Source organism: Homo sapiens, chromosome 2 (assembly GCF_000001405.40).
Source record: "Homo sapiens chromosome 2, GRCh38.p14 Primary Assembly".
Lineage (NCBI taxonomy): Eukaryota > Metazoa > Chordata > Mammalia > Primates > Hominidae > Homo > Homo sapiens.
In genome coordinates, this window is record NC_000002.12 from 220,552,573 (window position 1) to 220,676,110 (window position 123,538).

A 123,538-nucleotide genomic window follows, 5' to 3' on the forward strand; every position below is an offset into this window, starting at 1 on the left:
GCGCCTAGGTTTATAGTCTGCATGCTGAAAGTGTTTTATATTCTTCCTTCTGGTTATGGCTGTTCAGAGTGATTGAGCTCAAACCCAGTCCTCATGAATTCACCAAATAACCCAGTTCACTGGTGAGGAGAGTGATGCCTGTCTTTTTGAGTGGGTCTGCAGGATGCCACATGCCTCCATGTAAAAATAAAAGCCAAAATAGCAAGTACCTTGTGAAGATTTGATTTGACTGCTGCTGAGGATTGAGGAGGTTGATGGGATTTTCCACCCTTCTGCTGGATCTTTCCTTGGTTTGTCCCTACGACTGTGCAGACCAGAACTGTAGTTCTGAACCCTGGATACTTTGCTCCTTACCCAGAATTCACTGAAGGGACACATGATGAATGATCGGATCTGCTTGCCTATCATAAATCTCAGCCAGTAGGGGAGGGAGAGACCGGGCTGACACATCACCTCTGAGGACTGGGTTACAGACTCCTCACTGATTTATCTGTCCATTTCTCCTCATTATGAAAGAAGGAAATGGTTTAACTCAAACATTTTACAGAGACATTTGGTCAGGGGGAGCCTCTTCCAGGGGGAAGAGACTCCTGTCTTCATCTTGTTTATCGCTCTCCAAAAGCCATTGTTCTTCAATCTAGACACAACCACTAGGCCTCCATCAACAGATTTTTTTTTCTTGGAAATAATAAATGTTAAATATCCTTGGAATTTGCTAAGGCCTGTTTGCTTTAGGAAGGAATTTGTTATGATTAGCTTGGGTACTTGGAGCCCAAGAGTTCCTGATAGCAAGTGCTGGCTAAAATGAGCAATGATGAAGAGTCAGAGAGATATGGGCTCAAGTCTGACCAGCCACTTCCCAGCTGTGGGGCTCCATGCATGTTATTTAACTTCTGAGTCTCAGTTCTTCGTCTGCTAAATGACGATAATCATAATGCCTATCTCCTGGAGTCAAACGAATTAGTGCTTGTCACATAGTAAGTGCTCAATAAATAATTGTTGTCATCCATCAGCATCAATCCCGTCATCCCCACAGCATGAGCACCAGGATACGAGCAACTAGTTGGAAGGGGACAGTGTATAATTTTTAGCTTTGTTGTCTCCATTATGTTCTAATTCTTTCCTACTGAGGAAACTGAAAATCTCGTCTCCTTGTCTTGGGATTGTGCAGACTTAGTCTTGCCTTAAATGCTTCAATCATCTGCATGTACATATAGAATAAATTCCAGTCTCCTAGGCACATATACACATGTACATCTTCCCTTAGATCTGGCTTCTGGTTATCTCTCCAGCCTCACTGCACTCCCTATCTTAAAATATATTTTATAAAAAAGACAAAATTGTCTGCAGTTTCCTGCTCAGTCCCACTTTCATGACTTCTATATGCTGTTTCTTCTGTCACAAACATAGTTTCCAATTTTCTTATAATACATTTTTATTTATCTTTCAGAAATATTTGATAGACACACTTTCTCCTAACCGCTCAGATTTATATCAGTGACCATCCTGTGTACTTTTTCAATAATTTATATATTTCCCTATAGATTATCAAATTGCTGCATTTTAATGAAGTTATGTGCATATAATTGTATCTTCCCCACTAGACTGGAAGCTGCTCAAGGGTAAGGATTGTCAAATCAGTGCCTGAAACAGGAAATTTTCTAAACATGATTTTTAAGGGTGTTTGAGCTTAGTGTTGAGATAAAAGGATTATGCATGTCACTTTCTTCATGTATAAGAATGTAGGAGAAGCAAATGTCTCATATAGTTACAGACGGTTATATACAGAAATATTTATTGATATGTCTATATATGCACAGATTAATATGCACACATATACTTCTTTTATTATTATTTTTTTTTGAGACGGAGTCTTGCTCTGTCTCCCAGGCTGGAGTGCAATAGCGCAATCTCGGCTCACTGCAACCTCCGCCTCCTGAGTTCAAGCAATTCTCCTGCCTCAGACTCCTGAGTAGCTTAGATTACAGGCACCTGCCACCATACCCAGCTAATTTTTTGTATTTTTTAGTAGAGACAGGGTTTCGCCATGTTGGCCAGGGTGGTCTCGAATTCCTAACCTCAGGTGATCCACCCGCCTCAGCCTCCCAAAGTGCTGGGATTACAGGCGTGAGCCACCACGCCTGGCCACACATATATATTTCTTTGGTCTGTTAGCTAAGAGGGCATAAAGAAAGGATAGCCCACCATCAGTGAACACATCTAATACCCAGATGTTGGTTTCAAATACTATTCTCTAATAAAGAACACCAGGGTTCCTGGGAGAAATGGATGATTCTAGGATATGGCAGAAACACGCAAGATAAGGCTGGAGCATCTTTTATTGCCATAAAATAAGGAAGTCCTAAAACACAAGCACACACACATACATACACATTGGGAATATGTCAAAAGGGAAGAAGAATTTTTTAGAAGAGCTCCCAATGACCAGAAGCTGAAATAATTAGATCAAAACAATTTATTGAATTATAACTCAAAGTATAAAATAAATATCCATGAATCTGTACTAAAGAGTATCAATAAATACTAGTAATAAATAGATAATTTAATAAATTAATAAGTCAGGGAGGAGAGACAAATCCCCTTAGCACAAGAATTTATATAGCTATTCCAACCTAAAGGATTAGAGTGGCATAATTCTCTACTCTTTAGTTATGGGCTATGTATTGAGACCTCCTTCCAAATAGTAGAGTATGGAAAGGGAGGGAGAAAATAACTCTAGAGTTATATACAGAAACCTGATGACTACAGCTTCAGCCCAGTGATTGTGGTTAACATTAACAGCAATAAGCCATGTTGATAGCATGCACCCTTGCCATGATATGATGAAAACAAAGCTTTTCCTCTATGCTCTTGCCCTCAAAACTCATAACCCAGTCTAATCATGAGAAAAAAATCAGACAAATTCTATATTAGGGACATCCTATAATATTCCTGGCTAGTACAAACCAGTCAAGGTCATCAAAAACAAGGACAAGTCTGAGAAAATGTCATAGCCAACAGGAGCCTAAGTAGATACGATGACTAAATGCAATATGCTACCTGGATGAGATCCTGGAATAGAAAAAGACATTAGGTAAAAACGAAGGAAATCTGAATAAAGCATGGACTTTAGTTGATAATAATGTATCAATAGAGGTACATTAATTGCAATAAATGTACTATACTAAGGTATGATGTTAATAATAGGTGCAACTGTGTGTGGGGTGGGGATGGAAACATGGGAACTCTGGGAACCATCTCCTCAATTTTTCTGTAAATTTAAAACTGCTCTAAAAACAAAGTCTAGTAAAAATTACTAAATAGCCAGGCATGGTGGCTCACACCTATAATCCCAACACCTTGGGAGGCTGAGGAAGGAGGACTGCATGAGGCCAGGAGTTCGAGACCAGCCTGGGCAACATAGCGAGACCCCCATCCCTACAAGAAATCATAATAATAATAATAATAATAATAATAATAATAATAATAATAATTAGCTGGGCATGGTGTTGCATGCATGTAGTCCCAGCTACTCAGAGTCTGAGGTGGGAGGATCACTTGAGCCTGAGAGGTTGAGGTTGTAGTAAGCTATGAGTCACTGTACTCCATCCTGGGTGACAGAGTGAGACTCTGTCTCAAACAAAAAGACTAACTAAAAAATGAAAAAAAAAAAAAAAAATGAAAGGAACAAAATCAGGATTTGCTGAGTAACACTGAAGAAATATACCACTTCTTTCTTAACACAGATTCACCTTTCCCTAACATATCTAAATAGTTCATGCAAACAAATTTATGCCACAGATTAAGTCAATAATTATCTCTACTTCCTGCTTTATTATGTGTGTGTAGTTAGGACTGGAATGAGGATACTTCACATGGAATCTTCCCTACCATAAGAACAACATGTTCTACCAACACTCAGATTGTTTTTCAGTCAGTCGTGCCACTATCTAAAGATGCATCCACTCTCATTCTTGCTTAGTGTAGATCTGTGTCCTGGTCATGAGAAAGGACTATTCCAATTTTCTTTAAGGGCTGACTTAGCAATGATCAAATACACTTGGTTAGAAAAATTAAAAGAATTATAATGGCCCTTTTAGTATTTTGGGAAACAGTAAGGTGGGTGAGAGAAGACTAGGCACCAACCTCTTTAGGAGTTTAGGTGGAGAGAGGTGTTTGGTTGTCTCACATCAACAAGGAATGAACCTAGATGCTGGCACTCAGAAACCATCACATTCCAGATGAGCTCTGTTCTGCTTTGTGGTTGTGGCCACAGCCAGTGACTTATTTCCTGGGCAATAAGTGTTTTGGTTCAAGCAGAAACTGCTGAAGTTAGCACTCTTAAAGTGTTAACTTCAGACTTGATAAAGAAGAGCTTAAAAGTTAGCTTGCAACTCTTAATGACCCTGCATTTAGATTTGTGCTTAATTTTGTCTGCGTGGTTCTATGTCCTTGCTGAGAGCCTCAGCTAAGTCCTTTTGACAAACAGTGGTGTGGGAGAAAAGCAGAGGATGTCTGCCTGACAGGGTGGCCCAGGTCAGCAAATTAATGTTCCTCCTTGGGGCCAGAGCTGACCAGGAGAAAGATGGCTCTGACCTTGTGAGTTTCACACTGGAGGCCTGCAGAGGTGGTCCATCATGGAGGGAAAAAGACAGAGAGGAAAAAAAATAGCAATTTTGATGAAGTTATTGGATACATCCACTTCCCTTTTAAATTCTAAGACCCATTCCTACTCATGTAGATAAAACATCCAAGTGATGGAATGAATGCCTTTCATTTTCAGACATTTGTAGGGTTGTCAGACCAACATAGCCTGAGGTACGAGAACCTTTGGTTAAGATTTCATTCATAATTCCTTATACCTATGCTGAGCCTTCAACTTTCCAAGCTGTTCTGCAAACCTACAGTCACCCTCTGACTCCACCCCAATTCTCCAGACAGTATCTTCTCCCATTTTCCCTCAAGGGGGAAAAAAATCAATAGATTAAATGGTTTTACACTGCTTTGCAAAATTGACACTATGATTTTGTAAGTTGGCGGGAATAGGTGGTAGTGGGAGGAGGGCAGTAAGGGGTAGGAGTTTAAGAGCACAGGGTCCTATGCAAAAGGAAAACGGGGCTTTTTGGCAAAAACTCACTAAACATTTCAAGACGGTGACAACGGAGCATTAAAGCAAGCATACTCCGTGGGCATGCCCGCTCATATGCCCATAAAGCTAGCCCTGGTCTGGAGTATCACAAAAATGGGCTCAAAACCTGACTCTGCTTTTTACAGATTGGTCACTTTGGGCAAGTTTCTCAGACGCTTGAAAAAGGAGAGTAAGAGTATCTACCTCATTTTTAGAGCATTAAATAAGACCATGGATACAAAGAACAAAGTATATTGTATTATGCAGAAAGCACTCAAGAAACGAATAAGGGGCCAGGCGCGGTGGCTCATGCCTATAATCCCAGCACTTTGGGAGGCCGAGGCAGGCAGATCACCTGAGGTCAGGAGTTGAAGACCAGCCTGGCCAACATGGGAAAAACCCATCTCTACTAAAAAATACAAAAATTAGCCGAGCATGATGGCAGGTGCCCGTAATCCCAGCTACTGGGAAGGCTGAGGCAGAGAGAATTGCTTGAACCCAGGAGGCAAAGGTTGCAGTGAGCCAAGATCGCGCCACTGCACTCCAGTCTGGGCAACAGAGTGAGACTCCGTCTCAAAAAAAAATTAAATTAAACAAAGAAACTAATAAGGATAATAACAACATTAATAACAGTATAAGCAGGAGTCAGGGGTTGGGTATGCAGCAACGAATGACTGCCCCCTTGAGCTGTCCCCGGAAGGCAGATGCGGTGTGGCCAGGGGAAACTACTGCCCCTCCGCAGCTGGCTGCTGGCTGCTCATTCCCACCTGCAGGCCTCAGAAAAGGCCACCTGGAACTGGCATTCGACACTCCTCATAGCATAGAAAAGACCAGAAAGTAAGCTTGGGAAACTGCTCCACTGGTTCCCTCCTTGACAAGGGCATATGTTTCCGTTTACTTTACGTGCTCTTGTTCTCCCAGAACCCCAGTCCCTCACCATGGTCTGAAATTTCCTGAGAGCCTAGTGCTTGACCTCCACACCTGGGTCTGTTGAGTTGGCTTCCTGCTGTCGCTGCTGCCCTTCGGCCTGCCGTCCACCCGCTTGTTGCCTGTTCACCCCCTTGTTGACCTCCTATGGGCCAGAACTCATAGCGTGTGTGCCCTGTGGCCATTTTGTCTCTACACTCTCTCTGACCTGACACTGTGACGTCTGTATTTGCCCTCAGGCTGCCTGCTGACTCTTTTTGCAGCCCTTTGCCTCCATTCATTGCATACCCCCCAGTTTTGGCTCTTTGCCCAGAACAGTGACCCTAAGGGGCCAGGCCTTGTCTGCCACTGCCCCCAAATACACTGGCAAAATGCAGTTCATTTACCCACCCAGCCTAGCCTAGCCCTGCTCTCCCCATGGTCATAAGGACATGGAACAGCATCTAGTGGAAATTTCTCCACCTGCCTTGATCTGGGTGCACTTCAAGAACGCGATTCATTGAGTTAAACCACCAACAGTATCAGTCACTCAGCTTTAATCAGCAACATTGAAGAAAGCTGTTCTCTCCCCTCAGTGTCCTCCTCCCTTTCCCCTGATTCTGGAAAGGCAGAATGGTTGGACATTCTTTCCTTAGGGGTCAGCAAGAGTTCTCCATGAACATGTTTCTTTGTTGTTTATGGTTTTATTATATTCATTTAAAAAAAAATTCAAGTAGGCTTAGTGCAGAATTAACCCCTTGGGATTATTGGTTAGTTGACAATCCCTAATACCAAGCCATTAATTTTTCATTTTGTAGGTATTGTGGCAGTGAGCCAAGTTGCAGTTGGAAGATTAATAATCCATCTACCCAGGCTTTGGGTTTGCTTAACGTTAAGCTAGAGCAGTGTGAACCTCCCTAACACTGGTAGGTGCTTATGGTCTAGCTGAGGAGACCCAATGTACTTTAAAACATGCAAATGCAGACACTCGAAAATTATTTCAGGCAATGGTTTTTCTAACAGATAAGTGGTTTTCAAAGCAAGGTCTGGGTATTTGATAGTTTGCAGGTGGCTTCAAGCAGTCTACAACTTGGGAGTCTCTCAAGAAGTGATTATGTTAACATTATATTATTTAGCCACATTATGTGTGATCACTTTCTTCTTCCTGAAATCCTTTCTTCACACATGGAGACTTCTCTTTCTTGATTCTCCTTCTACCTCATAGGCAACTTTTCTGTCTCCTTGCAGTTCCTCCTCATATCCCAGACTTCCAAATATTGGAACTTCCCTTACCTTTGTGCTAGGGGAAAAGCTTCCATGTGCCCTCCCCCCCACAGGTTCTCTCTTCACTCACCCCTTCCCTGCCAAGCTTTGTGCCCTGGGAGGCTGAGCTCTATGAATGACATCATGGACTTTAGTGCTTGTTTGGGTTGTGTCCTCCCAAAATTCATTGTTGCAGTCCTAACCCCAGTACATCAGTATGTGGCTTCAGTAGGTTTTTGCAGATGTAATTAGTTAAGATGAGGCATACCAGAGTAGGGTGACCTCCTGTCCAATATGACTAGTGTTCTCATAAGATGGGGAATTTGCACAGAGACAGGCAGACTGGGAGAACAAACACCGTGTGATCACGAAGGTAGAGAAAAAGATGATACATTGTTGTGCCAAACTTCTATTGATCCCAGTGGGGATAGCACCAGGTTCAAGAGCCAAAGAAGAGACCCAGAGCCAGCAAATGAGATGTAGGGTTTACATACAGGGGTCAGAGTCCAGCGGCGGCAGGCTGGGCAGGAGAACCGCCTTACATACAGTCCAGTGGTTGGACAGGATAGCCCAGTGGCAGCGGGCTAAGCAGAAGAACCACAGCCACCTTCAAAAGACACGCAGTTTCTACAGCATTTTCACTTAGCACCCTTTTTCTAACAACCTCCACCTGGTAACCTTCATTCAACCCAAACTCAGGGCCTTGAGTATGGCTGGTGGGCTCAGATGTTCCTTACAGACAGGGGACAGATCTCCGGGTTGGCAACTCCCAGATTCCTTGGAATCACATTCAGGTGCATCTGCCATACAGGATCATTCTCTGGGTATGCTTAAGCTATTGCTATCAGGTGCATCTACCATACACATAACTGCAAGTCAAGGAATGCCAGCATTCCCAGCAAGCCACCAGAAGCTATGGAGAGGAATGGAACAGGTTTTAACAGCAGCACAGTATGCCTTGTAATTGCCTTGTACCTTCCTACACCTTTGAAATCCTTTAAAATAGATATTCCTCTTGCTGTGCAGAAGCTCTTTCGTTTAATTAGATCTCATTTGTCAATTTTTGCTTTTGTTACAATTGCTTTTGGTGATTCCATCATAAAAATCTTTGCCTATGCCTATGTCCTGAATGTTATTGCCTAGATTTTCTTCTAGGGTTTTTCTAGTTTTGGGTTTTACATTTAAGTACAGACAACCCACAGAATGGGAGAAGATTTTTACGACCTATCCATCTGACAAAGTTCTAACATCAAAAATCTACAAGGAACTTAAGCAAATTTACAAAAAATAAAAAAAACATTAAAAAGTGGGCAAACGACATGAACAGACACTTCTCAAAAGAAGACATACTATGTCTAAAGAAGGCCTATTATGCAGCCATAAAAAAGGATGAGTTCATGTCCTTTGCAGGGACATGGATGAAGTTGGAAACCATCATTCTAAGCAAACTATCACAAGGACAGAAAACCACACCATGTGTTCTCACTCATAAGTGGGAGTTGAACAATGAGAACACATGGACACAGGGTGGGGAAAAACACACACTGGGGCCAGTCGGTGGGTGGGGAGCTGGGGGAGGGATAGCATTAGGAGAAATACCTAATGTAAATGACGAGTTGATGGGTGCAGCAAACCAACATGACATATGTATACCTATGTAACAAATCTGCACGTTGTGCACATGCACCCTAGAACTTAAAGTGTAATATAAAAAGGCATACATGCAGCCAATAAATATATGAAAAAAAGCTCAACATCACTGATCATTAGAGAAATGCAAATCAAAACCACAGTGATATACCATCTCATGCCAGTCAGAATGTTGATTATTAAAAAGTCGAGAAACAACAGATGCTGGCAAGATTGTGGAGAAATAGGAACACTTTTACACTGTTGGTGGGAATATAAATTAGTTCAACCATTGTGGGAGACAGCCTGGTGTTTCCTCAAAGGTTTGGAACCAGAAATCCCATTTGACCCAGCAATCCCATTAGTAGGTATATACCCAAAGGAATAAAAATCATGTTATTATAAAGATACATGCACACATGTGTTCACTGCAGCACTATTCACAATAGCAAAGACATGGAATCCACCCAAATGCCTATCAATAATAGACTGGATTAAGACAATGTTTTACATATATACCATGGAATACTAGGCAGCCATAAAAAGACATTTTAGATCACATCCTTTCTAGGGACATGGATGAAGCTGGAAGTCATTAACCTCAGCAAACTAACCAGAAACAGAAAACCAAACACCGCATGTTCTCACTTAGAAGTAGGAGGTGAACAATGAGAACACATGGACACAGAGAGGGGAACAACACACAGTAGGGCCAGTCAGGAAGGAGTGTGGGGGAGAGAGCATCAGGAAAAATTACTAATGCACATGGGGCTTAATACCTAGGTGATGGGTTGATGGGTGCAGCAAACCACCAAGGTTTACCTATGTAACAAACCTACGCATCCTGCATAGGTACCCCAGAACTTAAAATAAAATATAAATAAATAAATACTGTTTCTCAACTTATCCTAAATTTGAGCATGCCATTCATCTCTCAGGCCACTAACTTTTACAGATCTTCCCTCTTTTCTATACATACTCACTCCCTTCCTCATCTCATATAGGCACATGACTGTCTCCAATACTGTCTCTATGCTAGATGTCGCCAATGAATTCCAGACTCTTCTAATTGCCCACTCATCATTTCTCCTTAGTTGTTTAATAGGCATTGTAAACCTTTACATACCCAAAGTTAAGTTGTCGATATTGTCCCCACACTTGTTCCTCTTACAGTCTTCTGTCTCACTAAATGTCACCCCATTCTTCTAGTACCTTGGGCCAAAAACTTTGGAGTGGCTTAGGTTTTTGTTACTTCATGATTATGTATCTGACATCACACATCCAATCCATCTTGTTCAGCCTACATAAAAACATCAATACATCCAGAATGGAGAAGTTGGTGCCCTCGTGCACTGTTAGTGGGAATACAAAATGGTGTAGCTACTGTGGAAAACACTCTGTCAGTTTCTCAAATGATTAAACATAGAACTACCATATGACTCAGCAATTCCTCTCCTTGGTATTGTATCCAAAAGAATTAAAATCAGGGACTGGAACAAATATGTGTATATAATTTCCATTGCATCTTTATTCACAATATCCAAAAGATGGAAACAACTCAAATTTTCGTCAATGGATAAGTGGGTTATCATATACAATGGGTATCAATATACAATGGAATATTATTCAGCAATAAAACAGAATGAAACTTTCAGACATGCTACAACATGGATAGACCTTGTAAACATTACAGTTACTGAAATAAGTCAGACACAGAAGGACAACCATGATTCCACTTATATGAGGTACCCAGAATAGTCAAATTCAGAGAGGCAGAAAGTAGACGGTAGTTGCCAGGGGCTTGGGGTGCAGGAGAGGGGGAGTTATTATTTCATGGATATAGAGGTTTTTCTGAGGGTAATAAAAAAGTTTTGGGGCTGGGCGCGGTGGTTCATGCCTGTAATCCCAGCACTTTGGGAGGCCGAGGCGGGTGGATCACTTGAGGTCAGGAGTTTGAGACCAGCCTGATCAACATGGCGAAACCCCGTCTCTGCTAAAAATACAAAATTTAGCTGGGTGTGGTGGCAGGTGCCTGTAATCCCAGCTACTTGGGCGGCTGAGGCAGGAGAATCGCTTGAACCCGGGAGGCAGAAGTTGCAGTGAGCTGAGATCTTGCCACTGCACCCCAGCCTGGGCGACAGAGTGAGACTCTGTCTCAAAAAAAAAAAAAAGCTTTGCACATAGGTAATGGGGATAGCTACACAGCATTGGGGAGGTATTTAAAGCCACTTGATCATATACTTATGAATGGTTAAAGTGATAAATATTATGGTATGTATATTTTAACGTGATAAATATTATGTTATGTATATTTTAACATGATAAATTATATACACATATGTCTGTCTATATAATATAAATCCACATATATATATATGTTCAGGATTTTCTCCCTTCTCACCACTTCCGCTAACACCACCTGGGTATGGGCCCATCCTGCCTCACTGCAATGATTGCAGTAGCTTCCTCCCTGGTCTCTCCTCCTCCAAGTTGCTTCATCGTAGTTTATGCTCCACAAGAGTGAGCCAGAATGATCCTATTAACATCACAATATTCAGATCATGTCATTCCTCCATTTGACACCCTGAGGCATTTCCCATGTCTTCTAGAGTAAAAGTCCAAGTCTTTAAAGTGGCCTGTAAGGCTCTCCATCATCAGGCCTCAGGCACCCTAAGTCTAGTCTCCTACCTTCTCGTCTCCGTCTCCACTTTCACCCCATGTGTAGTCTCCTTATAACTCTTTCTTCTCTTGCTCTGCCTCAGTCACCCCAGGCCTAGCCTCCTTCCTTCCATCGCTCCTCTCCCTCTACCCAGCCACACTGGCCTCCTAGCTGCTCCCTGAACACAGCTCATCACTTCAAACACATCGTGCTCAGTGCTCCTCCTGCATGGAAGACCCTCTCCTTCACTTCTATCAGGCCCTGCCCAGTCCCATCTCATCACTGAGGCCTTTCCCTGCACCCGCTAGGGAATATTAAGCAACCCCCACCCTGACACTGCCTAGGCTGCTTTATTTGCCTCTGTAGAAATTACAACTATCCAGTGCATGCAATGTATAGTATTGCTTACTTGGTTATTGACTGTATTTCTCTCCCCACCAGGATCCTTGAAGGCAGAGACTGTGTTCACTGGTGCCTCCTCTGCACCTAGAATGATGTCTGGCACCCAGTATACACATGATACATATTCACTGAATAAACGAATGAAGGAAATATCTATGCATCTGTTCCTGACCTAGATGAATAATTAATGCAATTAATAAAACTTCAGACATTTCCTCATTGGGGTCTGTCTCTGAAATTTAGCCTTTTTTTAAATAATTTCAATTTCAATTTTTTTCTTTTTCTGAGACAAGGTCTTGCTCTGTTTCCCATGCTGGAGTGCAGTGGCATGATCTTGGCTCACTGCAACCTCCACTTCCTGGGCTCAAGCTATTCTCATGCCTCAGCCTCTTGAGTAGCTGGGTTTACAGGCACCCGCCACCACACCCAGCTGATTTTTGTATTTTTAGTAGAGACGGGGTTTCACCTTGTTATCCAGGCTGGTCTTGAACTCCTGAGCCCAGGTAATCCACCTGCCTTGGCCTCCTGAAGTTCTTTTAGATTCAAGGGTACATGTGCAGGTTTGTTACATGGATATATTTCATGATTATGGGGCTGGTATATGAATAATGCCCTGTCACCCATAGCTCATCATTTAAAAAAAATTACTTTCCACTTGAATCAGGAGCACATAGATGAAGTGAGCCACAGACCCTTGAGGCCAGTTATATCTCCTTCTGCCTGACCTGCCATGCTTAGGTCGTCTCCAGGCTTATGGCTTGCCTTTCTCCATGTACTATTTTAGGCTTTGGCAACACTAGACTCTACTGAAGTTCTTACAATGCACTGTGACCTCCCTCATCCCTAGCCCTTTACTCAGTGTATCAGTCAGTGTTCTCTAGAGGAAGAGAACCAACAGGATAGATAGATGGTAGATTGATTGATAGACAGATAGATAGATAGATAGATAGATAGATAGATAGATAAATAGATAGATGATAGATGATAGAGATAGATAGGGAGATAGATTAGATAGATAGATAGATGATAGAGATAGATAGGGAGATAGATGACAGAGATAGAGATAGATAAACAGATAAATAGGAAGATAAAGAGATAGATATTATAGGTAATTATTGCTTATGCAATGATGGAGGCAGTGAAGTCTCAAGGTCTGCCATCTGAAAGCTGAAGACGTAGAAGAACCAATCGTGTAGTTTTAGTCTAAGCCCAAAGGGCTGATAACCAGGAGAACCAGTGCTGTAAGTGTTGGTCTGGAAGCCAAGAGGCTTGACAACCAAGAAGAGTTGATGTTTCAGTTTGAGTTCAAAGGCAGAAAAGACCAATGTTCCAGCACCTGCAGTCAGGCAGGAGTTCCAACTAACTTGTGGTTGGGTCAACCTTTTTGTTCTGCTCAGGCCTTTGACTGATTGGTTTCTGGCCATGCACATTAAGGAAGAAAATCTGTTTTACTCAGTCTAATGATACAAATGTTAGTCTCATTAAAACACCCTCACACACACCCAGAATATCGTTTGACCAAATATCTGAGCACCCATGGCCCAGGCAATTTGACATACAAAATTAACCATCACACTCCATTTTAGTCCTCCTTTCACCTGACTATATCTTACTCACAGGTCTCAGTTGGGAACGCCCCTTTTGGGAAGTGGGCTCCAAGCACCTCAGCTCATGATTAACTTTTTGTGCAGTGTACTCAGAGCAAATGCTTTCTTCCTATCATGGTTCTCCACCTCTGGATTGTAATTTTGGTTTGATTTAAGGAGCAGCTTTTTCTGCTTATGACTGCGTCCTAAAGCCTGGTACAATGCCTGCAGCAGAAGAGGTTCTCCAGATTATTTTTTCCAACTGTGCATATGAGCGATGGTCCATGGAGGGCCTGGAATCCCAAATTCCTTTCAGCAGGGAACATGAGCAAGAGATGCTAAGACAATGAAAGAAAAAGGAAGATAGTGAAAGTAAATGGTGTGATAGCATCTTACAAATTAAATGGAAGAGAGAGTCTGAATTCAGTGACAGTTCATGTAATTATTACACAATTTATTGTATTAGAAAAACTTCAAGGATCCCAGCCTCTGACCTGGCAGGCATTTGGGACCCTCATACTTCAATTCTATTCAAATGGTGGACATGGGCTAACAGCTTCAGCTTCACAGGGGCTCTGTCAGAAATGCATACTCAGACCTACTGAATAAAAATCTGCATCTTAATGTAGTCTCCAGGTGACGTGAGAAGGCGTAGAAGCTCTGAGCTATGGCTGCTAACCAGTTGCGTAAATATGGGGAACTTACTTAACTTCTAGACCAACATCTCCTCATCTGTAAAGTGGGGACAGTGATACCCAGGGTTGTTGTAACAACTAAATGAGATCTCTCCTGCTGGCTGCAGTGCCTGGAGTAGAGTAGAAGTTCAATGGGTTTTAATTTTTTGTTCATCATGAAAGCCATGGGTAAATGGAAGTGGACAGAATGATCACTGTGTCTGCTCTCTAGCTGCTGCGGTGGGACTGTGCTCACCTCAGTACTGATGCTCTTAACAAAAGCTTGCTTTTGTTTACCAATGTTCACTGAGTACTAATTATACTAAAGTTCTGTGCTAGATGCTGTTACAGACCCAGAAGATAAATAAAACCAACGCCCTGTCCTGAATGAATTCATAGAATAGTAGAGGAACATAAACGCATATGAAGTCAGAAACTGAGAAGTGCCAGCCAAGGTATTAAGAAAGTTAGAGAATGGAAACATTTCTTCTTAGCATATATTTTATGTTTCCCTAGTAGCTGTTGTCTCAATTTATTTCTCATTACTGAAATACATATTTAATAAGAGGTACCCAGGCTCACCCTACAAAATTAATGTTCACTTTTTACTGTGTTCTTGTTTTGAGCAAGACTTATTCTCTTTCATATTTTAAAAATTGGAATTAATATGCTCTTTCAGAATAGTTCAATTTAATTACTACTTTAAAATTCAAAGAGAAACATCATTAAATATTAATAGGCCAATCTGCAAAAACAAATTTTGCTGGAGGTTTTGCGTAGGTAAATGCAGATTTGAGAAAGTATGACAGCCCTTGAGAAATAATAGGACTAAGAACCAGTTTGCATTCTCCAGACCTCATTTCCTTACTCATAAAATTGAGTCTCAGAACTGTGATCCCCAGGTTCTGTAGGTCTATGCTGGTGGCATTTAGAAAAATAGCTATTAAAGCCATGTAGGTACTGTTGGTGAGAGAAGGGAACTGACATGGTGTGCAAAAGGGAGTGATGAGGACTGTGGAGAACTGCAGAGACCCGCTTTGGGTGAGAGGGTAGATGTCATGTCTCTTAGGTCCAGCCAGTGTTCCCTGTAGGATGTCCAGAACTGCCTTTTTAGAAGTTGGAAATCTGTATTTTAATGTAAAATATCCTGCTTTTATTTTTATGTTTTAAAATATTAGTTCAATGTTAAGCATGATGCTTGCCAAACCAAGCATATCTATATTCTAAATTAAGTCTTCCGGCTTCAAGTTTGCAACTTCTCACCTATACCAAGGGCCTATGAGCAGTCAATCATCAATCACAATTACCCAACAGAGTTGACCTGCAACTCTGCGACTCCCAACCCAGACAAAACATTCGCCTCATCTGGAGAGCATTTTGCAACAAGCAGGGCCTGAATCCCACCTGCAGTGATTCTGATTCAATCAGTCTTGGGTTGGTCTCTGACTTCCGTAAGCTTTCAAAATTCCTCAGATGATTCCAATACGCAGCTGGGTTTGAGAAGCATTGGTCTGGAGGAATCGTGTCTGTTTCTACCTGGCTGCCACCGCCTCGCCTTGCTCCCATGGCTCTCAGGTCCCCAGGACTGCCTAAGAACTTCTTCCAGCAACACTTGCCTTTTTTGTTGTTCCAGAACATTTACTGGTGATGAGAGACTCTAAAGAAGTCACAGCTTGCTTCCTTTCTGAAGAACGTTGTGATTTTGGCTCACGTGCAGTGCACGACAACTCTTCTCCAACAGCATGACATAGTCCACTGTCTCAGGATCCCATTTTTCCACCAGCTGCAGAGCAGGAAGGGACAAATCAAAGTAGGTATCCTTTTGCTATTTTTCAATTTTATGCTGTCTAAACAATATTCATAACAAGCGCTGTGGTAAATCTCTCATTTACTGTCACAGTTGTTCTACTGTTTTGGTGTACTTTTATATTTTTACTCCCTCTAAGTATTGAAAACAAATTAAATCCAGCAAAATAGAAGATCCAGGGAATACAACAAATAATTATTCCTGCCAAGCACGAGTATTTAGCACCTGCATGTTTGGGAAACGTTCAAACTGGTTTGCTTTGTATATGCTGTAAAAGTGCTCCCCGGAGCTAAGGAAATCTCTTTTGGATTTACTTGTTATTTATGTATTCATTTGATTTTTAAAATATAGGCAATAGGCAAATTAGGTTAGGTTGCAAGGTCTCTGGGTACAGCCACAAGATTTTGGAATATTGCATTTGGCCTGGATCTCATATCAGAGTCAGGTTTGGGTTATTAATCTGTGGACCTGGGGCTGGATGGATTATATTAAAGTAAGACTTTGTACACTTTCATATAACTCATTTTTGTCACGCGGCATTATATTTCTCAGTGGCTAAACCTTCACAAATGGCTCATAAATATTTTGTGAATGAAGGTTTGGGGATGATAGTGTGTCATAGCAAGAGTGAAATGATGCAAGAGATGGGAGAAAGGGAAAGTGAGCTGCAGAATTTTCACTGCTCCTGCATATCATAGAGAACTGATTTAGAGGCCTGGGTAGTTTCTCCTTAATTACTTCAGAGATGGTTTTGGAAAATGCAACTCTAAATGGAGCGCAGGATGATTTATGGTACTATTTTATGAGATGGAATTAAAAATTCAAACCAGAATGTGTAACTGTGGCAGCATGGGGCTACTCATTAAGAGGCAGTGAACACTGCCATTCATTTGCCTGCACCTGCTGGGGGTGGGGGTGGGGGAAACATGCTGATACCTGCCCACTTGACTGGGCTTGGCAAGAATAAGAGCTTCCTGGATCAGTGACTGGAGAAAAACTCTTTGGGGAGGCGGGAGAAACTCCCCAACGTCTGTAATGAGAACAGTTGGCAACTTACACAGTACAGGACAGTCAGGCATCCACACAGTGTGGAATCCAGACACACAGCTCTGCAATTTAAGAGCCTGTGGCTCAGCTTTCTTTATCTGTCAAACGGGATTGGTAACAACCACAGGCTACTCTGTAAAGATGACATAAAATCATATATGGAGAAGCCGCTGGTGAACTAGATTATGGAATATAAATGTGAATTATAGTGCGTTATTATAAAATCTCCAAGGAAACTGCCTCAGTATCTTTTATTATTAGCATGAAGCAGAACAATTGCTTCACAACTTGGTGGTCTATTAGGAGGTATGCTAGAGGCCACGAAGAACCCCACTTTGTGAAAAGTGTCTGGATTTTGCCCACTAGCATCCATTTAACCTTGATGGAGCTCTGGTTGTGTGCACAGGATATTTTGTTGGATCAGTACTCATGGTCTACTCACATGTGCAAAGAAGAAGCAGTTTCTCCATCTTGTCTACAAGTGATAGGCTTTTTCTTAAGATCACCCTCTTGCTAAGTTGTGGGGATAGATCAACTTGGTAACTTGAATCTTGGAGAGGTGAAATTATCTTTTCATGTTTCTCAACCTCTAGGAAAAAATGCTAAGACTTCTCCATTTCCCTTATTTCCTCCCCAACAGCCATCTAAAATGGTTCATGTGACCTTGAGCCAACAGAGTGATGGAATCCTAAGGTCCAGGCAGAATCTTTTGCTGCCTCTGCTCTCTGAGTGGTATTCTTCCGTCCACCTGGTCCCTGTCAGCATCTGTAGCCAGTATAACTTGTGGTGGGTTCACTCTTGCTCCATTTGGTTCAGTAGCTTTTTTCTGCAACCTGGCCTCACCTGGATTCTCTCTTGTCCTCTGAATTTCAACCACATTCCCTTTCCACACCCGGTGTGGTCTTGATATAAGGTTCCTTCTCTCATCATTAGAGGCCTATTGTTTCTGAACTCCACTGCCTTGAAGTTATCCCTCACAGGCTGGCAAAAGATCCCAGGTCCCACCCACACTACACCAGAAACAAGAGTGGCTCCAGAAAGTTAGACCCTGGCCATTCCTCTGATGATAATATTGGGGTTGCTAATTGCCTTTGATGTCACCCTCTCCCCTCACCTACTCCTCACCAACATGACGTAGTGGTAATCTCTACCAGAATCTGTTCTAGAGTTCTTTGCTTTTGACTTTTTTGTCTGTTAGCTAAATTATCTAAAATTCCTCCTGATCTCTGAGTCAAAGTCTGGACTCTTGCGCTCCTGCCTCACGGACTCAGTACCCAGGAACTGCCAAAGGCTGGCTGGACTTGCCATTGTTCTGTAGCACATCTTCCTTCTGTTTTGGCAAACAATCTTATGACCTGGTTGTCATGGATGGAAGGGATATCTTACAACACTATGGAAAACACTTTAAGATCTGAGTCCTCCAGGTTTGGTTCTGGTTATGCAAAATTGCTTTAACCTTTAGATAAATATTTTTCAAGAAAGCCTGGCTTCAGAGCCTTTTGTCTTACTGCAGAATCTTATTCTGAATGACAAACATAAAAGTAGATATTTATTTCATACATACCCCCTCTCCTACACACACAGAGACCATGTATCAGATACTATTCTAGACGCTAGGAATACAGTGGTAAAGAAAACAATAAATTCCTGCTTCCGAGGAACTGTCTTTCTAGTGTAGAGTGACAATCAGTAAACCAAATGAGTAAGTAAAGTAAACATACAAGGTGTTGATATGTGGTATGGAGGAAAATAAAGCAAGAGAGAATAAGTGATGCAGGTGAGTTTCTGGACATTAAGAGTGACATTTGAACTAGACTTGATAGATGACAAGAAAGAAAACCATGCTATGTGGATTATCTGAGAGAAGGCCATGCTAGCAAAGGTCATATAAAAATTAAAAATAGAGGCTGGGCGCGGTGGCTCACGCCTGTAATCCCAGCACTTTGGGAGGCCGAGGTGGGCGGATCACGAGGTCAGGAGATCGAGACCATCCTGGTTAACACAGTGAAACCCTGTCTCTACTAAAAATACAAAAAAATTAGCCAGGCATGGTGGCGGGTGCCTGTAGTCCCAGCTATTCAGGAGGCTGAGGCAGGAGAATGGCGTGAACCCAGGAGGCAGAGCTTTTGGTGAGATTATGCCACTGCACTCCAACCTGGGCAACACAGTGAGACTCCATCTCAAAAAAAAAAAAAAGGAAAAAAGATTAGAAAATCATGTTAATATTTTCAAAATATCCTGATACTTTGTCATCACTGATCCTAAAAGTGCTTGGTGCTTTGTTTTAGGCAGGTATATCCACACTAAATATGATTAACAAATTATATTTTCTAAAATGTCACAAAGATCAAGTCAAAAATCTCTGGGGAATCTTCTTATATGACAAAGTCATTTATTTATTCATATAGAATATAATAAGAGCTGTGGATAAACAGAAATGAATCTGATGGTGTAATATAATTCCTGCTTTCAAGGAGCTCTTGAAGAGTCAGAGAGGATGGACTTAATGATAAGAGTGTGTAATAAGATTGATGCCAGACATGAGCATGGGGTCTTTTGGAAATGTGGAGGCATTTAATATGCCCTGCGTGGGAGAGGGAAGTCAGAAGATAACTTCTCAGAGAAAGCAATACCTGATGTGGATCTTAAAGGGCGAGTAGAAGTTACCCAAACAATGCCGTGGAAGAGGTGATCAAAGCAGAAGGGGCAACATCAGTTAATGCATGCAGATGGGCCATGCAAGATGAGGTAAATGTGGCTCATAGCTTCTGGAAAGAAGACATGAGGTGGATGTTGATGAGAAATGAGGCTGGAGATGTGGACAGAACAAGGAAAGCCAAATTAAGTCCAAATTCCTTCACCGGCACATCTTCCTTACCAGGCACATTTCCAGCAGTGAGTCAACTACAGCCTTTGTTCTGTTTAAGCTGAGCTGGGTGTCAGGAGTGTCTTCCCTCTGCTGCTCATTCCTACAAAGAGTATTAGTTTCTTGAGTCCCGAGTACAGCTGCCATAGCCTGGGAGCCCTCCTTCATTGTGGCTGCCCAGGTGAGCTAACCAATATTTGCCTTAGGTTCCACTCTTGCTAGCTCCGTCACTGCCGCCTCTTGTTGTCATTTAAATGTTTCATGTATGTCTCTTTTCATTTTATGGATTATAAATTTGAGGGCACAAACTACCCTATGTTTCTCCTACATTGTCCAACATAATGTTCTGCATACTCAGGATGTACTTGTTAAAAAATGCATTTTATTACTTTAAACCTGCATTTTCCAATATGGTAACCACAAGACCCAGTTACTTAAACTTAAATTAAGAAGATCTGTGAACCTTCAGTTTCTTGATCTCATTAGTCACGTTTCAAGTACTTAGTACATGTACGGCTAGCGGCTACTGTATTGGGCAGCACAGAAAATATTTCCATCATCACAATTGGCCATCACTGCTTTAGAATACTTTTTAAAAGGAGTTTCCAGGTGAGAACTGCTTCAGGCCATTTTTGGAATCATACCTATAAATTGTCAAAAGAGTGCCAGTCAATTCTATTGCACGTGATATTAAAGTTATTGATGAAACATTATAATGTGACTCCAGGTAATTTACTTTTACAAGCTTGGCAATACACAAAATGTAGATATTTATTGAAGAAATAAAAATAGTAGCATTTTATTGATGTCTACTCTGTGCCAGGTATTATACTAATATGCTATATATTTTTATGCTATGCATCTTTTAATCTTTAGCCCTTTGAAGTATATATTGTTGAAAAAGAGGAAACTGAGGTCATTCTCATGAAATAAATTACTTAGGATATACAGTCAGGAAGAAGTAGAGCCAGTATCCTAACCCAGAACTGGCGACCCAAAAGCCTGTCCAGAGAATATTTTATTGATCTATCTATCTATCTATCTAATATTTATCTCTCTCATATATATATATATATATATAATTTGCCAATATCAGCCACCCAGATCTAAGAAATATTACCATTTTCCATATTTGCATCTTCCTATGAAATAAAGACAGCCAGGCGCGGTGGCTTACACCTGTAATCCCAGAACTTTGGGATGCCAAGGCAGGCGGATCACCTGAGGCTGGGAGTTCGAGACCAGCCTGACCAACGTGGAGAAACTCCATCTCTACTAAAAAAAATACAAAAAATTAGCCGGGCATGGTGGCACATGCCCGTAATCCCAGCTACTCAGGAGGCTGAGGCAGGAGAATCCCTTGAACCTGGGAGGCAGAGGTTGCGGTGAGCCAAATGGCACCATTGCACTCCAACCTGGGCAACAACAGGGAAACTTAGTCTCAAAAAAAAAAAAAAAAAAAAAAAAAAAAGAAACAGAAAAAAGAAAGAAAGAAAGACCTACACATTTAAAGACACCTTTAGCCCTTCTGTATTAGTCCATTTTCACACAGCTATAAAAAATACCTGAGACTGGGTAATTTATAAACAAAGACATTTAATTGACTCACAGTCTGCCTCTCTGAGAAGACCTCAGGAAACTTACAATCATGACGAAAGGTGAAGGGGAAGTAAACATGTCTTACATGGTAGCAGGAGAGAGAGAGAGTGAAGGAGGAAGTGCTACTTTTAAACCATTAGATCTCATGAGAACTCACTATCATGAGAACAGCACGAGGGAAACTGCCCCCATGATCTAATCACCTCCCACTGGGTCCCCTCCTTGACATGTGGAGATTACAATTCATGTTGAGATTTGGGTGGGGACACAGAGCCAAACCATATCATCTTTCCTGATTCCATTTTTTTTCTTCTTCCTGCTGCAAAGATAACTACTATGCTGAAGTTAGTTTGTTCCTTTCCATTCAGGTGTCAGTAGTTTTATTATGTTTACCTGTATCCGAAAGCGCATATAGTATTACTTTGAAACTTTTAACTTAAAAGGAATGTAGTATTGTGTGGTTGACATTTCTACCCAATATTTTGTTTCAGGATTTATTTCTGTTGATGCCTGTAGCTTTGGTTCATTTGTCTCTACTGTTCAGTGTTATTCCGTATGTCCTATTGGTAGACATTTCTGTTCCTAATTTTTTTCCACTGCACAAAAAGCTGCCGATATGGTCTGCATATATGTTTCCTTAAGCTTATTTCAAGCATTCATCTATGTTATACTTCAGAAGAAAATCACAAGGTGCTTGGTAGTATACATCTACATGTTACTAGATATCAGTAAATTGTTTTTTAAATGGAGATTTCAATTTATAATCCCATTGACAATATTTGAGACTTTTCATTTTCACACACTTCTGTAGTACTGGGAATTTTCACACTTTTAATTTTTTGCTAGTTTGATGAGCATAAAATAAATGGCTTTTCATCTTAATTTTTATTTCCTTAATGAAATTGAGCATATTTTCTTCTATTTAGTGGCCATCCAAGTATCCTCTTCTGTGGCTCATTTAACCTTATTCACTGGCCAAATTTCTTTCTTGGGCTACTGATTTATTTTGTATTGATTTATGGGAATTCTTTATATGTTTCGATTATAAATTCTTTGTTTTTTATGTGGGTTGCAAATGACTTTCCAGTTTGTCTTTTCTTTGTCTTTTCATTTTGTTCATAGATGCTTTCAATTTTGATGTAGTTAGATTTATAATTTCCTTCTTCAGAGTTTGTACTTTTAGTATCTTTTTTTTTTTTTTTTGGAGATGGAGTCTTGCTCTGTTGCCCAGGCTGGAGTGCAGTGGCATGATCTCAGCTCACTGCAAGCTCTGCCTCCTGGGTTCACGCCATTCTCCTGCCTCAGCCTCCTGAGTAGCTGGGACTACAGGCACCCGCCACCATGCCAGGCTAATTTTCTGTATTTTTATTAGAGTCAGGGTTTCACTGTGTTAGCCAGGACGGTCTCAATCTCCTGATCTCATGATCCGCCCGCCTTGGCCTCCAAAAGTGATGGGATTACAGGCATGAGCCACTGCACCTGGCCTGTACTTTTAGTATCTTAAGATTTTTTTTCATATCTCAATGTCAGAAAGATGATCTCATATTTTTTCTAAAAAGTTTTAAAGCTTTGCTATTTATAGTAAGGATCTCAGTCAATTTGGATTTTATTTTTGTGTATGATGTAATATAGGTATCTACTATTTTCATATAGATCACTAACTTGGCTATTTTAGTTGTGACTAGCTACTCTTCTCATTATGCAGAATGCAACTGTGTCATTTATGGAGTCACCATATGTGTGTGGGTCTGGGTCTGATCTCTCTTCTTTGCTGTTGGTCTCTTTATCCCATTGTTTACAATCTTGTGATTTTTGATATGTTATACTACACTGATTTTCCCTTTGTATTGTTCTTTGAAATTGGTTTGGCTAGTCTTAGCCCTGTCTTTTTCACTCTTAGTTTTTGGAACAGCCTGCCAAGTTTTGGTTTATGGTTTTTCCATTCTGCCAAACCACCTCTATTTTAAGTCCCACATGAAAGGCTCTCTCAGGAAGGATGGTGAGATTAAATCAGAAGATGACAGTGGGATGGAGGTAGTGGTTGATCCTGTCAAGCCGTAGGGCCTTTGGCCAAGATGAGATGTAAAGATAGAGGTGAGAATTGATCACTGACTGTGCAGGAGTGAGGTTAAATGCATCATCCACTTGAGCAGGGTTAGAATTAAGATGTCAGACACATCATATGCAGGATGATAAGCCAAGATCTGGGAAGAATAAGGGTATTGGGACACTCAGCGTCTATGATAATTGCCTGGATACTTAGGGGGATGTTAGTTACCTAACAAAAAGCTAACAGAAATAAAGTCACTGCACTGGAAGCAGTTCTACACTAGTTACCAGCCCACCCCCAGATTGAGATCTTCCCTTGTAATAAGACAGCATGGCACAATGGTATAAGGAGCAGGACTTTCAAATCCAACAGGTGTGGACTCCAGCCCAGAACCACCACAGGGGAGCTGAATGATATTGGATGAGGTTCTCAGTCCTTTCTAAGCCTCTGTAAAATGAGGAGGATTCTAATTTCTACCTCACAAGTGAGAAAAGCAACAAGAAAAAGGCCTGGCAAAGAGTAAGTGCTTTAAAATATCATTTTATTCCATTACAAATGATCATGAACCTATTAAAAGTAAGTCACTTCCCAAATGCCAGAAACTGTGTCCTTATCCCTCCAGTATCCTCCTGGTCAACTTTGGGGGATCCATTTCATTCTGGTGCATGTGCACAGTTATGCACCGCATAAGGACATTTTGGTCAACAATGGATGTCTTATAGGCCAGTGGTCCCATAAGATTATAACATCATATTTTACTGCACTTGTTCTATGTTTAGATATGTCTAGATATACAAATATTTACCATTGCATTGCAATTTCCTACAATATTTAGTACAGTAACATGCTGTACAGGTTGGTATCCTAGGAGCTACAGGCTATACCACATAGCCTAGGTGTGTAGCAGGCTATACCATCTAGGTTTGTGTAAGTACACTCAATGATGTTCACGTGACAACAAAATCGCCTAATAATGCATTTCTCAGAACATATACCCATCATTAAAGGATTCATGACTGTATTTCTATCTGCTGCAAATAGTGACTAGCAGCTTTTCACTGCTTTGGACTCTGTGCCTATGGATGCCGTAAGCCTCAGCACATAATCTTTTCTCTTCCAGGTCTTAACTCGGGCTCAAAACCCAGCCACTATTCACTTCCTGGACAGCGAAAGCAATAATAATTTATCTCTGCCTCAGTTTCCTCATCTATAAATGGGTCAAATCCTAGTCTTGGTTATGAATATAAGAAAATGAGAGGATATGCAAAAGTGCTCAGCAGAGTGCTCAGCACATATGGGCCTTCTATAAACATTGGTTAAGTAAATGTACTATGCTAGACAGTGTAGTGTCTAAGAGTCTGTTCACAGATTGATGACAGATGATTTGGGTCAAATATAGGCTCTGCCACTCATTAGATCTTGGGAAAGGTGCTTAAAGTTACTTACTTTCTCTCACCCTCAGGTCTTCCCTTGTGAACCAGGAAAAGGAATGATGTTCATCTCAGGGGATTTGTTCTGAGGATTAGCAGAAATGATGTATATAAACTGCCTGGCACGTTGGAACCACTCAGCAAATCTGAGCTTTTATTAAATATTATCACGACACTCCTAGCAGAGGATTGCTTGCTCTGGGGCTTGTTCAATTTGGGATAATATTCGAGTCAAGCGTGAGGGTGATGGCCAGCCTAATGTAATAGAAATTCTAGACTTCAATTTTTAGCACATCATGTGATGGGCAAAGCTGGTTTGCAAGGCCCTGGGAGAACCCTTCCTTACCCCTCCACACCACCCAATTTACCAAAGACCTAGCCCATCACATCCATAGTGGGTGTGGCCGGTATATGCATGAGCCATGATCTGAAGCCTTACTGGTTTGGGTCCAGGGGCTGCTCTGCCTCCTTATAGAGCTGGGCCACTTCCCTTCTTTTGGCCTTGGTACCAGAAAAAGAGAAATTGTCTTCTTTCCATCCTAAGTGGCTGGAGGGTGACACAAAGCATCTGAGTTTTCCTCTTTTTCCTTGTATGTTTCAGGATGGGCATCCCAAGGTCCCCAAAGGATGTGACCAGAATGAGGGGTTGGAATCACAGGTGTGCTAGCCACTAAACTCAGTATGTAAGTTGGAAAAAAAGACTTGAGAAAGGGAAAGGAGATGGGAGTTGGAATTATTTTAATCTTAAAGAAGTTCGATATAATTATAAAACAAAACCTCAGTATCACAGCTGTGGTTATCCACCCAAACAGAATCTTCACAGTTTGAGAATTTAGCTTCCTATTCATTAGTGGCTCTCCCCCAGTTGTTGAATGTGTTCTAATCATAAATGAATTCTTAATAGCTTCAAACCAAAGGAATTACAGCACAAAGGTCACTGTTTATTTTTAAATGGATTTTTGTAATGTAATACCAAAGATTTATAATAAGAAAATTCACTTCTTCTGGAACTAGTTGGAGGATGAAAGGCCACTTTCCTCAAAGCTCCAGAGTGACAATGTCACATTAAAGTCACTGAAATAAATGGAGGTCCCAAGAGTAGCCCTACACTCCCATGCATATACTCACAGGGTTCTGTTTCAGGAAAAACTATCTGTAGCTCAGTCTCAGAGGGCCTGAGAATATTGGCTAGTATACAAGAGCAGGTACAGCAAGAAAAACTAAATTAACAATAACTTAAGTCAAATGAAAATTAATTTATTGCTCTCCTTAAAATCCAGGCCGATATGGAATTTCCATTGTAGTACCCAGTCCTCAGCAGCCCAAGTGCATTTATAATTTTCCTCATTTATGGTCAGCACATGTCTGGATGCCAGACACTATAATGAGTAAAGGGGAAGGGGGAGGCATATACCTTGATTTTAAGGACACGAAGCAGATGTCCCACATCTCTTTTCTGCTCACAGGCCACTGGTCAGAATGTGGTCACATGACACACATTATGCAAGGGAAGCTGGCATATGTAATCCTAGCCCTGGGCAACCATGTTGTCAGCTAAAAATCCAAAAGTAACTGAAGTGATGGGAAAGATCAGATGAGACATGGGGCAAACTGTGTTCATAAAGTCTAAAGACATTAATTTGGGTGTACCACAGGGCCTAGGAGAAGTTCCCATTATGAGCCAACTCTCAAAGCCTTCATCCATCTAGGTAGAACTAGTCATCCATTGCTACCTAGAAATGTATGCCTCAGTAGCAGATTTCTCAGACAGTGCCCATATTTTAGACCCTTTTATTCTATGTAGTCTAGTAGAAGAGATATGAGATAACTTAATGATTACACAAGTAGATAGCTATATATGCCATAGGAGATTCCAATTAAGTGTCAATAAATTCAGTAAGTACGGGTTATACTTGCCATGTAAATGCCACCTTTTTCATGGCCCACTCATTTGTCATATCTTATCAACTCATAAAGCCAAGTGATGTTAGTTCTTGGCTTTTCTAGCAAAGGTGGCAGCCAAGGAGAAAGTGTTCTAAGCTAAGCAAATAAATGTGTGTGGTTTCATTTTGACTAGGATGTAGGGAGCTGAGACTGAGCAATGTCAGATAGAAGTGGAAGGCTGGGGCCAGATTTTACAAAAGATGTTGGTATTATGTCTTCCCAAACAGATATTGCTAACATTGGACAGGTTCATCGAATTCCACTTACTAAGGCCACTCACTGACTTAGCAGAAAGTAAAATGGAATGTATAGACTATGCTCTACCTGGGTTAAAAAATAGGCTACTATAAACTGTGGCAACCAGGCAACAAGCATTTCTCTCCTCTCTCCTTCCTTGGAATCTGCCCTAGGTAAGAAAGGAAGCAGCAGTAACTGCCTATCTGTTGAGTTTTAAGGGGTACAAAAACTTGCTCACCAACTTCCCATGACAGGAAATTCCCAGGTATTAACTCAGTTTTATTTGGAGTATCATCATAACTGCTGCTTTTATCCCCTCCTTTTCTTTCTCCTCCTCCTTTATCTTTATTACAAAAGGAAATATTGGACTATAGAGGCCTCATTTGTTAACGGATAAAGAAAAATGAGGAACAGGCATTTGGGTTCTAGTTCCAGGTCAGCCTTGAAAGTGTAACCCTGGCTCAGGCCATGCCTAGCTCAGCTCTTTGAAACAGATGTTTCACTGTTTCATACCATTAGGGGGCCTGAGAAGAAGGGACTCCTCAATGACCTAGTTGAAAGATGTGTGGCCTTTTCTCACCAAGATCACTATGGGAAAGAAGGTAGTAGTGAAGAGATGATCTAAGAAAGGAGATAACATCAATTTTATTTTTTCTAATTACTGGCACTTGGGCAAGGCATTGGAGTCTTTGTAGGACGAAGACATGAGGATTCTAGACAATCTTTCTTAGATCCAAGGGGTCTGAGTAACACTGGGCATCGTGGATTTCACGGGAATATAAAACATAATGAAGCTACAATGGACACATCAAATTATTATGGTGATTATGAGCACTCGATTATACATTTAACATGTGTCCCATTGATCATTAGGAAATTAATTAACAATTTAGGTAAATGTAATGGCATTTTTTCAGATAATGTGGTCCAAACACACAAAGATATGGAAAATGTGAGAGATTAAGAAAGGATTAGCAAAATAATTTGATTAGTGCTGTACATCTTCTGAATGCTTCAAAAAGTTTGGAATAATCAATGTATCTGACTTTATTTGCCACAGGTGACGAAGTATCCTGAATGCACTCTTAGCACAGAGCTGTCTTTCTATCTTTGTGTTCAGGAAGTACAGTTTGTATTTTACAGATGTACCTTTAGCTACGTGAAAGCATAGCAAGATGAGGGGTAAAAAATGAGTTAAATAGAAAACAGCGTATTTTTGTTTTATTTTTGTGTTTCCTCAGGAAAGTGCTTTGATTCTTCCTGTTTTTTAAGAACACGTTTTCTAAATGTAAAGTTTTAACCTCAGAGGCATCTTGGAAAGGAAATAATAGACTCAGCTTATATCTCTAGCACTACAAGTTAAATATCTTGAAGAACTTAAATACTTTAAAATACTAGCCATAGTCCTAGCCCTGGGTAGCCATGTAAAATATGAAAAACACATATCTATGAGCAGTCATTGAAATAACCAAATGTATATACTCTAAATACAAGGAGAAAGTAGAATCCTGGGATATAAATAGGCACCAAAGCTGGCTTTTACCTTAAAGGTCTCTGTTGAACCCTGGGAACTCTGAAATTTCAACTTTGATTGCTTTATGGGGTTGGAGGTGGGTACAAGGGTACAGAAATTAAATTTTAAGCCCACTAAAGTGAGGGAATTTAAAAGGAAATTTCTGAATAAGGCTCAAGTATGAATAAAAAAATAAAACCTGTCATTCAGACAAACATAGCAAAGAAACTTGCCCTTCTGAAACATGGCTCTTTGTGGGGGGAAAATAATGTCACCAAGAATGCATAGCTAAAAGCCAGTCTTCATGCAGTTTTTTGGTCAAACATTATGTTACCTGTATAATCTAAAATAAATAGCTAATTTATTTTAACATAGTCTTGAGCTAGTAGTCTCCCAAGTTTATTTTCCCTTTCTTATTCTACAGTAAGAGAAATGGCAAGCAAACTCAAATTCCCCCCGGATTAATTCTGTTTTAACCTAGACCTCAAGATATTCCCATTGAAAAATTTATAAGGAAAAGGTGCTTCCCACATTTAGCATCAAAAAGCTAGTACACACACACACACACACACACACACACACACACACACACACCCCTCCATCAGTGAGAACCAGCAGAAATGAGATAGCAAAACCAAGACTTCAATATTGGAGGTGTCTTGATTTTGTAAAAACTTGTAAGGTGTTCAATTGCCAGAATTAGTGGATATGAAATATAAATATGTTTAATATGTTTGAATAGAGATTGAAGGCATGCATAGAAAATATTAGACATTAAGAAATGAATAAACAGATTTCAATAAGAACCAAATAGAACGTCTAGAAATTAAAAGTACAATAGTAATTAACATTAAAACTTTGATGGATGAAATAAACAACTTAGACATAGGTAAAGAATTAGTGTGTTGCAAGATAGATCCAGATTAATTTGTCCAAAAAGCAGTCTAGACAGATGAAACATGAAAAGATGTGAAAGAGATCATAAGAGGTATGATAGAGTGAGAAAGATTAATATTTGCCTGAATGAAATTTCAGAAAGAATGTATAGAACGGAACAGAGAAAACATTTTAATATCTAATAGCTTGATAACATATAATGGCTTCATATGCTAAAAGATACCGACTTAAGATATAGGAAGCTCACTGTACCCCACCCCCACTCCAAGGGAAAAAAAAGAAGTCCACATGCAAACACCAGACACTGAAGAGCCCAAAGAGAAAGAATCTTAAAAGCAGCTAAAGAGAAAGATCAAACTGCAAAGAGATTAGGTGGGCAACTGATTTCTCCATGACATTAAGGGAAGACAGAAGACACTGTGGAAAGAAAAACTCCTCTGCTTATAAAATTCTTTACCCAGTGAAGCTATCTTTCCAAAATTAGGGTGAAACAAAGACATGTCAAACATGATCTGAGACAGTTTACAACCTAAATACCATTTCTAAGGGATATTATGCAGAATATATTTCATGTAGAAAAAAAGGATCTAAGGCAGAAAGTCTGAGAGGTAAGAAGGAATGATGGACTTGGAAATTGGTAAATAGCTGCGTGCAGCTAAACATTGTCAATTCCTTAAAGCAATGAAACATAATATTTCATTTTTTAGATAAAAGATGTTTAGTACTAAATTATTAAAGTACGATAGTATATAAGTCTAAAGCAACTAAAGTCTTTCTAATTTCAGGAGAAGGGTAAAATAAATGATCATCTTTGGACCTTGATCAATATTTGTGTTAAAATAGCATTAGATTATTAGGCAGAGGACATATAACTTCCAAACCAGTGATAGCAGAAAGAGGGAAATTGAATTAGAAAATGAAAAAAGAAGCAAAACAAAAATGACAAAAACCCCTCAATAATTTTGAGAGAAGGCAATGAAGAACAGGGGAAGCAGGTTCAAAGGGACAGCATGAAGCAGCATGAAAAAATAAATTTGGGCCGGGTGCAGTGGCTCATGCCTGTGATCCCAGCACTTTGGGAGGCAGAGATGGGCGGATCACCTGAGGTCAGGAGTTCGAGACCAGCCTGGCCAACGTGGTGAAACCCCATCTCTAGTAAAAATACAAAAATTAGCCAGGAATGGTTGAGTGTGCCTGTAGTCCCAGCTACTCAGGAGGCTGAGGCAGGAGAATTGCTTGAACCTGGGAGGTGGAGATTGCAGTGAGCTGAGATTGTGCCATTGCACTCCAGCCTGGGCAACAGAGTGAGACTCCTTCTCAAAAAAATTAAATAAAAATTAATTAATTCATTCATTCATTCAAATATCATAGGGATATACAAATAGTGGTTATGTATATATTGGAATACTGTATAGGAGTGAAAATGAACAAACCATTCCCCCAAACCTGTTCTTTTCTTCTTCCTGGCACATGTCAGCTCTGTCAGCTAGAAATGATTTTCCCAGCCTCCAGTGAAGCTAGGCCCTTCTCTATAACTAAGTTTCTGCCAAGTAAATGTTTGTAAATGTGATACGCTTTACTTTAACTTTGCTTTTACAATGAGATCTTAGCATTTCTTGGTCTAGACTTTTTCTTTTCTCTTTTCTGGGATGAAATATGACCATGCCTAGAACGAACCCAGCTTTGAGCAGACAGTTGTGGTCATAGCTCTAGGGGGTGCCATGGCAACCAGATGGGTGATCCTGAGTCCTGTATGACCATGTAGAGTAAAGCCATACCCTGGCTTGCAATGCTGTCTAAAAAAATCTTACCTGAAAGGGAAATTAACTTGTCTTGTTTAAGCCACTGCATTTTTTTTTTGTTATAGTAGCTTAGCCCCTGTCCTAATAAATGCTATGTGCATCAATATGAATAAAGCTCTGAAGTATAATGTTCAAGTAAAGAATAATGTCACAGAAGATAGCATGTGGTGCCCTTCCATACCTATACACACACACAAATATATATACACACACACATATATATATATACATATGTAAAGTGGGGAAAGATACTACATATTTGTGTACATACACATACACAGAGACATTCAATGCTAAACAATATTTGCAGATTTATATACAGGGTAAAATTATGATATCAAATAATCTAAAACTCAGAATAATGATTGTCTTTGAGGAGTACTGTGGAAAATGTTATCGAGGAGTGATACACAAGGGGCTATTTATTAACCTAGATAGGTGGTGAGTAAATGGATGCTAATTCTATTATTATTTAAAATATACAATAATGCTTTATACACTATTTTATAAGTATGAATAATTAACAAAGAAAATAAATAGCAGAAAATGGGGGGCCAGGAGGTCAGGTAGTTCAATTTAGTACATGCACTATCTTTGACAAGTCACCTTAACTCTCTATGTCTCAACTTCCTTATCTGTAATAACAGATTCTTTTGGATTTAAATTCTATACATTTTCATTAAATCTTTGTACAGCCTGGACCATGTTTTCACAGAAGTCATAAGATTCCCTGAACATTGGACTAGTTTTAGAGAATAAAGGTTTTCCTCTCTCTGTAGTTTTAGAAGACAGCATAATTTTGTAGGTTACGGAACAGAAAGTAGAGAATAGATCATAATAAGAACATTTAGAAAAAGAAGTTCAAGAAGCTGAATGAAGTTACCACAATATCAGAAACAGATGTGAATAAAGGTATATGTAAATTCTTTTTCATGTACTGGATCTAAAAAATGTTCAAAATATCCCTGGAAAGTTTTTGTTTGTCTTTTGCTTGGTTTGTTACTTTGTTTTTCTTGGGGAAAGATTTTTTTGAAGGTATTTGTTCCACATTAAGCCATGAAATTGTTTAACTGACTTTACTAAACTTCAGTTTCCTTATCTGTAAATGCAGAAAGATACTACTTATAGCATAGGATTATTTTCAGGATTAAATGAGATAATGCAAGCATAGTGCCAAGTACAGCATCTAGCACTTAGTAAGCATTCAATAGATGTTAGAGGTGATGATGATGATGAGAAAGGAGAGAAAAATGATAATGAGATGGGGACTTCTGTATTTTAAACAGTGCAATGTTTTCCAGTAAAAACTCTGGGGTTTTAAGATTGTTTTAATAGAGTTATATTTGGGTAAATGTAACTAAGTCAAGAAAAAAACATTCAGTCCCTCTGATGGTGAAGCATTCATTCCATGACCGTAAGGAGAGTGAAAAAAAATGCCCCCACGGGCAGGCATGGCTGCAAAGCCACTGATTCAGCATAAGTGTGAGCCTTAGTCATTCAAAAACCAGATTTTTCAACATCTATCTTTTTCTATTGATATGGGCTTGCTTTTCAGATGTGCTTCTGAATGTCAGTGATTAGACAAATTGGAAATATATCAGCAAAAATTATTCTCACTCCTTCTTATTACTTCTTCCTCTCTGTCTTCCTCCTTCTCCTTCTTTCCCTTTTCCTCCCCCTTTTCTTCTTCCTCTTCATCATTTCCTTCCCTTTCTTCTATTCTTCCTATTCCAATTTTTTAAATAATCATCACAGCATCATCATTTATCAGTTATAGCAAACAACTTTTTTTCTTTCCAGCACCTCTTTCTCCTCCTCTTTTTCTTGATTCTTCTTTCCCTCACTTTATATGGTAAAGAGGAGCATGGCCGTTCCTTCCCAATTCTCTACCCAGCCACAGGTGAAGACACAGGTAGAAATCTGGCTAAACAGAGTAACCCAGCTAGCTGAATATGGTAATTGGTGAAGTGTTGATATCTGCCTCAAGGAAAGCCAATTAGACACTTGTCAGATATTTGAGATTTGATATATAGAAGCTGCAAAGAAGATAGAGCCTCCTTCTTCGTGATTAAAAAAAATTTATACAGAAGTTGCCTGTGGCTTTCTTAACCATAATCATTTGGAAGAATTTGTTTGCAGGAGGAAAGAGGCCAAAACAAATATAGAAGAATAAATGAAAGCAAGAGTGCAAGAGAGGCTGAGAGGAAGAGAGGGAGAGAGAATGAGAGAGAGAGGGAGAGATCTAGGGAAGAATTTGATGATAATTTTTGATAACTGGATTCAAAATTTCTCAAGCCACATTTATACATAAAAGTTTTTAGTTACATGAAAACATACCTTTTAAAAAATTGAGCCAGTTTGAGTTGGGTTTTTGTCATTGATACCCCAAATATTTATTACATGATAACTTGAATGAATTAACTTATTAAGGTTCAAGGTATAAATACAAGCACGTAAATTTGTAATCTAAAGGGACATGCAACATAAAAAATACATATTTTTCAGAGCACTCTTATTAGACACAGATAGTTCAACTAAATTTTTCTGGGAGATCTGAATAAGTCATATTCAATAGATGACTCAATTTGAGATAAAGTTTCTTAAGTTTCTAAACATGAAAGCATCTTTCTTATTGTATTCTGTGAACAGCAGTATACTTATACAATATTTGTTTATAAAATTTGTATGGTTTACAAACAGTAGTATAAGGAAAATTTAACATTTGTCATGCATCACGTGAATGGCTGAAACAGACACCACATTTGAAGACAATTTTAAAATCAACAAAATCTGTTATTTTTCATTTGCTTTTAGCTCCAAATTTAAACAGAACAAAATGAATATAGTAAATATTTCACATATGTAAATACTGGTGTCACGTCTCTATTAATCATGTAGTACAACATTTGATATTCTCAATTAAAACCCTTAATTTGCCTGCTATAGTGCCTGCAGTCCCTGGAGTAATTGCTCTCTTATTTTCCTGGATAACTTATTTAGGGGAAAATAAAATAATGAAATGATCTTAAAAATGAAAAGGCCTGAAAATAGCGCTCTTATTTAAATTACAATACTTCACACTCATCTGAGATTTCTTCATCTCTGCAATAACGCAGCTGTTTTCCTCAGGGTGTTCTCACAAGTTCATAAGGAAAAAAATTGTTATGAGCCTTTGGAAACCCCAAGGAAGGCAGCTGTGTTTTTGATAAACTGGCTACAGTTTCAACACTTCAAGCTGTAGAGAAATTTACACGGGAATTTTCTGCATTATATATCCATGAGCAATACATTTTCAACAATAACAACATACACTGTATTTAGTCAAAGTTTACACAGCAGAGCAGCCAGGCTGAACACTGTGAAATTAAAAACCTGACCTTTAGCAGAAGACTCTGCCCTAAACATACAGAGTGTCATTCCCTCCAACCTCTACAAAAACACAAGGGAAATCAGGGCATGGTAAAGAGATGCACTGGCTGAACTTCCCATCAGACATTCCAGCGTCACATGTTTCTTCGCGTTCAGTAGAGGGGATACGTCATAAATCAGTGGCATTAACCAAGGATTTTAGTAAAGAAAAAGTTGACCAGATCTTGAGTGATTGAAGGGTTGGGATGCTGCCAATCCGAAATTCTCTTGTGCATGAGGTTGTCCTGAATCTTCCCTGCTCCCTCACCTTTACTGTCAAAGCACTTATCCTTCCGATTCTGGACAAGGAAGGAAAATCCCCAGATTGAACCTATTTTAATGTTTTGTGTGTACCTTTTTAGGAAGTGTCCCAGGTTGTGTCCACCCAGTCATGCAGGGAAAATCATCATCAGTGTGTCCTATGGTGGAAGGTACTCACTTCTGCCTGATGTGCTTTCACCCCTTGTAGTTGTCTTTGCCTTGCGTTGAACAGCCTCCTAGATGATTCCTCCAGGCACAGCCGTCATTCTTTGTTAGATCTGTTCTCCATCAAACCAGCTCTCGTTATTCAGTGCTTGTTTCTTCCTTTGTGCACCGTTTATCCTGCTGACTTTTCTTTTACAGTTGCTTCTTGCTGCTCTCTTAGGCTTCTAGACAATGGTCATTGCAACAGATTATCTAAGAAAAGTCCAACTTCAACTTACTCTTGAGTGGCATCTCTCTTAAGAGGTCTGTAGAGCTCCATTTATTTGTTTGTCTGTTTATTTATTTGCTTTAGGGAGTGACATTGTTTCTGTGAATATTCACCAATCTCATTTATTGAGCACCTATGAATTCCTGTTATGGATTATATGTGTGTGTTTTCTAATGAAGAGGACAGAGACAGACAAGAAAATAAGTGACTGTTACAGCATGATGTGCACAGTCGGCAGAATAGGCAACACTTACAGCGCTGGAACTCAGGGCGTTCTTGTGGGGTGAAATTAGCAGTCTAACCATTCCTGTGCATTGATCATCACATGAGCAGCCTGCATGCGTGCTAGAGCTTCAAGTGGGTTGTGCTGTTGAATCAGCTACTTCATGTTAGTCTCCTTTTATAGGTGAGTCTCCGAGGTAAAATAATTTTCCAGAGATCATAGAACTAGTAAATGACAGCAGCAGGATTCACAGGTGTGTCTATTTCCAAAGTCCATTTGTATCCTAACACCAAGAGAGACAATCTTTCTTTCTCCTTTATAAACCTGGTTTTATATCTCTGCTATACAGTCCTGGAATCGAGAATCCAAGCTCATATTTGTTACACATTAAGAATAAGTGACATCTAATATAGATAAAAATAAATTATGATAATTTGATTAACTTACCATGTTAATACCTTTACTACCTCTCTTTCACTAGGGCTGGGACAACCAGTAGTGTCACAGACATCAAAGCAACTTCATCTGTCTTATGCTGGACATCACCAATCAAGCACCACATACATTGCATACATCAAAACAACTCAATCTGTCCCATGGTAGACATCATCAGTCAAGCACCACATTCTGCTTTGCTTGTGCCAGGTATAGCCAGTGAGGTCTTCTCCACACAGTGCTCTGAGAATGCTGTACCTACAACCAGCCAGCTTTGGCAGATGTCGTGGGCTAAACTGTGTTTCCCCCCAAATCGTATGTTGAAGTCCTTATCCCCAATACCTCAGGATCTTACTTTATTTGAAGATATGATCTTTGCAGTGGTAATCAAGGTAAAATGAGGTCATTAGGGTGAGCTTTAATCCAATATGGCTGGATTCCTTATAAAAAGGGGAAATTTGGAGACAGATATGAACACAGGGCGAATATCATGTAAAGATGAAGGTAGAGATTCACAAGCCAAGAAGTGTAAAAGCCTTCCGGCAAACCACCAGAAGCCAAGAGAGAAGGAAGCAACAGATCTTCCCTCACAGCCCTCAGAGGAAACCAACCCCAATGGCTGACATCTTACCCTTGGACTTCCAGCCTCTAGAACCCTGAAACAATCAATTACTGTTGTTTAAACCACTCCGTTTCTGATACTTTGTTATGGCAGTCCTACTAAACAAATATAGTAAGTAGGATAAAAGCTATTTCCCACTCCTATATTTGGGAAGGAAGGCAAAAAACAAAACAAAACAAAAAAAACAAATTAGTTGGTTCTACCCTTTCTTCTGCCACTATGATGCCGTGTACCACCAAAACATTATTATTCTTAATCCAAATTCAGTCTTCCTGTTAGAATCAGTATAATGTATGGTCCCATGTGGCAGAATAAATTAGCAATGGATGAAATTAGGTGTTATCTACCTCAAATGTCCTTTAGGCTAAGCAAAGTTAACACATCACAGCAAATCACGGCCACACTCATAGGCAAAGAACTAATACCATTCATTGGTAGCATGAAGCTGGGAGCAGTGGAAGTCACCTTTCACCAGTATTCCTCAACCCCTGTCCAAATTGTGCCACTAATAAAGAGTACCTGCTCATGACACAGCCATGCTAGTAAATCTTGATATTAGGCACTATGATGCTTATATATGTTATTTCAACAAATGGCTATTACCACGAAGTAGAAGGATAAAAGTCAAAGGATGTGTGTGTGTAACGGTATGTGTGTGCATGCTTCATGCTAGGTGAAAATTAGACTATCTTGTATGCTATTGCTAAATGAATAAGTTAATTGATGAATGAATGAATAATTGATGACACAGTGCCCAAAAAAGAGCATAGGTTTTGGCATGAGGCAGAATCAGGTTGCAAAGAATAAAGCACCACCACAGTAACGTTACTTTATTTCATACTCCTTGCTTTCATTGCCACTTTTATGCAAGGACTGCAGGCTCTCTTTCATTGAGCACCTTGACTTAGCTTTCATAGTCCTATTTCTAGCTTTGGGCAAGATTTATCTAAGGAGAACTAGGTGAACTCAGTTGAATAATTCCCACTTCAGGGACAATGACAGCCTTCTCCTCTTTTAGGAAAGAATGACTCTATTGAAAAACCAATGTCTTGTAAATTAAGATTTTATTAATCAATTACCATCTTGCAATAAGTGAGTGCACTAGCAGAAACCAAGCATGATGTACTGCACTAGTGATCAAAGAGTGTGTGGGGATGACATACCCATTTATGTCTCTCAAGGTAAATATTACAATCATAGCTCCCACATTTCCAAGTCCTCTGTGCTGAATGGTACCTATTTTGTTCCTCATTCTTCTAAATTGCCCAATCAACCAGCTGGCCCTGAAGGCACATTCAGCAGTTATGGAACTTTGCATAAGGTAGCTAACGATGTCTTGTGCCTCATGGATTCCTTTTCTGTGACACTAGATTTCTTCCTGGTGTCATACCTGGGTCTTTCTGGCTTTTGAAGGTCATAAATAAGGCCAGAGAATTTTTAAAGTTTGCTCATATACTTTTATATCATACCTCAAGTTCTCTTAAATCAGTAAGTTGTGACCAGGTGTGGTGGCTCACACCTGTAATCCCAGCTCTTTGAGAGGTTGATGTGGGAGGATTGCTTTAGCCCAGAAATTTGAAGATATGGTGAGCTATGATTGCACCACCTGGGCAACAGAGACCTTGTCTCTCCACTCACCCAAAAAAGTTGTCTAAAACCAACCTCAGAATATAGCAAGGCACTAAATGTTTCACCAAAGAGAGGCATAGATTCAGCATCACTTGACACAAGGGTTATGGCCCTCTCCAAATGGTGTTGGTTGACTTAACTGCCTTTTTCTTGTCAGTACTATAGGTAGGAAAGCTCTGTTAAAAGTTCCTTCTAGTCAAGACATTTTTTCCAACTTTTGCTCTTATTTCCTGCTTCTAAATCTTCTGGTCCTAATATAGGAGCTCTATTTAATTCCAATGAAAATTAGTACTTATCTTAAAATAATACCTTAAAGTAAAATTAGTACTTACCTTAAAATAAAGCATATCATGCAATTTTTGAGACATATACTAAAAAATTCCTCCTTGTTTACCTGAAATTCAAATTTAACTGGTTGCCCTGCATTTTATTTGCAAAATCTGGCAACTCTAGTTACATGTAACTTTCAAAGTAATGTATTTCCCTATCTAAAAGAAATTAGCATCAATATAAAATTAACTTATGAAAATCTTTTTGTATGTACATTCAACTTATTAATAAAGGCAACTAAATGGAAAAAAAGGTTGAGAAGTACTGTCACCATGGACGTAGTTTATTTTTTTAAGTCAGCTTTTTCTTTTAAGTAGTCAAGGAATCTTTGATAGGACCTTGGCATCTCTGAATGACAGTCTCTTCTTCTCAGCATTGGAAAAAGAGGAATATTTTTGGTTGCCAAATACCCTTATTTGTATCCCAAGAAGAAAATTGTAAAGCTGAAATTATAACTAACTTAGCCAATGTCATACTTTTTTTTTTTTGGTGTTCTCACCTGAAGATGCTGAAAGAAGGTAGTACTGCTTTTCCGAAAGTGAAAATGTTGTCTTAATATACTAATCCAACTACACTCTCTCACCAAAGATTGTAGTGGCAGGCAAAGCCCCTTGGTCCATGTTGAAGGGAGATGTGGAGTGAACTCACTTGGAAGTAGAACTGCATTTATAGAAGAAATGTTATAGCTGCACATGTCAACTTTTTCTGCTCTATAACAAATGTGCCAACTGGAAGCCCACCTGAAAGTCTGCTGCAAAGCCTAGTGCTGACATAATAGATTAACCTTGATAGTATGCAAACAACGTTTTTGTCTGTACTATTCTCTTGCCTCAGTGATATCACCATGTAATGAGAGAAAGTGATGAGGGAAAAGATCATTATAAGTGTCTTAGTGAAAGGTAATTCAGAGCATAGCAAATAAAACTATACATAATTGGTCAAGAACAAGGACTTGAATTTGAGGACAATCAGGTATAGGATGTCTTCTGTGTTCCTTTGGAATGCAGCTCTGTGAGACAGCAGGTACATATTTGCTGCAAAAGTATAACATATGGTGAAGGGAAATTGAAATGAGCTAAGGGACAAACCAAATACAGTATTTTCTCTTTTCCTTATAATACAAGTGATATGTTGCTAACAGAAAAATAGGATTCAGTGTATTTCGAACTTGAATATAAGGATGATACCCTTTTGGAAACATAGTGACTGACACTGGACATGTATAGGGAGAATTTTAAATGATATATGAATTTAGTAAAAGTACAGACATCATTTCCTAGTGGTCCAGAACATACACAGAACACAAATTGTCAAGCCAAGAGACTTATAAATACAGCAAACTCTTCTGTTCTCAGATAAAACTGTAAAAATAAATGAAGTCATCAACAATATCAAGTGTAATTTAATAATAATTTTTCATTCGACATTTAATAGTTTCCAGACGGCTTGATATTTCTCCAAAAATAAAGATAATATATACATTTATGAAATGAAAGCAAGCAGTTAATTATTTTCTAGAAATAGAAGCAAAAATCTGATAAAATATGCAATTTAGATTTATCAACTACATTTATCTATAATCATAGATATATAGAAGAATATTTAATAAAGATATGTATTTAATTTGCTTCAGAAGATTTACCTCATTCAGGAAGTGTTCATTTTTTTCTCTGCTTAATTTTCTCCTTTCTATCCATGTTTTTATTTGTGAAGTATACTTGTTTCCTATTATGAGTTATTTGATAGTAAAACATTATTTTAATTTTTCTTCTTTAACACAAGTTGGAAAATGGCTTTAAATAACTGTACACAGGAACTTAGCTAATGCTTGTCATTCTACTAGACCCTGTGAATGTTAAATGCCCAAGGATAAGAGGATGTAATAGGGTATTTTGATGTGTTTTGCACTTGCTTTATTGCGCATACATAAGGCGCAAAACAGGGACTTCAACATTGTTTCTGTAGTGTCAACTTTTTTCTTGTGTCCTGAACCTAATGATTTTTCTTAGTCCCAAGATGTTTATAATATGGTTTAAGGCATTCTACAACTCAAAAAAGTTTAAGGCACCCCACAACTCAAAAAAGGTCATGGGAATTTAAAATAAAATGGAAAAGTAAACAACATTTCCTTATATAGCAGCCCTGGTGGGTATGGCAGGAGACATTCACCAAGATACATATGTAACACAAACCTTATAAACTTTTTAAAAAGAGATATCATATAGCATATGTTCTTAGACCACAATGGAATTAAAATATAAACCAATAGAAAGATATTTGAAAAATCCTCAAACAATTGGATTTTAAACCATACACTTCTAAGTAACCCAAAGGTCAAAGAGTAAGTCTCAAAGGAAATTAACTAAATGAAGATGAAACCGTATTAAAATTTGTGGAATGCAGCTAAGGCAGTGCTTACAGGGAAACTTTATGTTAAATATTTATATTATAAAGGAAGAAACATCTTGATTCAGTAACCTAAGCTTCCACATTAAGGGCCTAAAGAGAAAAAAAAAAACACAAGAACAAGTTAAATCTAAAGGAAAGAAAGAAAAGTTATAATAAAGGTAATATCAGAAATCAATAAAGTTGATAACAGAAAAAAAGTGAGAAAAACCATTCAAACCAAAATCTGATACTTTGAAAAGATCAATAAAATGGATAAACTTCTGTGATGGTTAATTGTCAACTTGATTGGAATTAAGGATCCAAAGTATTGTTCCTGGGTGTGTCCATGAGGGTGTTGCTAAAGGAGATTAACATTTGAGTCAGTGGACTGGGAGAAGCAGACCCACCCTCAGTCTGTGTGGGCACCATCTAATCAGCTGGCAACTGCCTGGCTAGAATAAAGCAAAAAGAAGAACGTGGAAAGACTAGACTGGTTTAGTCTTCTGGCCTACATCTTTCTCCCATGCTGGATGTTTCCTGCCCTCGAACATCAGACTGCAAGTTCTTCAGCTTTTGGACTCTTGGATTCACAGCAGTGGTTTGCCAGGGGCTCTTGGGCCTTTGGCCACAGACTGAAGGCTACACTGTCAGCTTCCCTACTTTTGAGGTTCTGGGACTCAGACTGATCCACCACTGGCTTCCTTGCTCCTCAACTTGTACACAGCCTATCATGGGGCTTTACCTTGTGATCCTGTGAGTCAATTCTCCTGAATAAACTCTGTTTCATATATACATCTATCCTATTAGTTCTGTCCCTCTAGAGAATCCTGACTAATACAACCTCTAACCAGACTGACATAGAAAAAAAAAAAGAAAGAGAAGACAAAAAAATAACATTAGGAATGAGAGAGATGGTATCACTATTCACTCCATAGATACTCAAAAGCTAATAAGAGCATGCTACAAATATATTTAAGAATGGAGAGAATAATGCCAAGTCATTGAAATGTCCAAACTGTCAAAACTTGCAAAATAAATATGTGTGTATGTTGTAACTTAAGCGTTCCTATATTACTATATCTACTAAAGATTGACACTATAGATAAAAACCTTCCAAAAATAAAAACTTCAGGCTCAGGTGGTTTCTGTTCCAGAGTCTACCCAAAATTTAAGAAAGACATAATTCATCTTTTATAGTTTCTCCCAGGAAATAAGAGAAAAATATACATTGCTTTAATGTAAAAATCAGATAATTATACTATATAGCAGTACATCATCATCAACATACATAAAAATTTTCAATCCCATTAAAATGTAGCACTGTATATATATAAATGTATATATATTCATGTGTGTGTTTGTGTGTGTGTACAGTATTTTGGGATGAACCCCATTTGTCATGGCCATATTTATATAAAATATATAAAAATTTATGTATATTTATATATATAATTATATAAACAAATACATAAAAATCATTACAAGTGACGTTCATCCCAAAATACAAAAAGTTCAATATTCAATGTAATTCACCATATTAGTAAACCAAAAAAACACATGATTATCTCAGTAGATGCAGAACAAAACATTCAACACGATTCAAATCTATTGTAGATAAAGGCTCTCAGGAGGCTGGGCGCTGTGGCTCATGCCTGTATTCCCGCCACTTTGGGAGGCCGAGGTGGGTAGATCACCTGAGGTAGGTGTTTGAGACCATCCTGGCCAACATAGTAAAACCCCATCTCTACTAACAACACAAAAATTAGCTGGGCATGGTGGCGTGCATCTGTAATCCCAGCTACTTGGGAGGCTGAGGCAGGAGAATTGCTGGAACCCGGGAGGTGGAGGTTGCAGTGAGCCAAGATGGTGCCACTGCACTAGCACTCCAGCCTGGGCAACAGCACAAGACTCTGTCTCCAAAATAAAAAAAAATTTAAAAAAAAGGCTCTCAGCAAACTAAGAAGAGAACTCCCTTAATCTAATAAAGGGCATCTCTGAAAATATCTGTACTAATATTATGCCTCATGGTGACATGGTGAGGGACTGTTTTTCCTTAAGATTGAAAAGTTGGAAGACTGTCCTGTCTCACCACTCCTATTCAATGTTACACTGAAAGCACTAGCTCACTAGCTGTGCAATAAAACAAGGCAAAGAAAAGCATATAGATTAGAAAGGAAGAAATAAAATTGCTTTAATCTGTAGACTAAATGATTGTGTAAGTAGAAAATTGCAAAGAATCTTCATAAGAGCCCCTAGATCTAATAAGTGAATTCAACAAGTTGCAGGATACAAGGTCAATACACAAAAGTTAATCATATTCTTATACACAAGCAGTCCATAATTGGAAATTAAAATTTTAAAAATACCCTCATAAGGTATTAAAAACAGTGCTTAGATATGAATCTAAGAAAACATGTGTAGTAAGATCTGTATGCTAAAATCTACACAAAACTAAACGAATTATTCAAAGATCTAAATAAAGAGAAATACCATATTTATGGATTAAAAGACTCAGTATTTCCAAAATCTTAATTCCCCCCAACTTGACCCATAGATTTAGGCATTGCCATTGAAAATCCAAGGAAGCATATTTTATAGATGTTTATAAACATTTTAAAATTTATGTGGAAAGAAAAAGGAAGTAGAATAGCCAAAATTATCCTGGAAAAAAAAAACAAAAACAAAGAGGACTCACATTACCTAATTTCAAGATATACTATGAACTACAGTAATGAAGACAATGTGGTATTGACAAATGGGTAGATCAATGGAAGAGAATAGCTAGCCCATATATAGACCCATAAACATATACCAACTGATTTTTAACAATGGCGTGAAAGCAATTAGATGGAGAAAGGATAGTCTTTTCAATAATTGTTGCTGGAACACTTAAATACTCACATGACAAAAGGGAATCTCAATACCTACCTTATTTATTCCTGATACAAAAATTAACTCAGAGGAGATCATGGACCTAAACGTAAAATATTAAAAAATAAAACTTTAAGAAAACATAGGAAAAAATCTATATGATGTTTGTATTGTCATATTGGGTTTGTCAGAGGTTTTTTAGATGTGACACCAAAAGTATGATCCATAAAACCTATAAGTTGGGCTCTATCAATATTAAAAACTTAGGCTCAATGAAAAACCCTGTTAGGAGAATGTAAAGATAAGCCCCAGCAGGGAGAAAATATTTGCAAGCCATATATCTGATAAAGGACCTACACCCAGATGATATCAAGAACACTTAAAATTCAACAATATGTAAAGAAATGAACAAAAGATTTGAACAGACACTTCACTGAAGAAGATATATAGATGACAAATGAACACATGAAAATACGCTCAATGTCATTTGTCATTAGGAAAATATAAATAATTAAAACCAAAATTATAAACCACCAAATTCTTATTAGAATAGCTAAAATGAAAAATATTAATAATACTAAATGCTGGCAAAGATGTGGAGCAACTGGAATTCACAAAGGCTAATCTTGAAAATCAAATTATGAAACTTAAGTAGAGATTGTTAGAAAATTCCAAAGAACATGATTAAGGTAAGAATTAATATGAAAGATTTTGAGTTTCATAAATACAGATATCTACATGAAGACAGATAATTTGCAATTTCCACAAAATAGATATCAATTAAAAATTTAAAATATGGTGATTGCTATGGTTTGAATGTGTCTCTCAAAGTTCATGTGTTGGAAATTTAATCCCTAATGCAACATTGTTGAGAGGTGGGACCTTTAGGACACGATTAGGTCATGTGGGCTCTGACCTCATGAACTGATTATGTTCCTATCTAGAGAGTGGCTTCCTCATTACAAGAGTGAGATGTGTCATAAAAGTGAATTCAGCCCTCTCTTGCTATCTCTTGTGTGCTCTTTCACCATGTGATGCCTTCTGCCATGTTATAACACAGGAAGAAGAACCTCACAAGATGTGATGCTTTGGTTTTGGACTTACCAACCTTCACAAGCATGAGCTAAGCAAATTTCTATTCTTTATAAATTACCTAGTCCTGTGTATTTTGTTATAGCAGAACAAAATAGACTAAGACAGTAGACAGTCAACAGAGAGTAGTATGAATCCACTGTAAATCTTTTCTCACATTTTTAATTTGATTAATCATTATAATCCTTTTCACTTGTCAGAAAGTAAATACTGATATCCTTTTACTTATACTAATGTCAACACACTTTTAATGTACATTTATAAAATTTTTCAAAAATTATTTTTTTAATTGATGTAATGCATTTTTATTATTCAAGTGACTCCTATGTGTATATACAAATTATCCTGATCATTCATGAGTTCAGATCTTTTGATATACATTTTCAATGACTTGATGAAATTATTTTGTTCACTGACAACAATAATTACTATGAAAATGGATATAAATGTATAAAATTAAATGATAGTTCCAAATGACAAAACAAGAAGCTGAGCCATGTAAGTAAACAAATTAATTTTCTTGGATATTATTTTACAGGTGTCACATTTGAAATATGTTATTATTGAGTGTATTTGGCTCCATTCTCTTCTACATGCTTTTTCAGTTATCACAAGGAGACGCACTTTCTGGGCTTCTCTACTTATATGTTCTTCTGGAGTACCATTGGTTGTGTAAATGGGGTGAATGGAATGGATTTTTATCTGTATCTTTTCGTAAAGTTCATTTTTCTTAAGAAAACAATATGGATTTAGAGTTAGTTTCATGACCTAATAGCTCTGCAATCTTGATCAGGAGAATATCTATCTGAAACTGTTTTCTTTTCATCTCAATTAAACAACTAACATGCTTGTTGTGAAAATTAAATAAACAATGGTAAGAGATAATGTCTGGCACATAACAGTCTCTCAATAAAAGTTAGTCAATAGTTTCTTCTCTTTTTTCCTTTCCTTTTCTTGATTCCTCTGAGAGAATAATTTGTACATTTTGTTGTTGTTGATCCCCAAGAATGCTGAAAGTGTAGTAGAATGTAGTGGGGAAAAAATAGAAGTTTATAATATACTTTATAAGGTTACATGAGTTGATGCCTTATAAATTGATGGTTGAAGCCCTTGCTATGTAGGAATATTGCTGATGTAATATAAAAGTATTCTGGAAAGAAATCAAGTCAATTTATCTGAGATTTTAGGGCACCCCAAATCCTGCATAAACCTGCATGTTATAAGTGTGCTTAGAGACACAAAGATGAACAGGAAGAGTCCTGGCCCTTAAGGAAGGTGCAACTAACTTGATAGAGATATGAAATAAGCTATAAAGTACCCATAAAACAGAGCAGAATAAAATAAACGCTAGGTTGAGGTAGAAACAGTGTGCTGCTGTGAGATAGGAGAAAGAAAAACTGTTTTTATTTGAATTTTAGTGAGAGATACTGCAAAACTTGATACAGAAAATGGCAAAAAAGTGACTGGATTTTTCCCATGGTGCCACATTCTTATTTCACACAATTTTGGAGTTTAACTAACATGCATGTCATATAATGTGCCAAGTTTGGGCTAAAAGATGGCACTGCAAAAAACAAAGGAAAAGTTATTTTTGTCCCAATACATTAGCTAATGTGCTAATAAGGGAGTCACGTAGGTTAGCTGGCATATTGTCCATAAATTTGCTAATGTACTTAGGAAATGTGTGCGAAAGTAATTTGGAAGTATTTTCATGTTCCATATAGTAGTGTAGTAGTAGCAGCAGTGGTAGTAGGAGTAATAAAATGGCAGCAGTAGGAATAGTGACCCCGAGTGCTACTTCATAAGTAAATCACTGTCTTTTTTGTTCTGTCAGTGTCTACATTACTTATCTGTTTGATTAGTGTTTTTATAATGAGTGTCAATGTAGGCTTTTTTGCAATATGTTTTATTGAGATGTAATTTACATACAACAAAATGCACAGATATTAGGTATACTGTTCAACGAGTTTTGATAAATGCATAAAATGCAACTTACATCTATATAAAAAAATAGCATATTTCCACAATCCCAGAAAGGTCCCAAACTATCCTGTTTTTATTTTTATGATCAGATGTTTTCATTTTTATGATTACCAATTGGTTTTTTTCTGTTATAGAGCTTCTTATAGAAATACAGTATGAATAAAATATGTATTTTATGTCTGGCTTCATTTACTCAACATAATGCTTTTGAGGTTCAGCAATGTAATTAGGATACTAGAAATTTGTTTCTTTTTATTTTTGAGTTGGATTCAGTGATTTGGTGATAACTGTTTAACAACTGGATTTCAAGCAAACAAACAAAAACTGAGTGTTAGTGTTTGTCTATTCCCATGATGTAAATACTCTGAGGGTAGCCAATTTCATGCTACTAACATGTCCTCCATCATTTTGAAAAATTACTGAGAACTGAACAGCTACTTCTTGTGACCCAGCATGAGCTGGCTCCAACACACTACAGGTCATCTCCCATTGTATGAGTATAGTACAACTTGTTTTCAATAATACAACTTTTATATTATTATGACTAAAGCTCTTACAAATATTCTTTTGCAAGTTTTTGGGTAAAAATACATTTCCATTACTCCTAGATAAATACATAGAAGTAGAATTGGTTAGTCATAGGGTACGTATAAGTTTAACTTTATAAGAAAAAATTGCCAAACACTTCAAAGATATTGCAACATTTTGTACTTTCAACAAAGTCTAGCAGTTCCAGTTGCTCCATATATTTGATATTATCACTCTTTTTAATTTCAGCAATTTTTATTCAAATCATGTCTCACTGTGTTCTTTTTTTCCTTTTACGACTAATAGTGATGAGGAGTATTTCATGTGCTTATTGGCCAGCTGTTTATGTTTCTTTGTGAAGTGTCTGTTTAAGTCTTTTGACCATCTTTAAGGTCAATTACTGAATTGTAAGAGTTCATTATTACATCTTAACATAAAGTTCTTTGTCATATATAGTATACATTATATATCTATATATCTATAATTTATCATCTATCAATTATCTATCTATCTATCTAATATTTTCTCCCAGGTTGTGACTTGCTTATTTTCCTTTTTGGTGACTTTCACTAAATTAATGGACTTTTTTTAGAGCAGATTTGGTTTCACAGAAATGTAGAAAGTACAGAGAATTCCTTTATACACATTGAAAAAGGGAAGAGAATGCTCAATCTATTTTTTTCCTTTTAAAAAACTGGTGAAAGAGTATCTCAGCTTTTGTTTACCTGAACAAGCCTATAGTTTATTTTCATTTTGTAGAAATATTGTTTTAAATACAGAATTTTTGTTTTTATAGTTTTAGTATTTTTTTCAGCATTTGAATGATGTTATTCCATTATCTTGTGGCTTTCATTTTTTCTGATGAGAAGACAGAATATTTTATATTATTTCCCCCTTGGTCCTCATGTATAATATTTTTTTTCTTGATTGTTTTAGGATTTTTGTTCTTAGTTTTAGATTTTAGAGATTTCCCTATGATACACAGGTGTAGTTTCCTTTATATTTCTTCTGTGAGCTTCTCAGATTTGTGGTTTGATTATTTTTTCTACTTTGGTAAAATTTCAGCCATTATTTCTTCAGTTTTTTAAAATGAGTTCATTTCTTTTTCCATTCTAGTATTCTAGTTATAAACAAGTTAGGACCCTTGACAATGCCCTACATTTTTGAAGCCCTGTTCATTCTTTTTATTTCAGTGTTTTTCTCTCTTGATTGATTGTATATGCTTTCTATTGCTCTGTCTTCAAGTCTATTGATCTTTCATTTTTAGAGTTTTTAGTTTGTTATCAAGCCCATTTATTAAATTTGACATGTTAATTATTGTATTTTTCAGTTATAGGATATTCATATGGCTTTTTAAATTTGTTTGTTTTCATTTCCTGGCTGAAATTATCTTTCTGTTCACTCATTGTGATCATGATTTTTGTTAAATCCTGAGCACACATGTATTGTATTAGCTGTGTGTGTGTGTGTGTGTGTGTGTGTGTGTGTATGTTTGTTTCTATTTTGGGGACCTTGCTGACCCTAGAAGAAATACCTCTTTCGGGACTAGTCAGTTCCTTCAGATAGTAAATAGCTTGTCTTTGAGCCTAACTTTCATATGCAAACCAATCCAGAGCCCACGCCCCCAGCCACCTCCTCTACTGGGCTCTCATACTCTGGGAAACTGTCCACCTGCCGTAATTACCCCTGGGCCAAGTACCAGGCAACTAGGGGCAGTCCCTATGCCCTAGAGCCCACAAAAATTATTCAGATTAGCCAGTCCTAAGCCTGCTTACTCTGCCCCAACTGTATGAATATAGTACCATTTATTTTTAACTGCATGAATATAGTATAACTTGTTTTCAATAATACAACTTTTGTATTATTATGACTAAAGCTACTACAAATATTCTTATGCAAGTTTTTGGGTAAAAATACATTCCCATTACTCCTAGATAAATACCAAGAGTTAGAATTGCTTAGTCATAGGGTATGTGTATGTTTAATTTTATAAGAAAAAATTGCCAAACATGTTTTTCAAAGATATTACAACATTTTGCACTTTCAACAAAGTCTAGCAGTTCTAGTTGCTCCATATATTTGAAAATATTTGGTATTGTCACTCTTTTTAAATTTTAGCCATTTTGATGAAAGTCACGTCTCATTGTGAAACATTTGAACACAGACACGGAAAATACAGGCTGTGCTTTCCCCTTGATCCCTCTGCCTCCTGACTGATCATGGTGATTCCCCAGTTGGCTCCCCCAGGGTATGGTATACCCCTTCTCTTGGAATATGTGAGTATAACAAATGACCTTTTCAATGTCAGTCATCTCCTGATCTGTTGGCATTGTCATATCTATCTACTAATAAAACATTTTAAAGCACCCACAAACACATATGCACACTTATACATATACCCACATATAAGCATACATATATGTCAACATATTAACATTTGCTAAACATTAACATCTCTGGCCTTTTTCCAATTATGGGTCACATTTTCGTGCTTCTTTTTATATTTTATATTGATTTCATTGAGTGCTGGAAATTGTTGATGTTTTACTATAATTCTGAACTTTATTTTCATTAGACAGTGTTAATTTTGTCAGACAATTACTTCATTGTTACATCAGCTTGATCTCATCAATACTTGGTTTTAAGCTTTGTTAGGTTGAATCCAGTAGAGCCCTCACTCTAGGGCATAGTTTTTTCCCTAAGGCATGTCATTTCTAGTGTTTTAGCTGAATAACCATTGTCTTAATAAGGCCACCTCATCCTACCTGGAGGGAGTTCTAACATTTTCCTGCACCATATAAGTTCTAAAATCTCTATTCTTCTCACAGCTTCCAGAAGGTCTGGTAGAATCTCACCTATTGCATCCACAGCTTAGTATTTAGCCAAAGATGGAAGGGGAACCCTATTCATATCCTTGAGGTATCATCTCTAGACAGCTTTTTATCCTGCTGTTATCCTGCTCCATATTTCCAACTCCCTCAGTAGCCTTGATATTGGTGTTGACTTTCTCTGCACAGTGGGCCTACTGCTACCTGTTTGACTCTAGTCTCGTACCAATGTTTGGATGTGAACACAGAAAGTTCAGGTGAATGTGACACTAACATTCTGAATATACTTTCTCTTAAGGATTATAGACCCGTGTCTCTGTTTTCCAATGCACAGACAGAATTGCTTCTTATATTTTGTCCAATATTTATAAATATTTATAGCAGGAGATCAAGTCTGATACTCCTTTGTCAAAACTAAAACCAGAGTGCCAATATATGCTTTTTTGGGAAATTTTTTTTATGGTTGTTTTCTGAGAGAGGTAAAATGTAGAAATTTCTTACCTTTTTCCTATTACTCATTCTGGTATTGCTTTAGGATTGTTTTTGAATATTATGCCAACTTCAAGTGACATCTGTGAATTTTGTTCTCTTTCTTATTTCAAGTCTTCCATACATGCTATAATTCTTCCACAAATTGCTCTCTTACACAATGAATTTCTCTGTGAACTTGTCTTGTCTCATGCATTCAGGTTTTTGAGACCTCACTCTATTATGATGAGCACATTAGGGACTATGTGGATAACTCATTATGATTTTAGTGCTTTCAAAGAAGAACTATAATGATAAAAACTTGAAGGGAAAAGTACCTTAATAAAGTATATTTTACAATTTCTAATTTTATGAGCTATAATAGGATTTATTGTAAAAGTTTCACAGAATATGATTAACTTTAGTCTGCACAGGCTCAATAATTATTTTGAGATAGATTTAGTTGATTTCTTAACAATAATTGGTTCAGCATAGGATCTGTTTGATTTAATTGCTAATAGAGCCTAAAACAATTTGACCATATTTCAGAATAAGGAGATAAGGTTGATTATATGTAGATATGATCGCAATTCATAGATCAGTAAATTGAGAAATAACTCCTCCAGCGCTTCAGGCCATTCCAATAGTTAATTTGGGTCACTGTATAGTAAGTTCTATTGAATGATGCTTGCTCAATAAACACTGATTGAACCTACGCCCTACAAAGAGATTGAACTCAGAGCATGAGAAAACATAGGGAAATCATGGTTACATTTAACATCTTTGTATTTGTCTGCCAGGGCTGTTGTAACAAAATATTACAGGCTAGGTGGCTTAAACAACAAAAATTTATTTCCTACATTTCTGGAATTTTGAAAGTCCAAGATCAAGGTGGTGACGGATTTGGTTTCACCTGATGCCTCTCCTTGGCTAGCAGCCTTCATGCTGTGTCCTCACATAATCTTTCCTCTGCACCCAGGCATCCTGATGTCTCCTTCTGTTCTAATGACACGAGTCATATTGAATTAGGGCTCCACTCTCATGAGTTTAGTTAGCCTTAATTACCTCCTTAAAGATTTTTCTCCATATACAGTCACATTGGGGGTTAGGGCTTCAACAACATATGAATTTTGGAAGGGGACGCACTTCAGTCCATGACAATCTTCATGTGACAGTATATTCATATGTAAGAATGCATATCAAATACCAAGAAAAATACTAAGCTATGAAGTTTTTGCTCTTAAGTTTTGCAAACAGGATTAAAATTTTTTTTTCTAAAGAGGACGTAAAAATCCCATAACTGGGTGGTAACTATTTGAAGATAAAATTAGATAAAATAGAAAATATGCAAATACAATTTGAAATTTATAAACTTGATAGAAACATAAGGTTTCTATCATTATATATGTTAAGATTCAGGCTTCCTAGCTTCTCTTTAATGTCCTCTCTGGTGATGTGCTCTCAGGCAAAGACCTCACACTTTAGTGTGGACCTAATTCTACACCTTTTCACTCTTAAAGATGAAATCTGCATTAGTCAGTGTCCTCTAGAGGGAGAGAACTAACAGGATAGATGCATATATGACGGGGAGTTGATTAAGGAGTATTGACTCACACAGTCACAAAGTTAAGTTCCACAATAGGCCGTCTGCAAGCTGAGGAGCAAGGAAGCCAGTTCGAGTCCCAAAATCTCAAAAGTAGAAAAGCCAACAGTGCAGCCTTCGGTCTGTAGCCAAAGGCCCAAGAGCCCCTGGCAAACCACTGGTGCAAGTCCAAGAGTCCAAAAGATTAAGAGCTTGGAGTCTGACGTTTGAGGGCAGGAAGCATCCAGCATGGGAGAAAGATGAAGGCCGAAACACTCAGCAAGTCTGCTCTTCCATCTTCTCCTGCCTGCTTTATTTTGGGCACACTGGCAGCTGATTAGATGGTGCTCACCCAGATTGAGGGTGGGTCTGCCTCTCCCAGTCCATTGACTCAAATGTTAATCTCCTTTGGCAACATCCTCACAGACATACCCAGGGTCGGTACTTTGCATGTTTTAATCCAATCTAGTTGACACTCAACATTTAACCATCATAAGTTCACCCCTTGTCAACTTGAATCCATACACATCTCCTGAAATCATACATAATCTTCAGATAAAATAATAAGGTCATAATTACAGCTATCCCTCATACAACTGGAAGCATAAAATTCTCACCCCAAATGCTATTACATAAAGTTAACAACACTTAGATGCTGATAAAAATCAATAAATCTTATGTCACATGATAAAGGACAAATAAAGGAAATAAAATGAAGATTTTTCTTAGTACAAGTGTATATATGCAGAAACACATTCTTAATAAAGAGGAAATACTCATGACAATTACAGTCATGTAGTTGCAGCTGGTATTGATGACTACCTTCTTTTACTACCCATTCTGTATTCCCTTTGCCTTCAGCAAGCACCTCAGCAATTCGTGGTTTTTTTACCTGATGGAGTGGCTTAAACCTTCATTCTTGAAGGGACTCGGCCATTTGTAGTCCTACCTGAATTGGGTTCTTGTAGTTTCCCATTGATCTTAATCACAGGGCATGGTAAAACTAGAAAATACCTTAAGGAATCTCCTGTATTTCATACATACTCTTCCTTACCTCCATTGTGGAGTAGTAGACTGATTTTGTCTTGATAATCTGGGTCAGTCACTGCAGCCAACACTGTAACTCCCTTTTTAGCCTGTTGACTTAGAGGTAGGAGGAGCCCAAAGTGGCCAGGTGGCAATCTTAACTTTCAGTTTAATGGAATCGTTGTTGTGTCTCTTGGTGGCAGCATTCCTCCCTCTGCAACTAAGACCTCTAGGCCAGCATGATGTAATGTCATGGGAATAGGAAGCAAAATTTTTGCTAGTGGGTCACTAGGGGTGATGGTGAGTGGTGCCACTTTCACTTCCACACCTTGATTCCAGCACCCATGAATCCCGGCCATGGGAGAAACGGTACCATATATTGGATGCAGATTCAGAATATATACGGCCTTCTGAATAACTTTGCCCTAGCCCTGCAAAGTATTGTCAAAAGGCCATTTCACCATTCTGTCAAACCAGCTGCTTCAGGATGATGGGGAGCATGGTAAGATCAGTGAATTCCATGATCATCAGTCCTCTGCTGCACTTGTTTAGCCATAAAGTGAGTGCCTTGGTCAGAGGCAATGCTATGTGGAATACTTTGATGGTCGATAAGGAATTCCATGAGTCCATGGATGGTAGTCTTGGCAGATATATTGCATGCAGGATAGGCAAACCTATAGCCAGAGTAAGTGTCTATTCTGTTGGAGACAAACTGGTGCCCTTTACATGATGGAACAGGTCCTATTTACTATATTAGTTCATTCTCATGCTGCTATAAAGGACTGTCCCAGACTGGGTAATTTATAAAGGAAAGAGGTTTAATTGACTCACAGTTCCTCATGGCTGGGGAGGCCTCAGGAAACTTACAATCAAGGCAGAAGGAGAAGCAAACACATACTTCTTCACGTGATGGCAGGAAGGAGAAGTGCCAAGCAAAATGCGGAAAAGCCCCTTATACAACCATCAGATCTCATGAGAACTCACTCACTATAATGAGAACAGCAGCATGGGGGTAACCAACCCCGTGATTCAATTACCTTCCACCAGGTCCCTCCCACAATATGTGCGGATTATGGGAATTACAATTCAAGATGAGATTTGGGTGGGGACACAGCCAAGCCATATCATTCTGCCCATGGCCCCTCCCAAATCTCATATCCTCACATTTCAAAACACAGTCATGCCTTCCCAACAGTCCCCAAAGTCTTAACTCATTCCAGCATTAACCTGAAAGTCCAAGTCCAATGTCTCATCTGAGACAAATTCCTTCTGCCTATGAGTCTGTAAAATAAAAAGCAAGTTAGTTACTTCCTAGATATAATGGGGGTCAGGCATTGGTTAAATACACCCATTAAAAATGGGGAAATTGGCTAAAATGAAGGGGCTACAGGCCTCATGCAAGTCCAAAATCCAGCAGGGCAGTCAAATCTTACAGCTCTGAAATAATCTCCTTTGACTCCATTTCTCACATCCAGGTCAAACCTATGCAAGAGGTAGGCTCCTATAGCCTTGGGCAGCTCTGCCCTGGGGCTTTATAGGGTTCAGCCCCACTACCAGCTTCCTTTATGGGCTGGCATTGAGGGTTTGTGGCTTTTCCAGGTACACAGTGTAAGCTGTCAGTTGATCTCACATTCTGGGGTCTGAAGGATGGTGGCCCTCTTCTCACAGCTCCACTAGGCAGTGCCCAAGTGGACACTGTGTGTGGGGGCTCCAACCCCATATTTTCCTTCCAGAGGTTCTCCATGAGGACCCTGCAGCAAACTTCTTTCTGGACATCCAAGTGTTTCTATACATCCTCTGAAATCTAGGTGGAGGTTCCCAAACTTCAGTTCTTGAATTCTGTGCACCTGCAGGCTCACACCACATGGAAGCTGCCAAGCATGGGGCTTGCACCCTCTGAAGCCATGGCCAGAGGCGTATCTTGGCCCCTGTTAGCCATGGCTGAGATATAGGGCCCCAAGTCCCAAGACTGCAGAAAACAGCAAGCCCCTGGGCTTGGCCCACAAAACCATCTTTTCCTACTAGGCCTCTGAGCCTGGGATTGGAGGGGCTGCCGTGAAGACCTCTGACATGCCCTGAAGATATTTTCCTCATTGTCTTGGTGATTAACATTTGGCTCCTTGTTACTTAAATTTCTGCAGCTGGCTTGAATTTCTCCTTAGAAAATGGGGTTTTCTTTTCTATCGCATCATCAAGCTGCAAATTTTCTGAAATTTCTTTCTCTGTTTTCCTTTTAAACATAAATTCTAATTTCAAACCATATCTTTGTGAATACATAAAACTGAATGCTTTTAACAGCACCCAAGTCATAACTTGGACGATTTGCTGCTTAGAAATTTCTTCTGCCAGATACCCTAAATCATCTCTCTTAAGTTCAAAGTTCCACAGATCTCTATGGCAGGGGAAAAATGCTGCCAGTCTCTTTGCTAAAACATAGCAAGAGACACTTTTATTCCATTTCCCAAAAAGTTCCTCATCTCCATCTGAGACCACCTCTGCCTGGACTTCATTATCCATATCACTATCAGCATTTTAGTCATATCTATTCAACAAATCTCTAGGAAATTCCAAACTTTGGCACATCTTTCTGTCCTCTTCTGAGCCCTCCAAACTGTTCCAACCTCTGCCTGTTACCCAGTTCCAAAGTCATTTCCACATGTTTGGGTATTTTTACAGCAGTGCCCACTACCCAGTACCAATTTACTGTATTATTCCATTTTCACACTGCTATAAAGGACTGCTGGAGACTGGGTAATTTATAAAGGAAAGAGGTTTAATTGACTCACAGTTCCGCATGGCTGGGGAGGCCTCAGGAAACTTAACTATCATGGCAGAAGGGGAAGCAAGCACGTTCTTCTTCACATGATGGCAGGAAGGAGAAATGCCAAGCAAAATGTGGAAAAGCCCCTTATAAAACCATCAGATCTCGTGATAACTCACTCACTATCACCAGAACAGCAGCATGGAAATAACTGCCCCCATGGTTCAGTTACCTTCCACCAGATTCCTTCCACGATATATAGGTATTATGGGAATTACAATTCAATATGAGATTTTGGTGGGGACATTGTAAAACCATGTTAATATCTTAATCCATATTACTAATTATAAACATTTGCCATGTGGTTATAGGTTTGGGGGCAAAAAAATTCTAAGTTCACATAAACTCATTTTACCTATAGATAAGTTTAGTCCATGTAGTGGAGGCTGCAAGGGCAGGATATGTCCTTAGAACCCCAAGAAGTGATGCTTGAGAAAGAAAACCCAGGTTTACAGAGGCCTCGACATTCAGAAAAGTGTAATCAGAAAATGTAAGGAAAAGTCAGACAAAACAAATAGGTCAATATGACACATAAATGTAGACTTTTTTGAATGTCCCCTTGAAAGGAAACATTATTTCTGCCACTCTACTCATTTCAACCTGAATTCCCCAATATAGATTTTGATCTTTTGCAGAAGTTACAACTGGTCATTTACAATTATATGTGGTTCTTAGTTATGCATATTGGTACTGCCCAGGGATTAAAATTTTCTTTGTTATTCTTCCTGCTACGTTTTTGAATTTGGGATATTTTCTAGGTAAACTTAATATCTGCCTTCCTCTGAAAAATTGAAAATATCTGGTCACACCAAATGCTCAATCATCTGACACTGAGTAGTAGTTATCTCTTAAAGGGGCACATACTATGTGTTCCATCCTCGTCTCAGTAGGCCTACTTCACTCATGTGTGTTATCTGCTCAGACCCAGTAGCCATTTAAATTTATGATTCCTTGATTGAGACGGAGTCTCTCTCTGTCACCCAGCTGGAGTGCAGTGGTGCAATCTTGGCTCACTGCAAGCTCCGCCTCCCGAGTTCCCGCCATTCTCCTGCCTCAGCCTCCTGAGTAGCTGGGACTACAGGCACCCGCCACCATGCTCAGCTAATTTTTTGTATTTTTAGTAGAGACAGGGTTTCACTGTGTTAGCCAGGATGGTCTCAGTCTCCTGACCTGATGATCCACCCGCCTCAGCCTCCCAAAGTGCTGGGATTACAGGCATGAGCCACTGTGCCCAGCCTGATTCCTTGATTTCTTAGTGGTAGGGAATTTCTGCATGTGAAGACTGGCTGCTTTTTCTTTGAACCATTCTCCTGATATGCACATCTTCCCTCAGTGCTAAACTTGTCATTTCTTTGTACCAGAGATAAGAGATTATTGACAATATTCTCCAGCTTGGCTTAACAATATATTTTTTATTTGGGGGAGTTTGCTATTTGGAAATATATTTCTTATTTGGGAGAGTCTTTGCAAATGAAATATATTACTTGGGGAGAAAAGACTGTTTTAATTCCTTCTCTGAGCCAAGCAAATTTTTATTTGTTTTTTGTACAAAACAAGTTTTGGAAACTTTTACCATGAGAATCTGACTGGGTATGGTCCTTGCCATTGGACTCAAAGTGGCCATAGCTTTCACCATAGGGTCAGGAGTCTGCAGGGTCAAGGGGACATGGATGCTCAGAGACCAGGCTTCCTCCCTATCCCTCTATTCTGGACCAGGCTTCTAGAATTCCTTGCCCCAGTGACTGAGAGCCTACTTCCTGGGGCTGTGCAGGTTTCTTTTCTGGTTTGCTCTTTGAAGGCCAACTGAGCCACCACTGTGAATACTCCTAGGCCTCAGGGGTACCAAGTGTTTGCTATTTGGGAGGGGGCTATGGACATGTGCTCTGGGTTATCCACACACATTTGCATTAGGTCTCTCAAGGAGTGAGACAGATAAAAAAGAAAATGGCAGCTGAGGGGACGGGGATTTCCAGCTGTAGCACTTCCATGAACCCACAAATCAGTGGCTCCAGCTCTTTCCTGCCCTTCACATCTCAACTCTGCCTACCTGTTTTCTTTTTTTCCCTTAAACAGTTCAAATTTACTGCCTCTGTACATGTTATTTCTTTTTCTTGGATTATACTTCTCCTAATTCTTCCATGGCTGGCTCCTTCTCACTGTTCAAATCTGAGCTTAAAAATCATTGCCTCTCCTAAGGCTTCTTCCCCACTACCAGTCACTTTCTTTCATTTACTCCTTTGTTTTCTGCATAGGACATTTCATAATATGAAATCAGTTTCTAAAGGCACTTACCTATGTATTGTTCATCTCTTCCCACTTAAATACAAACTCCATGAGAACAGATAATTTGTCCTGCCTACCACAGTCTCCCTAGAACCCAGCAGAGAGTACATGCTCAATCATAATAAGTTAATAAATGATTGACTGAGCAACTGCACACATGAATAATTGTTGTCTCTGTGCAATATAAAGACAACCACATGCAAAGCTAAAAGTATAGTTTCAATGTCAATATTAATCAAGATAGTCCAGGGTGAGGTGCAATAACTCTCCAGCTGAAAACAGCAAGGTTTACTTCTCATTCAGCTTTTATCAACATGTGGGACAGCTAGTGCTTGATCTTGTGTTGTCTTCATCCTGGAACCCAAGTGACACTGTTCTCCATCTGGAGCATCACTGGTCACCACGGCACAGGGAGGAGGCTATCAAGTCGTTAGCTGGCTCTTGTAGCATCCACATGGAAGTACATATATCAGCTCTGTTCAGATACTGTTGGTCAAAAAAAAGCCACAAGACTGCCTGACTTTATGAGTGTCTTAAAGAAGTATCAGAAGCATGGGTAAGTAGCCCCAGTCATGACCATATTTCTACTTGACAGATTCTTTACTCCTACTGATTTTAGCAGATATTTTGCTTAGCATCGACACAACTTAAATTTGGGATACAAGTCAACATCTTGTTTGTAAGTAGTCATTAGTATTTTAAATATATACATTTTAAAAAATGAAGTCCCTTTAAAAGTAAAGGCTGTTTTTCTACATATTTATTCTTGTCGTGTTTTAGTTTAAAAAGATTTTAAGTCTTTGAAATTGTTGATAACGTTGCATCTAATTTCTTTGCCCCTTTAAATGTGATTGCTTCTGACATATTAGCCAATATGTTTAAAATAAAATGATGGGAAATCAAGTGGTTTATTCCTCTGCATACATATAGTTCCATAATGAAATTATTCCTGCTGTGAAAAATAAGTTTGAATTTTGCAGCTGGTCACAGTTGGTGAGAACAGAGGGTGTATACATCTTTAATGGAGTGTGTTTCTCAGACTCTTATGACAAATGCAACCTCCCTCATTCTCTCCCACAATTAAGTAAGCAACTTTTGATTTCAAGCTTTCATTAAGGAGATGGGATACATCACACACAGGAACAGCATCTTGCAGGTTGCCTTTTAATCTATTGTCTCTTGTTTCTCCTTTTTTCTCCCTCTGTCTGTCTCAGTTCCTAACTGCCAATTATCTGTTCTTCAGACCCTGCATAAACAATTTGGGTGTATACAGAGGATTTAGATACATTTCATTAACATTCCCACATATTTCATTTAAAAAAGGATTAAATTAAGACTTAAAGTTTGCCATTGTAAGACCTTTATTTTCCTATATATCTATTCTTTTTATTTTAGGAAATAGTTTCCTTATTTTTAAACTTGATAGAAGCCTTATTTTTAAAGTTTATAGAAGAAACAGGAAAGAAAAGAAGAGTCCCTCAACATTTCTTTGGTTTATCAGAGAAGTGGTTGGCTCTGCATGACAAACTGCCAAATGGTTCTAAGAAGCATGTCAACAGTTGTTTTTGGTCAAGCTACTGGATGTGGCCTATCTCCACGGGTGATAGTTGGTAGAGCTCACAACTATTTTTATTCTTAATAACACATGGAAATATAGACCATAACGAATGAATTGTCATATTTAAAGAGAGGCAATTTTTAATAATAATTTTAGAAATGCTTGCTTCTTTTTGAGATGGATTTTCGCTCTTGTTGCCCAAGCTGGAGTGCAATGGTGCGATCTCGGCTCACTGCAATCTCTGCCTCCTGGGTTCAAGTGATTCTCCTGCCTCAGCCTCCTGAGTAGCTGGGATTACAGGCGTGCACCACCACGCCCGGCTAATTTCTTGTATTTTTAGTAGAAATGAGGTTTCACCATGTTAGCCAGGCTGGTCTCAAACTCTTGACCTCAGGTAATCCACCCACCTCGGCCGGCCAAAATGCTGGGATTACAGGTGTGAGCCACCGCGCCCAGCCAAAATGCTTGCTTTTTATGGCAAATCAAGTATTTTTAAGTATGTCTTACATGTTTCTATGAAAAATTTCTCCATCTTTATAGAAAAACAAGAAGGAAATCAGGGATAGGGTGATTAATATCTATTAAAACTCCATATGTGCTAATCATAATAGTGTTGCTTTACTTAAGTTATCTCAATCTCTCCCTCAACAACCTGTGAAATAGCAATTATTCTCATTTATGTATTTGTTTTTACTAAAGGAATAAGGGTATCCAGAGCTTCACAGAATAGGAATCCAACAGGAGCCCATCTCACAGTCTTAGACTTATGAAGAAGTATGGTACCGTCACTATCCAAACAGTTAGGATAGCCATGCTTGTAACATTATTAAATCTTGTCCTCCAATATTTGATTTTCCAAGGATTTCTGATATCACTTAAGTTATTTTATCATGTATAATTTTCAGGTTGGTTGTATGAAATTATAGCCCAGTAGAGACAAATATGTATTATTTTATTATTGCATTCATTTATTTGTATTAATAATATTTTTTACATATATCATTTAGAATGTTCAAAATATAATTTTAAAAACTCAGCCATGATCCTTTCACCGAAAAATAACTGCTTTTTACATATTGATATATTTACCAGTCATGGTGGTTCACATCTGTAATCTCAGCACTTTGGGAAGCCAAGGCAAGAGGATCACTTGAGCCCAGGAGTTCAAGACCAGCCTAGGCAACATAGTGAGATGTTGTCTCTACAACAACAACAACAACAACAAAATAAAAAGCAGGAGGATCACTTGAGCCCAGGAGGCAGAGGCTGCAGTGAGCCATGATTGCACCAGTGCATCCCTTCCTGGGTAACAGAGTGAGACTATATCTCAAAAAAAAAAAAAGGATATATTTATTTCCAGTCTAATTTAATTAAATGTATAATATATCGTATTGATCTTATGTCTATTATAGTTTTTATAAAACATAGATTTTACCATATACCTAGTTTTATGCTTTCCTTTCTTCACTTAAAATGTTATAATCAGCATTTTTGCTTGACTTTATTGCTAATCAAAAACATAATTTTAATAGCTGTACATTTTTTATTTATGGATATGCAATAATAAATATGGCTTTTCTCCACTGTTTCATAGATGTTTTAGAGTGTATGTAAGATAAAATTACATTCTCTCTACCTATTCCTCCAATTGTTCTCAGTTTCATTCATTTAACAAGTCAGATTACCAAATATTGTATTTTAATTTACCTTGAATATATCACTCCTGAATCTGCTTTTTACACGGTTTAGTATTATTTCTCCTTCATTTGCCATTGTGAGACCTTTATTTTCCTATATATCTATTCTTTTTAATTTAGGAAATAGTTTCCTTATTTTTAAAGTTGATAGAAGCCTCTGGGTTCAGGGAAACAGAAAAGAAAAGAAGAGTCCTTCAATATTTCTCTGCTTTATCAGAGAAGTAGTTGGCTCTGCATTGCAAACTGCCAAATGGTTCTAGGAAGCATGTCAAGTATTGTTTTTGGTTTAGTATTATTTCTGCAGCAACGATTAGGAGTCTACATTAAAAAAAAGGCAAAATGAAAAACATTGCTGTGTCTTCTATAAAACCATCACATCAAGGAATTATTCACTGCATGGAGAAGGTCTCTGAAATATATTCCTATTAGATATTGGGGATGAACAAGAAACCACTTCCTTGAATAATAAGGTCGCTTTCTTTGACCAGTTAATTTTACTCAGCACATCTTCTTTTTTTCCTAGGACTAACAGAAAGTACAAACCTAAACATAGTGTTCGACTATAGAAAATATTCGTAGTCTAGATCTATGCTCTCCAGTAGAGTAACCACTAACCACATGTGGCTTTTTAATCACATATTGCTATTTAAATTTAACTAAACTAAAATAATTTAAAATACAGTTCCTCAGTCACACTAGCCACATTGCAAGTGCTCAACAACCACGTGTTTCTATGGGCTACCATAGTGAACAGCACACATACAGAATATTTCTATCATTAAAGAAAGTTCTGTTGGACAGCACTGGTCTAGATTATGAATCAAATTATAAATTTATAGCATTTGATGCATCTTTACATTTTAGCTTTATTTAAATTGTCTGGATGACTACTTACTTAATACTTACTGCCTGCTACTTTCTCTGACTTTTAAAATTAGGTATCTGTGAATTGCAAATATGTGGTTAAAAATAATATCCTAAGTTCTTACAATGTTGATACCTAACTGTTAGATGACTAGAGAGGTTATCAAAGCTTACAAAGGGATTTAAAAATTGATTATCTTGGTTATCTAGATTTGCATTGTCACTTTTTTTTTTTTTTTTTTTTTTGAGATGGAGTCTCACTCTGTCGCCCAGCCTGGAGTGCAGTGGTGCGAACTCGGCTCACTGCAAGCTCCGCCTCCCGGGTTCACGCCATTCTCCTGCCTCAGCCTCCTGAGTAGCTGGGACTACAGGCACCCACCACCGCGCCTGGCTAATTTTTTTTTGTATTTTTAGTACAGATGGGGTTTCACCGTGTTAGCCAGGATGGTCTCGATCTCCTGACCTCGTGATTCACTGGCCTTGGCCTCCCAAAGTGCTGAGATTATAGGCGTGAGCCACCGTGCCCAGCCTGCATTATCACATTTGGTAAGGCTCCTGTCCACCTAAGTTAATATGAATGTCCCAGTCTCATTCCCCTCATACAGTCTCATTTGCTACATTCCTTGTGATAAATGTCACTGAGTACAGGCCTTTTCAGTCCCATTAGGGTGATGCTGTAAATGATGATGGTTCAATGATTCTGTACTTCTATTTCTGCTGTGCAGTGTCCTGTTCATTTCTAGGCACAACTGCAGGCAGGTGAACACTAGGGAGAGTTTCAGGAATAGCGGTGTCAGTTTTGGCTGGATGACATGGAATGTTTTATATGCCATTTGGGACATTTGGCTCAGTTTGAAAATCCTAAAGCAACATTCATATTTTAGAATTAGAAATTCCGCATACCTATCTATAGTGTACACTGATTTGAACTGAATTTGAAATAAACATATCAACAGTAAATCTTCTTAAGGCTGGTGATGGCACATACTTTTGAAATGCTTAGGTATAAACAAAGCAAGCATACATTTTCTAGGTCTCACTATACAGTCATAAAACACTTGGCTATAAATCAGCATGGACCACTTTAATTTCATTTCTTGCCCACATAATCAAAACATGAAGCTCTCTTTTCTTTAACACATAATTCTTCTCAATCATTACATAAATTGCCATATTTCTTAATAACAAAGTAAATGCTTGGGTTCAGCTATGATTTACAGATTGGGTAAATTATTAGCTATATGGTTGTAATATGCTGATCTGCTTACAAAATATGTGTTTTAAGTAAATACGTCTATGACTACAGAAGAGAATGTTATCCATTACTATTTAGATCTTTTAAATATCTTCTCTATAGCAGGGGCAAGTACTTCCAACTGGGTTATATTATTTGTGTTAATTTTTTTCAAGGCTTCATTATCGAAACCTGCAAAAGTTGATAAGGACGTGCCTTCATACAACCACATTTACTATAAGGATGTCACATAATCTTTTGTCACTGATTCACTTTCCAACTTTCAGAAATTATTTGACTAAGTTGAATTTGCTATATTTCCCAGTTCCCTGATGCCATTGATTGTATAAGGCACCATCAATTTATAGATAATCTTTCTGAGGGTTAAGCAGGGATCAATTTTGATAAAAGTAATGTTGATTGGCAATGAGCTGTGAAATACATTCTGCCATTATCATCTAACACCAGAATTTTTCTGAAGGAAAGAGTTGTTTTGGTGGGTAAAATATTTTGTTGAAGATTTGGAGCTGCTGCTCAGCAATTCAGCTCCTATGTGTCTTGGAGGCAAGATTCCATGTCTCCAAGACACATGTGACTGGATTGCTGAGCAGCAATATGTGTGTGTGTGTGTATATGTGTGTGTGTGTGTGAGATGAAGCTCTGCATACAGACCAAAGACTTTGGAGCTTGGGGTGGGGCAATCCTGAGATAGTAAAAAGGCGGGGAGAGTGATGAGAAGGACATGTACAAATTGGAAGTGAAGCCTTCCAGTTTGACTTCTTCATATCTCCCACCAAATCTTCAGCAAATCATGCATGCTTACAGAAACCCTAGTGGGAAGAGGATTTCGTAGAACTTGGTGTAAAGGCCAAAAACGTTTCACACCTGAGTAGTGGCAAAGATGTAGGGGCCAGGCTCAGAAGAACTATGGAGTATAAATCCGAGAGTCAGTCCATGTTGATACCAATAGATCTAGTGTGTTTATTAGAAGAACGTACCAGTTTAGTTATACATGCCCTATGGAGGAAATTTAGTTCTTGTCAGTATTTCTTCAGTATAGTCAAAGCTGCAAAGAGCACCTCTACACGTCTCCTGAAACACACAGAGGAGAACTTCTCTCAAAAATGCACCTAGAAGTATTATTTTTGGTTAATTGTAAATTTACTACATATTTACTACAAATTATCCTCCAAAGTAACTATATAAATTTATGCTTTGATATTCATGAATGAAAGTTTTCCTTTACCCTTATTTTTGTGAACAAAAGACATTATCTTTCTAATTGAGTATGGGATGCTATTTTATTATTTCATTTATTTGTATTTAGTTAATTTATTTTTTGCTGATTAGGAGTGAGACTGGGCAGTTTTTCTTAACTGTATTAACCAGTATGTTTCCCTCTTCTGTGTATTGCCTCTGTTTTCTTTGGCAGGCATTGCTAATTGTCTCTCCCTATCCATCCTTCGCTTCTTTATCAACAGATTCTAATTTTATTTGAGATCCCAATATGCCCAGGTAAACTTATTTTCTCCTTTCACTTGAGTCTGGAGTGGGGGCCGTGTAACCCAGCTCTGGCAAATGGAAAGTGGGAGTCACTGGGGCCTCCAGGTGAATTTTTGAAAGGCAGGTCTTTTACTTGTGTCCCTGGCACGTCACTTCTGTTTATTTCTGGAGCACAGACCTGATACCTGGAGAAAAGGAAGAAGACTGTCCTAGGTGAAGAGAAAGTCTATTGAACAGGAAAGAAGCCAAGCCCTTGATGATTTCCTCAGACGGCTGTGCTGACCCTAGATGGCTTCTTTCCCTACCTCTGATTATGAGAGGAAAATCAGCCTACATTTACTTAAGCCGCTCTAACCACATTTCTTTAATAAGTAGCAACATGTCATACTATTACGGTGTCTTTGTCCCATTTTTAATTAGCTTGTTTTTTTCTTATTGATTTCCAAGAGTTCTTAATATATGATAGATAAAAATCCTTTGTCAGTTATATGTGACATAAATATCTTCTCCCAGTGACAGAGATTTTGTTCTGACTCTTTCTCTAACTTCACTGTGGGTTCTGAAAACATTGCTTTCCCTTTCTAGATCTTGGGTTGGTATTCTGTAAAATGAAGAGTAGAGAGTATCCAAGGATTTTTCCAGCTCTTATATTCTGAGTTCACTGATACGGGCTTAATAAACATGTCTCTGAACAGCTTGCACAGAGTGGCTGGTCAGCCACAGCCAGTCATCTTGATAAAACTCTTTCTGTCCCTACTGATCGATCACACAATCCAGACTGATTACTTAAGAGACTATTTGCAAACCATTCTGGTTAGCTGTAGAGTGATCCATCTTTTTGAGCATGTATAAAAATACCCTTACAGCTATAGAGTTGAAAACTGTCTTACATTACCCAAGGCAAAAAAAAAAAAAATCATAGGAAAACAAAAGAAGAATATTACAACATTTCAGCACATGTAATGTTAAACTAAATGGACATGAGTTGTCAACAGAACTTGAAAACAGCATATTCCCCTAATAAACAATAGAAGAAAATGGTGAGTAATTCTTGATATGTTTCAGAAATGCTCATTAAGTTCTATTATAAAATAACAACTTCTTGAAGTAAAGTAGTTTGCTAGTTGTCAGTTTTGGATTTGATTTAAAAACAAATGGTGGATAAATCCTAAAAGTCAAACAAAACAACAGGTAGATTAGAATGAGTATTTATTCAAGATGGTCTGTTTTCCACTGTTACTGGGAAAAGAAAATGATTTTAAAACTGGGAAAAACCTCCCCTAAATTTCAGATTTTTCTTTGTGCTTGTGTAGAAGCTGATGTAGAAAGGATTATGAGAAACTGTTTGGATGAAATTGAGAGAATACCTTTTCAGGAGTCAAGACCATCTTGGACTTCAGCCTAGCAACACCAGCCCCTACATGAGTACTGGGTTTGCCAAAGGGCTTTGCATGACTCTTTTTCTAATTCCTAGGCTCTGGAAGAGACGAACCTGCCAAGCTGTCTAGAGCTGCAACTCTCAAGTTGGTAACAGTTTACATGAGGTTTACCTGAGAACTGAGTGCATGAACACACTAACCTGATTCAAGTGAATGATATGTGTGAGTAAATAAAGTTTTTAATGCAGGGAGTGGAAAAACAAACAGAAAAACCCTAAGGTGATTAATCACTCCCATTCTTCCCTTACAAGTCTGTTTATGGAAAACGTCAGAGCTGCCTACTTTATCTCATCCTTCATCTCCTGACTCATTAGCTTTTCTTTGTTATAAGTCAAGGGTCCTCTGGACCCTAAAGATTTCTGGAGTCTAATGAAGGAGTTAGCCTAATGTTGTCACTAACTGAACTGGATGGGTAGTCCTGACTTTCCAATGCTAGGTCTTGGGCCTCTCTCTTTCTCTTGCTTCTCTGTGAGATACAGAAGAGAGATGCCTGGGCTTTTTCCTTAGAACCACACAGACTCCTGCTATTGCCTTCTCCCTATTTGTGGCAATGCTGACTCACCTCAGACAAGGTGCCAACATGGCCCCACCCCTCCAGTGCCACCCAAACAACAGCAGCAACACCCAGGAGGCCCATAAACCGAGACACCTCTTGGGGTAGCTTATCTCTGCACAGTGACCACTGGGAGCTGCTCACCTGTCCCACTGGAGTCTGGGTTCCATATCTTTAGATTCTCTCTTGCTGCTAGCAAAACGGCTTCCCTCATCTTACCCTGCTTCACATCTTCATTTTGGTGAGGGTCAGAGGTAGGTTAGGAGCCCTGCAGTCAATTTGTGTCTGTAGTGAGGCAACTGAATCCACAGCCCCTCATCCACAGGTCAGTTTAAGAGTAGTTGAGGCCGGGCACGGTGGTGAATGCCTGTAATCCCAGCACTTTGGGAGGCCGAGGCAGGTGGATCACCTGAGGTCAGGAGTTCGTGACCAGCCTGACTAACATGGTGAAACCCCGTCTCTACTAAATTAAAAAAAAAATAAAAAATTGCCAGGCGTGGTGACGCATGCCTATAATCTGAGCTACTTGGGATGCTGAGACAGGAGAATTGCTTGTACCTGGGAGGTGGAGGTTGCAGTGAGCCGAGATCATACCATTGCACTCCAGCTTGGGCAACAAAAGTGAAACTCCGTCTCAAAAAAAAAAAAAAAAAAAAAAAAAAAAAAGTAGTTGAACCTAGACCTGAGAAATCTTCCTTGCAAGGTGTCAGGTCCAGGCATTACTTCTGCCCCTCATCCCAGGCTCCTTTCTCACTGATGAAGGGGACTCTCTCAGTGAACCCACCATTGGCTGCATCCGTCCAGCAATCTCTTTCATTTTCTCCTCTCCTCTCCCCTTACTTACTATTGTCTGTGAACTTGAATAGATTTATCTGAACTCCAATTTTTGGCCAGAGTTCAATTATTTCTTTTTCTGTGCATGTTTGTGTTTTTGTTTGTCTGATAGACTAGTAATGATTTCCATAAAGGTTCGTAAGAGGTATTTGTGTGAATTTGTTGAGTATATTGATTCTTTTTCTCTTGGAATGGGGCAGTAGAAATCTTTGATGTCCTTTTCTATATTTATTGGACCACCTGAGTTTACCAGGAGTGCTGGTGAAGTGTTTCCAGCCCACTGAATGTTTTTGATATTAATTCGAAATGTACATCTAACTTGATTTAAAAAACCAAAACAATGGCTCTGCAAAATGAAAAGAGTAAAAAACCACCCTTGATCTACTTTGTTGAGTAATCAATCCCTTCATTTCTTCCCCATAAGTTAACATCTGGTGGATGCCAGCCTTGATTTACATGCTTATCTGTTCATTCATTATTAAAGTGAAATAAAGACCTGAAAGTGTCTATGTAAACAAGATACATGATATTTTTGTCCATGTAAAAAGTTCATTCTTCTGTATTTTTTCATCATTCAAATTTTGCACCAAAACAACATGTTTTCCATTACAGTAGTTTTATAGTCAGTTTTTATATCTGGTAAGGTAATCATGATAAATATTCATCTTTTAAAAAATAATCCTTGATATTCTTACCTACTGATTTTTAAATATGGATTTATAATAATTTTGTCCTCAGAACCACCACATCAAGTTATCACTAACAATTAAGTTATACCCATTGTATTGGAAATAGTGATAGCTTTGTAAAATTTCATCTTTCCATTCAGGTATATGTAAGTATATATCTTCATTTATTAAAGTGTCCTAGTACGATTTGCTAGTCAGGGCTCACCAGAGAAACATAATAAACAAGACATATATCTATTACCTAAGTTGACCCATAAAGGTACCCATTGCAATACGATTTTTCAAATTTCTTCAAATCTTGTGCATATTTTCAAAGTTTATTCCATAATAGTTCATGTTTTTGCTTGCTGTTATAAATTATGATGCCTTTCTCACATTATGTTTTTAAAGTATAACATTCTGGCATAAGTAATGCATATAAAACTTGTAGAAAAGTTCTTGGCACATGGGAAGGTCTTAATGAATACTGTTGTTCTGTGTATATTTATTATGCATCTAGGCACCTGTCTTAGTCCATTTTATGCTACTGTAACAGAATACCACAGACTAGGTAATTTATAAAGAGCAAAACCTTATTTCTACACTTCTGGGGGCTGAGAAGTCCAAGAGCATGGTGCCAGCATCTGGTGAGGGTCTTCGTGCTGTGTGATAACATGGCAGAAGTGCAAGTAAGAATGAGAAATAGAGAGGAAATTGGGCCAAACTCATCCTTTTATGAGCCCACTCCCAGGATAACTAACCCACTTCTACAATAATGGCATTAATCCACTGACCTAATTACTTCTGAAAGTCCCCACTTCTTAATAACATTACAATTGGAATTAAGTTTCAACAAAAATTTTGGAGGGAACATTCAAACCGTAGCAACACTTAATACTCTCATACTAGTTTTAAAATTTCCTTTTCTTAACTATTTTTTCTTATAGTTATAAATAATATAATCTAGAAATAAGTTTAATTTTTACCCATTATTTCAATAAATGCCTTGACAAATGGAATTACCTGAAAGTAAAAATCTTCTGCATGGCCAAAAAAAAAAAAAAAGAAATGAAGAGACAACCCACAGATTAGGAGAAAATATTTGCAAATCATACATTGGGTAAGAGGCTAATATAAATAACATATTAGGAACTCAAACTACTCAACAACAAGAACCCAAATAACCCTATTATAAAATGGGAAAAGGACTCAAATAGACATTTCTGGGAAAAAAAAAAAGCATACAAATGACCAGCAGAAATATTAAAAAGGATCAATATCTCTAATCATCATGGAAAGGCAAATTAAAACCACAATAAAAATAACCTCATACCTGTTAAAATAGCTACTATCAAAAAGATGAAAAAGCAAGGGTTGGCGAGGATGTGGAGAAAAAAGAGTGCTTATACTCTTGTACACTGTTGGTGGGGATGTAAATCAATAAATGCATTGCTTATTGTTTTGGCTGTATCCTCAAAAACACATCTTAATAATATTAATAAAAGAAGACATCTTGGTCTTCTTCCTGAGAATAAGGGGAACCCTATTATTGCATGTTAATTTTCTCCACTAAATTCCCTTTGTTTTATTTAGGGACAGTTTTTGCCTTGTTTATCCTGGCCTCTTTCATACTTTGTATTTTTCTCATTTTCAGGTCACCCTTAGTTGTCTATTTTTAGCAATGTGACAATAAAAGCCGTTTGGTAACTCTTCGTACACGGACAGAGCTTTTAGTCTGATGGACTTTACTGAAGAGTGATGGGGATGGGAAATTTTTGTGATGCTGCCTCAAATGTCAGAAATTGGGGACTTTCAACTTCTCCAGCTTTTAAATCTCGTTGACTCCTTTGTTTGAAAGCATTACCCGGGCCTTCAGGAGTGTTGCACACAGGGTGTGTGCAGAATTAACTATACAGACTTTAAACGACTCCCTTTTGCTGTCAGGCTCATGTCTTGTTCCTTCTTTTTCTTCTATACCTTGTACCTAATGTTTCTGAGTCTCAAATCTTTCTGAGATACTGGAGAGGTGGAATGCCTTTTTTTCCTGGATTATCATTTTAAATTCTAATTTTGTTTGTTTGTTTGTGTTTTTTGAAACAGAGTCTTGCTCTGTCACCCAGGCTGGAGTACAGCGACGCAATCTTAGCTCACTGCAACCTTCACCTCCAGAGTTCAAGCAATTCTTGTGCCTCAGCCTCTGGAGTAGCTGGGACTACAGGCACTCATCACCACGCCTGGCTAATTTTTGTATTTTTAGTAGAGACAAGGTTTTACCAAGTTGGCTAGGCTGATCTGGAACTCCTGACCTCTGCCTCAGCCTCCCAAAGTGCTGGGATTACAGGCATTGAGCCACTGCACACAGCCAAATTCTAATAAGTCTTTAAATTAATAATTTTGTTAGCAGCCTGATTTAGAGCCTTGTAAGATGTGAAAACATTATTTAATTTCTAATTTTTCTAAAAGCTTTTAAAATTAGGAATTTCAACGCCTTTAGGAAACTCTTGAATTTTCTGATTGTTTTTATTATTTACTGATGATTCAACTTTTCCTCCTCATTCTCTAATTCTTCAGCACTAATTGAGTATTCGCTGTGCTGTAGATGCTTCTTAGAGAATACAAAACTAAGTAGAAGATACCCTGGGCCATCACAAAGCTTTTAATATAATTGAGAACCTGTTTAAACAATTAAGTATAATTAAATAAGTGTAAAATAGATGTACGGGGAAAATGCTGTGGGGATCAAAGGAAGAAGCAATTAATTAGAAATGAGGATATTAGGGAAAGTTCCACATCGCTGTTGTCATTTGGGTTGGAATTTGAAGCATGAGAATCTATTTTCTATAGTACTAATAGGGAGTTGTGATGGGCTTGCAGCAATATTCTGGGCCAAAGGAACAGTGAGAAAAAACCAAAAGTGTGGGGAAAAAAGTGAGAATACATGGATAATGGCAAATAACTTTCTCTGGTTGTTCTCTAAGCTGTATGGAAGAGGAGATGTATTTCAAAGTTGAAGGGGTCAGATTAATGAAAGCCTTGAAGGACTTTTGTCTTTATGCCATGTGTGTGGACATTCAGACTTGTCAAATAGTTTTTACAATAGCAACATGATCAAAACTCTGCTTTACAAAGATAAATCTGGGGAAAGTGTAAAGGATGGATTGGCAAGGTGAAAGATCAGAAGCAGGGAGCCTGGTAAAAGGCCTGAGTTCAGAAAGAGATTAATAGAGCCCAAACTAAGGCATTGGACATAGTAACTGGAAGAAAGAGATAGATAGGAGAGTCACTGGGAATATATAATTGATAGAAATCACAAACTCATTGGAAATAAGGGCTAATACAAAAAAAAAAGCAGAAATGAAGAATACATCAAGCTTTCCAGCCTGAGTAACTCGAAGAGTTGCAGGATGATTCCCCAAAGTAAACACAAGAAGTGAACAGAAGAGAATAAAGGAAAGGTAATAGGATGCTCCTAAAAGATACCATGTCAGGAAGTACCACTCAAAGCTTCTTTGGTCACAGGAAGGAAAAACTTCCCTCCACTTTGGAGTAGTCAAAATTTCTCCATGTGGAGCAAAGTTCTAGCTTCATTATATTGGTGCTATAACTAAGAAGTTACAGAATTTGATGAAGAATAGCTGGGAGACTTTAACTTAGGCTGTAATGAAAAACCAGATTACAGATACCTGAATAATAAAATGCAATCAGAAATGGTGGCTCTCCAACAAAGACAGTGACACTGAGGGTGAGGTTTACACATACACACAAATACACACACACACAACACATGAACACGTACTCACTTGTAGTAGGCCATTTATGGTGGGAAAATTGCATTAATAAGATCGTGGGTGGTCTTCAACCCAGGACTGAAAGGCAAAATTGAGTCTGCCTTGGAATCACCATTGATCTAAAATTATGCTGGAATGCAACTGTGCATGACTACATAACTTAAGTTTGTGCCAAGGAAAGGTGACCCTAAGCTTTTTTCTTCCATCCGTTCAGAACATGCAGAGACACCCACCTAATTTCTTGGATGCTTTAATCATGGCCATGGATCAGTCTGTTATTCTGACTCCTCCTGGGCCACTGTGGAGTGGTGCTGGCTGTGTCCTTAAAACAGAGGAAACTCTTCTGGGAGGGGGAGTTGAATATCCAGCACTAAAAGTGCTGCCCTAACTCTAATCCACACTGGGCTCTCCCAGAGGCATGGTGTCAAGCAAAACAAGGGGATGGGGATGGGGGTACATGACTTCTTCTCTTGTGGCTGGAATTTCTCTAAGAGTTAAACTTTGCCACTCTGATTCCTAAAAAACCTACTTCCCGAGGGCAATAATGTGGCCTCTAGAGAAAATAAACAAGGGCAGAAATGCATTCTTTCTGAAAAGAAGAATTTCTCTGTGTCTCTTTGAGTATCCGCTTTCACCAAATGATCCATCCACCTTATTTAGATTGAGCTAATATAACTATCAGCCATAATTTGCTAATTTACCTTTTTTGATTTCCTGATCAGGGTGAGTGTCCCCTTCTAAAAATCTTCAAGCCACTTGTTCTTTGGATATATCAAGTTTTCCTTTCTCTCACCTGCCATCTACTACACTTCTTGAAATTTTCCATCCTTAGTTACATTAATTAGTCAAGAATTTCCTTGATATTGATTTTGTAACCACACTATAACTTTGTTAACACATTCTTCCACAGTATAATTTCCTTTGGGTACTACCATGGCCTGGGGAAGATCCTATAATGGAGAGACTCTGAGTGAGGACAACAATAATAAAATTTTGCAGTTAGTCCAAAGACTTATGGATGAGAAACTTCAGAACATTTCTGTGGTTACCTCTGCAGCATTAGGCAAAAATCTAACCTCTGATCTTCAGATGGTAGACTATTAGGGCTGGGCTGATGTTACACAGCCGCTTGGTGTGGGGGCCAGGGTTTTAGGTAAGGCACATGCCCTTGAAGGCCTTAAAACATAGAATGCCTGGTCATGCAAGACACAGCAAGCTGGTAGGACCTGGCCTCTGTCCTGCTTGGTATGGCATCATGAAAAAAATACTATGCCTGTCTGTACAACAGATCAGTGTCTCCTTAATAATAACCAATTTTGTTTTTAACAGAAAGTAGTTTATATACTGAAGGTGTTAGTCATTATAATCTTTTATAATCCCTCACTTTTGTATAGTACTTCTCAGTTTATAAAACTCTGCACACACTTGATCTCATTTAATCTTCCTATGACCTCAGGCAGTATACCTTATTAACCTCCCTTTGTAAGTGTGATGACTTAGAACCGTGGAGATTAAAGCACCTTTTCCAGGTCTTTTGCTCCTCCTCCTCGAGTACTTTGTCCAGTAAACCACAACTGCCGCATGGTCAAGGACCTGGATAGTTGGTGCAAGCCTCAAGGCTGGCTTGGAAACATCCATCAGCAGAGTTTCTCTTGATATTTCTTTAGAACTAGGCTGGATGTCCTTGGTCATCACGTTTCTACTGTCACATGTACACATTCTTTCCCTCCTTGCCTTAGTTAGAAACTGCTTACCCCTCCAATCTCAGCTGAGTTGTTGGTCCCTTTTGGAAGCTCTCTCTGACTTCACTTACTTCCACCTCATCCTATACTCTCTGCACCGTAACAAACTTCTCTCTTGTGTAATTATGTGATTAATGTTTATGTCCCTTGGAAGCCCTTGTATGTCTATTGAGTAAGAAAAATCTGTTTTTGTTCGTTGTTACGTCTCAGTGCCCAACAGTTTCTACCCCATAATAAGCACTCAATATGTATGTTTTTAAATGGTTGAATGAATAATTAAGTCTTACTTGAATAAGTTCACCCATTTGTTGGAAAAGCAATAATTTAATAATCTGGTACTGGAAATGTTTTTAAAGACTTTTTCTCCAACTAAGCAAATTTTCTTATTGTGAAACAGACCATGAATCCAATTCCCCTGGTACTTAAACTCTTTCATGGAAGTAAATGAAGCTACATAAAATTAGTTAAGTCAAGCAGAGGAATATTTAAGAAGTTTCAGTTTGAACACATAAAACTAGTTTCATCCAGAATGAATTATTGAATTTATCAAAGATGTCAAGCTTTTTTTCCCCAAGAAGGCTAGCCACAGAAAGACTTCCATACCAGTGGATTAAATTAATTTCCAAGTATACATTTCAGTTTAAGGTAAAGGTAAATGTATCTCAATTGGCCCAAAACATAAGTGTCAATTTATGAGGTACTTGTCTGGCATGCACAAGCTTTTCTCATGAGGATGCTAAATCATGAACTGACAATCTGATTTGTCCATTTTGTCTTTGATGCTAATGCTGTAGCAGGAATGCATACTCATATTGTTATTTGTAGGAAATCTCTCACAGAGTAGTTTGAGTGGTGACACAGAATTTATTGTCTTTATCCATGCTTTTAATAACACTAACAGACAATTCAGTGAGAGCTGGTGCAATTCCCAATGTACAGACAGAATAAATGAGGCAAATCACAATTCATCATCAAGAATTAGATGAGCCAGAAAAATGCCTTTGGTGAAACAAGTTTCTTGCACTGACCTGTGAGAGGTTTGACTGTGAAATTTTGTCTTCTTAAAAAAGTGAATTTGCAATGAAGGAGTATCTGTAGAATAAAACCAGTGAAGAGCTATAGGAAGCAGCACAGAGATTGCTACATGACACCCCTATTGCTCTAGTGGGAGGCAGCCCAATAGAAAGGGAAGACTGGGAGCTGGGAGACCTGGGTTCCAGTTCTGGTTTGCAGCAACTTTCTGACTAATCATTGGCAAGTCACTTTACTACTCTGGCTCACAGTTTTTATACCTATAAAATGAGGAAAATAAATTATGTATGGCTCCAAATGTGAAATTGCTGCTTGGTTGCATCAGAAGGCCCAGGGACTTTTTAAAATGCAGATTCCTGGCTGCTTTCCAAGACTTAACAAATCAGAACCTTTAGGAGAAGAGTCAGAACTTGGGAATCAATATTTTTAATAGCTGCATAGATGATTCTTGCAAATTAATGAAATACAGCTTGAATACTTTCAGCCACAGATTGTAAGCTCTGGCTCCTTCATTCAACAACCTAATCACAATCCATATCTCCAGGGCAGCAATGGAGACTGTGGTGGTGTCTCTGGTTTTGACTTAGCACAACTGTTCATCAGGATGTATCGCCTGGGATGGTTAATGTGTACAAAAAATAGGTAGAAAGAATAAGTAATAACTACTATTGATAGCATAACAGGTTGACTATAGTCAATAATAACTTAATCTTACATTTTAAATAACTAAAAGAGTATAATTGGAAGGTTTGTAACACAAAGAATAAATGCTTGAGGGAATATATATCCCATTTCCTATGATGTGACTATTTCACATTGCATGTCTGTATCAAAACATCTCATATACCCCACAATTATATGCACCTCATATGTACCCACAAAAATTAAAAATTTGAAAAAATTTGAAAAAGATGTACTGCTTGGATTTTCTAGGCAATGCATAATTTGAGGAATATAGAGCTAAACTATTGTTAGTCTCTTCAGGGTCCATAAATGTCATAAAATAGAAATGGGACATAGCTCTGCCAACAAAGGAGACCCATGGAAAGCTTTTGAGATGACTGTCATTCACAACTTGCATCTTAGGAAGTTATCTCCTGTAGTAGGTTGGTGGACTACCTGTTGCTGCAACCTAGGCAATGGGTCATGAGCACCAGAACCAGGGCAGTGATCTACTGCATACCTAAACCAAGCCAAAGACTGTCAAGCCGACCCTATAGCCTTTTAGAATGAATGGTGGCACTTCAGAAGCACGTGTGTGTGTGTATGTGTGTGTGTGTATTTTTCTGTAGGACTGTGTTTCTTACATATTTAAGGACATTTGTGCTCTTTCAATATACCTAGATGTGGTGTATGTATGTACATGTGTTTAAGCAGTTTTGGTGGTGTTTTGGGATATGGGATCCAGAACTGCTAGAAATTCCAGTGGGAATTTGAATTGGAAAAGTGATAATTTTCAGACTTGTATTTCTTTCATTTAAACAACTGACTCATAGTTAAGACATACTTTCAGCATACTGTGTATAATTAACTTTGTTTCCTGTGAAAACCTTTATATTTTGAATCAAGATAATGCTTTTGAATGAAGACCTTTTGGCACAACATTTTAAGAATCAAAATGATGATTTTTAGTGTTAAAATCTTTACATTTCAAAGTAGTAAGAGTTGTATATTGAAGCTAGAATTTTTTAAAGCCAATTCATGTTTGGGTATTTAGCTCATCTTGGCTTTTTTTTTCTTGTTGTACCTCCTAATTGATAGTTTATCCTGATACAAAAGATAAAAATTTAAACCTGTTTATGCTAATATGCAATAACTAATTTACTATTGCATCTTAATTTCTGCTCTCAAAATCTTGTTTTAGGGATCTTCTGGGTTGTGGAAATCTCTGTAAGATGGTTTTGGTCTAAGCTGCTTGGTTACCAAGATGTCAGTTCAAGAACTAATGACAATTGATATTCATGATTGTACTTGTTTCAGGCAATCCACGCTATGGTTGCTTGAAGGTCTTCCAAATGGTAGCCTTCTCTAGGCAATATTGTCCACTCTGTTATGCTATCAACGAAAGACTGGCTTTTCTCTTTGGGTCCACAGAAATTTATTGAGATAACATCATGAGATCATTGCTATACCCAGTGCTTTTAGACAGGGATCTGTGAGCTGCCTGGAAACACAGAGCCAACAACAGGCTTCATTTGAAATCTCACAGTTGAAATATGTGATATATTAAAGTTCACCTTGCAGGTGTGAGCATTCGGATCACCAACGCTGTGACCTCGCTGTGTGAACGGGAGCTACTACAGGAAGGAAGCTTACAAATGAGCTGCATGGATCCCACATTTTGCTAAAATCAAATAGGACCTTTCTCCTCTTTGTTGAATGCCGTAATACACAAGAAATAAGCCAGCAGGATGCTCATGTCCAAGGTACTCATTCTTTTCACCCAATTCAAAGAGAGCCAGTTTCATCACTTTTATTCTACAAGAAAAATTTCACCATAAGACAACCAGTTTCCCAAAAGAAAGTGAAATCTTTTATCTTAAGAGAGTAAAAAGTAAATTTTTTCTATGTATTTTAATGAAGGGTTTCTATTCAAACAACCCTTGCTTCTCATCAGAAGTTGTCCTTATATAGGAGAAATTACCTGGACTTTGGTGTCAAACAGACCTCAGTTCTAATCCTAAATCCAGAACTTAATAGCTTTTGCCTTTTTATATCACGTATGTGCTGAGCTTCTATTGTGTAATTCATGAAACAGAGATAATAATAATACTTTATGAGACTGTTTTGAGGATTAAATATTAATAAAAAAGCTACTGTACTCAGGTTGTGTAAGCCTATGAGTACCACTTAAACAAATTCCCAAATTGTCTCAGGAATAGGTGTGCATGTGTGTTAATACGTGTGCATGTGAACGTTTGTAGTAGAATAAGTATGGGATGGGCACTGGAGACTTGGGTTTCAGGCTCTCTCTCTCTCTCTGTCCTACTGTCTTCTGTCTCTGTCTTTGTCTTAGCCTCAGTTTCCTCATCTTTAAAAGGAATATACCCCAGGCAGATGTCATGATGACTAGTTGAGATGATCTACGTAAAGTACCTGGAACATGGCCAACACTCTATGGAAATACTAGTTTTCTTCCCCTTTTCCCGGTATACCTTTGCATATGGAGAGAAAGGGGGAGCAGGAGAAAATTAAACGTTGTATATTTCACACTTGCAAAATGATTTCTTAATTATGCTGATGATATTGAACATCCATTGCTTACTTTGAACAGTGAAAATCACTTATACATGTTTTCTCCCGTAATTCTTACTCCAGCCCTTTTTGAGAGATGCTGGTACTACCTCTGTTTTATAGATAGCAAAGTTCAGAGGTTTAGGTCACTCACCTGAGATTGAACATGGGTCTCCCGGATTCCAAAGCCAACCAAAGTGTTCAAGCGTTTGCTTTTCTGCTCCCCTAACCAAGCTTCCTTGTCCTTTATTCATGAGTATTTTGTTTGCTTTTTGTTTTGTTTTTGTTTGTTTGTCTTTTTCTAATCTTTAAATCTTTAAATTTAGACCAGGAAGAGAACTGTCTTAAAAATACAGTCAGGACTAACCTCAGCTGTCTTTAGACCTGTGCTAGTCCAGAAGGTATCATTATTTTTCAGCCTGAATATTTGATTGTTGCTTTTATAAGTACATAATTGAGATGCACTGAGGAAAAAAAGACAGCACTGCACTTTCTCATTTGCTTTGCAACAAAGGTAGATGGTTTGAAGAAGCCTTGCCCTTCAATGATTAGGCAGCTTGTATGACTAATAAGAATATTGTCCCTAAAGGAAAGTGGAACATCTTACAAATACAAGAGCACTCAATTAGAGTTTTAAATTAGAATGTAATTATGTGGTTTTTTTCTCTTTTTTTGAGGAAGAAAAAGAGCTTTTAATCTTTTAGGTGGCTTATTTTGGTGAAAAAACAATTTTAGGAAGTGTTTAAATTTAAAAAGCTACTCTGCGTCTTGTTTAATTTTGGACCTAGTCCAGTCCCTGAAGTACTAGAAGCAGATAAGTTTGCTTATACCTGGCTTTTTAAGCCACTTCATTTTATAATTCAAAACAGGGATGAGCTGTTGATATGGATTACTGCACTCAGTATAATGAAATTGTCAATATGCTTTGAGATGCACGGCATGTAATCAGACATGTAGAGAAATAGCCCATTCAGTCCCTGAAACAAAAGATTTGCCTTTGAGACCATGACTGTACAAAAGCAACCATGCTCTTTATTTAGGAAATAAACTGGAATGGGGTAGTTTTCTCAACGTGAAACCAAATGTACTCTTTGACCCAAAGCACTCTCCTTTATAGTTTCCATGGACATTCTCCAGGTGGATAAATAAAAGGTTATTGTTTGATTATGGTAGGTCAGGCTCTTGTCTTGTCTGATCAATAATATTATACTTCCTATGACTTTAGAGAGAAGAACAACACGGACGATAAAGACCAATGTGGTTATTTGTAAATCTATTCTTTTGAAAGGTTTCCCTTTATCTACCACACGAGTTGGCATGAAACAACTTCTGGGGTTCAAATCTTCTGAACAATGATACAAGTCTTGGCAAATTTCAAGAATAATTTAAAGAGGAAATAAATAGCTTTTTGTTTAACTTGGATCAATTATCTCCTATTGGTAAGTCTCTTTTCCCATCCTGTGTATTTCTTGTCTGCTCTATCATTTGAATGTTTTCTGATAAGAACATTAGTAGAAGCTATCAACTGGACCCTGCAATGTTCTGGGTATGGTTGTAAATGCTTTACACTTATATTTTATGTAATGCTTTAAATTTTGTGAAGGTAGGTTTTGTTTCTCCATTCTATGAATGATTGAAGAGATAAAGTGACTCGTAGTTTCCATAATGATTATATGGTAGAAGTCAGGTTTACCCACCTTTACTCTTAATCATACAGATGTACTCATTAAGGATTGCTCTTAATCATACAGGTAGACTCATTAAGGGTTATGAGGTGGGGTCTAGCTCATTCTGCCCTTGTTCTTTGCAGTCAGCCCCATCACCAATTACTGGCTATGCTTTTCTAAAGCCAGTCATGCCAACACAAATTTGGTTAGGATAAGTTTCCTAGAATCCTAGAAATTCAGAGTTTCAAAAAATGCTAGAGGGCACAGGATCCAATTCCTTATATATACTTGTGAGAAACTGAAGACCAGGAAGGCAAACAAGTAAATAAAACAACAACAAAAAAACCTTGTCACGATTCACTCAGATGGTAGGTGGCAGGACTGAAATTAATACTCCTTTCTGCTGTGTTCAAATCACTCTGCCTCCATATTACTAGTGATATATTTGCATCTTTACTTGTTCCTAAGGATACATTGCAGAATTTTGCATCATTTTTCAAGTTCTGTTTTTTTTTAAACTATGTAGGAATTTTAAAAACTCTTGTTGAGAAAATAATTATAGATGAAAACACAAATAACTCAAATAACTGGAACGCTATTTTGAGACATCTCAAACCAGAGTAGGAGGCTGAAAGTAACAAAGTAAACAAGCCGTTGAATACAGGAGCTGGGAATAGTGTTAAAAAAATCATACTGTTCAAAGTTTCTGAAAAATGCTCAGGTAGTGGGATGATTAGTGGGTACATGATGGGTTTTTGGTTATATCAACAAAATTATAGCGTTGATTTGATGATATTAGTATATATGTGCACACGTGTTTATATATATATATATATATATATATATATATATGTCTGTATGTATCTATGCATATTTATGTGTACACATTTTTTCAGCTCCCAGCTTCATGCCAGGTACTCTCCACTGTGCCTGGGAAATATGAATCCCTGCCCTCATGAAAAAACATTGGCCATGAGGATTTTCCCTACAACCCAAGAACTATTTGAAGTTTGAAGTCTTTCAGCCCAGACAACACTGGCTATTTTCACCTTTGCCTTCAACTATAAAGGCTGGGCTCTCTCTGCAGGAGTGGGTAAGTACAGCCCGTGGTGGAGAAGAGAGAAAAAGTCTTTCAGTGCAGTACAGGCTCTATCACAATAGATGGGCCTTATTAGCCATTCTCAGCCTCATAGATAATGTAGTCGTGGATGGCATGGTTTGATCTAGTGAAGAATTGCCCAGGAGATTGTGTTGACATCTGAGATTTATTTTAATCCTTTTTTGCAGATTTTGTAACGAGCATTGTAACAAAGTACGCCAAAGAATCATTACATATCTTATAAAATCTTAATAATACAAAAATTAGAAACGTTTTTCATGCATACGTTCAATTTGTTCAAAGTCCTGATTTCGCTTTGCTGATTAGCATACAGTGCCCTGTGAGGGGACCCTGCCTTTAAGACATCATGCTCCCTGGATTGCGATGTATATTTTTAAATGAGTAGTATGCATATTATGTTTACAGGTCGCTACTGTCAAATCATATAGTTTGAACTAAATGATGCAGAATGGACACATACCTATGTACATGGGTTCTTTTTTTTCACTTATTCACTAAATCCTTATTGACTGTCCAGCTTGAGCATTAAAAATAAAGTGAAAAAATAAGCCTTCAGAAATAAAGAGATATTTCCACTGTGGAGCAGAAGATGTATTATGGGGATCTGTCTGGAAAAGTAAATGATTCCTACAAGGGCATGCAGCCGGAGGAGCGGCTGTAGCAAGAATGTAGGACCCAGGGCTGGATGCATGCCTTCTTTCCTTGAGTCCACACTGAATAGTTGTGTGATCCCAAGCAAAGCATTCCATCATTTTGACCTTCTTTCCTCAACTGGAAAATGAGATTAATCTTACCTACTTTATAGTGCTATTGTGAAGATGAAAGGGAATATTGTATGCAAAATTACCTAGCACAGAGGAGATAGCCAGTAAAGTTTTTCGCTTTTTCCCTTTCTGTTATTTAGTGGTAAGATCTCAAGCAATTCAGTATCCTGAAAATGCAGTGTATGGCACATAGGTCATTGCAATACATTTCCTTCATGAAACTCTTCCTGGCCCTGACTTGGCGTCTCATGCAATGTCCTTCATTTCTCCTCCCCTCTCCCAACCCAGAAGTCAGGTTGTTTGTTTGTTCTTTCCCCAGATTTCTGCTTTCTTCATCCTCCAGGCTTCCTTTTCTCTTGAGCATCTATTTGCTTCCCTTTCCTTTCTACAGCATTTTCTTACTCTTTTTTTAAAAAAATTATACTTAAATTATGGGATACATATGCAGAACGTGCAGGTTTGTTACATAGGTATACACATGCCGTGGTGGTTCGCTGCACCCATCAACTCGTCATCTACATTAAGTATTTCTCCTAATGCTATCCATCCTCTAACCCCTCGCCCCCTGACAGGCCCCGATGTGTGATGTTCCCCTCCCTGTGTCCATGTGTTCTCGTTGTTCAACTCCCAGTTATGAGTGAGAACATGTAGTGTTTGGTTTTCTGCTTCTGTGTTAGTTTGCTGAAAATGATGGTTTCCAGCTTCATCCATGTCCCTGAAGAGGATATGAACTCATCCTTTTTTATGGCTGTGTAGTATTCCATGGTGTGTATGTGCCACATTTTCTTTATCCAGTCTATAATTGATGGGCATTTGTGTTGGTTCCAAGTCTTTGCTATTGTTAACAGTGCTACAATAAACATACATGTGCATGTGTCTTTATAGTAGACTGATTTATAATCCTTTGGATATATACCCAGTAATGGGATTGCTGGGTCAAATGGTATTTCTGGTTCTAGATCTTTGAGCAATCGCCACACTGTCTTCCACAATCGTTGAACTAATTTACACTCCCACCAACAGTGTAAAAGCATTTCTTTGGGTTCTATTCTTCTCAAAACCTGTATGTATGTCTGTATGTATGTACCCATGTATATTTATATGCATACATTTTTATAGTTCCTGTTGTATGCTGCTACCATGTGACACTACTTCCAGGCCCCTTATTTTCCTGGCATCAAAATAGTATTACTGAAATGGTTTTAATCTGGAGGCTTTCCTGATAATAAATAGGGATAACAAAAACATGAGTCATTAAAAAATGAAAATATCCTAAAAATCTCCAAAAATTCTTACTTATGGTTGTGTCAAGACTTTGTTACAATATTAACAGATCTTATTTTTACTGCATTTTTACTCCCATCTCTCCCCGTCCAGTCCAAGGGGATAATCGGGCTTTTGACTCAAGAGTTTCCATTTTAAAGCTTGCCTGTAAGTGCTGTCCACCATTCATCATGATCACCCCTGCCCAATCCTCACTCTCCTTCAGACATTAAGGATTTTGTTTCCTAAAGTTAAACTCACGAAAGAGATATATTAAGGGGAAGAGAAAGAGGCAAATACCTTGAGCATTGGGAGAGGTGATAAGAAAACATTAGGGGAAATTGTTAAGGACTAGGAAGAAGATGGTGGCCTGAATTTCTCTGAATAAGGAAAATTGGTGCAGAAATCTAGGGAGGTGGGACAGACCTGCCTCCTAGAGAACCTGGGAACCCAGGAACTGAACTCAGCAATTGTAGACTGTAGACACCAGGGCCCCAACCTGGCAGTGTGTACTTTGCCCAATTTTAGAAAGGCAGCTCTGGAATCAATTTAATACATTATGAGTTACCATCATTCCTAGGACTTTCAGACAACTCTGGAGTGGAAGGAAGGAGCTCCAATAATAATAATAATAATGTAATGAAACTTCCTAATAGTCTAGTTGTATGAGAGCTTAGTGTCAGATTAAATTTGATGTAAGAACCTGCGTGTGTGTGTGTGTGTGTGTGTGTATGTGTGTGTGTGAGATATTTATTACGTAATTTGCTAGAATGTGTTAAATACAATGGAGAAAATAAATCAAGAAATGCTGATAGGAAATGTTATAGTTGGAAGAGGTTGGAATCTGAATGCTGTGGACAGGGAAGATCTTACTGAAAAGAAAACACTTGAACAAAGTTTTGAAAAGGGTGAAGGAAAGAGCGATAAAGAGATTCAAAGGAAAGAGTATTACAGATAGAAGGAAGAGCAAGGTCTGTGAGGCCGAGAGGTAGGAACATGCCTGCTCTAATGAGAGGCACTGAGAAGTTGTTGTAAAACTGCACTGTCCCTGACCATATATAGCTATCAAGCATTTGCAATGTGGCTAGCCTGAACTGAGGTGTATTGTACACATAAATGACACACCAGATTTCAGAGACGTCGTAACGAAAGAAAAACTAAACTATATCATGTGCAATTGGTACTGATTAAATGTTGAAATACAATGTTTTGGATATATTATGTCAAATAGATTGTTAAAGTTAATTGCATCTGTTTTATACATATTTTTAATGTTGCTACTGGAAAATTAAAAATTGCACTTCTTTTATGTAGCTCACATTATATTCTTCTGGCAGTACTATTGTAGAAGATGAGATCTGGAAGGTAATGATGCCAAATTTTTAATGCTCCTTAGGCCATTTGCATTTGTTCTAAGAGGGAGGCTATTAATTTCAAATTATTTACCAAAATTGGGATATCACTAAGAACTCATTGCAGTATAATTTGTTATACTGCAATATATATGTTATACTGAAATATATATATAACTATATATAGCTATATATATAGCTATATGTAACTATATATATACACACACACATATATAACATATACATATATACACATATACATATATATATACACACACACACACACACACACACATATATATATATATATATAACACCTTTGAGCAGAAGATGAGCATAATCTACCATTTTTATAACTGGATCACTCTGGGTACTCTTACAGGTTATAGGAGGACAAGGATGAAATCAGGGACACCTATTAAAGGGCATTCCAATAATCCAGGCTAGAGATGGTGCTGACTTGGGTAGCAGCATAGATTATGATATGTGGTCAGATACCAGAGGAATTTCTAATACATTCAAAGTGTGATGTAAGAAAAAAAGAATGAGGATTACTCCCCAGAACATTTGTCTTGAATATCTATGCAGGTTTGTTTTTCATTCAGTGAGATGGAGAAGATGAGGAGAGTGGATTGGGACAGAAACTCAGGAGTTTAGCTTTGTACATGTTAAGGTTGAAACATTTATTGGGCATCCAGGTAGAGGTTTATGGAGGTAGTCTGATAATCAGGGAGTGGTCTTGGCAGAAGATAAACTCTGGAGGATAATCAATATAAAAATTGGCATTTGGTACCATGAGATTAAATGGTATCACCAATGGAGCGAATTAGAGGTGGGGAAGAGAAGAGGCAGGAGGATCGAGGCAGGGGGAACTCAGAGAGTTCATGAGCAGAACTACTGCTCCATTTACCCTGGAACACACTTTGTAGCACTCACTTCTGGGGTTCTCATTGATGTAGACTTATTCAGAAGGAGAAACACCAGTACTAACTGGAAAGGTCCTGTTTGTTCTGGGCTGGACAGTTACAGCAGAAAGAGTGTTAATCAGTGTGAGAAAAGGGGCAGATGTAAAGTATATTCCTCCATATATAGATATGTCATTGTTTAAATGGACAAATTATGCTGCAAAGAACTCTAGTTATATCCCAATTTTGGTAAATAATTTAAAATTACAGCAATCTCAATATCATAGTGTGACATCAATTATATTAAAGACTCCCTGAAATTTCTTAGTAAAATGTTAATTTTACATCACCTTAATTTTTTAATGCTACCCAATACCAGATTTGATGTCCAAATAAAGATGACAAGGTCTTAGAACTCTACAATAGTGGAATCACTGTGACATGCACTTTCTAAATACACATTATGGAGACATTTTCAGGTGCTCTTGACCTTGTCCTCTGGAAAATATGCTCCTTATATGTCCACTTAGTGCTACATTTTGAACTATTGCCTCTGAGGTTTCTGAGTCTCTTTTTCCCCTTGAAACTGGATCAACATGTTCATTTCTTAAAGGTGAAGATTCCTCAGAGGAATAGAAGGTAGAGGCTGAGTGACCAAAAGCAGAATAATGTTATCCTACTGCAGGATACCTACAATGTAATATGAAAAATTAGCTGTTTCTTCTAGAAGAAGGATTTCCCTCTATTCATCTAGCTTGGATGGGAATATAGTGTGGGTAGCTAAGAATTCAGGCTCTGGGGCTGTACTTCCTGAGTTCAAATATTGGTTCTCCCATTCTGTAGTCATTTGATCTTGGGTAAAAATTTAATCTCTGTGTTTCAGATTTCTCACCTGTACAATGGGGATAATACTGCTATTGACATCATAGAGTTGTTGAAAGGATTAAATGACTTAATACTTGTTAAACCTTATACTAGTGCCTCGCTAAGCACTATATACATGTTCTCTATTTTTGTTTTCTATCTACCCATCACACTTTGTGTTCTGAAATTGCTGTCATCAGGAAGTATTTGTCCTCATTTTGCACAAAAAAACAATTTTAGTTTCTGAGCCCCCATCCTTTTGAAATTGAGGATGTCATGAAAGCCCAAATTTTGTAGTTTTTCCTACTGCCTTGACTCCTCAGACCTTTCGTCATACACTCACATGAGTTAATTAAAAGCCATTCTTTGTTATAGCCGTTTTGATTCCTTTATGTCCCCAAGTTCTGCTGCTTTTGTGCTATGTACCACATTGTCATTTCCTCTAGGGGCTTGCCATGTCCTTTAGGTACAATCAGAACACAATTCAATCATTCAAGATGGAGTGACAAACATCAGATTTACCCATTTGCCTGAAACCACCACAAAATGGATATAATACATGAAACATGCTTTGTGGGACACTGGACACCAGGCAGTGAAATTCAATGATCCCTGAAAGACAGCAAACAATGTGAGTCCTACAATTGCCCCAGTTTATGGGCAGGAGACAGTTTCCAAGCCATAGTGCAGAAAAGGGGACCCAGGCAGAGTCTGGCATACTCCTGGAGTTGAGGAGATGGATCTGAGAGCCTGGTAAAACCAAAACAGCTAGAGTTTGCTGGACAGAGTACTAGTGAAGAGAGAGCTGCACACAGAATTCCAGAGAACCGCAGAGGGTTCTCCTCTAGCATTCAGATGAATATTGATGTACACATGCATGTGAGGAAGTTACCCAACATCAAGGAAAGAACCACCTAAAAGGATTAGGAACAGCATTGTTCAACATTCAAACAAGTCTGAGAATAGTGCCTGTTCCCACCAGCCATGCTGGAAAACCTCAAGATTTATGAAGCATTGGATAGAATATTTAGGAGGATCTTGCATCAGAAGTGGGAAAAATTAAGGATGAGCACAGCTCTGATCTCACATAAGAAATCTTAAGTGCAAGACCCAAAAGGATCATAGTACTTCCAAATAACTACATCCCGGAACAAAGTTTCAAAATATTTATAGAACCACAAAATCACCTAGCTTCAACAAGATCATAGTCACAATATGCAGCATCTAATAAAAAATTACTGATTATGAAAAAAGCAAAACTATCAATCAATTAAAGCCAACTCAGTACTGACAAAGGTGTTAAATCTAGCAAATAAAGGCATGAAATGAGCTAGCAAATAAAGGCATAAAATATGCTATTCTATCTATGTCACATGTATCTAAAAAATTAAGTAGGAACATAGAAAATTTAAGAAAGACCCAAATCAAACTTTTATAGCTGAAAACTTCAATGTCCAAGATAAAAAATATGCTGGGTGCTATTAATGGTAGATTAGACATTGTAAACGAAAGACCAGTGAACTTGAAGGCACAACAATAGAAACTATTAAAAATAAAATACAGATTCAAAAAAATTGAAAGAGAAAAATAAAGCATCAGTGGGGCAAATTGCAACGGCCTGATATATGTGTAACTGGAGTCTCTGAAGGAGTAAGGAGAAAGAACATACATCCAAAGAAATCATGACTGAACATTTTCCATATTTGCTGGAAATTATAAACTCACAGATTTAAAAAGCTCAATCAATGAACATCAAACACATGAAACATGAGGAAAGCTACAGCAAAGCACATAACAATTAAATTTAAAAATGTTATAAGTAGCCAGAGGGAAAAATAAGACACACACTGTACAGAAGAACAAGATAAGGATAACAGGAGATTTCCCATCAGAAACAGCAGAAGCAAGAAGGAAATGGAGCAACATCTTTCAAGTACAGAAAAAAAAAAAAGGTCAATCTACAATTCTAGACAGTGAAAATATCTTTAAAAACGAAACTGAAATAAAGACTACTTTCATACATAAAAGGTTTACAGAATTTTATCACCAGCAGATCAGCAATTTAAGAATGTTAAAGGAAGTCCTTAGGGCAGAAAGAGAATTATATCACATAGAAATATGGATCAGCACAAAGGAAAGGAAACTGCCAATATCAGTAACCGCAAAGGAAAAAACAGAATGGAAGTTTCTTATTCAGATCTTTTTAAGTATAATTAAATCTTTAAACAAAACAAATGTAAAGTCAAGTTTATAATAAATATACAAGTGAAATATATGACAACAATAACACAAGGGTCAGGAGGGGGAAATGGAAGTGTACTATTGTAAAGTTCTTAGGCTGGATCTGAAGTGGTATAATATCACTTGGAGGTAGATTGTGACAAGTTAAAATACATACTACAAACCCTAAAGCAACCACTAAGTTAAAGAGTGATAGCTAGCAAGCCAACAGAGGAGATCAAACAGAATCATCAAATGTGCTGTCTAATGTATGTTTTCCTTTAAATAAATATCATGACATGGCACATGGCTTCTGGAAATCTATTCTTTTGAAAAACAGAAAAGTTAATTTTGAGGAAATAGAAAAGCACCTAGGAAAGTGGAGACTAAATCAAGCCCAGAAAAGCTGGATCTTACACTGATCCCAGGTTATGTCAACCATCTTTGTCCTGCAAATATCCTGAAAACAAGAAGCTTATCTATCCCAAGACTGTTGCAGGGATTAGTTGGAATTTCAAATGGAAGTACAAGACTTGAATCAGGAAGTAATCCACTTCCTTCACTGCATGGGGCAGATTGCAAACCTAAGTGTTGGATTTCATTTCCAACATTCAGCCACTATATGAAGGCTCCATAAGCCTGTCGGAATTGGCTTACAGAAGAAGGTACTATCTAAAGCAAAATCAGTCTCAACAACTAGCCTATGTCTATTAAAATACATTTAAAAAAATAAATAAATTTTATAAAAATGGTACAATCTTACCAAAACAGTGAATATCTTTCTACCTGCAGATGTCAACCAATTCTTGGAAGAAAAAAAACATAGATGGAAGAATATTAACTGAAAAATAGAGTGTAAGGAACATCAACTTAAAGTATCAACAATGAGATTCCTGTAATAGGAAGAGAAATTGACCTGCCTATCAGAGAACCCCAACCAGGGGATGCAAGTGAGAAGTAGAATAGAAATCAGAGGCATTTTAGAGGTATTATTCGTCTATATATATCACAGCTGTCAGCCCTTATTTCCTACTCCTTCTTGAAAAACACCTGACTGCTACATGTTATTCCCCAATCAAAACAACAACAAAGAGTTTTGGGGTTTGGGGTTTTGTTTTTGTTCGTAAAATTGGAAGGTATTGTTACAAGGAGCAGACTAGATAGTGTGAAGGCTAGTCACCTTGAGAAAACCCTCCTCATTCTGGCATTTGAGGAAGGCTACCTCCAGTATAACGGTGAGCCCAAGCCCATTCCTGCTGAATTAAAGCTTCCAGCTAATAAACGACTGCCCTCAGTAAATCTTTCTATTGCTTAATTTTTAAATGCGAAAAAATAACCGAGGATCATCAGACATTTGAGGAAATAATTCACACCTATGGAAAAACTGATCAAAAGGAAAATGAAGTGACTCAGGAACAGAGAATCACTTAAAAATCTGAAATCCATATTCATAAAAACCCAAGGAAATTTTACATCTGTAAAACCAAATCGGCATGCTATTAAAAAGGAGCTATCAGAAAATAAGAAAGAGCTCTTGTACATTTAAAATACCTTTGCCAAAACTAAAAGAAGACAGGAAAAAGTTGAAAGAAAATGTTTAAAGACAATAAAACCACCAAAATATAGAGCAAAAAGACGAGAAGTCAGAAAACATGGAGGAAAAGGGAGGCATAAATTGAAGACAAATTGGTTAGTTTCTGAAGAAGAAAATGAAGAAAAGGAAAGAGGAGGAACTATCAGCGTGCCCAGAAGGTACTCAGCAAATATTTGAAGAATGGGAAAATCAACAGAATCTTGGGTTGGCTGTTTATGAACAATGTGAAGTTGGACAAGTTGCTCATTCTGTCTGGAGATTCTTCCTTCACAGCATGGTGGGTGGTGGGTATGAGGCTTTATGTTTTGCAAATTATTTTGCATTTATTATAACTGCCTTTTTAAATTTAATAATTGTTATAAAATAGGACATAGCCCTACAATATATTATCATTGCTATATAATTAGTATTAATTTTTTAAAACTGTAGGGCATTTATTAAAAAATTCCCTTTTACCTATCACATATGCAAACTGATGCTCCTATGTCCTATTTAAGGGATTACTTTATACTTTAAAAATGTCTTATTGAAAGGATACTTCTCAACGTACATTGGCCAGGCTACTCATGCTACATAAAATTATGATAGAGTTGATTCATGTTGAAATTCTCTTTCCTTGCCAATTATTCTCTTCTGCTACTTCCCTTCTAGGTTCATTTAGAAACAAATGGAATTTACTATATCTCAAACTATTGAATTTTAGGTAGCTTTGGCTAGTATACAGTATACTTTATCTATGAAGATTCAATTCATAAATACATTCATATGAATAGTTTTGTAATTCCAGTCATTGCATTTTGGTATTTTTTCTATTTTAAATAGAAGCTGATTGAAGGCAACATCAAAAAGTGACATCCAAGTACCTTTTCCCAAAATCATATATATTTTGAGCCTAGGAGACACTTAGAGTTCATGCAGTGTAATTCAATATCCTAGTGTTAGAAATCAGGAAACTAATGAAGGACAAGATTGGTGAAATCTATTCTTCACGGCGGAGCCAAGGTTGAACCCAAATCTTCTAACACCTAGAAGAGTGTCCATTCCGGTAATTAAAAAAAAAATTGTTGACCATCTACGTATTCTAAAAGAAAAAAACGTAAATTCATAACAAAAGATAGACATTTCTAAAGTAAATGCAGTCTCAAGGGATGAGCTAATCATGTGTACAGAAGGTGTCAAGTACAGTGTAAAAGCAATTAACAAAATTGAAATGTATTCTTTAGTTATTTAAATCAGATAAGTGAGAACGTATGTTCTTACATGATATCATAAAGCCATTCTATTTTCTAATCTTGTTACAGAATCACCAAAGGGTATTTTATTTTCTGTCTTACTTTCTACTTTTCTTGGTTTAGTAATCCTTTTAAAGGAAAAAAAAACCTCCCTAAAATTGAAGTGAATACATTTAATGCAGTATAATCAGCTTCTAAATCTACTTAACTGGAGCCCCATCATGCATTTAGTGCATTGAATGAATGGCACAAATGGGAAACGTATTATAATGAGGACCGGGTGAATTTTGTGAGACTAAAACTTCACTTTCCTGAAATGTTTTTAAGCATCTGATTTTGTAGTCAAGTATAAGTCAATTTGCATAGCTCCTTATTTGCATTTGACCTAGACACCTGCATTACTTTTTGGAGAATTCTACTTTTATGGTGCTTTTGAACACTTCACTTCCACCCCACTATGACAAAATGCATTTTGCTTGCTGTGGATCTTTGAGGGGTGCACAGTGTGATTATTTTTAACTTTTCATTTGTATTCATTTAGGTTAGAACAAGTTGTTTACTTTTATTACAAGGCTGTTTTGCTTTTCATGGGTTTATTTCCTCATTCATTTTTGAAAAACAAGATTTCGTTTTAGAGATGTGGACTTTTTGTGACAATAGACTACAAATTATACCTATGGATACTGTCACTGTTCATGTCCAGATAAAGGGCTTCCCATTTCTGCTGCACTAATATCTAGATTACATTTTTCTGTCTTGACTGATCTTGAGGAAATAAACATTCAAAACTCACATGTACTAAATTCAACTTGTAAGCTTCCCACTTTACTTTGCTGCAAAACAATGCATTACTCTAAATGCCATCATTGTTCTTCTTTTTGTCCAACTTGAAAACATGGGAGTTACCCTTGATTCTTTTCTCTCCCACCCTCCCGCATGCAATGAATCCCCAAGTTCAACTGAGTCTGCCTCCTTCAGAGGAGAGATTGGGTCTGTTGCTTTGCTTCTCCATTCTCATAGCCCTTGTCTCAGTTCAGGCCCACACCATCCCTCCAGTAGACCAGTTCAATTATCCAATTTTCCTCCTTTTCAATGTAGCTTTTTTTCCAGAATTAAAGTGGAAATAGCACACTGCCTTGCTCAACATGCGAAATGCAAAATATCCCGATTGCTTTTAGGATAAAAAATTAAAGACCTTTCATGCTATACATGATATCTTCAAAATCTGGTCTCCAATTCCTTCTTCAACCTCATACTCCCCACTGATTTTGCCTCATCTGACTCTCAAGCCATATGGAATTTCTTCTTAAATAGCATTGCATTGGTTCTTCACAAACTTCTGAACTTGTGTATATACTATCCCTAGATTTCCCACTTCCTGACTGCATGGCTGGTGGTGTACGTCAAGAAGAATAATGGGTTTTCAGAGTATAGGTGGCAATATAGGGTCTTTATTCCAGTCTTCCCACCATTAACTACCTTGACCAAGTTACTTAGGGGAACCAAGTGTCAGTTTCTCATCTCGAAAATTGTGATAGTAATACTGTCTACCTCGATGGATTTTTGTGAGGAATATGTGTGTAAAGAGTGAAGTGTAGTGTCTGGAACATGGTGATCAATGAATGTCAGCTGTTATCAGTGCTAATCACTAGAAATAATAATGCCATTATCATCGAAGGTGATCAAAGCTACTAAAGATATCCTGTTGTATTTCATAAAAACTGCCTAGAGGTAAACTTGATAGCTATGGCAAAAATGAAAAAAATGCCTTTTCTCTACTATGCCTTAAATAATCTTCTAATTTGTAAGTCAAATCTGTGATTATATATAATGTAATTCATCTTCTATGGATGTCCATGGAAAGAGCTGAAAAATTACAGTCACCAAGAACATATTGACTGCTAGATATTACTTATTTGATTAATAAATTAAAAACTTCTGCGGCTCACTCTCTTGAATTTTCTTGCATAGGAGAAGAGTCATCAGCAATTTCCTGGCCCTAGAAAGCAGTTTTCACAGGGAGCATCTCCAGAGAGGTACAAGGTGCAACTGAGATTTTAGTCCAGAAAGCCCCTGCTGTTTCCACACTCTGCCTTTTTCTTTCTTAATCTTCGTTAGCCCTTCCTATTATTTTTACTTTGCCTCTGGGTTCAGACTCCAGGGCCTGCTGGAGGGGAGTGGGGGTGGTCAGGAGAAGGCCCTGATTTTACAAGTTCTTTAAACACTCCCTCCAGGGCTCACCCAAAGGGCTGAGCTGCTTCCTTCCTCTCCTTTCTTTTTGACATCCTCTGCAGTCAGCTCTTGTTTTCGCTTTCTTTGTGGTCAGAACTACCTCTGCTACTGAAGTGATCCTTTCACCCCAACTCCCAGAACAGCCATCAGCGCCTGCTTCTTGATAGTCCAGAGAGCAGGAGAAAGTCTGCTTCACTGTTGTTTGAAATAAGTAATTACTAGAGTTCCCAAAAGTGGATGACAAAAAGGTAAATTGAGTAGGAGGTTTCACTGGGTGATGCCAAGGTCTCTTTCTGCAGTGCCTCTTATGATTCTAGGTTTAGAGGCATTTTATTTTAAAATCTCCCATTGACCAAAAAAAAAAAAAAAAAAAAAAAAAAAAGCAAAAATATAAGTAAAGGGCACACACGGGCTCTCACTTACATTAGAGAGCAGTCTGTCTGCCATAGTCAGAAGCAGGAGTTTGAGTTTCTAGTCCTCTGGCATGACCCCTGGGATCACCGGCCATGCAGCCTGGTCCCCAGGTTCTCTGCATTCCCCTTGGGCACAGAGCTCATTGCCACTTTGTGGGCTCAAGGAACCATCATGATTTCAAGGGAGGCTGGGATTAAGGAGTTCCAGCTGTATTCCCTAGGACAGTTCCCGGGCATCCTGTTGTCTTACTAAAGTGCTTTAGTGGCCACAGAAGAGTTGAGATGTGGAGGGAGGGAAGAGGACTGAGGCTTAGGCTTGGAGGCTTCTATCAGCGCTCTCCATTTGGCATTCTTTCACTTGACAAAAGTTTACCGAACCCCTCCAGGGGCCAGGTACTGTGCTGGATGCTGGTGGGATACAGGTGACACAATCAACAAGGACTCTACTTCTTGGACAAGAGCCAGGAGGATGGGGTTGTGGAGTGCACGTCAGTGGCGGGGGAGCTGGTAGGGGTAAGAGCAAATAAGACAATTTTAGTGAGTGATAAGTGCTATAAACATTAATTAACCACTTATAAAAAGAGTGATTTGAGGGGCTGCCTTAGATGGGGTGCTGCCTGAGGAGAGGGCTGTGGCTCTGCCAGGAAGTTCAGGGGGAGGGTTTTCTAGGCAGATGGTCTGAAGACTGCAGAGAGCTAAGCCAGGAAGGAAGCCTTGTGTATTCAGGAACCATGAGCACTTAAGAGTGTGTCAGAGAGAAGGCAGGAGGCAGGTCACACGGGCCTTACAGAATTTGGATTTCATGCTAATATACTGGGTTTCAGGTAAAGTTTCAAATGAAAAAAAGGAGTTGTCATACAATGAGTAGAATCTGGAGATAGAAACCATAAACTAGGTTGAAAAGAAGTTTAATAGAAGTACTTATGAATTCTGTTGGATGAGTAACTGCAAAATCACAGAAGGACTGTGTTCTGGGCCTGTGGCTGGACCAGGCTTTACCTGATGGGCCAGGCTTTATGTGGTGCTTGGAGGGGCTCAGGAAACATTTGTCTGTCTATCTACACTGCCAAGCTCTCCCGCCAGCACTGTAAATTTTTCCTGCAATCTTTCTTCAGCACCTTTTACAGAGAAAGGTTAAAGGTTGTGCTCACTTTAAAGGAGAAATATTTAAAAGGATTCTGTTATCAGAGAGCATGTGTTGAAGGGTGTATTTGGAGCTGAGAGGTAATAAATTAGTAACAAAACAGAGATTCAGTGGCTAAAAGTAAATAAGAACCCTACTTGATGTCAGGTTTACTTGGTAATGTTCCTGCCCTGACCTTGGCCTTCATTTCCATTATCTGTGCCTATCAGAAGAGGCATTGCCCTCTGCCCTTGGATCTTGCTGTCATCTCTGGATTTTACTGTAGTTCTCAGGCCCCGGGTATATATTTTTCATATTCTTCCTAATCCCCTAATCTTGGGGCAGAAGATCTGCCCTGCTGTTCTTGCATTCTTCTGCTGAAGCCTACCTGGCATCCAGCTTAACATCTGTCTCACCCTTGCTGATGGACTTCCTGGCACTAGACTACCTGCCTACCAGTCTGAGTTCCTAAGTACTGCTGCCCTGGATTCTCCTCTGCTTTCTACCACTGCAGCAGGGACCACCCTCTCACCATCTATTCCACCTGCCCCAGGACAGCAGAAGCTGCCATGTGCCAGAGGAAAGAGCCCAGGCTCTGGCTTTACCTCTGCTTGCTCCATAGCAGGGTTGTTGTGAGGAATAAAAGGAAGAACAATTTGAAATCCAAAGCATAAACCACCTAAGCAATGACTGGCACATAGCAAGTGCTCGAGTCACTTTAGTTTCCTTTCATCCCAAAGGGCAGCTCCCAATCCTGCTGTGAGCATCTCGTAGCTGGCCCCATCCTCTGGTAAACCCCAGTTCATGGCCAGTGTTTCCAAAAATAAATATAACAACAGCAGCAACAACAATGCTTGCTATTTATTGAGCCCTTATTATTTTCCAAGGGTTGATAAGCATTAACTCATTCTAACATTAAAATAGCCTTTTATGGAGATGGCATCAATGTCTTTCAATAAATGAAGCTCAAAGACTTTAACTCATCCAAAGTCACCCATCTACTGAAGAATGGTGCTGGGGCTCTAGGTCACATATCACAGATTCTGCTTTTGATGCTCTTAACCAAAGGTGCCTCCTAAGATAGAATATCAAGAGCTGATTAGCTCTCCTGGCTCTGAGCAAGTGCTCAGGTCTCATACTGGGCATCTTCTGGGAAAGGCACTAAACCCTAGTGCTTCAAAATGTTATTTGGGGATAATGATACTTATCATTCTCAACACAATATAATAAAGATTAATTAGTGGATGTTGGTAAAGCACTTTGAAGGGGAGTGATTTAGGCATAATCACAAGTCTTACCTCTCATTGATCTTGAGCATCCTTTTTATTTAGTATTGATTCATTGTTATTGACCCAGCTTGATGGCTATTAATCAGGCCGGCTCAGGTTTTACCATTTCCAAATACATTTCTGCAAATTGGTAGTATAAGTTATTTTTGTCATAATGCATCCAGGCTTCCAACTGTCATTTTAACTGAGAATTTGAAAGGTTGAATTAATTCAACCTTCAATGACAGTTTTTTCATACTTTTATTATAGCTATTAATACATGGTATCATAATTTATTGCATATGTGTCATCTGAGGCTTCTCCATTTGAACTCCTTAGAGAGAGGATTATAATTTCTTAGTTATCACCAAATGAAATGGCTCCAGTAAGTGCCAAACATGATATCTAACATCTACTTCAGCTAAATATTAGTTGAATGGACGGGATTGTCTAAAACAGTTTAGTGTACTTGAGGCAGATTATGTTGAGATTGGGTTTAAGGACAAACACTTAAAGATGATTAAAACTTTTAGGTGGTTAAATTACCCAGTTTATTTTCTCTCCCCACCTGTTATATACTACACTTGCTCAGTAGCTACCATGGCCATCTTTGCAATCACCTTGATTTTCAACTTCTGTTTTTTGCTAGAACCTATATAGAAACAGCACAAGACAAGAATTCTGAACAGTTGTTTTTTCCTTCCAGGAAGGAAGCATTGATGCTAGAGATGCAGTGTTTGCTAAATGCATACCAGTGCTAGACATAGAGCTGTACACAATGATTAGGTGAGATACTGTCATTTACCCAGGCATTGTAGGAAAGCAAACTGAGGCTCATGAAGATCAGGTACCTTGTCTCAGTCACACAGCTAGGAAGTAGAAGCTTCTGGACTTGAAACCAGATTTTGACTGGCTTTAACTCTTGTAGCTTTCAGCCACAACATAACTCCTTCCAGGGTTGGTAATCAATCATCCCTCTCCCCTTTCTCATCAGAGAAAACGTTTCAGCAAATATTTAATCAATACTAACAATATGGGATTCTGCAAGTAATTCATTACCACTTATTTTCATTTTATTTTACAGCTTGATCATAACAAAAATAGAACAGACAGAGGGCTGTTGTGCTGGTGCTGAGAGAGGCTCTGAACAGGCAGGAGAGATTGAGCAAAACTGGATAACTCTAGCAGACAGCAGATGCTGAATGGGATTGGCTGTCTAGGCTCAATCCCAGGGAACTGATAAGACAGAACCGTGTGTTCAGGGAGAGTGATAAGAAAGAACTGGGTCAATCTCAGAAACATTTGCAGAGTTCAGGTGTTGAAGAAAGAGACATGAGCTCTCCCTTTTGTATTAGTGGACTGTTGAAGTGAAGCCCCTGAAACCAATTTTGCACTGCACAGTGTGACCTTGGAGCAGGCATAGCCCTATGGTGACTGCAGAGAAGAGGATATGAGAATCTCATTGTAAATATAATCACCCTGTCCTGTACTTGGTAGCTCCTGGTCTTCTAAGGTTGCATCTCTTTCTCCTCTTCCTTCTCATTTCTGCACCGCCTTTCAGTCCTGCTCACTCCACCTTCCCCACCAGCAGTTCCAGCCACCATGGAAGTGAGCCCCACTGCAAGGAATACTCAGTAGAAAGACAGTGTTTGGACCAGAGACGTGGTATTTTTTTCTCTTACTATCCTGAACCCTCTGGCAAGCAGGAAGAAAAGATGAAAAGAGAAGAAGAAGGCAGCAAGGTTGTGGCTGAGGTGGTTTTCAGCATCCATCTGAATTGGAGAGGCTAATCTGTGTAGCCTGTGATCAACCTCTCCACCAATACTGTCAGCACCAGGTAGGGGGAGGTGAAAATACTGGAATTTCAGCACAAGAAGAAGCTCTGTCTCCATGTTAGTAATGCAAAAATGAAGCAGAACATAACCATAGATCATGGAATCTTTAGGACCCTCAGAGACCTGAGGACCACCTTACCATGACTCATCAGGTTGGGAGACTGGGGGACAGTGCATTGTCAGAGAGCCCACATTCAGAGGTGGGATGCTTAATTCATCCTTCGATGCATTCATCACATAGTTTTAAGTATCTACTACATACCAAGCTGTGTGTTATATATAATGTATGAAGTATTGAACAAAACAGATTCAGACTTGCCCTACAGGAGTCTACACTTCAATGGAAAGGAAAAAGCAAGACTCGAACTCTTCTGCTTACTCCCACTGGATGCTCCCTCCTGAAGACCTCAGCATGAATCAGGACTGGAGGCTGTTCTGCTTTCTTCTCTTGGTCGGTGCCTCTAGGCTTACATCTCCCAGAGAAGCTCAAAGAGACGTTTGACTTTTCTAGGTAAGATTCCTATGCTGAGAGGGAAGAAGGAAGCCGGGAAAGAGAAACAGAGAGAAAGAACATATTGTTTCTCCACAGTTGAATGGACTCCAGAGACAGTATTTCTGCAGCAGCACAGAATCCCCTGGTCCTCATTTGCCCTGCAGTATCTCACTGGAGATGGGTTCCACAGGGTCAGACAATCCCTGTCCAGCATAGTCCTGAGCCTCCTGGGACAGCCCTGTCTCTCCGATGACATCTGTTTCTTCTTGTCCCATGGCTGGTAAACTATTTCCCTAGATCTGTAAATGTGGGTGATTCATATAGTTAGCCATTGTTCCAATGAACCTGGGACAATTTCTGCCTCTTTCTATTATTATCTCATATCATGAGTCCAATTTGATTGAAGCTTATAGGACATTGAAAAATGCATATATAGGATGGTTGCGGTGGCTCATGCCTGTAATCTCAGCACTATGAGAAGCCAAGGTGAGCAGATCAATTGAAGCCAGGAGTTCGCAATCAGCCTGGGAAGCATGGTGAAACCCTGTCTCTACTAAAACTTAGCACAGCATGGTGGGGCGTGCCTTTAACCCCAACGACTCGGGAGACTGAGGTGGGAGGATCACTTGAACCTGGGAGGTGAAGGTTGCAGTGAGCTGAGATCTCACCACTGCACTCCAGCCTGGGTGACAGAGCAAGACTGTCTCCAAAAAAAAAAAAAAAAGCATGTATATATATATATATATATATATATACACACACACACACAATTATATACATAATTTATACGTGTATATATATAAAGTATATACTTGTATATATATAAAGTACCTTAGCAAAAGAGACACTGGCCCATGCCAAATTCCTCCCTTATTTTTACAAATATGTCAAAGACATTTGTGAAAAGAATCCCCTTCCTTAGGCTTTAAAAATAAAACCTGACAACATGCATTGACCACTCTCAGAGTTACAAATTCATAAAAGATTCAAAGACTACAGCTCTCCTAAGAGGAATAACTTTATAGGGAAAGAAAGGAATGAAACTGGAGAAATCTGTGATTCCTAGCTCCAAAATGACCCCCAGGACCTTCAGACTACCTTGGCATCTGTTTATGTTGCTGAACAAGAAAATGCAAACACGAGTGGGACTGGATGTTTCATAACTCCTTCAACTTAACCTGAGCTTCAGTTGGCCCAATGATACTATAGCATTTTGGGCTCTAAAAAGACAATCCAAACTGGTGGTAGTGCTAAAATAAAGATTTACTCTCAATCATTGCCAAACAGATTAAATAACATAGATGTTACTTTGTTTCATTCTATTTTTTATGACTTGAACTATTACAAGTGTACCCCATCCAGCTCCATAATTGCCTAGCAGATTGTTGAAGGGTGGTTTTGTATTTCTGCAGATGGTGCCACCTACAGCAGTCCTTCAGTTGTTGTTTACTCTGCCAGTAGCCTTGGTCATGATCTTCTAATAGCTCATTTAGGAGAGAAGAGGGAACCATGTGGCATTTCTGTTCACAGTTCACTCACAATCAGCAGCCAATGTTATATTGTCATGGATACAGTGGTGCAAGGGGTGGACAACTGCTGATTATGCCAAATTCATTTCCAAGTTATTGCTCAGATACCTAGTGAAGAATAGAGATATACAGTATATGTGGCAAAAACGTATTAAAATGATCACAACAAAAGCCTGTTTATCAAATATTCAAGGCTGCCATAATTATTGAGGGATAGTTTCATTTAATATTATAGAAAAACTTGTTAAGATAGAGCCAGAGCTGAATTTAATTGAAGTGTCTAAAAATGGCTGTAATTGTGTTTCTAGGTTACTGTTATCCCTATATGTGCTGTGAATGGGTTATCAGAGCTTTCATTGCTTTAAACTTTTTTTAAAGATAATATGCAAAACTCAAAAAGTTCTTTTCAGGTCCATGAAGTTCTCTGTTTGAAGGCCCTTAAAACATAGTCAATAGTTATTCAAATACTGTTCATGATCTTAATGATCACAATTCTTCTCCTTCTCCTCCTCCTCCTTTTTCTTCTCAGGACAATAGGAGCATATTTTGGAAAAATTATAAAGTAGTTACAAAAAATTACTCTGCAATCAATGTACTTTCCAAAACAAATGATATCATAGGGAGAAAAGAAATGCTTGCCTATTTTGATATTAGGTATAACTAATGTGTTAGCTCTATCAAATTGTAGGTTATACTCTTTGCACGTCTAGACTAGCAGTGTAGTGGAAATTTTATGCAATTGCTAAGATGATTCAGACTCCTGTCTGATTTTTTTCAGGTAACTGGAGCAGATACATAGGCAATATGGGATAATTATTGGATAAAGACAGATGCTTTGGTACATCATTTCATCATGAGGATAAAATTATAACTTATATTTCAACTACAAACTATTACGTGATTTTAAAATTACTGAAAGAAAGTGAGAAAGGGAGATTGAGAAAGGGAGGAAGAGAAAGGAGAGGATGAGAGAAAGGCAGAAGAGAAGAGGGAAAGAGAAAGAGAAACAGAGAGACAGAGTCATCTAGGTACATATTGTGAAGAACAATAAAAAATGTGTTGGCACATTTTGCTGTCCTCTGAGATATCACTAAAGACATGGGAGTAATTTGACTCAGTGTTGATTGATGTTATTATCAGCAGTATACTCTCTATGAGGGTTTTGCTCATGACAAAGTGAACACCTAGGAAACTCATTCACCACCTGGAGTTTAATCTCTCATGGAGCCTAACATGGGGGTGGGTTAACCATAGAAGAGCATTTCGAAAGGAGGAACAAAGAGCTGACTAAGGTTAATGTATTTTTCATGGAGATATCAAGTAATCTATCCAGTATGTAAGAGATTTGAAGTTAAATATGTAAGGATTGCTTAGAACATAAAATCTATTAAGTATCTAAAAATAAGTATTTAATAAATACGTTTAGTAGATAAATCTATAAGAAAAAACATGTTTATTAAAAATGCCGTCACTGATGTATTAAAATTACTGGTATGATGCAGAGAAATTTAGATTCTTTTTTAAACTGCACAGTCCAAATTCTAATGCTGGCATTTGTGATTGAAAAATCTTTAAAAGTTGATCAGGTGAACAAAATTAGACCAAAAATTTTGTTCATCAAACAAAATGTCTGTGACATTTTAACTCATGATGATGAAACTGACCAAGTTCGAATTTCTTTTCATTTTTTTTCTTCTTATCTTGTAGGATGTTTCTAAAATCTTTGCCCAAGTTTCTCTTTTATAGTGGGATTTATTTAGAAAAAAGGAAAATAGAAAATATTTGATGTTTGAAGGGTATAAATGATTAATATCAGATAAGTTTTAAGATTAAAAGAAGAAAGAAGGAACAATGAGCTATATGCTCATCAAATACTTTTAAATGTTATATACTTTATATATATACCATTTCTGCCCAAGGTAAAGTTAGAGAAATGACAATGACAACCGTAGGTCATGATAAGAAGGTCAATTGCTTGTCTAGACGCTGTCTTTGATAACAATAAGCATTTTAAGATAGAAGGAAAGCATATCCCTTTCAAAAAGGTAACTAAATAGGGTGATGTGTTCTTCTATTACCAATAATTGGCCCTGGAATTAAAAGTAGAACATTTTCCTTTCAGTAACTTGCTTGTGCATCAGGCTAGATACCGCCTTCTCTGTTGTAAATGAAATTCAGAGAAAAGAGAATAATTCTGGTTTTAATTAAGGTGATGCATTATTAGAGACCACATATGAACACATTTCATATTCATTATTGTGTTAGATACTATATGAAATTTATAATGACCTCTTTCAATAGATTATATGCATCTATATGAACTAGACAGTATTCACACTCAGTTTTATCTCTTATTCCTTAACATCTTCCTTTCATTCTTGGTTATTATGGTTTCTTAAGGGATTTTGTTGTCATTTGTTTGTTTCTACCTACATTTTTATTATCAAGGAGATATATATATATATATATGATATCTCATAAGACACTAAGCATTTTCTTCATTTCAGTTTTTCCTTTTTGCAAGGGTGAGTTTTGTTGTGATTATGAGTAGAATTGAACCTGTAAAGGATGCTGGAGCTAGCTGAATTTAAACTTCGTCAGGTTACAATGCAAAAATATCATGACAAGAGTGTTTCATCTTGTCTATTGATGAGCACAGCACAAAGTAGAAAATGCTCCCTTTTAGCGCTGACTGCCAAATTTCTAAACTGGTGCTCTAATTACACCCTGCACCATGAAGGCTTGTCCATTTGCACATCAGGGTAGAGCAAATCCCGCAGCACACTGGAGGGTTGGTGCTGTCAAATGAACCAGGACAGTGGTTAAATGACTCTGTCTTATAATCTTTTTTCCTAACATTTTGTAATAAAATTTTTCAGACATATCACAAAGTTTTGAATACCTGTATACTTTCCACCCTGCATTCTACCATTAACATTTTGCTCCACTTGCTTTATCTCCTATCTATCCCTCTATCCATCCTGCTACCTGTGGCAATCCATCTTATTTTTGAGATGCATTTCAAAGTGAATTGCAGTGCTGTTCTTCTAAATACTTCAGCTTGCTCTAATGGTTTTGATGAAGAAAATGGATGCATTTCTCCCAACCAAGTCTGAAAAAGCAATTTTTGAGAGGCAAATAAAGGTGGAGGAAATTATTTTCCGGGAACAAAGATATGGGGAAAAATAAGTTTTGAGAGACCACACGGGGTCATTTTATAACATGCTGTTCTAGTCCTGCTGGAATTTAAATCAATATGCCTTTTTTTCTCCCTGGAGCAAGAAAGAATTGCTCATCATCAGATTTGTGTGACATTCTTAGGACCAGCAACACATTGATATTAACTTAATACCAAGTGATGATAAAAATACGAGAATTGCTAGTGGATTTTGTTGTTATACCACTAAGCAGATATAGGACCATTTTGTTTATATATGCTATTAAAACCCAAATAGTAGAGTCAGGATGGCCTGGCTTAGAATGACATAAAAGTCATTTTATTAGACCATTGTTTTGCTAAAATGATAAGTATTAATACATGTAACAAAGTAATTGAGATACGTGTTCATCTCTGCACATTATTATGTTGTTCTTTGGCTGCGCAGTGACTCAACCTTACTTGGTAAAAGATGGCTAAGTGAGTTACAAAGCAATGTAGTGAGTGGAACTAGGAGTTCTGAACAGGAGTTGTTAGAACAATCCCTTTAGCAGAAATTCTTAAATTGGAACCAAAGATAAATTATATAGGGCAGTCCTCAATCTGCCATACACACAGAATTAGAGATGATTTAACTTTGGGACCCTTCATGTTTCAATGATTCAGGAATTGATAAATGGGGCAGGATGGTGCATAATGTAAAATGATTATACTGTGCAACCTGTGTGGCAAAGAAAAATAGACACACTCCTGTTACCTAGGGGTAGAGGGTGATAGTGAAATGAAAGAGTTCCCCAATTCCCCTTTCAGGACATGTGACAGAGGTGTGGCTCCCCTGTTGGATCACTCAGACCCCTTGAGGGAGGGGGAGCATGCAGAAGGACAAGTGCAGAGGCCGGGTGAGCACTTTGGGCTGGTTCTAGGGGTGGGTGCCTGCAACCTTGGGGTTACAAAGCTCCTACAGCTTTGCCACCTGCGGATGGCTTGAGAGTTAACCAGCTCAGTTAACCCTCTGCCTTTTCACAAGGGCAAAGGGCCAGTACAACAACTTTCTGTAACCCAAGCTCTTGTCCAGTGTCCTGGAAAGATTAGGTCACACATGGACTCAAAGGATGAAGGCAAAGTTTTATTGAGTGGTGGAGGTGGCTTTCAGTGAGATGAATGGGGAGCCGGAAGTGGGGGATGGAGTGTGAAGGCGATCCTCCCCTGGAGCTGGGTTGTCCAGCAGCCGGATTCCTCTCCCACCACCCCCAGACGAACTCCTCTCGGTGTTCAGATGTTCCTCCTCTTCTCCCTTTCTCTGCTGTGTTGTTCTGCCTTCTGTCCGCTGGTCTGCTGGCTTGCTGGTCTGCTCTGGAGCTTGGGTTTCGGGGTTATATGGGTGCAGGATAGGGGGCATGGTGGGCCAAAAGGCAACTTTTGGGTATGAAAACAGGAATGTCTGTTCTCATTTAGGGTGTGGGTCTTCAGGCTTGAGGGTGGGCCTTTGCAGGGGAACCACTGTCTTCCACCCAGTATTTCCCTGTCTCCTGTCCCTATCAATAGGATGGTGGAAAACAACCATGGAAGCTTACAGAGGTTGACTGGGACCCAATCTAATGGTAATTCAAAGGAGGAGGACTTGTAATTCCACCAGGGTTAGACAGAAAAAGAGAATACTTCAGAAGGTTATAAAGAACAGAGAGAAAACTGATTATGGTGGTTGAACTTTGGAAGGGAAAAATGGCCACTGAGTAGGCAAGGAGAAAGAATGGGAGGTATACAGACCTTTTCCATGAAATGACATGACATTTGATCTATGAGGTCCTCCACATGGGAGAGCTTCTGATTCTTTCTTTTGCCCAGAAGTGTCTACACATCCATGTGTAAGGTCTGGATGAGGTCTCATATCTTCCAGTCAACACTCCTCAGTCCTTCTATCCATAGAGATCTTGTGCCTGGTAATATACCCCATCCCACCTGGGAAGCTGACACAGAGGGGCATCTGGAGAGAAGGAAAAGGACAGCAGCTATAGATTATGCACTATTTTGGTCAAACAGAGAAATATCACAAAATGAGAGGCCTGGAAGAAAGTCAGCCTTCTAATTTTATAGAAAGCTTAAGTGATTCACCTAATAAGTTCATACAGCAAGTTAATTAAAAGCATGGACTTTACCTGGACTTCTAGTCCAACATTGTTAAGAGGAAGTGAGAGATGAAGAAAAATAGAATGGGAAGGAAAAAGAGAGAAGGAGGAGAAGGGAGAGAGAGGATGGTAGAAAAAGAGGGAATAAAAGAAAAGAAAAGAAAAATATAGGTAAATATCACCCAGTCCACTAAAATATTTTATTTCTTCATTTTTAAAATATAACACACACACTCACAGACACAAATACTCCTTTTTATAGGCAAACTATATTATTCATTTAAACCTATGCACTCTTACTTTCCCCAGGCTAACCAAATGACTCAATTGGGTAAATTACTGCAGTAATTACTTTAGATGTCATTTGTTCTCCGATATTTTCATTAAAAAGGAAAAAAAAATCCCACTATTTTAAAATGTCCATAAATTCTAAAATTATATCTTTAACTTCCCCACCTTGTTTTAGTTTAAAACATTCTGTTCTGTCACCTTCCTGACATCCAACCATGACCGGATGAGTGTCACAGAGGCTGCAAGTTGTTAACTTGTAGAGAGCCATACCAGACAAACACATTCAATGCCTTCTTCCCTTCCTTGTTCTCCTTTAAATATACTATATGTATATAAACATTTCCATAAGGAAAAAATCAAGAATTAAGTAATTAGCTAATTTAGGTAGTTTTTCTCAAAACTTCTATAAGAGAGAAAAAAGACTATTTCTTGACATTTTCTGGAAAATCCCCAAAAAATTCCAAATAGCCCCACTCTGCCATCCAGGGACCACAGCCAACCACCCCTAACCTTTACCCTCACCCTGAAACAACCTCACCTTCCTTTCCTTTCACCCACACTTGACACACGTTGACTCTTTGCTAGCCAAATGTTTATCACTTTGTTAATAAGAAATGGTTTAAATTGATTATATGAAGACGTATGTCTTCTCCTCCTTTGTTCTTTTCTACAAAACAAAAGTCAACGGTAATCTACTTTATAGTCACCTTTGTGGAAACCCATTTTTGTCTGCTCGATAATGGAAGAAATTTGAATTTTAGCAAAGGCATAGTTTAGAATAGGTACAATCAATAAACAATAAACATAGCCCACAGAGATTTTGAAAGTGAACATATTTCCTACATTATGCTATTATACATGCTAAAGGAAAAAAGCCTTCTCTGAATATCAGAGAAAAGAATTAATGAGGTAAATTAGATTTAGAAGTTTTCTATTGGACCTTTGCCAAAAGACGCTCATATGAATGCATTCTTATTTTTGTATCATATATAAGCTTTTCATATTTATGTCAACAAGGGTTACAGCATTGTGCAAAAGTTGAAGAGACCGTGAGGTTAATTATAGGGCATACTTTTTAAAATTATATATAATTGGCAAAAACAGATATTTTTCTCTTTGCATAGTGTCATCTATTGCTTCTATCTATCATCTATCATCTATCATTTATCCATCCATTGAGCCAGCCAGGCAGCCAGCTAATATATAATACATCGGAGGATGTGCTAGGGTTAAAAAGAAGAATGAGACACATTCCCTGTCTTGAGTAAGTTCACAGTGTAACAAAATGCCCTGTCTTTCAACTTGGGCTTCACCTCCAGAGGTTCATGTAGGGCAGTCCTTAAGGCCAGAGAATAAATATGACATGTCTGTCTGCAGCTTCACTCTAAGGCTAAGCTATTGAGAGTATTAACAAGTCCCTTCAACATTTTTATAGCTAAAACAAATATGGATATTTCATGGAATACAGGCAAAATTTGCAAGGACGTAGAAACATTTAAGAGTAAACAAAGATCCTGACTGATATTCTGTGATTCCAGAGGAGGAATGGCTGTTTGGCTCAAACCCCCAGAAGGAAGCATAGCAGGTATAGATGCACCAGGAAAGAATGTGGGGACTTACACCACCTGAGCAGGTAGAGCCAGTCTGGGAAGGGCCTCAAATGCTATGCTGATGAACTTGAACTTTATCCCAGAGGCTCCGGGAAGTCACAGTGAGTGAACCAACACAATGAACCTCTCCAAATAGTTTCAGTCTTATTGGTAGGCTGTTACCAGGCATTGTCTAAAACTTGTTGAGGCAGCAAAATAAAATGGATATTGTGCTATAGATGGTGAGCTAAAAAAACCTCCCTTTTGGTTCCACCAACCAACCACTAACCACGTAAATGCACTTGTATAAGTACCTCAGGCTATCTGAGACCCAGCCACCTAATCTACTAAAGAGAGAGAAAATCATTTGCCCTTTTGCCCTGACAGGGTCACTGTGTGTCCCAAGGGAGACTATGTCCATGAAAGCTCTAGGTGAATGGTGAAGCACTGAACAATACATTAATGAGTCATTGCAACTGTGAAATAAAAGCACTCAGTAAATATTCTCATAATTTGTATGTGTTTCCCAATCCTGCTTTCATTATTTTTAATTCATATAGCCTGCCTTTAGTCACAGGATGAAGGGGTCATGTTCTTGCAAGACTATTGTTTTTCTTTGTTTGTTTGTTTTTTATGACATGTAAGCACAGCCTCCAGTGCAATAATTCAGTAGTAGCTCAATAAGTGTTTCTTGTGTGACTGTTCTTACGGCCACATGCTTTACATCTAGCCTTGTTCATGTTCCCCTCAAACAAGTGCAATCTCCTTCTCTTCCTTTCTCTTGCTGTTTCTCAACTACATGTTCAGAATGATGCTTTGACCCTGAGTTACTTGAGGCCATCTGGGTATCTTGGTATTTCTATAGAGCCATTCATCTCAGAGCTTCCTGATCACTGTTCTCTGTATTCTTTTTTTTTTTTATTCTTGAGACAGAGTTTTGCTCTTGTCGCCCAGGCTGGAGTGCAATCATGCAATCTCGGCTCACTGCAACCTCTGCTTCCCAGGTTCAAGTGATTCTCCTGCCTCAGCCTCCCAAGTAGCTGGGATTACATGTGCCCACCACCACGCCCAGCTAATTTTTGTATTTTTAGTAGAGATGGGGTTTCACCATGTTGGCCAGGATGGTCTTGAACTCCTGACCTCAGGTGATCCATCTGCCTTGGCCTCTCAAAGTGCTGGAATTACAGGCATGAACCACTGTGCCCAGCCTGTTCTCTGTATTCTTTTACCCAATTCTCTGCTCTCTTAACAGATAAGTTTAACCCAAGTTTCTTTTACATTATCATTATTTATTTATTTATTCATACAGCAAGAATTAAATGTGTCCCTACCTACAGCATGAGATTCTGGGAAAATAATAGGGAAATTAAATTTTTTTGTTCCTGGCTTGAAGGTGTTCCAGAAGGGTGGGATGAACAAATATGTAAGCAATTACTAATAAAGCAATGCAGAAAGACTAGAATAAATGCATCAACAAAGCATGCGGGCTTTCCAAGCAGACACTGACTGACTCTGCCTTGGAGAATCTGAGGAGGCTTCACAAAAAAGGTGGCATTAAAGAATCTCAAATAATGATGACTTATTTCTTATTTACTCTCCTGGTCATGTGTAGCCCAACTTGTTTCAAAAACTATTTCAGATGGATCTCAAAACTATAGGTAATCCATATAAAAGTAAGTGAGGAAATCAGGATATTGAGAAAATAGGAAGAATCAAATAAAATAAAGGCATGGTGAGATTAGCCCACAAGATAAATAAATAAATAAATAAAAAGAGACCTTTAGGCTCAATAGAGATGGGCCACAGATTCAGCTCTGAGCTAAAGCAAAGAAGAGAAACATCTGAAATGCATCAGTGTGCTTAAACACAAACCAGCTCTGGGAGATCTCAAATATTCTTGGTACTGAGAGACATTTCCTTGGTGGCCCCCATAAAGAAAACCCTGTGAAATCTTACAAACAATACTTTTAAACAACTTCACTACAGTCAAGAGGGTAGCAATTTTCATGGGTTTGTTTTCACATCTTATGGGAACCAATGGCAGAATGTCCATGCCAAGTTTAGTAAAAGCAATTCTGTGTTGTCAGGTATACAACTCAGAACAATGATATAATTTTGCCAGGTGGGGCTGGAATTTGGAGCTGAAGAAACAAGATGAACTGCGCAGAGTTGTGAAAGTGCCTGAAGTGGCTGTGGAACCAGCCAGAGTTTGGCATGGCTGCAGCATAAGGTGTGTCTGGGAGCTCCCGCTGCCTGTGGGACAGAATCCAAACTCTTTAGCATTGCAAACGAGGTCTCTGATGATATGGTTCTCTGCCTACATGTCCTGCCTCAAGCACTGCTACACCTCATCCCCACCCTTGAACTATAAGATTCAATCTTTCTAAATGTTTAACTTTTTATTTCCTAGATATCCCATGCTCTTTCATGCCTATATACTTTTGTTTAGGTAAGGTCCTCGGCCCAGATTGCTGTAATCTACCACATACCTATCTCTATCTGCCAGGTCTGTTTCTCTTTCTCTTTCAAGACTCACTATCCTCCATCGGCTCTGTAAAGAACCTCTTAGGTTGCATCCAGTACCTCTACTCTAGATTCCATAATGCCCTGGTCTATCTCTTTGTGCCCCTCATTAGATTTGTAATTGTATGTATGTGGATATCTTTGCCTTATGTCTAATCTGCAGCAATGTGATAAGATTCTGTCCCATTCATTTTTATTACCTACCATCTGATAGAATGTCTTACCTAAGTAGGTATTGCATAAATATTTGTGGAAGGAAGGAAGGAAGGAAGGAAGGAAGGAAGGAAGGAAGGAAGGAAGGAAGGAAGGAAAGATAATTGGAAGTGACAGGCAGATGATGATACTAGACTAGTTAGGTGGCTGGGAAAAGATTGCAGAAGACTCCATATCTATGCTAAAGATTGTGAACTTCATAGAAAATGGAGCACCATTGAAGATGTTTACACAAAGGAGTTAATGGGAAAATTCAGCACTTAGGAAGGATAACTGGATGCATTGTGTGGGTGGACTGAAGGACAGGCAGACCACTTGGTGCTTACTGCAATTGCCCTGGTGTGAAATAGTACAGGTCTGAGCCGAGACAGCTTAAAGAGCACGAAGAAACAATTGTTAAGTCTAAATGATCAGAGCTTGGAACCAGTTTTTTTTTTTTCTGAAACTGCTTTAAAGACTCTGCTAGACAAATACTTCACCAGCTCACCAAGTTCTTTCCTGCTCATCATTTATTATTTTTAAATTGAGATGCGATATACATAAAGTGCACCAATCTTAAATACACAAGTCAATGAACTTGATATATTTATACAGCTGTAACTACCACCCCGATCAAGAGAAAGTACATTTTTTGCATATCAGAGGGCTTTCCATGTCCCCTCCTAGTCAATATCACTTCTCAAAGGTAGCTGCTATTATTTGTATCATCATTGATTAGTTTTGCTTGTTCTTTTTTTTGAGACGGAGTCTCACTCTGTCGCCCAGGCTGGAGTCCAGTGGTGCGATCTCGGCTCACTGCAAGCTCCACCTCCCGGGTTCACGCCATTCTCCTGCCTCAGCCTCCCGAGTAGCTGGGACTACAGGCACCTGCCACCACGCCTGGCTAATTTTTTTGTATTTTTAGTAGAAACAGGGTTTCACCGTGTTAGCCAGGATGGTCTCCATCTCCCGACCTCATGATCCGCCCGCCTCAGCCTCCCAAAGTGCTGGAATTACAGGCATGAGCCACCACACCCGGCCTGCTTGTTCTTTACATAAATAGACTGCATAGTACACACTCCCTTATATCTTTCTTCTATGTTGCTGCATGTGATTATAATTCATTTATTTTTATTAATGCATATTTCATTTTATGAATATATCAAAATGTATTCATCTATCCTGTTTATAGGTATTTGTTATTTTTTTTCCAGTTTGTGGCTATTTTGAATAAAGTTTCATCATTTTCGTATCTTAAATTGTTCCATGAGTCCTACTTGGACTATAAAAGGCAATTATATTGCAAAAAGTCTTGGACTTGGATTCAACACTGGCTCTGGCAGTTATTAGCTTTATAACATTGGCGATTTATTTCACAAGTTTGTCTCAGTGTTTTCAGCAAAATTGTGATAACTCTCTGAACTCACTTGATCCTAAAAACCACATAGGGCCAGACCTAGTATGTGTGGGATGGATGCCGACATGAGAGTATCAGGAGGGGAGTCTGATTCACTCACTGTTGTAGCTGCCGAGCCTGACATGTATTTAACGCCCCCAAACTGTTGAATAAGTAAATGAATGTTAATAATAGTTGATAATTTTACCATTAATCTTCCCTGTCTAAACAATAAGGCTTCCTAGTAGACTTTTTAGTCATATACCAAGCCATTATGGGATTCATGGATAAGTGATTAAAATACATATAGTACACAAGCGTGTTCTAGTGACTCCTACATTTATCTTAGCTGAAATATGCGATGTGGACATTGCCCAATTTTTGCTGCTTTCTCAATCACTGTTTTCTTAACGTGACATTCTACAAATGGAGGGACTGTTGTTTGAGCAAGCTTTGGGCCCTGTGGAGCACTTCTCAACACTGACTCTTATGATTGAGAGCAGATGTTACTTCTCCTTGTGTTTGGCTTTTAGTGCCATTTTAATCCTATTCTACCAAATGCACTTAGCTCTTCTTATTCACTGTAAATACTTGTAACATTTACCAATTATGTGCAATTGTTTAACATCAGCCAATTTGCCACCCTATCTTTCAGAAGTACACCTATTACTGCTACCTTTGCTTGAAGCTTCTGGGTAAAGATCCTGTTGGTGCTCATTAGCTCTGTGCCAAAACAGCTATTTACTGAGGGAACAATGAAACCAGCCAGCTGTTTTGGCTACATGATACAAAAATAACTGCTTTGACTCCTGTAGAAAGAATGACAGGTTTTGGTTTTTGTTAAGCGAGAGCCTCACTCCGATTAAAACTAATTTTCACACATTATGTTAGCTAACGAGGCAATATTATGATAAACAATGAAAATTTGTTAAATTTGGAAACCCTTTCCTATGTCCCTTAATTCTGGGTCAAGTCTGACTTCTAAGAAATTTTACCTAATGAATTGTGAGGCTTCTATGAATGGTTAAAGGGCCATTCAACTCTTTGTGCCAAACACCAGACTCTTCTCTCAAGTGCCGATTAGACATCTCCTCTTGGGTATTCTATAGGACATAAAAATGCAACCCACCCCAAACAAACTCTTTTTTCTAAATTTGTTCCTTCTTTTCTATACCCTTCTTGGTGGCTGACAATAGTCAGTTGTACAAACTGGAGTTGTCTCTCCTGTACCCCACCTCACCCACACCACTGGGGGCTGTATTGAACCTGTGACTCACTTTTGTGGCCCCAACCTCTTTATCCCTCTCCTCTGCTCCCTCATCTCCCTCTCCCCTTCCACTATCATAACTCCAGCCCTTCACATCATTCTCCTAGATTCTTGTTTTTGCTTCCTCCACTTCCAAAATCAACCCCCTCCCATTTTTTTCCATGCTTTTTTTAATGAAATTGTTTCTAAAATTAATACTAAACAATGCCATTTCCTCTTTAAAATCTATCATTGTCTTCTCAAAGCATTCAGGGGACATTTATAGATGCCTTTTCTTGATATGTAAGGGCTTCTTGAATGAGGTGGCCCTGGCTTGGTGTTCCAGGCTCATCCCCACCCCTCTCTGACAGGTATTCATCACTCCAATAATAATAAACTTTTTCAAAAGTGTCATGCAATGCTTTTTGTGTCCTTATGTTTTATTTTTCATTTTATTATTGATACAACTTGTTTATGAATATATTCTCATTATGCAAAATTTGAGCATCCTAAGCTATGCAAAACATAATATGGAAGTCCCTTTTCTCCCCAATCCCATCTTCCCCAATGCTGTGCTGTTTCAAGCCTCTGCATCTACACATATTCTCCTCTTTGTCTAGGAGGCCATTCTTCCATGTTATCTAGCAAATTCCCTGTCATCCTTCAATGCTCAGGTGGAATTCTGGTTGCTCAGAGAAGCCTTCTCTGACCCCCTTTGTAAAACAGGTGTGGGCTGGGCATGGTGGCTCACACCTGTACTCCCAACACTTTGGGAGGCCAAGGCCAGTGGATCACCTGAGGTCGGGAGTTCGAGACCAGCCTGGCCAACATGGTGAAACCCCATCTCTACTAAAAATACAAAAAATTAGCCAGATAAGGTTGTGCATACCCGTAATCCCAGCTACTCGGGAGGCTGAGGTAGGAGAATCACTTGAACCAGGGAGGCAGAGGTTGCAGTGAACTGAGATCAGGCCACTGCACTCCAGCCAGGGCAACAGAGCAAGACTCCGTCTCAAAAATAAAATAGGCGTGCATCCCTAGGCTTGCGTTTCACCTTGTACGTGCCTGAACGCTAACATTTGTACTTGTCCTGCAATTATTGATTTGGTTGTCTTTCTCCTCAGCTAGAAGATAGGCTTCTTCAAGGAAGGGAAAGCTGTCTTGCTTGGCTTTGTGCCCCAATATCATGCTCAATAACTGTTTGCTAAAAAAAATGAATGAGCAAGTTGTTTAACTTGTTGTAGGGTCCATTTGCAGCAAGAGGCAGGAAATAGCCACAAGGAAGGGACTTTTGAGTAATGGAAAGTGATCTTCTCTACAGTGATAAGCTCAGGACATTTTCTTCCAACCTGAAGTCATAGAGATAGAGAAACATTTCCCATAGCAGCAGCACAAGACAAAAGACATGTATAGGGATTTAAAGAATGTCAGGGAGTGATGACTATTCTATGTGGATTAATGAGCTAGCAGTTAGGAAAGTAATTAGAAATAACAAATTCTTTAACCATATGTATGATGACTTCTATGCAGCATATATATCAAGGTTTGAACTCTGGAGTTTACATATGAAGAGTCTGAGATATCTCCACAGTGAAATGTCAGATGCAGTCAGTCTGGCATGGGTTGGCTTGGGGCACTGAGGGTCAGACGCTTCAGGAGATTGAAAAAAGATCAGAGGCAGGCAGAGATGGCTCATGAGCACTCCTGCCTGAGTTTTAGCAAAGTCCTTAAATTGGTAAGGTAGTTCATGCAATCCGGACATGATCACTTCTGAATATTGTTTGTAAATTGCTGAACCTGTTTAAGTTAGCTGTATGTATAGAATTTATTCCATAATGCAAAGTGATTCTTTTCAAATAATATGTTGGTTGTTTTGATAAGGTCTCAAGTTAATGAAATCCTAAGATGTTATCAGAATGTCACCTGAAACAAATAGGTACAAATAATATCGTCCTGCTCTGCTGGTGTCCTGATTGGTTAAAGCAACAGAGGAATCCCTATATAGGCCCATTTCATATCTAAATATGCCACGCACTGCATGGATAAAAATGAAAAATCGTATTAATACAATACTCTGAATATGTCTACATAATCATACATACACTTTCTTTTATTTTCAAGATACATTATTTTCCCTAAGTTGAACTGATTATATATAATGTGACAGTATATTATAATATAATGTCATTACAAGTAAAACAGAAAAAAAAGGATAAATAAAACAAGAACAACAAGAGTGCAGAAACAACAAGAAGTTGTAGAAGCAGTGATTGGAAACCTGGCATGAATTATTATGTGGATTGTGTTAAAACTGAGGCCAGAAATGAGAGGAAGTCAAGCAAGATTAAACAACACTAACAATGACATTTTATGAACAAGTTAGAACTATAAAATTTTCATAGAGTATTAAAAATTGAATAATAGCTTTTAAGGAAAGATAAATATCAGGAGGTCAAGAGATTGAGAAAGGTGAGAGAATATAAAGAAATTAGGGTACATGCATCCGTATTTAGTTTCTTCAATGCTGCTAATTTTAAAAAGCTAATGTGCTGAAAAATAAATAAAAGTTAATTGATTGTAAGGAAAACATGTTAGCAAGACAAAATTATTGAAATTAAATATAAATCACATAGCTAATTTACCTATGACACATAAGAAATATTTTAAGTGCAAAATCTTGTGAAAATGGAGGTATACAAAACTGCCTCCAGTGTTCTGGGTGAAAGAAATACACCCCATTGACCTGGATTTTCTTCCCTTTCTTTCAGTGCTCACATCGCCACCATCTTCCTCTTACCCTCTCCAATAACCCATTTTCTGCTGACTTATTGGTGGCCTCCTTTTTGCCAAATTCCAATGGAGTCATTCAACTTTTCTTATTAGTTGACCTCTCTGACACAGCTGACCATTTTCAACTTCTTGAAAATTTCTCTTCTCTTGATTTATCTTTGGTCTTTGGTGATTTTCTTTGTACCTCTCAAACTACTCATTTCCAGGTTCCCTTACTAGCTTCTTTTTCTTATATGAGCCCTTGCATTTTATATAAACTATCAACTCTCTTCTATTGCCCCATGGGCTCTCTGAGGTCTTAGCCACTTCCAAGGTTTCATCCCCCAATTACACAGCACTGCCACCCCACAATTTGCCAGTTGACTCTACCATCTGTACTCTATTCTGGTTTGTTCTGCTGACTGCTCAGATTCCCTATATGAGCACCTCATTATTTTCTTAAAATGGACACATTTTTCTCTACCTCAGATTCTCTTTCTCATTTATATCCCATCAGAAATGGCAGTAAGTTGCTGAAGTAAACTTGTGTTCATTTTTTATTCTTCCTTCTTTTTTACCCACCATGCCAAATGGTCATCGAGTTCTGTCAACTCTACATTCTAAGGTTAGGTTTTTAAATACATCTCCTCCCCTTTTTCTTCTTGTGAGCTTCTTAGCCTACACCTATATTCTCTGTCACCTGCACTAGTTTCTGCAGGTGAGTTAGAATCATGGCCTCCTTAATGATCTTTCTGTTGTCTATCTCTACCTCTAGCCATTCATTCTCCACATTTCTTCCAGAGTAATTCTGCAGAAATGCAATTAGGATCTTGTCACTCCCCAGATTTAAATCCTTAAATGGTTCTTAATCACAATGTAGCTAAAATCCAAACCACTCAGCAGGGCAAAAACAACAACAACAAAAAACAAACAACACCACCAACAACATTCACGCTTTATTCTCCCAAGTCCACCAATTATACACATGTTGACCACTTCCCTTCCCCACCCCCATTGCTGATTCTTTGTCTTATATTTTGCCTTTTGTCTTGTTGTCTTTCCGTCCATTTTCTTCCCGGTGAAATCCTCCTCTTCCACTCAGATACAACTCATGAATTTCCTTCTTTAAGAAACCTTTCTTGTGGGTAACTCTTATTTTGGCTGTTTCATGATCTCGTGCACATGCCCCAATCATAGCACCAGACAGACAGTCTTGTGACCATCTGTTTACCCACCCGTTTTTCCCATTAAGCAGAGATCTTAACATTTTTTCAGATGTGACACATTTCACAGATGACATTCAATAGTGCAACACATTTCCACCAGTATTCCCAATGAGGTGGCTATAACTCCACCATTTTTTTTCCAATCAAGAAAACATATTAATAGGAGTGAGAATGACAGATGATAATGACCTTGGATCTGTCCATGCACACATACATGTGAATTTATTTGTATTTGGAAAATCATTTAGCACTCTCATTCCAAAGTCAGACTGCCCAGGTTTCAATTCTGGGTTTATCATTTATTGCCCAAAGCCTCTAATGTATTATTTAACCCCTATAAGCCCAGTTTCTTTCTCTATAAAACAAGTATTATAATAAAATTTAATAAGAATTAAAAGGACTCTTGAGAGGATATGAAAAATGTTTTTTTAAAAAAAACCTAATTCACGTGACTCACTTAGTGGTGGGAATATGAAGTGTTCCCAGTAAATTTTAGCTATTATTATTACTACTGTTTCATATAGATGGGTCAATTTCTTCTTCAGTGGATCACAGTAATTCACTTTTATTTTCCTGCTACAGAATCTGACTTCACGTGAGTACATTTGTGAAGAGACAGAAATGATTATCCTTGAGGCTTCTGTTACTCATGAAATTGGAGAAATAATGCCCATGACATTGGACAAAATATAAAAATAACACTATTTGAGATAATCAAATACATAAGGCTTGTGCAATAGGCATCCTAATGTTCCTTCCTTTCCCCCAGTGAAACCTGCAAGCCAGAGGTAAAAATGAGGGCAAAGCTCTTCAAATCTTTGGAAGCAGAACGGTGTTCTGAGACGACAATGAGATTAGCTTTGCTCAGTTATACAAAGAGAAAAACACTTTACCAGGAGAGCCTCAATCAACCTGAACAATGAAGAGAAAGAAACAAGCCTGGTGATTGGAAAGGAAGTTCTTTAAGTGTGAATTGCTCCGAGTACAATATAAACCTTGTCAGTTATGGGATTCCAGCTGTTGTTTTATTGCCTTTAATTTCCCATTAGTGGTTCAATGTCTGGGAAAGGTATCCGGCCTCCAGGAGGGGAACTAAGGTCTAAGGTCGGAATTGTTGTTCCTGTCTCTGCCAACATTTTGAATAGTGTTTAAACAAAGCCATTCAAATGATTATCTTATGCCTAATTCTTATAAGGAGTGTTTGTGACTAAAATAAGCTCTTCAGGTGCCCTTTCTTCCTCTCCTATGTCTCTTCCTCTACTCTTCTACCCTCACCAAAAAATGAGATGCTGAAATAATGCAAAAAAGTTATTATAATATATAGTCTTATAGTCGTAGCTATTCCTTGCCTGGGGTGGGGTGGGGGGGTGTTGTGGGGAGATGGAGTGTGTGGCATTGGAGGATGGGCTTTTCTTTTCTTTTTTTTTTTTTTGAGACAGAGTCTTGCTCTGTTGCCAGGCTAGAGTGCAGTGGCAGGTTCTCGGCTCGCTGCAACCTCCGCCTGCCTCCCAGTTTCAAGCAATTCTCCTGCCTCAGCCTCCCAAGTAACTGGGACTACAGGCGCGTCACCACATCCAGCTCATTCTTATATTTTTAGTAGAGACAGGGTTTCACCATGTTGGCCAGGAGGAGGGTGGGCTTTCTTATCTCATCTTACCTTTCCTGCTCCATGGAGTAAACATCTTCCAAGTGTGTAATGTCAAAAGGGAGGTGTTTCAGTTGCGTATACTTTGATTCTGCCCCTTACCCAGCAGATTGCTAGGGAGTATCTAGCTGGTGGAATTAAGTTATGTGTACTGCCACAGTAAAGTAAGATTCATTTCTTGATCATTATGAAATCTATTGGTGTCCATGCTTCATTCTAGCTGTAGACTGAGGCTTGAGGGGAACAAGCATTTAAACTAAGATAGGGCTGGGCCCAATAGCTTACTCCTGTAATGCCAACACTTTGGGAGGCTGAGGTGAGAGGACTGAGGCCAAGAGCTTGAGACAAGCCTGGGCAACATACTGAAACCCTGATTCTACCAAATTTTTTTTTTTTTAAGTTAGCTGGACGTGGTGGTGAGTGCCTGTAGTCGCAGCTACTAGGGAGGCTAGAATGGATAGTTTGAGCCCAGGAGTTCAAGGCTGCAGTGAGCCGTGATCACAACAATAGAGCAAGACCCTGTCTCTAAATAAATGAATGAATAAACTAAGAAATAATTGATAGATATTTTTGGACTATAGTTAAATATGTTTAGTTTATATCATCACACTTATTCTCACAGTATTCAAGTGAGGTATATAATAGTATTATTTCCATTTTGAGACCAGGATTTAAAGATTCTGAGAAGTGGAGACCTATAGGCGTTAAGTAGAAGGGATGAAACTCAAACTCATATTTCATTAAATAAAAATTCCTTACTCTTCTATCTGTCCAACTTTCCCAAAAGAGAAAGGTAGAATTTCTTCTCTCTTCTGAACCTGAGAGTTTGCATTGCTGAGAAACTTTAGGTAGTAAGAGGGAGAGCTACTCCCTGTCACTGATTTAAAGGGGGCTGGGTCTTCAGATCTGAATTTGCCACTACTTAGTTTATGCATCCAGATACAGTCATCTATTGAGTCTTGAAGGGCTAAGTACAAACTTATTAATTGTACCTCCCATCAAATACACTGAGATTTCTACAGAAAAGATCGAAAAGACTCTCTTTTTTGTATGTCTGATTTTCACATCTTTCTATCGGGTTCCAGGGGGTCAGGTAATGAAATGCAGGTGTATTCCTCTGACAGCCAGAATGGGAAGGTTACAAATATTCGGTCAGAGTATTGAGCACTTGTAACTGGTAGCCTTGTAATAGCAGCATTCTTATTATTCCAAACCCTGGAGTCAGGATTTCCTGGTCCTGAACTCTAATATGAGCCATATTTTTCCCGTTTAGCCACAGACACAATGGTCACCTTAACATGCCCAAGGGTTAAATCAATTGCAATAGGATGATAAAACATATACAAAAAAACACACACTAGCAGTTAATACCTAAAAGGCCAATTGAATTCAATGAGAATTTTTATTGAAATCTGTGGCTGAAGAGCAATCACTTAGCTTCTGTTCATGGCTTATGTTTGAGAGAAGCAATCACAATTATTAGTTGAGGCATATTGTTTTCTATTAAGCAATACATGAATATTGTTGATCCTGTCTATACTACTAGGCCCTACTTAACTCTACATATTTCAACTCTTTCCAGTTAAGGGATGGGTTATTATGGTGTTTTGTTTTTAATCTTATAATTTATACAAGATTAAACATGACATTTCCATTACAAACCCATTCCCCAGCTGGCTTAAAATGTATATATATACACATATATGCATATATGTGTATATATAATGCATATGTGTATATATATGCACATATATGCATATATGTGTATATATATACACACAAAAAATATTGCATTTTGGCAATACTTTTCCCATACCATTACATAGCAGATATCAAAAGTCAAAATACTGCAGTTTTTCAGAGATGACTGTCACGTATGCTCCCTGAGCAGGGTTGAGGCAGATGGCGGTGCAGAAGGGGTGGGAGACCTTGCCTCCCATGTTCTCAAAATGCAGAGGAAAGCAGGCCTTACTCTGCCAAAACCGTGTGATGTTTGGCCCCAAATAAAGTTGGACCTTGTCCTCTGTTTCTCCGTCTTTTCCCCACCTTCTGTATAGAGACCATTGCCTATCTTAGTTACCATTCTGCTGTGCAAATTCTGCCAATATTGGCATGTGTATGTGGCCCAAAGTGGAGAATCGAGACCCAGAAGGAAGCACGCCAGTCACTCTCTCTCTCTGCAAGCCAGAGCAGAGGTCACTGAGAGCACCTCAGGTATAAAGTTATCCCCAAGATGGAAATTCTGAAATTCCCTTCGTTAAGAACTTTTTGCTGATTCATGATTTGAGAATTTTTCTCTTTATGTCTAACTACTAGTCATGTCCCCATGATATGTAATTATTGATTTTATAAAAATTAACTCAGTCATCCAAGTGGTTGGCTCTTGTGCCAATCATATTGAGAGGCAGAATTTTAGTCATTAGGGACATGAGAAAACTTCCATTATCAACTCTAAACATTGATTTGATTAAAATTAAGCCTTCTGTCTTAATTACAGTCATTGATACTTTCATACCTATAATTATGGAAGAGTATATCATGGAAGCAAATTTCATAGTCATCCTTACAATAGAAATATGAATAGAAACTTTATAAATGTTTTAGTGGCATTCTCCTTGCAGCAGCTAGTAGCCTCTATTTTGACTTTTTGTTGATTTTATGATTTTGCTTCTTTTGAAGTACTCCAAGGATATAAGGAAAAGTGGTAATTTGATATTTTTCTACTTTATTCTGTCATTTTAGAAAGCAAATTTGAGTAAGATATGCAGGTTTCTTATCCCTTTGACCAAAATTACGGAGGAATGGAGAAGTGAAAAATGACCATAGCCCTCTCCTGGCAAGATTTTGAAGTGGTTGGAAAGTACCTGCCTCTGTGCTTTTCCTCACTGAGCCCCTTTTTCTTCTAGTTTCTTTGTCTCTCTCTCCCTCAGTGATGTTATGCTTATTATGTCTTTGTCCCTGCCAACACTTGCTCTTCAGATGTGTCCGCACTGAACCGGAGTGATGCATCTTCATTCAATTTATTTTAAATCAAAGTCAATGGATCACCTCTCTTGAGAGAATTGCCTTTTATTCCTTATCTATAAATACTAAGAGGGAAGCTTTGAAATTGTTTTAGAATGAGGAAATGAAGAGCTGTAATGAACCTTAAAAATGTCTGATACATTCTTATAATTCATCCATTTGTCTACTTTTTAATTTTAGAAAAACATTTCTGAATGTCTCTGTGCTCTGGGTGCCATAGCAGGTGTTAGTAATAAATAAAATATAGTTTCTTTCTGAAAGTGACTTACCCTATCAATCTAGTAAATGAGGAAGTAAATAAAGTCATGTAATTGAATTCAAATTTGTAGATGCAATTATATTGCCCTTACAGAGTGCAGTACAGATGAAAAGGAGAGGGGAATTTAGTATATCTGATGAAAGAAGTCAGACAACATTTCACAGAGAAGGTTATATTTGAGAGAGTCTTAAAGGAAAAGTATATGTTTACCAGGAAACATAGGAGAGAAGGGCATTAAAGGCAAAAAAGTTGGGAGGATAAGCGAGGAAAAGATATTCTAGAGATAGAAAAATCACAGGGACATTAGGTAATATTGCACATTCAGGGGCCTTCAAGGAGTTCAGGTAGCTAGAATATGAGATGCAGAGAAGAAACTTCAAGGGAACTGATAAATCTGGAAAGGAAGTTAGGGGCCATGTGTGCTATGTCAGTGTTGTTTGCTCTGAATTTATTTCTGGCCTTTGTGCAACCCTAGATATATCCATTTAATGGTGACTCTTAAGGTAGATATTTTGTGTAACAATACTCCAGACATAATGATATTCCCGTTTCCCTGGTCTAACATGGCAAGAAGCTTGAGCTTGTTTGATGGGAAAGACCTTGAAGGATTTTAGACAGAAAAGGAACATGACCAGATGTGCTTTGTCCGCAGCAAGGAGAATAGATTGAAATAGGACAAGCCTGGGAACACATCAATGATAAATACTTGAAACATCCCACACAACAGAGTCTGAATACAGTCGGTAACAACAAGAAAGCTGCAGGAGATCTTGAGCAGATAGAATCAACTGGATTTGGTCACCAATTAAATGTGAGAGATGAAGAAGCAGTCTTGGGAAAGTCCCCAGTTTTCTGATGAGAATGCTTGCATGGTATGGCATTTCAAATAAAACCAAGTCTGTGGGAAAAGGTGAGCTAAGCTGAGGGCTTGTGGAACTGGGGATATAGGTGGGACATCCAGGGAAACTGTTTTGTAGACAGTTTACAGGGGTCTTATGTGAGGCCGTTCTTGTATTGCTGTAAAGAAATACCGTAGGCTAGGTAATTTGTAAGAAAAGAGGTTTAATTGTCTCACATTTCTGCAGGCTGTACAGGCAGCATAGCAGTCAGCATCTGCTTCTGGGGAGGACTCAGGAAGCCTCCAATCATGGCGGAAGGCAAAAGGGGAGCAGGCACATCACATGGTGAAAGCAGGAGCAAGAGAGAGACAGGGAGGTGCCAAACATTTTTAAACAACTAGATCTCATGAGAACCCACTCGCTATTGTGAGAACATTACCAAGGGGATGACTAAGCCATTTATGAAAAATCTACCCCCTTGATTTAATCACCTCCCCCACCCCCCACCTCCAACACTGGGAATTACAATTGAACATGCGATTTGGGTGAAGACACAGATCCAAACCATATCAGGTCTGGTGCTCAG

General features: G+C 38.4%; 1 long non-coding RNA gene across 1 annotated transcript, besides 4 other annotated features; it reads left to right on the forward strand.

Annotated features, from left to right (window-relative positions):
- Positions 1 to 15,873: 15,873 nt before the first annotated feature.
- Positions 15,874 to 82,730, forward strand: LOC105373895 (uncharacterized). Its single transcript, XR_923937.3, has 4 exons — positions 15,874 to 16,057; positions 77,807 to 77,988; positions 80,085 to 80,235; positions 81,360 to 82,730. It is a non-coding gene; the product is annotated as an uncharacterized LOC105373895 (long non-coding RNA).
- Positions 66,581 to 67,780: an enhancer, noted in NCBI's record as "P300/CBP strongly-dependent group 1 enhancer chr2:221483874-221485073 (GRCh37/hg19 assembly coordinates)". NCBI's record gives its function as "activates an origin of replication core promoter dependent on BRD2, BRD4, P300/CBP, MED14 and CDK7 cofactors, with strong dependence on P300/CBP, by STARR-seq in HCT116 cells {active_cell/tissue: HCT116}" and the evidence as "EXISTENCE:reporter gene assay evidence [ECO:0000049][PMID:35650434]".
- Positions 77,379 to 78,578: an enhancer, noted in NCBI's record as "BRD4-independent group 4 enhancer chr2:221494672-221495871 (GRCh37/hg19 assembly coordinates)". NCBI's record gives its function as "activates an origin of replication core promoter dependent on BRD2, P300/CBP, MED14 and CDK7 cofactors, and independent of BRD4, by STARR-seq in HCT116 cells {active_cell/tissue: HCT116}" and the evidence as "EXISTENCE:reporter gene assay evidence [ECO:0000049][PMID:35650434]".
- Positions 96,097 to 96,391: a silencer, noted in NCBI's record as "tiled region #1258; HepG2 Repressive non-DNase unmatched - State 24:Quies". NCBI's record gives its function as "represses a minimal TATA promoter and a strong SV40 promoter by Sharpr-MPRA in HepG2 cells {active_cell/tissue: HepG2}" and the evidence as "EXISTENCE:reporter gene assay evidence [ECO:0000049][PMID:27701403]".
- Positions 121,577 to 121,636: an enhancer, noted in NCBI's record as "active region_17158". NCBI's record gives its function as "activates an Ori minimal core promoter by ATAC-STARR-seq in GM12878 lymphoblastoid cells {active_cell/tissue: GM12878}" and the evidence as "EXISTENCE:reporter gene assay evidence [ECO:0000049][PMID:35858748]".